Below are 144,179 nucleotides of genomic sequence, written 5' to 3'. Positions count from 1 at the left end.
ACTTATTGTTATACAAAGCAATCAGTTGTGTAATGTAAAACAAAGACTAACGCCATTCAACAAGAGTTGCCACAAGCCAAAGATACTCAGGAATTTTTTAAATCTCAAAGTGTCTCAAGATATCTAAGGTAAAAACTAAATTAAGATAAAATAAGTAATTATAATTCAGAACATATTGGAATATTTAAAATCTTCAGGGTGACTTGAAAATCTTAATATAGTTTGAAGTTTATAAAATAATTTTGGATATATCAAAATAGCTCAAAATATATTATTCTCAGGGTAACTTAGGCTAGCTTATTTTTAATACTCAAAGTGTATTAGACCAGTTTGGTAATATCTTCAAGAAATCCAGGTAGTTTTTGTGAGTTTGAGAAAATTATAGTCTATTTTTCTTAATTATTAATGAGAAATTGTTGTTCCAAATTTACTATTATATTATAAAACAAAGTTTTTTCCAATTTTTTTTTGAATTTATAAGTTAATAGATTGTATTTAAATTTAGTTGGAAATTATTTGAAGAATTAAAAATAATCAGAATTACTTAAGACATTTTAAGGTCACTCAGGACAGATTAAAGCAAGGTTTCCACACACTCAGAAAATTAAAGACTATATTTATTTTTTTTTAATATAAGAAATTTACAATAAATCAGGCTTATTTCAAATTTTTTAAAGTAACTCAGGATGACTTTGGCCAGTTAGTTATTTTATAACAGACTCATACTAAGATTTTTAGAAGATATCGAGCTTCTTTTTATATCAAAGAATGTTTTAGTTTTTTCAGTTAAAACACTTTGATTTAATTTTATATTAAAAAATTTTGTAATACCATGACGAAATATTTTAAAAACTAAAGTTGGAATGCTTAAAAAGCTAATTAGTGAATTTCTCAAACAAATTTGGCAACTATCAAAATTTGATATTGTATATTTAAGGATGACTCTAATCAATAGTATTTTACTGATTTTTTGATTAGTGAATATAGAAATAACAAGAAATCAAATCTTGATGTCATGCAATGCAATCAGCAATTAAAGCTGAGAGCAACAACTTGAATCAGGTTTGCCACAAGTTCTACTTTTAACAATTTGAAATTTTTGTAGTTCTCAGGGTAACTTAAGATATCTAAGGATAATTAGCAACTAAAAAACAGGATAACTAAAAACAAATTAAACTAGCTGAGGATTTTTATGATTGATTTTCTGAAGTCTACCATATAAAAAAGTATTCTGGAACAATATTTACTAAATAAATGCTTAATAAATAACAACATCTGTTTTAATTTAAATTTTGGTGGCAATGTAATTATTTTTTGAATAGTGAATTTTTAAATAAAAACAGGGTATAAAGGTTTAATTCCATTACAATAACTTCAGTTGTAGCTAGTAGAGCTTGAAGAAAATCATAAAAGTAGGTTAGATACTAATGATAACTTTTCTTTTTTTTTGAGTAAGGCTAAATGCATCTTATACAATTAAGATGAATGAAGCCATTTTGGTATTATTAAGGATAATTTAGTTTTATTTTAAGTGTTAATAAAAATCGTAGTCTTTTTTTATACATCATAAATTTGATATAGTTTTTCCAAGTTTTATAATAAATCATATTTTAGCAACAATAAATGTTTTAAAACTTAATTTTTTTGACATTTCATTTATAAAATTACCAATAATAAAGTAGTTACGGATTATACAAAACATTAAAATAAAAGATTAAAATAACTAAACTTAACTTTAGATTTTTTTAAATTACATTTCGATTTACTGGCATTAAAATATTTATCTTCAAACTTATATCCGTTATTAACTAATAGATTTAAATAATTTTCTAAATTTAAAAAAAAAAAACTATTATAAAAGTAGCTGAATATTAAATACCATGTTTAGAATTGTTATAACAAGTTAAAAGTACATTATTAAGTCATGTTGGGTGAAAGTAATAAGGACCACATTGATGTTAAAGTGATAGAAGTTGAAAACAACCATAAAGATATAACAAGTTATGGTGGAACTTGTATAAATTCAATAGTTGATAGTTTTAAAAACAAATGCATAGAAATTTTAACGAAACAATTAGATGATAAAAGTGTACGAACTTTCAATACTTTCAACAGTAGAGGTAAGATGATTCAGAAAATATTTTAATACTGATCTTATTTTTAATGTTAATTTTAAAACTTTTCTCTTATTCTGTAAGATTTATGTTCTAACCAAAGTAATTTTTAAGTTCTCAGAAAAAGTTACCAGTTTTGATCAACAAAAATTAATAACACTTCATAGATGTTTTTTTAAAGTGCTTTAAAATTTTGAAAACTTTAAACAACTAAAAAAAATATTTAGATAAATATAAGTGATTTAAACGGTATATAGGTTATTATTATAAGGTTATATTTTCGTAAAAAGAATCTTAATATTACTTTTTCGATGTTATAGAAAGGTGCTTAAAAGTTTAGAATATTGTAACTTACTACAAAAAAAAAATTTAAGCTAATGTGAGCTAAATGGTAATAAGGGCATATACGAACTGAGTGATATATATTAATGATAGAATTTAATTTTATGTAAAAGATTAAATTTAAAACTATTTATAATTAATAAAGTATAATTTTTAAAACTAAAATCTGTCAAAATTTTGAGATGTAGTCATTTTCTTTAAATATTTTCAATAAAATCACGTTGTTTGCGGTATTTCTGCAGTAAAACTGAGTAAAAACTAAAATAAAAAACATTAAAATCAGTTTTCAAATAAGATGTTATTTATGAAATCTTGTTTTAATGTATATTCATCATAAATGTTTTAAATCTTAAAAAAAAAAGATAAGAGAGTCAAATAATATACATATTTGTAAAATATTTTGAATTAAATAATTAAAAAAAAAAATAACGATAAAAAATTTGAATATATTAAATTAAAAAACATATTTAATTTTCAATACATGTATTTCAAAGTCATGTTTTACATATGGATTATTTTATTTTTAATTAAGCTTATTATTAAAACCTCTTACTAATTTTGAAAAGCTTGTTTCTATATTAAAAACATTGTTTTAGACCAACTAGATAGCATATATTAATTTAAAACTTTGATATTTTACTACAAAAAAAATAAATTTTATATATATCTTTACAAATACACCGAGGTTTTAAAAATTAGAGATTTATATATGTGTTTGTATTCTTTAGATAAAACAAGGATTGAAGAAGTTGACTTATCAGTAGCTTTAAAACTAAATAAGTTGATGTTAAATGAAGATGTAATTCATGAGAAATATAATTGCATTAAAGACAAAATTACTAAGAAAAATGTTCTGGCAATTTATACTTTAGCTAAACTTTACAAACTATCCACTGTTTATGAGTCATCTTTAGTTTACATAGAACGTTGTTTTCCTATGGTTGTTAAAACTCAAAACTATTTAGACTTAGACTTTAGTCTTGTTGAAAAAATACTTTCAAGTTATGAATTGAATATTCACTCAGAAGTTGAAATACTTAATGCTGTAATTACTTGGTTGAAACACAACTGTGAAGAATGTAGCAAATATGCAAAACAATTGTTACTAAAAGTCGGATTTTCTTTGCTGTCAGAACACGCATTAAAATATAGCTTATCAAAGTTTCATTCATCATTCTCTAAGAAAAATGAACTTATAAGCGTATTGAATGAAGTTTTGACTAAAAAAGAAACAAGTTATCAAAATAGAATAATAAGTTATTCTACAAATAGGTATTGTATTCAAAATAAGTTTCAATTATTGTTAGGTGGTGGTTACGATAGTGAAATCAATAAAATTGTCAGGGTTATACACCAATTTAAAGGAAATCAACTAAACAACGTGAAACGACTACCTTCAATGGCAATTGAGAGAAAACATTTCGAAGCAGTTTGTTTAAAAGGAGAAGTTTACGTTATTGGTGGTATCGATAATGCTTCTAATTTGGTAAAGTCAGTTGTAAAATATTCACCTTCTAATAATAAATGGACGGTAGTTACTAATATGGTTGATAAACGTCGATACTTTTGTGCTTGTGCATTTATGGATAAAATATATATTTTTGGAGGTTTTTTTAATGAAAACAAAGAAACAACTAACTCTTGTTTACAGTTTGATACTAGAAAAGAATATTTTTCAGACAAAAGTTGGAAAGAAATAGCTAGAATGAAATATATAAGATCATCTGCAGCTTGTGTTGTTTTTCGAGGAAATATTGTAGTTTCTGGTGGAATGGATGGTTATGATTATTTGAACTCCGTAGAATTATATGATGTATTTGCTGATAAATGGAAAACAATGCCTAATACGATAAAACGTCATAGTTTTCATAGTCTAGTTACCGTGAAGGATAAATTGTTTGTTATTGGTTATGGAAGAGACAAGTGTGAAGTTTTTGACAATGTCTGTATGAAATTTGTTGCTCTTGATTCATGTCCTTTTTTAGATCTAAATAAAGCTATTTCGATAGGTAACAAAATCGTAATATTTCAAGATAACAGTTCATTAATGATTTGTTATGATGTTGATAAAGATGAATGGTCTAAAGAATCGTGTGAAGTAACAAAATATATTCAACATTTTGCTTGTGCGAAGTTACCTTGGTATTAAAATACTTTGATGAATCTTATTGTGTACTGATAAGTAAAATTTTACATTTTTTCATATAGTTATAATAGCGATTTTAACTACATGTTAAATATAGTATAATTTTCATAGTTGTGTAATAAAAGCGAATAAAACAGATTTAGCATTGGTTAAAAAAATACAATGTATCAGTATTTCTTCATGAAGTTTATAACAACTAATAAAATTAAAGATCTCCGAGCTACTTGCTTATGAATATTTTATCTGGAATTGTCTCTGAATAGGTTTGGCAGTTTTGGCACGAGTCAGACTTTCAGTAGTTTCCATTTTAGTTGAACTGCTATTAATTGCGAAGTTGTTTAAAATTATTTTCATTTCCTTTATAAGTTTTAATTTTGTATGGAATAATAAGTTTGTATATGCTTCTTAATACAGTCAAATATCAGACGAAGTAAAAATACTTGAGCATGCTTTCGTTTATCTACTTTGTAATGTTTCTTGCAGTTTACGATTTTAGTTGTATTCTCACTGGTGGTTGCTCGTAAAATTTACTGTTTCACAACATTGGGACTTATGCTTCCTGATCTATACAATAACATGCATAAATAAAAGTTATAACGATGAAACAAACTAGAGAAGTATTAAGTTAATGTCACTGAATGCGTGGACTTACTGGTCAACGTTTAAACTGATTTAGTAAAAATATATTGCTGGAGGTACGGCTTGATATAACTCAACTGTATCCGTGTACTTTAACTGTAACTGTTTTGTAAGTTTAATAAAAAATTAACGTTCAGATAATTAAATCGAAAATAATAAAGATGTATTTCTGAACAAAATCATCTCGATTATTAAATCTTTACTTAAAATTTATCAAAATAAAAGTTATTCTTTATTCAAACTTAAATAAAAACAAATCGATTTTAAAAAAATCTGCGGCATTTATTGTGTGCCAGTTTTAACCATTTAAGTAATTTTATTTTATGTTTAAGCTCATTAAACAAAAGTTAAAACTTTGAAATATATTATATGACTAATCTTGTTACTCGTAATGAAAACTGATTGTAGTATGTCAATTGTTAGGGATAACTTTAATAGATGGGCTCCATAAAATGTTTAAATTTTGTTGAAAATATGGTTTAGCTCCTAAATTTTAATGTTAAGGATGAGTTTTGGAGCCTATAAGTTCTATATGCGGTTATTTCTTCAGACATTTAATTTGTCATATAAGTTAAATAGCATGTTGTTTTTCAAAGGTCAGTTGCAAAACGCTGTTCTTTGTAGAAACAATAATAATAAATGTGTGAAAACTGCTAAAAACTTATGATAATTAGTGGATTCGGTATGCGAAATTTAAATGTTAATCTTCTCATTATTATTACTCCCTTTAAACAAATGAGTTAGTTGGCCTTTTTACTTTATTCAAAGCTTTTATTACCCGATTTATTAAAGTGTGTTAAAGTATGATTGGTACCATTATATCATAAATTTAAAGCATTGTTGTTTTACTTAAATAATTATTTAATTTTTAATTTAAATTTGTTAATTAATTCGTTTATTGCTAACTTCAAATCATTTTCAAATGAAACTTTACTACTTTTAAAAACTGAAGGGTAGCAAAACAAGTTCTATAAAAAAACTTGTTAAAAGAAATCTTTAAAAAACTTAAAACTTGAATTGAATAAAGACTTAATAGTAACTTATAAATTTAACTTAATCGAGCGAAAAATTGATTTTGATCAATTACTATAAGTTTTATATTTATAAAATGTTTCAAATTTAAAATATGATTTGTTTTTTTGATTATTTGATTGTCTAAAACTTAAATTTTTGGTAAAATTTAACAAAATATTGAATATTTACTGTTAACTTCTCAGATGATGAGGAAATGTTTTTAAAAAAATAATTTCGAACAAATATTAATAACCGCTTGTAGTCGCATATGAATTACAAGCATTTTTGCCAACAAACGCCCTAATGAGTTTTTAAGCAACCTAGATAATTATTACAAGCCGAGCAAACGAGAGAGCAAGTCATTTCGACTTGGTGCAAAATATACTTCCGCATTCTTGGCGCTTAGAAGTAACGCTCGCTAATTCTCCGGTACAGTAACCTCTCGCTTATTTACGCACATTGTTTCTACAGAAAAACTGCGTAAAGATACGAGAAATCGTAAAGATACGAGAGGCACCAAATATACTTACTAAAATGGCTGTTTTTTGATACTGTTTCTAGATAAAAGCAGACAGGAAACTTTCTCACTTTTTAAAAATTTGATTAGTTTATTTCTAAATGTAAAAACAAAACATAAAACTATACATATATTAGAAAAAGGATTTAAATTTATATAAAATAATAATACTTTTAGAAAATTTTTACTAATTTTAATAATAAGTAGATTTTATCTTTATTTTTATATGAATTATTTGATACTAAACATTTATATTCTGTTCTACTTAGCAAATTCAATTTGTAATTAAGAATTTGTTTTAAATATAAACTCTATATTTATTTAGTATCACTGCTACTTTTTGCTAGGAAGTTTCATAAGATTTCTTTTTTAGATGTTTGTTCATATATAGGGCAAGAGTGCTGTATTATTGGTTTGTGTTTTAAACTTTTATTATTTCATTTTACTTTTATTATTTAACACAGTCACATTTCTTTCAGAATTTTAATTCAAACTGTTATTGTTAACAAAATTTCTAATATAGGTATAACTAAATATTTATCAATTAGTCAACGAACATAAGTCTACAAAGTCTAAGGATATAGTGAAGTGAGATAGCATTTAAAAACATATTTTACATTAAAAATATAAAACAAACCTAATTTGTCAATATTAAGAAATATTAATTTTTTTTTTTGAATTTTTTAGAATTCTTAAATGCGTAACTAAACGAGAGTGCGTAACGTCACAAGTGCGTAAAGATGCATGAGGTTACTGTAAATGTTTATTTTGCCTAAAGCAATTAATTTTCACTCAAATATTTACAACTCCAAAGTTTTCATATATTTTATTTTAAATAGTTTTTGTATTAATTAATATTATCCTCTGCTGCATTAGCTTACTGTGGTCTACTTTCGCAATGTAACTTAATAAGCTCTATGTAAATTAATTCTGTGAAATAACGACGAAAACTAGTAAATTTTGTTCATATGCCTAAAATATTAAAAAAAAAATAATAAGCAAAAACTAATTAATATTGTATAACTATATGTATAAAAAATATAAGAAAAAAAAAACGATTTGGTATATTATAACTTACTATCTAAGATAAGATCAAAGTATAAAAAATTTCATAAATATTTTAATCACTGTAAACGATAAGTTTTACAATTCTAGCTGAAAACTATAAATAATTAAGAATTTAAGATTTTTTACATTTTGTTAAAAAACTTGTAGGTATGGGTGTTGGTACACTGTTAGTTGAAATATACTTTATTTAGACACTACCTTTACAAATAGTAAAGTACTACAGGCAATTTTAGTCTACTTTATATAAATCAGACAACACAAATTGAGTAATGAATTTATTACAAAAAAAAAAATAGTATACTATTAAATTAACACTGTTTAAAAACGGAAGTCATTTTTATAAAAGTTAGAATAATAAAAACTAATAAGAAATTAGGTTTAAGTGTAAAATACTTTTCACAATGTGAACTATAAAATATTAAAAAGTACTCTAAAACAATTAAACATTGTTTACTTAAATTGTGTGCTTACAAAAATAAATAACATGCAGCTCTAAAAAAAGTCTAACAACATATTTTAGTATTATCTCAATACAAGGTTATATAGAAAAATAACAAATTCATATGTTTGTAATTTTTTGTGCAATAACACACTTCGTTGGTTTAGTCTATTTTGTTAAACTCAACATAAATTATTTTAACACTTAACATTAAAACAACGAAAGAGCATACAAAAGATGCATTCAGTTACAATCTAAATATTTCTTCATCAATACATAAACGATTACTTTTAAGATACTGTTTTAATATTAGCATTAAAAGAAGGTATATCTAAGGAGTATTCCTTAAGCAGAAAATGTCTCGACAAAACTAATTTCGGAGACAAAATTAATTATCAAATTATTTAGTTTAACAAAGGCAACGACGTTTCAACTCACAGGGATTTTAAGGCCTGCAAAAAAAAAAGATAGATAACTTAATAAAATAGTACAAAACAATTAATAAAATAAAAATGTTACGTCAACATAACATTATTATTAAAGTGAACAAAAAATAATTAAATTTTAAGAAATAAAAATTTTAAATAGCAGTCTTTAAAGTTACAGTTATTGATAAATTTTATACAGATTTAGATGTGGCTTATAACACCACGAAACAAAAAGGTCTTTAAAAAATAAAAGTTAACCAGCATAAAATCATAGTTATGAATACGCTAAGTTTTATGATAGAATTTTCCAAAATGCAAACAAGTGTATAAAAGTTCTTGTCTTTTATTTAAACTTCGTTTTTTGTTGGCAAGTGCTATCTCAATCTTTTCCAGGTAGCAATTTTTACAAATCTTATCTATATTTTTTATTTCTTTAGTCTTATGCATGATGTTCCATTTTATCTCGTAGCAAGTGTTATTGTTTTTTAATCTCCTAATGTGATTTTATTTTTTTCTTGTTTAGGTTTTTAATAGTTTTATTTGTTAAAGGCCATTTTGTTTTGTGTTGTTATAAGCCACATCTAATTATGTATTAAATAAATCAATAACTGTAAGTATTAAGACTGCTCATTAAATATTTTTTTCGTTAATTTAATTATTTTTTGTTCACTTAAATAATAATGTTATATTGACGTAATAATTTTTTTGTTTTATTAACAGTTGTACATTATTTTATGTATTTATCAATTGTCTTATTTTTTTGTAGGCCTGAAGATCCCTGTGAAGTGAAACGTCGTTCCCTTTGTTTAAGTAATTAAATTTAATATTAGCATTAAAAATGACAAATTAGTGTATATTAAAAAATAAATTAATACATAGGAAACTTCACACAAGAAAAATCTTGGAGATCTTTTGTTACTTGACATGGTTCTTCAAACCATTCATCTTTATCAACATCATAACAAAGTATTGTTGATCTTTTTTGTTGAAAAACTACAATTCTGTTACCTATTGCCACAGGTAATCAAATTTGTTATTGTAATCAATACTCGGTGGATGCTTAAGAAAAACAAATTTTTTACAAACATTGTCAAACACTTCACAACAGTTTATTTCATAGCCAATAACAAATAATTATCTTTTACAACAACTAAATTATGGAAACAGTGATTATTTATCGTATTAGGCATTGTTGACCATTTGTTTGCAAATACATCAAATGATTCTACAAGGTTCAAAAAATCACCATTCTCATTTATTCCACCTGAAACTAAAGTACTTCCTTGAAACACTACACAAGCTGCATTACCCCTTGTCTTTTTTCATTCCAGTGATTGTTTTCCAAATTTCGTCTTCTTTATGGAACTGTAAACAAGAATTCATTGTTTTATAGTTTTGACAGCAATAACCTCCAAATACATATATTTTATCCATAAATACACAAGCACAAAATCTTAAACGATTATCGAACACACTAGTTGCTTTACTCCATTTATTAGTAGAAGGTGAATATTTTTCAACCGATTTTACGAAATATTCTGCACTGTTACGATCACCAAACACGTAAACATCTTCTTTTAAAAAATCAGCTTCAGATGTTGTTCTGTTAAATGTCATAGCAGAAAGAAATTTTGCTTTTTTAAATTATTTCCATCTATTTCATTTACTGTATTTCCAACGTTTTTGTTTTTAACATTATAACCTCCAGATAAAAAAATTTAAACAAGCGTTGACCACAATATTTATTTGTTAAATAACGATTAAAGTCGTTTTTTAGACGGTTTATATAAACTTCTTTTTAATATTTAAGCGCACTCCTGGTTTTTATCTTTCATTGAGTAACAATTTGAAGTATAATTCAATGCATATTGTGATAACAAAATTTTTATTTAAATTAATATTTATTAGAATAGAATTTACATTGACTAACAAACTTAAGTGTTAATAAACTATGTACTTTCAGAAGCACTTAATAAGTTAAACTTAATATTTTTGTAATTTTACTTACAACCTAACTCTCTATAAAAACCTAACTTGAAAGACAATTTATGGGTTACTTTTATACATTTGTTACATTATCAACCGTTTTTTCAAGAATATTAACTTAAAAAAAAATTTTTGCGTATTAAATAATTTACACTTACTAAAAATTTAGTGATCAGTTAACTTAATTAAATTTCTACCTGTTTGTATTCCAGAAAGCTAAAACAAATTCTTCAAGATAATTAATTCTCGAATACTTTGATAAAATATTTTATTAGTAATTAGTCTTTTAAATAGTTGCCATTTAAAAAGCAAAAATGTCTGACTTGTATCAAACCAGCCTAAGTTTATTAAAAGTTAAAAAAGCTAATAAATAGTTGTTATCAAGCTAAAATACCTAGTTAAAATATCGTCATTATCAAAAAGTACACAAAGTGTAAGAAAACAAGAAAAAATACAATTAGTAAGCTACACTACAGTCATAAAAACTATTCTAAAAATTGCAAGATTTCTTTAAAGTGTTTGAAATAAAAGTTTCACAAACATCTGAGATTTTAAGCTTTTATAACAGCCTGTTTGTGTAGCAACCAAGTTAAAAAAAAGTTCACAACATAAAGAAATAACGAAGGTTATTAACAGTAAATAAATTACTTGCCAAAAAATATAAGTTAGCTGGAATGGATAGTTAAGTTTCTTAAACAAATTTAACAAAAGTATAAAACTTTATTGAGTCATTAGCGAAGTAGAAAAACTTATTTTTTATTAAACATTATAGCAATTCTTTATCTGCAATATAAATATTTCATGTAAAAATAGTAATTGTAAAATGTAAGACGAGCTTAAAATAAAATTAGTTTGGAGTTATTGCGAGAAAAATTAAAATTAAATCACCAAAGTCAGTTCCAACAAAGCACATGATTACCTTCAGTAACTACAGAATGATCAGAAAAAAATGTTAAGTTATAAAGTAGCAAAATTTATTACTTAAAATGAGATACCGTTTATAGTTGAAAACTTTTTAAAGAATTAATGTTGGCGGTAAGGAAAAACTTTTGTTTAATCTTTAATTACAACAAGAAGTGGTGTTTATGAAATTCATTAAGGTTATAAAGTCGTATAAATCAAATTAGGACTTTAATCAAACTGTTAACATGAGTGCACTGATAGAAAAACTATTGCTCATCTGAGAATGTTAATTAGAGATGTTTTTACTAACTTTGACATTTTAGTAGAATTTCTTGGTTTACTTCCAACACGAAGCACAACAATCGGTTAAATTTTACAAATAAAGGTGAAAAGCACCAATACAAAGTTTTTGGAAGTACAATTCCTTCTTTTATTTTTAGTAAAAAGTTTAACTAAAGTTTAAAAAAATGTCTTAAAAAATATATATATATTAAACAATACTGTTAAGTTACTTTAATATATTTTTTAATTAAAAAAAATTCATTTGGTAATTTTTTTTGTCAAATCGAAATTTTATTACTTTACATGTAAAAGTTGTTTGAAGTTCCAGGTTTTTCAAAAATTCTCAAATTTAATTTTATTTCCAAAATTTTTAACATAAATTTTCAAATTCAAAGCTTTTCCGGGGATCAAATTTTTTGGAAACACTGATTGTTCACACTTAAATGTACACAATAATATAAACAATATGTTGAATTATATTAGCTGCAAAACTTAAAATTTAACATATATTACAACTCAAACTAACACTGTGGATTGAAAAAAACATACATCATAAGTTTAATTTGCCACTCTTTTAAGCAAAAAAGCCAGCCTGAGTCAAAAAAAAACATTCCTGATACTTTTGTATACAAAAAAAAAATTCTAGTCAAAAACTTAAAAAATGACTTAGTTGGCCTGAGATTTGTAGTCTTCAAGTAGTGATAGTCTGAGTGTGTGGCAATGTTAAATTGTTTATTTGCTTGAATTTGAACTATTTTGATTAAAAATGTACAAACTTAATGAATTTACCATCCCTAAATCTAGTTTATATTAAATAGATAGCTCCAAAAAACAGCAATTGTGTGAATTGATATGCAAGGCATTAAAATTAACTTAGTTTGACAAAAACAATGTTTGAAAAATGAAAATGTATACATAAAAAAAACTATATTAATTTATGTCATATATATTGTTTTAAATGTGTCTGTACAAATTTAGATATTACATGTAGAAACAACAATGTAGAAAATTATGTATAAACTAGACTTAAACTAACTAATATTAAAGTATTAAATAAAAAAAGGTTTAAAATATGAGCATCTTTTTAAGTTGGTGTGCATAGAAATTAATTTAAAGTGCAAAAAAATTAAAATGTGTCGAAACAAAAATCTTATAAACCTTATTTCTTATTACTATGTTTTTTTTATATGTTTTTACACTAAAATATAACATTTACAAATAAAAAATCTACAAAAGAAACTTAAGTATAAAAAATATTGAAAAAGAATATCTAAGATATAAAGAAATGACACATCAGTTAATTACTGTGCATTACTTTTGTACAACTTTGAAAACATTTGCATTTAGTTTGTTTAATAAATAGGTATTTTGTAACTAACTTATTAACCCCAAGCACTCTTTACACTCATTTTTCAGATAACTACTTGCTGTTGTAAATAAGAAGTTATTATGAAACTGAGAAAAAAATCCTGTTAGAATGCAAATCTGTATTTTTCACATTTTTAAACTAAAGCAGTAATTTCTTCTAAATATTTAAAAATGTTATTCAGAGATTTAAAACCAAGCTAATCAAATTAAGTCGAATTACCGAAAAAAAATAATTTGAAATACATTTTTGCTCAGCGGGCCACATTTACATCCTCGCGGGCCACAAAAATTTCTTTTGCGGGCCGCATTCCATTCAAAAAAATAACGTGCTCGCGGGCCGCAGATTTATCCTTCGCGGGCCGCAGTTTGCCGACCCCTGCTCTAATGCTTACTGATTCAGTAGTTTAGGGGTGGGCAACGTACGGCCCGCGGGCCGGATCCGGCCCGTAGAGTGAAAATGACCGGCCCCCGATCGTTTTTTAAACTTTAATAGGGTCCGGCCCCAAATGAAAATGACTAGCCCGCAAAGGGTTAATGTTACTAAATTTTTATAAAACTTTGTATCATATTTTCACAAAACAAAACTGTAAGAGTTTGACTTCAAAAACACGCTAAAAAATACTTTATAAACTAATGTGTTTTGTGTTGTTCTAGCTTAGTTGGAATATATTTTTGTAAAATTACCCCAAGCAAAGTGTTTTTTAATTTTACATACGTACTTTTGTTAATTATAATGTCAACTCTATTTATAGACATTTTTTAAACATCTGACATGTCTCAATCTACATCTTAAATTGTCAGACTTAAAATTTTTTTGAATTAAGGATTTAAAAAAGTGATCAACTATATCTATAAAAATAGATTCCGGCCGGATCCGAAACTTTTATTTACATTAGAATCCGTGTCTCGACTTAAAATTAGTTTTCAGTCGGATTCGGATCTAAAAAATTATTTTTCGGCTGGATCCGGTAAATTACTAAATCGAAATGCTACGGCCCTCAAAAGACTAAATTTTTCTGGATCCGGCCCGTTGATTGAAAAACGTTGCCCACCCCTACAGTAGTTGAATAAGACTTGTACATAAGAGAGTAAAAACTAAGAGCTTAATTACAGAGTAGCTATTTTCCACTTAAAATCTAAATCGAATATACAACTTAACTTTATTCAATATTTCGTTAGAAAATATAAGACTCGAATGTGCTGAGACATATACTAAAGTACAATATAAGTAGGGTATAAATACATCTTAGATGTGGAGCCATACAAGATAACTTATTTTAAATTATGTTTTCGGTTTTAGGTTTCAGTACGCTGAGAATAACTTAAATTCGACTTCAGTAATAAAATATCAACGTAAGATCTATACTTTAGTAAAATAACTTAATAATAGATAACCCAAATTTAAGATAAGATGATATAAAACTTTCAAACAAATGTACAAACTAGTTTAAACTTACATGATAAATAACTAATGATTAAGAGTACTTTACAAGTGATAACTCTGTAAATATGTATAGGATAAAGATAAAAAGTTATATAAAATTTATGTTATACGTTACGATTCATCTAAAAAATAACAATTTAAACTTTTTTTAACGTTATACTTGTATAAATATAATATAAAAAAACTATTTATCAAAAAATAGTCTTATTAACAAACAAAAACTAACGAAAAACGAAAATAAAATGTCTAATGGCCCACTAAAATAAGTTATAAAACATTACAGTAACATTAAATTAAAACGCCTTTTTAAACATTAAATAAAAAACAATTAAAGACAGTGTAACTTAGTTTAAAAATTTTACAATAAATTAAATACCCAATTTAATAAATAAAGTTTAATTTACAAAAAAATATGTATCTTAGTAAAATATATCAACACATTAAAAAAATTATAAATTATGTTTGTAAGTCTTCAAAGGACAAGTTTTGAAATTTTTTGAAGGACTTCATTTTCTCTGAAAAGCATATAAATATTTAAGTATCACAATAAAAATATTGAAAAACTTAAATATTTTAGTATCAACTATAAAATAAGCAGTTGATTTCAACCTTACAGTCATAAAATCATTGCTAAAACACAAATCTTAAAATAATTTAAATTAAATAAGTCTAAAAAGATTTTCAACTTAATAAAAACTAGAAGTTTTCATTAATTTTTGCTATGTACTTGTAATTCATAAACTACAAACATTTGTTTGTCAAATAAGAATTTAAATAGGTAATATGATATATAAAAGCTATCAAAATCATAATTAGTTTTGTAGGTAAAGAAGTGCTATAGAAAAAAAAATAAGCTAATACTTTACTAATTATGTTTGTACTGTTTTTAATATCAATAAGAAAAATTTAACTTAAATTTTTTAGTTTTCGACTATTCAAATTAAAACTTTAGACTATAAAAATATTAAACTGAAAATCATTTTTATTTATAAAATCCACACAAAGTTTTGCTAGATTACATTAGAAAAAACATAACTTAAGAAAATTTATGTAAACAAACCTTAAAGAAGTTATGAAGGCTTCATTAATTTGATTGTACTGGAGGTTTAGATAGCTAAATTTTCTTGTTGGATTTGAAAAAAAGTTTTTTATCGTCCTGAAAATAAAACAAAATCAAAATATTTAATACTTAACTTAGATTGAAGTTACACACTTAGAATGACATAACTTTTTGAGATTAAAACCTTTACTATTAAGCAGTTATGTAAAACTAACTTTGAGAAAACTGGTAGTTACAATAAGTTAAACTTTACTTCAATTTTACAAAAATTAATTTGATATAACAACCATACTGTACTTTTCTAGTCTAAAAATAATTGATTGTGTCAAAAATACTGACTTAGTAAATAATATTTTTTCGTACTTAGTTTTTTTTTTTCGGTGTAACAAAGAAATTATTAAAACTTATTTTTTATTAAACCTTAGATTAATGTTGCACATATAAGTGGTTATAAAACTTTTTTTATTAAATACTATACTGTTAAGCAGTTTTTTAAACTTACTTTGAGAAACATTGGTACAATGAACCAGACTTTACATACAATAATTAAATGTAACAACCATACTGTATTTTTAAAGTTTTAAAATCATTGATTATGTAAAAAATACTGACTAAGTAAATAATATTTTTTCATATTTAATTTTTATTTGGTGTAACATAGAAATTATTAAAACTGTTTACATGTATATTTAGTTGTATTTACAAACTTTGAAGAAATAAAACCAATTATTTGTTTACAAACAGTATAAAAAAATAAGACAAGTGAAACTACCTTAAATTTTCTGGCTTGTTAGTAGTCAGTGTCGAACTCATGTTCAGGTGTTTCAAATTTTTGTTGTTTTCTAAAATTTCAAACAACTTTATTAGACTCTTTTCATCCACACAGTTATCGGATATGCTCAGCTCTTCCAATCGCAGATCTATTTAACATGTTTGAATTTCAATAAATTACAATTTTGCACTGAATAGTTGTTTGAAGTTGATTTTTTTAGTAAAAACTATAATAAAATAGTGGGTCGCTAAAACTTACGTACTAAATTGATAAATTGTTCTCAAGTACTTTTTGCTTGAAAGATTTTGTAATACTATATAGGTGTTAGAATAAAAGTTTATTTTTAAGATTGGTATTACTATTCCTAATTTTGAATTTCATAAACTTATTATTTCATGTAAACTAAATTTCTAAAATAAAATAAATTTCAACTAACTTATATTTAAACTTTCACACTTGCGTAAGTTTAAAGACTGTTTTATCTAATTAAATAAATTTGTGCTTACTTTTAATGGACGGTTCGTTGGTGAAAAATTCTTCAAAATCGATGTCACAGTCATCCAGTTTCAATATTCTTAGATTTGTTGCATTTTTCAGGAATTTATTCAAGTTGTAGCCTCCATCAGAAGAAGCAATGTCATTATGTGATAAGTCTATTTCTTCAACAGTCTGTGTAAATTCATACTAAAAAATGCTATTTTTTAAATAGACGGATGTTTAAAACAGGTAAAACATCTCGTTAAAATTTTAAGCTATTATCATTTCTAAATAAATATGACACGGTTCGGTTTTTACTTCATTCAAGATTTTTTTTCAACCTCTCATGAATAAAACCAACTTTTGTGATAATAATTTTTAAAACTCCCTTAAACGCTTGTTAGTACATAAAAGCTTTTAAAACAAATAACTGTGAAATAAATAATGACAGTAAATTTAAATTTTATTAAACACTTGTTAATATAGAAAGTTGCGAAAACAAGTAACAACCTGTGAAATTAATGAAGTTTTTAACCCCTTTTAATTAATTTAAAGTATTTTGATTTGAATTTAAAACAACATAAACGCTTGTTAGCACATAAAAGTTGTTAAAACGACCTGTGAAACAGCAGAGTTCAGATAAATGAAAATTACACGCTACTATTCTTAGTACATACTTAAACGCTTGTTAAAACAATTGTTAAACCTGTGAAATATTTGAGTTGGCGAGCACGCCCACGCACACGTGATCAATGTTGCAGCAGCTGAGGTTCAACCTTACAATGTGAGATTGCTCGCTCGAGCATAACATCTTCATTCCCGCCAAACCCATCCTGCACGATGATAGGTTCAACTCCTCCACGCTCGGGTGACCGCTTATCACTTCCAGCTTGAATTTATTGAACAGTTATAAAAAGGCGGTAAATTTTATTTTTACAAATTTTCGAAGCAATTTTATGATTCTAGTATAGTAAAAGAAAGCAATAATTGAGCATTGTAACTATTTTATTGAAACATGATATTTTTCATGCTTTAATTTATAGCACTGAGTTACGTAGATAACAGTTTTGTAAATGCATGTTTTTAAAATAATTTAAAAAAACAAAACAATCAGATATCTTAGTATCAGATGCCCGCTTATCACTTCAAGCTTGAACATATTGAATTGTTATAAAAAAGCGGTAAATGATATTTTTAGCGTTTTTGAAGCAACTTTATGACTCAAGTAGAGTAAGAGAAAGCAATTATTGAGCATTGTAACTTGGCTTTTATTGTGATATGATATTTATCATTCTTTAGTTTGTTATAGCACTGCGTAGATAAGAGTTTTGTAAATGAATGTTTTTAAAATAATTTAAAGAAACACTCAGCTTATCACTTCAAGTTTGAATGAAAAATAATATTTTATTTATAACTTGATTCAATTTGTATTTAAAAGTAGTCATTAAACGGTCTTTTAGATAAAAAAAAGATTATGATAAGTTGTTTTCCATTTGAAAGTGGGTTCTTCAAACTATTACGAAACTAGAAAGAATACATTCGCAAAGCTGTGTATAAAACGATGCATATATCAAAAATAACTTTAAAAGATAAATTTATCATGCAAATTACTTGTAAAGCTTTTAAATTGTATAGCATTATGAAGATCAAACATTGAAATAAATTACCAAAGGTTTCAAGTCAGTTTCGTATCTGTAACATTTCCTCTGCAGGTCCAACTTGTTAGTTTCATCGCAAATTTTACACACACTTTGAATATGGACACTCGGTTCTATAAATAAGTATTGTTATTTATATATTACTAGCAATACTTATTTTAATATAGGTTTAACTACGAATCATCCCATCTATGAAAAGCTAGACACCTAGACAATCTGTCATCTTATAAACTATAAAACATAATTATGTTTAATATTGAAAAAAAAATGTTTGTTATCTATTTTAACGTAAGATTACTAGTCTATTTAAGTAAAAGTATGATATTACGCATAAATTTTTCTATAGATACTCTTTGGAAGAAAGTATTTTTTAGATAAAAAAATGTAATTTTATTTCTAGGAAAACATGTGTTATGGAAAATAGTATTTACATATAATAATAACTAAACAATGACTTAGAGCTGTAAAAATATTTGTATAAATCTTTCAAACATAATAGATTACTATTATTTATTGTTATACGTATATTTATAAACAAAGAAATTATTCTAGGAACGAAAGAAGGAAATGATGATTTTTCAACCAACCACAAGCTAGTTGCTGGCACTTGGCCACGTAACTGCTGACGACGCTCTTCGTCACGCTCGACTGCAGCACCGCGTTTATGACGTCATCGTTGTTGAGCACGTCGGATATGACGTCGTCGCAATGGAGCAGGCACCCGTCGGAAGTGAAGAGCTTCAGTTTTATTTCGTCCAACGCGGCGCCTTTCGAGTTGACTTCCTGGAAAATTTTCACCCCGCGCTCAAGGAGAAACGACACTTTCTTTTTGCTGTTTGAGTTTTTTCAAGTTTTACAAAATTTAAACTAGAAACGCAATTGAAGAGCTTTAGATCTTATAACTAACAAGCTTTTTTTTATTACATTAAAATGAATATAAAAAAAGATGGGTTTAAAATAACAAAGGTTAAACCTTAATATTTTAAACACACCCTAAATAAAAATGGAAGCACAAGTTTCTATAAGAAAGTGTCTTATTGTGAAACATTTTTAAAAAGGTTAGTATTATTAATTTTATAAAGTTATTATTCTTGATATATGTAAGTAAAACCAAGATTTACGCAAGAAAAAAAAAATAAAGATCTCTTTGCTTCAGATTTAATCTAAATAAATCTTTTTATTTATTTATTTATTAATTAAAATACACAAGTATATTAAGTACATGTTTCAACATTAATTTTTGTAAAATGTATTTCAAAGGGCACATATGCTCATATAAGATAACTTTTGGATTCTGAGAGTCAATTTTGCTTCAACGGATTATAATTAGACGTTTAGTTTATAACAAGTACTTTAACAGTTTGTTTTAAACCAAAAACTAAATATTTGGAAAACAAAAAACTGCCATTTTTTTTTAAACTATGTTTACACAAAAGTATTAAGATATATTCTTAATGCTTATCATAGTAAAAAGTTTTGCTAAATATCTTTTTGTACAATTATTGTCAAGTAAACCAAAAATTAATAGAACTTAATCCGAAAAAGCGAGGTATAGTTGACCCTAAAACTTAAACTCACTCGGAATCGGAAACTCCGACCATGTGAACCGTTTCTCCCACCTTCAGCTTCACCCTCATCTTGCTGCTCTGTGACGTCACAACGACGCCGTTCGAGCTTTGAAAGGAAGAACACAAATTCCCCTCACTGCTTCTCTTCCTCGATTCTTCGACTAAAATGGAACTTTGAAATGAAGAATTCGCAGCGAGGTTCCCATCGCTTTTCCTCTTCCGCGACTCTGAACATCTTCGCAACTGAAAATCATCTTTTTCATTGAATCTCCGGTCCTCTTGAGTGAAGTTCCTGTCTTTCACCAGCACTTTAGGTTTGTTCAGCAGCGGGAACGATCGGAAAATGGGCGGCTTCACTTTCTTCTTGGCGGGTGTGTACTTAACGGACTTTTTGAACTTTTCCGAAAATATTTCCGCTCGGGATTTGGCGAAGCACTGCGTTTCCGGAATTCTGCTTTCACTTGGCTCTATAATTTTTTTTTTTTTTTTTTTAAATTAAAATTCTTATTTAAAGTATTTCTCTTAAATAATAACACTTAATTAAATTTTTATTACATAATTTAATACTTGTCTGGGAAAGCAAAACAAAAAACTAAGTCTCTTTCAGAACTTCTAACAATATGAAATGAAAATCAAAATAACTAAAGTAAAAAAAAAACTTTTAATTGGACTGGAAGGAGGCGTGGTGTCGTCGATAATCCAGCCGTCGTTGACGTCATAATCGCCCACGTCCGGTATGAACTGAGAATCTCCCTCTACTGTAGTGTAGCGACACCTTGTGGTGTCCAGTGACCGCTTCCTGGTCGGTTGGGCGGAAGGGGCAGGAATTTCCCGTGAACCCGCGAATCCGGTTGTCCTGACGATGGGCACGTCGTCGTCGACGATGGTTGCCATGCCATCGTTCTCGTCGTCGCTTCCCGTGTGAAACGCGTCCATTCTGACGTCACAGTTGCTCGCGGTCGACTTCTCGGCGTAGGTGACGACCTGGGTGACGGAAATGTCTGATGACGTCAGCATGTTGCCACGCAACGACTCGTAAGTCGCCCTTTCTTCTTTCGAAAGGTCGTTCTTGTTGGCGTAATTGTCCATCACGTCCAACGTTGTTCTTCCCTGGAACATTTGTTTGATTTTTATAAATAAATTAGGATATTATTTAAAGTTTTTGTATATAAATTTGTAAAAAAGGTTGAAAAATGATGTAACAAATCCAAGTCATGCAATAATCTCAAAAGTTTAAATAGAGTATTTAACTAAAGTTCTTAATTTACAATAATTTACAATTTAGAAGCAGAAAAAAATTCAAATTTTTTATTTTAATTAACTTTTTAAGCTGTAGGACTAAAACTCTCAAAGAAAAAACTAACAGCAATATCCTTAATAAAAGGGTCAGCTCCGGCCTCGAACAAAATACTGCAAATATCGAAATGGCCATTTTCGGCCGCGTCGCTCAACGCGGTTATCTTCTCCTTTCCTGCTGCAGCGTCCAAGTTTGCTCCGTTCTCCACCAATAAGTTGACCAGCTCTGATAATAACAAAAGTTTTAATAGTTTTTACGTGACGTCACAAAAATTGGAAACATTTAAAAAACTTGTGCTGGTTAAGGGTTTAGCTCAGGGTTTCCTAAACTTTTTTCAAAAGGCCCCCTAAATAGAAATTAAAAAATCTTAGCCCCCTTCAACAAGATTATTCAAAAAACTACCATTAAAAACACCTAAGACCTTTTTTTCATCATCAAGTCCAGAATATTTAATGTGAGTTTCAAATTATGAACTCCCCTTTGGCCCCCTTGCTCCTCATGGCCCCTAAAGGAGCTTCTTGGCCCACTTTGGGAAACCTTTTTGGTTTAGCTTTTCGAAAATCACACTGAGACATTCCATGTTGCCATAGCTAAATTTAGTGAAAAACTTGCATAAGTAACATAACAACTGTGTGGCGTATGTGAGAAAATAAACGAAATTAATTGTGTCTTAGGTAGATTTAAAACAGACATTAGTTTTTTTTCAGGTAAAAGATAGACAATTTATGTGATCATAAAAGTTATTATAATTTTTACTCCTACAAACAGTAATTTAAAATTATAAGCGATTTAAAAACGTTTTAACAATTTTAATTTAATAACTTATATCAGATTAGAGTAGTCAAGCAGTAAAAATAATAAAATTTTACCTAAATATCCATGATTGCAGACCTCATGCAAAGGTGTCCAACCGAAATTATCTTTTGTGTTAACATTGTGGCCCTAAAAATCATTTATTATACATTATCAATTCTAACAGAGTAGTTTTAATTTACATATAAAGTTAAAGGATAAACAGATACAATCTTTGATAAACTTACATCATGAATATGAAACTTACAGTTTAATTAAGATTTAGTATAAAGAGGCTTGAAGTAATCTTAAATTTTATTAATTTACAAACTTATACCATCTATATGTTAATTTAGTTTAGAAGTAATTATAACAATACTAGCTTTTTACTTTTATCTCAACTATTTTGAAACATATGTATTGAGTATTTATTTTACTTGTGCTATGTTAAAGTACAAAATTAACTTTAGTATAAAATCAACCTCTCAGTAAAACTATGTAAACTACTACAAAAAACAATCAAAAAAACTTAAGTTTATAAAAAAACTCACATTTTTGATCAAGTTCTTCACTTTTTCGACATTGTTACTCAAACAAGCTTGGTGCAACGGAGTTTCTCCTTTATCATTTTTCTTCTCATTTACTCTTTTCTGACGGGTTGAACCATCAAATGATATAATACCTCCTGTTGAAGGATTAATAAATAAAACTTAAAAATTTTAATATTTAAAATGTTTCAAAACAGTAAACTATACTAATGTTTCAAAAAAAAAAGTGAAAAAATGTGTTGTCGTTTGCAGAAAACTAAGTAGTGAACATATATTCTTTCACTTAAAATTTGAAACATGTAAGTATTTTATCTTATGCAAAACGCAACCAAATACTAATTTTCTCATTCAAAAAAGTTACCTTAGTATATGCTAATATAGTATTAAATCCCCTCAATGACAATGTTTTATTTTTTAATTAGTTTCAACAACCAGTTTATAATTTGAAAGGCTTTAATTTATTAACCATTCTTAAGTCTAATATGTACACTATTAGTAATAAAATTAATTACTTATAAATTTGGCATTGAATATTTCAATTTGTTTACGTATTACATCTATTATAAACATAAAAATAACATATAGATTTATTTTATCACCTCATGCATCATACAAAAAACTTAAAAATTTCTTGTGGTTTACGTTTGTTATTACAATCTAACTGTTTTTACAATTATTGTATTTAAACTCATTATTTAGTTTATTTCTAACAACATATTGATAAAGTTTAGCATTAAAACAAACTTGGTAGAAAAAACTTGAACAATAACTTAAATTAAATAAATATTGCAATCAATATTTTAAGATAGTTAAAGTTCAAATTAAAATAATCAAAAAAATTTTAACTTTTAAAAACTTTGAACTAAATCAAATTCTAATTTATGAGTTTTATAATGACAGAAGAAATTATAAACTTTGTTTTAGAAAAAAACGATATAGCTATAAATAACAAAAAATATCAATACACCTATAGTGAATTAAAAAACAAAGGTAATTTTTTATCATCACTCTTACAAACTTGTATTAATTTTTCCGAGCTCGATGTTGAAGCTCCTCTCGTCCATTAGCTGCATTGTGACGTCACTGTTTTGAGATGACATCACGCTGTCGTCTTCGTCGTCATCCGACAAGTCCTCGTTCATCCGATCGATTTCCATCTTCAAGCGGTTGGCCTCGTTTACCCGGCTGTACTGGCGCAATACTTCCTCCTTCGCCCGCAACACAAGTAGCTGGAATTTGTGTTAATTAATTTTTTCTAAATGGTTTCAACTTTACCCACAAAGGGTCGCTTTGTACTTAATCCCGCTTGGTAAGATCACAACAGTATATTCACGCGACTATGCCTGCCTGATGAGTCCTAATTAGGACGAAACCGGTCGTAGATTGTCTCGGTTATTATAAGATTACTGTACAATTTGTTTTTATTTATACTCCAGTGAAGTTATTTCACTAGAATCTATTGTTAGCAGACGATTAAACCTATACTTTTGAACAGTTATTCCGTTTTATGTATTTTTCAACCACAACCTTTTAATTACCAGTTCAGTAGAAAATATAAGGCAATTATGTTAAAACTTTAAAGTTAATCGTTTAATAACTCTTGTCAAGTTCTTATATTTTATAAAAGTTTTATTGCAGTGGTTTATTGCACTACTACTTATTACTTATTAGTTTTTTATTTATAAAACTCCAGCCTCAAAACTCCATAAACACCAACCTTTAGTTTTTCATCGTTTTCACATATTTTCAGCGCCTTGTTTATATGAGGGGTGACGTCATCCAATGTGTTTTTGTACAACCTTCTCAAACATGAAACTATTTCCAATAGACTCGTTACTTTCTAGTAAAAAATAAATAACACAATATTAGTACATTTAAACAATTTGGAATGTTATGTGTAAGCAAATTTTTTTTAAAGTCTGATTAGTTAACTTTAAATGCAACAACTAAAATAAGAAACAAAATATATTTGAATAGAGTTACCTTTATCAGATTAAAAAAACTTATTTTTCAATTACCAATCAAATCTTTAGACTATTTCAAAATTCAATCAAATAAATATTTAATATCGAAACAAAAACCAACTGGTTGTGCAAATAAATTTAATTTAGTCTATTTTTAGTTTTTTAACTACACTTTAAATTGAAAACAGCCAACATTAGTTGTTTATTACTCAAAATACATTTACAATCTAAAGTTTTTCTAACATCAAAAACTTTTAAACATTTAAATCAAACATGTTAATTCAAGTAAAAATATAAAAAAGCACGTAAAACTAAAAAAAAGTATTGAATACATTAAAAAATTGTTAAGGTAAAATCTGCTTTAATAAAAAAAACATTTTTGACTCTAAATAAAGATCAATACTAATAACACAAGCTACTTTAAACTTAATATACGTTTTATACATATATTTATCGAAACAAAATAATACTTCTTTGAAGAAAAAAATTGTAGTTATAGTTTTGACTTTATAGTTTAAAAACATTTAGATTAGTTATATTAATATTACCAACCTCTTTTTTACTGTCTCTTAAGGATATTTCAAGTTTATAATACTTTACAGCGTTTTTGTACATCTTCAAATCAGTGTAAGTTTGTGCTATTGAGTATAAGTTGGCTGCTTCTAAACTTCTTGTATCAGCGTATTTTTCGCTATTATTTTCAACAAAAAATGTCTGCAAAAAGTAGTAAATATTATCATAACATCAATTAGACTGTTATTGGTTAATCTAAAATTTTTGGACTGCTTGAATAAATGGTTTAGCAAGAAAAAGAGTCAATTATTACACTTCAAATTTATAAAAACTCCACTTCGTCTAATCAATAAACTTTTCAATCTTATATAATTCACTTTTTCTGGGAATTACTAAAATAAAATAAAACTTTACAAAGAAAGATTATCAAAAACAAACAGAAATAATACCTGCAACATTTGGTAGTATTTGAGAGCGGGTGCAAACAGCCTCAACTTTGAAAACAGATCACCGAGTTGCTCATACAGTTTCACCTCATCTTTGTCAACACTTTCCAATTGTTTTTTTATTGCCATGACGTTGTAAACTGTTAAAATATACTGTATTTTGATTTTGTTGTTAAAATAATCGAAAAGTTTTTAAAGCAAATTTGCTTATTTTGCAGTTCTTAAAATATCATAACTTATAATTAGTACTACTTTAATAACAGCAACCTTATAAACAAAATATTTCAAAGTAATTCATACTAGTACTACATACTTCTTTAAACTACAATTCAAAAGTAAATACGACTAAACAGCACTGTTTGACTTGTTATTATAAAAGCAGTAATTCACTGGATATATGCTATTAGATGTAAACTACATTATAAATTAAACTCATCCTGCAATTATAAATTCAAAAACAATAGGAAGCTCTGTTAACATTATGTTTAGTTTTTTGTAATGCTTAACTAATAAAAAGTAAAGAAAAATGGCTTGTCAAAAAACTTTAAAAATTTTGCAAAATTAAAATACTTTTATACAACTAAAATACTTTTACAAGTTTAGTTGAAAATTTTATAAAATACAAAAACTTATTAACTTTTACTGATCCTTAGCATCAGTATCATAATGAAATAGTGCTAAAATTTAAGTATAGAACTTAGAATATTAGAAATTAATACCGATTTTTATTTTTGTTGAAATTTCAATTCTTTGCGTTCCAGATGATGTTTCAAAAGCGCATTTTAGATAGGGCAATGCTTCTGAAAACTTCTCAACACACAGTAGAATCTGGATGAATTGATATATTATAAACATAAGCTATGTAAATATGTTTTTGAGTGAGAAAAATGTGATTTACAATTGTGAGCAAAATACTTTAAATTTTTTTTAATATTTATTTGAATAGTTATAACTACCTAAATATTCTATATATAGAGTAATAAACAAATAGTATTGTATTTGAAAAAGTAAGTTTAAAAGATATCATATGTTAAACGTTTTAATTTTTAGAAAACAAATAAAGAGATCTCAACTACTAGAGGAGAAATGTTATATTTATTCTTTCAAGACTTTATTAAGCAAACTATATCATAAATGAATTTATTCTTTCAAGAATTTATTTTACAAACTAAGTTTCGGTCAACGACCTCGTCTATATCACATATTTTAAACTCAAACTTTTCCACACAGAAGCAAGCATTCAACCAGTTGAACGTGGTTGGAAGCGATCTTCTTGCAGTATTCCAACGCCACTTTGCAGCACTCGACAGCAATTTGGTGCTTGCTGTTCTCAAAACTCTGCTCTGCCTTGATGTAGTACAGCACGTACAGCTCCTCATACATCAGGTTTTTTCTGTGGAGTACATCAGATAAAAATTATTGTATAGTGACAAGTTGTATGAAATGTTAGAGTTGAATTTCATATAGTAGACACTAAATAATTTACTGATATATTCTACACATTTAAATCAGTTTGTGGAGAAATTTCGTTGCATACTTTAAAAAAATTTATAAGAATTTTATGTTTGTAGTAGACATAAAAATCATATACATCAAGTTCTTTCTGTGATGTACATTTTTCACTACATGATTTCGTATACAACTAAGCATCTTAAAGGTTATTTAAAATATTATAGAATAATTTTGATTAGTATATACAGGCCTGATTATTGATATATTAAAAAAGTTAAATCTTTTATATTAATAGTTTTTATACTTTTTGAATGGTGATACTATGCTTGTAATAAAATTATATCTTCTACTTTATTATAGAAAATATATTTAAAGATGAGCAGTAAATTTGAGAATTTATAAGGGCTTTTTAAAGCATTTTTTGGTTAGTGATAATAAAAAATTGAAGTTTTTAATTTAAAAGCTTATAAGTTTTGTTCAGTTATCATTTTTTCTTAGCTTTATTAGTAAAAAACTAATAAAATTTTAAACATATTTAATTAAAAAGAGGGTTGAAATAGTTTTTATATTAATCACTCTTTTTCAACAAATTTACATATGAAACCATACTTGGCAATATCGACGGCCTTGTTCATGGCGTTTTCCTTCTGGTGGGTCAGATCCACTTGATCGAGCTGGGACTGCTGGTGGTAGCACAGTATCAAGTTCCTGTAGCTGTTCAGGTACATGCTGCTCACCTCCTTCCTTTTCATCCTGCTCTTCAGCTGCGCAATCAGGTTCACGCTCGTCTGCAAGTGCTTGATGGCTCTGTTTAAAGTTATCATAGTGAACCAAAACAAAAATTTCACAAAATGAACTAAATCAGTATAAAGAATCTAAAGTTTCAAAATTTGTGCATCAAAAACAACAGAATACAAAATTATATTCCAACTAAATTGGTAGAAATATAACTGTATTTTAATGTTACTGAAACTTATACTATTATAACAAAAAAAAACTGAATGAACTCAATGTTTGATAAACATAAGATAGCCATAAAACAGTTTAAAAGAAAATCATCATATTTTCATAAAGCTTTTGTTTACATACTTAAAACTAAAATTTTAATGATTTGAATTTTGTAAATGTAGTTATTACTAGGCTGCAATTAGATTAAAAATAAAAGTTTGTTATTCAATCTTTTTTAACTAGGGTTTATAATCTATAGACAACTTGAAAATTTAACTTAAAAATATTTTTTGTATATTATTAAACAAAACTGAAAAATTGCGAGGTAATACAAAAAAACTAGTCATAAATTGCATAAAAACACATTGCAGAATGCTCATTAACAAAAAGTTGCTTTGTTTTAATTATAAAGATCTTATTTAAAGACAACATTTCAAGTATTGGTGGTAAAAGTGAGTAAAGTTTTATTTGTTAAAGACTGCTTTTTAAAAGGAAATCATAGCATAATTTGATAATAGAAACTTATTAAAAAAATTGATTACTGTATTGAGTTACTGTATTGATTTTTTATTATAAAAGGATTGCTGATAGACAAGAAAAAATACAAAATTAAACAAAAAAAAAACAAATCAAACTTCAGTGATTTTCATAATATTATATTTGCATAACTAATTTTCTAATATTTATATGTAGTACATTTTTTATTTAAGCTATTAAACAATATTAACATATTGAAAAACAACTATGCATTTATGACAATTCTAGCCTTTAGTAGTTTATATACAAACATTTATTTAACAATTCAATATTCTTATACCGTAGAACCTAAACAACTTCAAACTGAGAAAATGTAAGCAAGTTTATTAAACTAAAATTATTTAAATACCGACACACATATTTTTTCTTTTAAAAACATTTCAATACTTTGTATGCATTTTAGTGTTGAAGTTTCCAAAATCGACAGTAAATTTCTAACTTTTTTCTTTCAATATAAAGTTACAATTTCATATTAACACATACAAAAAACAAAAAGTTTATAAAAAACAAATACTTTTTAGTGAGCAGCAAGCTCTTGGTGGGATCAATGATAGATAAGGCGTACTCGTAGAAGCATCCGCCCAACTGTGTGTTGGCCCTCTGAAGTTCCTCCGGTATGTTCTTGGACAAGTTGAGGTACTCTGTCAGTTCGTGAGCCGCATTATCAAACTCTCTCTTGGCCAAGTACACGTCTCCAATCTGTTTTTTTTTCAAAGTTTGCTTATGTTTAATACTTATTATTGTTAATCGTCTTATTGTACAAAAAACTTATTGTAATAATTGTCAACAATACATGTGTTTTATTATAAAAGTAAATACAACATTTTAACTAAAGGTTTAAAAATTATTTCTACAACTATTATCTAAGCATTTATACTGTACATTAGTACTGTACAATGGTTCTCCGGTGTGTACCTGCGCATATAAGTTTGTTTATTTTACTTGGAAATTTAGGAATTTTTAAAAAGTAGTGCTTCAAGTAGTGAATGTTTCGTCATTATATTAATTATAAAAACCTATTGTAACATAAACCAACAGTTCTCAACATTTTTATATGAATATTAACATACTCAAAAGTTATATAAATATTTTTAGAATAAATTTATGTTTTTTAGAGTTTAGTGTTCACAAAACTTATTTTTCAAAAACATACTGTGCAAAGCTTTGAAAAGGTTGACTACCAATTCATTAGTCTAGGATGGACTTAGTTTAGAACTCATTAAGTACAAAGACTTTTTAAGTAAAAGAATAAAAAAATACTTAAAAACAGTACTTAAATACAATAGAACTACAAAAAACTGAAGCACATATTTGATAATAGTTTATGTAGTTAAATTGTTAAAAAAAGAATCTTGTTAACGTAGTTAAATTCATTTGTGCACAATTAAATAGTCATAAAATAATAAACATGTCATATTTTAGTTACAAATTGTGTTTGATTTATGTTCAGTTCAGAATAATAATTTGCTTTGGTGATTTATTACCAAATTTTTTAAAATTATTTATTGTAGCTTTAAAAAGATGTCTATATTAACATTATAAATATATATACCACACACTTTAAAATTAATTTTTACAAATATTCTGTAGATGAAAAAAACAACTAAAGCTTACATTTCTTTGAGCCACCGCAACGCCTGTTTGATCTTTTAACTTTTTGCAAAACTGTTTTTCTTGTGTGTGAATTTCAACTGCCAAGTCATACTCCCCTTTCAATTAAAAATGTTGTTTTAATAAAGCTAATTTTTATTTAAACCACTCAAAACTACAACTCTAAACTTTTAGTACACAAATTATATACTTTAATATACTAGTTTACGGTCATCAAAATAGAATTTAGAACTGAATTGAAGTGGTAAGGATTATAAAGACAAATTTGTAAATTCTAATCAATACATTGGATCAAGTAAAAAAACGTAGCTAAAACAAGTAAAAATAATGTCCCCAGATACATTTTAGTAAATAATTACCCCAACTTGCCCACTTTGGAAAAGGTAGGTGTCAAATAGGCACGAAGGGACACTTTTGCTCAATGTGTCAATTTTGGATAGGTTCAAAATATTTCCTTTTGTATTTTTTTAAATATTTTTTTTTACTATAACTGTAACCCCTCACCCTTGGGCGGTAACTTTTTTTTTTTTTTCCTTTATTTTTACTAACACTGTTAATCCTAACCCTTATTTTTGGTCGTTTTTCATTTATAACTATTTTTTTCTAATTAACAAACTTTTGACTTACAACTTATAACTTTTTATGAAGTAAAAAAATGACCCCAGCTAAAAATAAGTAAAAATGGTAACCCCAGGGCCAACTTTTTACTTGATCCAATTCCTTTTTCTTCATCATTCTCATTTGTATAAAAGGTAGGCTACGTTAACCAAACTATTTATATAAGAAATATGTATATTTTCAGTAAAAAAGAGATACAAAAAAACTTATATTAAAGATAAAGATTAATTACAATTACTTGTTATAATAAGCAACTAATTAGTTTGAATTCCACTTTAAATACTAGCATAAGGATCACATCAAAAACATTGATAAGTTGATGAATAATAATGTTAAGAGTTAAATAATTACCTTTATTTTTAGTTCAAGAAAACAGTTAATATATTTAAATGACATAGCAGGGTCAATTTTACAGCACTAACAAGTTAAAAAAATTTGATTGGTAAACATCATAAATATTTCTGACATATTATTTTTTTATACTAAATTACTAAAACATTTTAAAACATAGGAAGTATGTACTATAAGATACTTTTTGTAGAGCAAAACATATTTAATTAACTTTTTATGTCTAATAAGTTTTCTAAAATGTCTTATACAAACTTATCAAATCGAAATTTTTCATTGCTACTTATCTCATATTTTTGAAAAACTTCCTCAAAATATATTGCCTACTTCATATTTAAAGCTATTTACTTTCAACTTTCAGTACTTTTCAATAGGACAAATAATTTTTAGGAATCAGATAAGAAAAAACGTTCAGAATTTTTAACTAAGACCAAGGTTTAAGATTCTTTTTGTTTGTAAATTAAAAAATAGTAAGAAACTGAAAATATTATTATTTACAAATTATTCATAATTTATAAAACATTAGATTAAGAAGGTATAAAAGTGATTTTTTTTAAATTGTAGGTTAATGATTTGTGGTTAATTATTTATTTATTTTTCCTTTTTAGTTAACTAATAGTTTGTTTAATTATGTAAAAATAAGACTAAATTAAAAAAAAAACCTTAATGGCCTTAATAAATAATTAAATTACTACTTTCCATTCATCAGTTTTTTTACATGTTATAACGAAGCGTAGAAATTTATAAGAAAAACATATAATGTTGAAAAAAGCATGTTCTAAGTGAGGCTTTGCAAATGTTTTTTCACACACTACACAATTTTCATTTATAACTATTTTATAGTTTAAACAATGCAATTCATTTGGCCAGAAAAGTTATTTTTAGTGTTTTTTAATGATTTGTAACTTTTAACCTGTGTGCTTTAATAAAATGTAGTTTACTAAAAGCTTTTTTTATATAGATGAAACGATGAAACTAAGTGAGCTATAATTAGTACAACTCAAATTAAAAAAATTGTAAATTTCAATGAGGCTAAAAAATCAACAACAAACTTAAATAATGAAACAAATAAAATATCAAAGTATACATATTTTTCTGAGTGTGAAAAACTAAAAGAACAAAATGCACAACTAACCAATTTTAGTATACTCAAACCCAATTACATTACAATAATATGCTTGCTGAGTCAGGTCATTTGCTTTTTCTGCAGCCTCTTTGAGTTTTAGATATTCTAAAAATAATATAGTTGTTACATACAAAAAATTTAAATCAATAGTAGACTCTTAATTGTTTGGCAACAGCAAAAAATAACTTGAACATGCTTTGATGCAAAAAAAATAAACTAAAGGAATACAAAACATATTATTTAGATATTTATTAATAAAAACTAGTTTAAGTTTTTTTTTAATTCATTTGAAAATTTACAACTAACTTTTAAAATAAACAGATTTTTTTTTAAACAACTAATTAAAAAGTTAGGAAACTAAAGTGTACTTTAAATTAATTATCTTTTAAATAGAACAAAGCAAAAGTTAAGTGTAATAATGTATAAATTTAAGTAATCTCAATATATATAATTAAAGTTTTTTATAATAAAAATAAAATCCTAAAATAACAATTTATATTGCATTTGTGAAACAAAATTTTAAGACTTGATAGTTAAATAAAACTTAGTTTGGAGTTTTTATCAAAAATAAAAGTTTAAACAGCATAACATATTTGTTACTTTATAATTGTATTAATTAGCTTAAAAAATTTTCAATATTCTAACATCTTTATGTATGTTTCTTTTCTATTTTAGTCAAAAGTTAATATTTTGAGTAATTATTTTCATATAAAAAACTTCATTAACTTACTTTTTATCTTTTTGTTCATTTGGTCTTTCCAATTTGTTTCTTAAAATATTTTGAATTTTTAAAAGCTGAAAAAACAGGGTTCAAACATACAGACATGTTGAATTTTTATTTTAGCTAAAATAAATAGTCATTGCTTTATAATGTAATTTTTAATAACTCAAATTTGTATTTATATACTAATAAACTAACATTAAGATATTTTCATAGTGTATAAAATATATGTAATCTAATTAAGAAAATTAAAAAAACAAACAATTTGTTTGACTTTTTCATTGGATACTTACTAATTTAACTAAAATAAAATTAATTTAAAACAGAAAAAAACTAATTTGGTAAAATCTTTAAAACTTTTTATTTTTTAGGTTTTTGTAAAGTAAACTTGAGAACACAAATGTTCTATATTGATTATAAAAAAATAAACAAATAGTTATTTTAAAACAACTATAGTATAAGATCTTAAAAGCATACACAAAACTCAAATTAGGTTATGTTAATGTAAAATTTATGGTTGGTTTTAATCTAAATTTTATGTTCAATTTTAAAAAATTTCAAAACTATTAATAACAAGTAAATGAAAATTCTTAACAAGTGTTAGTTTCAAAATGGCATAGGTACTTGACAATATAGTTTTTAATGCTTTTTTTTTAGTTTACAGTTGTGCACTGCTTTTTTTATTCAAATTTCTGTAATCAAACAAAACTTTGTAAATGAAAAAAGTGCTGAAAGTTAACCAAACCAACTTCAAATAAAAGAACATATATGCAACTTTTATTGCGTATTCTTTTGGATGTGCAAAATACCACCTCACTAACATATCCAGGAAAATTAAACTAAAAAACTGTAATTTGATTTTTATAGGCAGTGGTTTTAAATAACCTAAAATAAATTATTAATTTCTAAAAACTTCAAATGATTAATGCATTAACTAGTTGGTTCCTTTTTTTTTATATGTTAAAAAAAAACATCAGTAATCACTTTTTCAAACAAAAAATTAAATATTTTAAGAAATTCAGTAGGATAACTATATAATTTATAGCTTCTTCTAGTCTTATAACAATTAGGAAAAAAATAAACCAAATTACACATTTTGATGAAAAACTTTTGTAGCAAGTCTATTTTTTTACCTATTAAAAGGATAAAACTAAACTTAAAAACTATAAAATCTGGGAAGCTCAAACCCATGGACAAGTGTTTATGGAGAGGAAAAATACCGACCTAGTTACCACGGCAACTAAAAACAGGTACATAACTTAATAAAGAAACATACAGCTGCTGTAAGTTAAAGAAAAAATAAAAATTTACTATGACAGAAAATGCTTAACTATTGCTTAAAAGCTAATTTTTATAAAACTTAAACTCTCAAGTCAAAAAACTAAAATTAATCAAAATCTAAATTTTATCTGAAAAGAAAATAAAGCATAAATCAAGACAAGTACAAAACTTAGTAACACAAAATAAGTATAAAGAATATTGTTACATAATTAGACTTTTTTGACAGATAAAATAATAAAAAAAAACAGTAATTAAAATTAAATTGTTGTTAATGCCTTTCTTTATTTTAAAAATATTTTACATTTTATCAATCAATAATAAAAAAAACTTACAGCTCTTTACTTCATTTGAAAATACATAGATTTGAAAAGTTCAACTTTGTTAAAAAAAGGTTATTATTTTTGATGTTATTTATTGTTTTCCTTTAATCTTGATATCAATACTATGTTTATAAGCTTTTATTGAGGGTAACATTGACTTGAAAAATTCATTTTTGTACAGCAAAAAAAAATGCTTATAACAATCTATGGTCAATCCTGGACATGACATTTAACTGTATCCTGGTGTATGACTCAATAACTAAAAGGTTTTTTTGTACACTAGGTCCTGGGACCAAATTTTTTAATGATTTTTTTTTTTTTTGGTTTTTTGGTTTTTATTTTTGATTTTGTGTGATAAAAGACCTTTTGATCATTGAGCTACACACCAATTTTTTAAACTCTGTTTTGAGCTATTCTCTAAGTTTAATTTATTTTTTAGAAATTTAGATTGATATTTCTATTATAAAAATTTATATTGCTACAAAAACTATAAGTCAAGCTTAGAAAATTTCCAAAAAACTTTTACTATTTTTTTCTAATTTTCATATGTGTCCACAACTGAATTTTATTTTGTAATGTACAACTCAGAGAGATTTCAATGCTAGTATTGATATCCCTTAGCAATTAGGCCACTCAAGTTTATCAATATTGCAACTACATGTGCAGCTAAACACAGTAGAGACAAACTATTTGTTTGTAGACCAAGATGTCTTGCTCAACACTAGGTCCTTTGATTGAAGTTTTAAGCATTTACATACTGTCAATTTTTATAACATTTTACATGCTACATATATGTGTTACATTTTTTATTTTTATATTACATATATATTATTTCATATTTGTTCTGGACAAAACTTTAAATGGTATTGAAGTAGTGTAGAACAACTAGATAACCGAAAGGTTTTTCGTGCACCAGGTCCTAGGACCAAATTTTTTGAGCATTTTTATTTGTTCAATAAACTTATAATAATAACTACAATCTAATAGATGATGCTTAGGTTTATCAATAGCTTGTAATTTCCAATGAAATTTCAAACTTGGTTGAATTTTTGAAAATAAAATCCCCTAAGCAACTTAAGCCTTTGGATGAAGGTAAAAAAATATGAAAAAAAAAAATAAAATAAACTGTTATTATACTATACCCTTGTTGAAGTAACAAAATTCAACCTATTAAAACTTTGAATTTATAGTAGAGTATACTTTAAAAAAAATTACTATTTATAATAAGTCCTAAAACAAAAAAAAGTCTACAAATACTCTCATTATTAAAACAGTTTTATGTTTCAGCAAGCCATAAAACATATCGTCTAAAAACTAAACAAACAATAAAACAATAAAAAATCATAAAACCAGTAATAGATACAAAATAAATAAAACAATGTATAATGCACTATAAGTTCAAGATTTAAAAATAACCACACGATTACTCGAGCACCGAACTTTATCTTAAAACGTTTTTTCAGTGTTTAGTTACAGCTCCCAAAGTAAAAGGAGATTAGGGGAAAATTTCGCTTCTATTGAGAAACCATTTTAATTAAAAATGGTTCTACGTCAATGATTAAAAAAATTGGTTTAATAGTGCCTATTTTAACTCTGTGAAACTATTTGTTAATAAAAACTGGTCTGCTATAGTTATACGCATGATTTAAAAGTTTCTAAGTTATTTCCAAATACTTTGACGAGAGTAAATCATAAAAAATATTTGAGGCAAATTAATTGCTTTTTAATTCTACCGGAGTGTAAAAATAAAAATGTCAAATATTTTCAAAGTAAAGGGTAGCTGTCAAATTTGCACGAGCGTACAAAATTGCTCAAGGGGACAAAATTTCTTGAAAAAACATTTGCACAAAGACACTTTTGCACCAGCAGACAACTTTGCACGAAGACATTTTTGCACAGGTTAAACTTCTTTTTTTTAACTTTTTTTATACTATTACTGTTATTCTTAACCCTTACCCTTAGTCGGTAGCGTTTTTTTTTTCTTTTTAATAAGTTTATCAATTATATTAAGTAATAATAGTTTTTATTAGTTATCTTTTTTTTTTACTATTACTGATACCTTTAAGCCTTACCCTCGGTCGGTAGCTTTTTTTTTTCTTTTTAATTAATTTATTTTAATTTGTTCATTTATAATAATAATAATAATTTTTATTTGTTATTTTTTTTAATATCATTACTGCCCTTAAACTTAACCCTTACCCTCAGTCCGTAGTTTTTTTTTCTTTGTTTTTTATAAATTTTTTACTCTAGTGCAAAATGACCCTCGGTTTCAAAATTGAACATCATGCAATTTTGACCTGTTCCCTAAAATAAGAGTTGTGTGCCACTTAAATTGAAACTGGATAAACTCTTTTGTAGTAGAAAACTAGAGCATAGAGTTAAAACTAGAGTTATACCAAAATAAAAGAGTTTAAACCAAAATTATTTCAAGCTGGTCAGATGGCCCACTTGGGGGCCATTAGCTGTAAAGGGGCTGAAGGGCATAACTAGTAAAGGAGCCATAAATCCATAATTTGAAACTTAAACTAATATATATATATATATATATATATATAAATTTAAAGCGTTTGTCCTTGATTTAAAATTCTATAGATATTAATTTACTTTACTATAGTAAACATTTAAGAGGTAATTATGCTTAGAAAAAAACTTCCCCTTCAAAGAAAAATTTTGCACATGCTCTCCAATGTAGCATTTAAAATGCTAAACTAACAACTTTATCATCAGAATATATTCCATGGAATTCATCAAGAAAAATCATGAAGTAGAAGAATGTATGTTATCTAATATGAATGAATATAAAATGAATGTTATGAATCTAAAAGTTACAAATTCTAATTAAAAACATACACTTATTTATTAAAATAAATGTTTGAAACAACTTACAAAGTAATGCAACATATATATATTTTTCCTTATTTTTTATTTAAAAAAATGTTCTCTTATCACTAAAAAATAAAATAACTTAAACCAGTGTTTTTAAAATTTATTGTGTGTAGCTTGAGACGTATAAGTGTTTTCCACTTCAGTCCATTGACTGTAATTATTAGAGTTCATTATTTATTTTTTATATAAAAATCTATATACAACACTCACAAAAACTTACTTGTATGGTTATTTTAAAAAAGAGGTTTATCATTTGAATACACTTTTATTTATTTTAGACTCAACACAATTTCAATTATATTTTACTGTTTTGAAACAACTAATAGAAAAACAAATTGATGAAAACCAACTGAAGCTTCAAAACAAATTGGATATGTTTCATTCATTAAATTAGAGGTCGGCTAACTGCGGCCCATGAAGTGTAAATCTGCGGCCCGCGAGAATGTCTTTTTATTTAAATGGAATGCGGCCCGTGAAAGAAAAACCTGCGGCCCGCGAGCATGTAAATGTGGTCCTCGAGTATGTAAATTTGACATGCTAAACAAAACTATATTTTAAATTGACTTTTTCTAATAAAAAAAAAACAGTGTTTTTATAAGTTTTGCTTTTAAGTTCCTGGATATCAATTAAAAACCATTTATTATCATTACTGGTTGAGCATAAATATGTGAAAAAAGACATATAGTAGTTTTAGCAGTTTTTCTTTAAAATTTAGATTTTGTTTTTTCATACAAATAACAGCATCTTGGAGTGTATACAAAAGCTTACGTACTAGGATTGGAGTGTTTCTTAGATACAGTAAGTTGGCAATGCAATAAGTAATTTTATTTAGTAGAACGATTTTTATATGTACAAACACTGTGCAAACATTACAGTGTTTTACTAACATGTCAATTCTTTATAATCTAGGTCTTTGGGTTGACATGTGATTATAAAATGTTTCTTTTATAATTGTTTTATCACTATATTGAAATTTGCAAAGAAATATTGAAAAGATATCAAAAACTATTTACTAAAACTTTTTTTTTAATTTGTAAACTGTTTGTTTAAATGGCAAAGTTTTTCAATCTTGTTTTCTTTACATATTTCTAACTTATAAAAATAGTTATTGATTTGATGTAATTGATTGTAACTTTTTTGTTTCAAAAATTTGCAACCAAGAAAACTTTAAAAACATTATTAAATCGTTTAACGGTTTTTAAATAAAAACTTACGCCGTTTAAAATTAAAAAAATAATATATGTTTTGTTTATATTTTAGTTAACTTAACAGAATAACTGAAACTTTAAATATGTGCTGTGCAATGTATTGAAATGTAGAAAGTTAATACAAAAAGTGTACAAAGTGATCCACATCTGTTTTTTGAGCTTAGTTTTTTACAGATGTCAGTGAGAATTGCTTGTAAATGAAAAGTGAAATTGCTATCTACAAATTGCAAGAGACTCGAAGAAAGAGAAAAAAACAACACTTCATGAAACCAAACTAGAAGAGGAAATGATTTTCAAGTTTTATTAATTGTTTTATTGCATCGCTGTGTTTGTAGTTGATCTTTTATTGTTGTTTAAGTTTTTTTCAAACAAAAATGTCTGATAGATTGCTTGTTTTATTATTAAAGAGTTAGGTGGTAGTAAAAAGAACAAAATTATTGTTTCATTTAAATAAATTTATAAATAATGGTAAAAATGATATTACGACATAAATATTTTGTTAAATAATTATTTTAGACTCTAAACCAGGGGTCAACAAACTGCGGCTCACGGACCAAGTGCGGCCATCGAAGTGTAAATCTGCGGCCCGCAAGCTTATTTTTTGTTTAAATGGAATGCGGCCCGCGAAAGAAAAAGCTGCGGCCGGCTATCATGTAAATTTGGCCCGCTAAACAAAACTATACTTTAAATTGTTTTTTTCAAAAGAAAAAAAAATATTGGTTTTGATTTTAAGTTCCATAATATCATTTTAAAACCATATGATATCTTCACTGCTTAAGCTAAACCATGTAAAAAAAGACAGATAGTAGTTCTAGCAGTTAGTTTTTTGCGTTTAGATTATGCTTTTCTTTTTAAACAACAGCAGCTTTGAGTGTATGCAAAAGCTTTTGTACTTGGATTGGAAAGTTTTTTAGATTCACTAAGTTGGCAATGCAATAAGCAATTTTATTTAGTATAAAAGTTTTTATGTGTACAAACACTATGCGGACATTACAGTTAAGTCGTCAATTCTTTATAATTTAGGTCTTTGCTTTGACATGTGATCAGAAAAATTTTTCTTTTTTAACTATTTTGTCACTATATTGAAATTTGCAAAGATACTTTCAAAAGAAATCAAAAACTATTTACTAAAACTGAAATGTTTTTTCTTGTAAAATATTTTGTTTAAATGGCAAAATTTCAATCTCAGCTTTTGTAGATTTTTTTATTTTTTAAAAACACTGACTGGTTTGATGCATCTGATTATAAATTTTTAGTTTCAAAACGTTGCAACCAAGAAAACTTTAAATATATTATTAAAGTATTTGAGGGTTCCAAAAGAAAAACTTGCGCTGCTTAAAATGAAATCAATAATATAAGTTTTGTTTACATTTAGTTAACTTAACAAAATAACTGAAACTTAAAGTATGTGCTGTGCAATGTATTATATGTATAAAGATTATTTTCAACAATTTAAAATTAAATAATAACTAAATAAAAACTGAAGTTGATTATGTAAAAAGTGTACAAAGTGATCCACATCTGTTTTTTGAGCTTAGGTTTTTACAGATGTCAGTGAGAATTGCTTGTAAATGACTACGTGAAATGGCTATCTACAAATTTCAAGAGACTGGAAGAAAGAGATAAAAAAAAACAACACTTAATGAAAATGAACTAGAAGAGGAAATAGGTATAAAATTTTATTAATTGTTTTTTTTCATCACTGTGTTTGTAGTTGATCTTTTATTGTTGCTCCGTATCGTGTAATTTTTTTCAAACAAAATACGTCTGATAGATTGCATACTTCATTGTTAAAGAGTTAGGTGGTAGTAAAAAGAACAAAATTATAGTTTTATTTAAGTAAGTTTATAAACAATGATAGAAATAATATTACGACATAAGTATTGTATTAAATATTAATTTTAGACTTTAAAATAAAAATACTTTTTAAATAGGCCAGGTCAGACCCCCATAAGTAGCTAAATGTGACTTAAACCGATCAAAAGTAAAAACTGATTAAAACTACAACTGCGGCCCGCGGAGAATTTTGAAATTTGGCCCGCGAGAACCAATTGCCTGCCGAACCCTGTCTTAGTTTAATCTTGTAACTCATTTAAAGCTTGTTAACTTTTAGTTTACATGTTTCATAGTTCGTTTTTAGATTCTTGAATAATACAATATCTAATGTGATTTAAGCAAAGAAAACAAAATGTAAAAAAAATTTTGTGCTAAAATGTCACTCTGTGCTAAAGTGACGCCGTGCTAAAGTGCCACGCCGTGCTAAAGTGTCACTCCGTATTAAAGTTTCATTCTGTGCTAAAGTGTAACCCGTGCTTTTCTGACCCGTTGCCGATAAAATAATATTAAAACTGAATTAGTTATTGTCATAGTTTTTTGTAAATTTAACGAAACTTTTTCAAAAACTATGTAATGATATTAACATTTACTTTTTTTTTTTTTAAAGCGAATGTTGTAAGTGCTTTTCACTGTTTTTATAACGTGCTTCCAGTATTAAAAAAACAAACAGTTTTTGTATTAAAAACAAACATTTTTATATTTTTTTTATTAATATTCATTTCAATGCGTATACATTTGCGTTTGTCTCTCAAATAAGCGTTAGTTGCTTAGTTGGTGAATTAGTTATTCCGCACAAGTTACGATTAAAATCAACGTTTTATTTACTAATTTCGAGAATCAAGAAAACGTCTACTTCGCAGAGTTGATGTTAGTATTTTATACAACTTTACGATTGTTAATACTTTTTTATAGATTTTATTTGTGTCGTTATTTAATAGTTTCTTTCTTCAGAAATAATAATGATTGTTTTAAATAAAGTTTACATTGATTTGAGTGTGTTTAATTTTTAACTCAGAAACATAACCAGCATCATTTAATATCCTATTTGGTTAAAACTACAAGCTCAGTGATAATAAATAATCAAAGTATAAATGGTCATTACATAACAACTTTAAGAAGTATTGCTAAAAAACTTCAGCTTTAAATGTGTAAGTTACTTATTATAAATTGATAAAACGATAATCAGGTTATCATTTTGGTATAAGATTAACTTTTAGTTTGTGAACCATTTAGATTTTTTAAGAGTTTTTGAAAGCTCTTATTAAATTTTATCATGCCTTTAAACTCCTGTTGTGCAGTAACTTAGAGTTTGAAATTTCTTTTCTGCTATGAAACTATCAAGAGCTAAAAAAAAAACAACTACTTTAAGATCAAACAAAAGTATGTAACTTCAATCTAACACAATTGTACCTTATTAGCTACAAAAGTAACGCATTGTGTTTATCGGAGGATTGACATGATAGTCCAGGCTGAAAACGTTCCACCCGATGTCGCCCTTGTTGGGCTGAAGTCAACTGTTATAAATTCAACTGCCACTTTAAAGCAGCAATTTTTTTAAGGCAGGATACATACAACAGAACGCAACATGTTATAATTCTTAAATATTAAATATTAATGTAAACAAGATATAACCGTAATATTGTAACTAACAACTAATTTTTTGATTTTATATACAACTGTTGAAAAATTAAGTAAGTGTATGTAATTTTAAGAAAAATATAAAGGATACAAAAAAATGTACTTACAATTTTAATAACTTAAGTGCCTTTATTGATAAAATTATACCTGGCTAAAAGTAACAGTTGTGATTTTTATGGGTATTATTCAATCTTTAAGTATGTATATATATTTACATTTAATATATTATGTCCTGGACAAGACATTTAAAGGTATCCGTATTGTACGACTCGGTAAACAAAAACTTCTTCGTGCACCAGGTCATAGGACCAAACATTTTCAGCGTATTTTTTTAATCGTTCAATAAACTATATTTAGTTGTGCCAAAAATTTTACCTATTCATTTCAGTAAATATTATCAACCTATGTAATTTAGCTTGAGTTTAAGCACAGCACAGAAAAAAAGCTACTTGCGTGCCGAACTGTATAGCAAAATTTATTCCGTCAATTTAAATTTACTGTGGTTTTGTATAAACTTAACACTTAAGACATAAATTTTCTCAACGCGCATTATATTTTAGAAAAAATCTTAATAAGTGTTTAGTTTAAATAAATTTGTTTACAAGCCTATATTAACGCAAAGCAGGTGGCTTTAATTAAAAAAAATAATTATTTTTTGTTACCCGATAATTTCACACTTACTCAACACAAGTCTGATTATAAATAGTTAAACTATTAGCTGACATTTTGCACCTTTTTATAAAACTCGCTTTTTTTCACGCTAATGAAAGGGTAACTTTTGTCAGTAGTTTGACACTTGAACAACGCCTTAGGCTCGCTTGTATTTTTTCATAATTAATGTGAGAATAAAATGAGATATTGACATTTTTTTAGTACAAAAGTTCAAAAAAGTAGTTTTTCAAGAGAAGTATGTTTTTGAAATAACTGCACTTTCAGTTTAGTTCTTGTCGTGAGTTCAAACAAGCAACAGCGCTTTTTAAAATATCATTAAAGTATTTTTTAGCTAAGTTTTACTGAAAATATTCCATGTTATTTAAACGGGTATGAAACTTGATTTGTTCATGTTTTAACTGTCCAGATTTATTTGGATTGTTTGAGATTATTTATTCAAAATTAAATTAGCTTAAAGTTTCAACTGTTATTTTTTTCTTATTGTTGTAAGCAAGGCTAGTTTTGTTATGTCACGAATGTAATTTTGTCAGAAAAATTCTTGAATTGACCTCCACTTCAAGTTGTAACTAGTATTTTTTGTTAGAGGTTTATTACATTTTATAACTCTTAAATTATAAAATTACAATTTTAAGTTTATATCGTTGAATCTTTATAATTGATGTGCTTAAAAATACAAAACAGCTTCAAAAAATTATTAATGAATAAAACGTGCTTTTTACTTGTAAAAATTTTTTTCACATTTTTTTATTGTTCTAGCAATGGAAAAAGTTATTTTTAGGGAGCTAGCTAGTTTGAACTAAAAATATTTATTTTTTGTACAATTTCACTGTTTTCAATTCTGCTCGACTTAAGTTATATAATTTTTTTTTTACAAATAACTCAGTGTAATTAAAATTTTGTTGAAACTGTATTTTTCAGCGAAATTCTGCAGAGCAGAAGCCTGGACTTTTGTATGCCATGAAACAAGCTAAAGTTTAACAAAAGGGTTGATAGTACCAATTCGACCATCAGACCACAAACCTTCCGTATACTGGTCAGTGTAGACTTCAGTCTACTGAAGTTTTTTTGGCTTGATGATCGAATCGGTATGATCAACTCTTTAGTTGTAGGCATTTGCTTTAACATTTGTTTCGGTGGTTTAATTGCTTATTCACATATAGGGTATCCGAATTCGGTTTTCTAAATGGGATGTATGTTTTGTTGGTTAGGTTAAACTCTATGTCTAGAAAGTTTCCTTGAACTAGGTCTGCGTCTGTTGTTACTTTAAAATCAGAATTGTTAAAAATCTAATGTAGCGCTTAGGGTGTAATTTCTGCGGTTCTTGCCGAGCTCGATTGTATGACCGCGAGGCCATCGTCCTTATAAACTCCAAACTCTTTGTTGTTAAATATATTATTTTTTTTTGTTTTTTGCTAGCATAAAGAGTCCCACCATGTCGCACACTTCGGTTCCATTTTAGGATAACATGCTAACGTTAAAGAGGTCAGTTGTGTTTATTTTTTCCCATGTTTTATTTTTGTATAAAATTGTAGACTTGCATGAATATAATATTAATTTTTGGTCGTTGTCTATGATTGGTGTGAAATTTTCAGCATTTAATGAAATAATTAAGGTTTTTTTTGTTTTGGATGGGTAAAATTTAGTTATATTGAATTTCATGAATCGGGTTTTAGGGTTATTTTTAGTGTATTGAACCAGTTTATAATGCTGTCTGTGTCCTTCCATTGATTTAGTTTTGAGCCTTTAATTGTTTTTTTTTATTTATTGTGTCTAGTTTAGCTTTGGTGAGTTTGTTAAAAAGGGATTTAGAGGGGTTCAAAACTCTATAGCTTTGTTTTGGAAAATTTTTTTGTGTTTTTTGATATGATAAATTAGGATTTTTGTTCTATTATTTTAGTTTTGCCTGTATTTTGTAATTATTGATAAATTGGTAAATTATTCATTTAATTGTTCAATTATTCTCAGGTTTGATTTTTTGTGTTCTTATGGGCTGTTTTCTTTTAAAAGTTTGTTGTAGGTGTTTTTGTCTATTTCGTAAATGTTAGGTAATTTCTCAGAAAAAATAAACTATTTGTCGGGGATGTCATTTTTTAGATGTCTTTTTTCATAGTGTTTAATGAATTGTTGTTGTATCTTTTGAATTTATTGTTACTTATCAACTTGTACAAAACGTTTTTAAAATCAGCTAACTTTGCGTCCGGTTGTGGTGTGCTTCTTGTAGGTAAAACATTTGTTTGATGGTGTTTGTCTTCGTCTTTATAGTTCTTTTGTCGGGTTGCTGAATCTCAAAGAAACTTGCGCGCCATCTCAGTCTTTCTACGAAGTTGTATAATTGTATACAACATTTTTATGTATATATTTAAATACATACATGTTAAGTGGCGTTTGTACATCCATTAAAAAGTATTCTTTTTTTAATGTTTGAATTTTTACAGACAAAAAAAAGTATATACATTTTAATGGTTTACAAAATTGAATCGAAATGGCAATCTGATTTAGCATTAGTAAGCAGAATGCCAGGATTGGTCAACAAAAACCTAAACTGCTACGCAAACTCAGTCATGCAGACCCTTATGCACACACCTTCGGTGTTCAACCACTTTTTGAAGCACGACTGCACCTGCCAAAAAGGTTGTCACTACTGCAATGTGAAGGAAACTTTTTTCAATTTAGACAAGTTGAACAAAACTGGAATTAAGAAGCCAGTTCTCATTGAGCCAGTTGCCTGTTTGAAAAAAGTCATGGATGGAAACAATTTAGGTATGAAGATTAATGAGGAAAATGACCCGATAGAGTTTCTTACTCTTTTGGAAGAACAAATGGGAAAAGTCGATGATAAAAGCTGTTCAGAAAACTTTCTGGAAGATATTTTTGTGTGCAAGCAAGAAGAAATAAGTCAATGTAAGGCCTGCGGTAGTGAGGATAGAATTAAAGGCTTTCCTTACCTTGGCTCAGGAAAAGGCGATGTTGTAGACAACCTGAATAAATACTTTGCTGTAAAAGATTCTAAAAAAAATTGTGATCAATGCAACAAACAAACGAGCTGGACTGAACAAAATGTGATCACATCTTGCCCGCAAGTTTTGGTTGTGAAAGTAAGAAAACCGATAAAGTTCCGAAAAGTTATTGACATAAGCTCGTATTTACGAGATAAACAAGACGAAACGGTGTTGTATGAGCTGTACAGCGTGATAGTTTACGTGGGCAATCGTAGGACAGGCAATGGGCATTATTATGCTTACTGCAAGGCACCTAGTGGTCGGTGGAATGTGTACAACGACACTTCGGTAAGAAAAACTGAGTTGAAATTTGCTTTGAAAGCCGCTGCGTATTCTCTGTTTTATAGAAGAATTTCTGAATATGATGGCAGTCTTTCTTGTGAAACAGAAAGTGAACTAAGTAAACAAACAACAAGTATTGATAAACAACAATCAAGTTGCGGAGCTGGGAGTAAAGCAGAACAAACTGGTAGTGATACTAGCAAATACTTGAATGACAAAGAAAAAAGTGAATTAGCACTCAACAACCTAAAAGGTTAGCAATCATTGTTTACTTTCTTTTTTTTGTATCTTAAACTTAATATTTTCAACAAGCAGTATAAGCATAGAAAAATTATTTTAAGGTATTTTCTTGAGCCCACTTAAAAGTTAAAAATTTATAAAATAAAAGTATTTACAAGTTATTTACCCGATCCACAAATCAGATTTTCATGCTAAGATCCGGACCCATTTGGATTCTTTGTGAAAAAAAAAATTCAAGATCCTTTTTTGAATTTCCTTTTTGGCGATTATAAAATTCTTAGCAGTCATAGAGTACTACATTATGGCTGGCTATTTTATTCAAGCTGTTCAGTTTTAGACCGTAATATAGAATAAAAAGAAAACAAGGCTCTTTTACTCATTTCAAATGAAAACGGTGTCTAGGACAGGGTTTACCAAAATGGGCTATATTGGTCTTCTGGAGCAACTTTGGGTATCAGGGGTTATAATTAATAATTTGGGTAACAATCATAAAGGTAGCATTAATAACGTGGGTAATAACATCTAACTAAGGGGTCTAACATTTTTTTTGATTTATTTGAAGGAGGCGGATGTAAAAATAATTTTGGAAAAATTTTATTTAGTTTTTATCCTCGTTTGTGATAAGTAAAATAAAAAACACACCCATAGGTTATCTAAATTCAAATAACAAAAATTATAAAAAAAGTTCTTGTTTAAAAAATGATTATTTACTAAACAAATCAAGTATTTTTATATCATATTTGTAAAATTGATATTAGTAAGGCAAGTTTTATTGTTTAACATTGGTAGAAGTTTAAAATAAACACACAAAACTGTACTTTTATTAAGTGCTTCCAAAATAGTATGAGTTAAAACTAATATATATATATACTAGTATGATACAAAAACAGTTATAAACTCTCTTGTTTTTTGTGGTTTAAAGCCAAAGTAGTTATAATTTACAATTTGTACTGTATCTTTAAAATTAACAAAAGTTTATTAGTTTGATGAACTAAATGTAATAAACTACAATCAACTATAAGATATCTTACTTGTTACATAACATAACTTATTTACATTTAACAAGCTGTAAAAGTTTTGAGGTTTAAAATAAAAGTCAAGTAGTAATAAAGCAACAAAACAAACACAGGTTTGAAAGAAAATTTACCTGAACCGAAAGAAGCTGCATTTAACGACTTACCTGTGAAAACAGAAGGTAATATTGAAATTTAAATGATATAATCCATCTATATAAATACGTCTTGCATTAACATTTTGGACATACAATGTCTTAGTTTATTTAATTGTTGTTTTAGTTTTAGACATACAAGTTTACAAAAAACGTCACTTATTTCAAAGATATTTTTACTTTTGGTAAATCTCGTTACCTTAACCTAAATTTGCTATTAATTTATCAACGGTTTAAAAAGTCATATATGACATAAGTTTTCATTTACATTTTGTTGATAAACCGTTATTTTTAAATTCTTCGTTGTATATTTTAAATATGGACTTTTTAATTCCTTTTTTTAGATTATCTGTAAAAGTTGCTAAAACAAAAATTAAGTAAATAAATTTATAAACTTTTGATACTATGCTATAAAAGTAAAACAGTTATCTTCTTATTTCTAACTGACTGTTTAATACAGTCTATTCAGCTCAAAAACTATTCGGATTTTCAGGTTACAAAATTAAACATAAAGCTAAAAAAGCTGAATTGATTTTCTAAAGAAATCAAAGTTTTTTGTTTACGCTAAATGTCTTACTTTCATATTACATTAATAACTAAAAAAATATTTCAAAACAAATAAAAGTTATAAAATTTTCAAATCTCCTAGTTAAGTAGTAGTAATTACATATCGAAAACAGGTTTAGAAGGAAGTTTACATAATGCAGGAAAAGCTGAAGTTGATGATCTGCCTAAAACTGCGAAAGGTAAATATTTTTCATTTTGAATTATATCATATTTTTTTGGTAACATTAAGTTTGTATGTTTTTATGTTTAAGGTTTTGGACTTAAGTAATAAACTCAAAAGTCTTTATTGTTGTAAAACCTAGTTTTCACACTTGTTGTAATTCCTCAATTTGCCCTAAATTTCCTATTAGTTCAGTTGTGGTTATGTGTTTGATACTTGGCTAAAATTAACGTTTTTTGATTAATAGAGTTCCAGTTTTAAACAAAAAAAATTGTATTTTCTTAGAGGTTATTTCAAGTGTTATCTATAAAAGTTATTGATACAAAACTAGTTTAAATAATTTTAAATCTTATATTCAAGAAAACTAAAAGCTGTAAAAAACAGTTAAACTAGTTTTGATAAATCTTATAAGGCCCTTAATTTAGTAAGCTTAACATTTTTTTAGGTTGTGATGATACAATTAAAGTCAAAGAAAAGAACAGACTTGCTCCAGATGCGAAAACGGGCGATGAAAGGGCTCAATGCGATGTTTGCCTCAAAACATTTGCAACCAGACAAATTCTCAGAAGACACGAGAAGATTCATACTGATAGAAAAAGGCCGTTTGCGTGCCCGTTTCCAAATTGCACGTCAGCATTTTACAGGAGAGTCCACTTGACAGCTCACCAAAGGGTTCATAGCAAAAACAGAGATTTCGCGTGCCCTCATTGTCAAAAAGCTTACAAACACGTACAATCGTTGCAAAGCCATGTGAAACGCAATCATCCGAATAAATAAAAACGATAGTAACACCATTGTATAAGGAATAAGACAATTTGTCATCAAGTATTTTAACTATTAAAAAAAGTTGAAACGTTTTTACTACGAAAAATTGATAATTTATAATAAATTAAGTTTATATCTTTAGGTAAATCTAATGCTATGACTACAGAATATGTTTTCATTAGGTTTAAAAAAAAATATTCCTAATTACATCTGATTGATTAAGCTAAAGTTTATTATTTCAGTAAAAGTTTGAAGTTATCATTTTTTTGGATTTTTTTTAATTAAAGCTTTTTAATGAAGCTTAGCTGTTCCTAAATTAGAGTTAAAATTGGTAAGACTTAAAATTTTGCCAGTTTATTAATGTCAAACAATTTCTTTGCTGATAATTAATTTGAATACATAAGTATATGTTAGTTGTAACCGATATTTAAGTTGTGTGAGTTTCACATAATAAATGTTAAAAAAGAGTAACATAGTTTACAAAGTGATCGTGTTTATGTGCTTTTTTTATGTTTACACTTGTTGTATTAAAAATAAAACAGTATATCAATATAGTTAAAGTAAAAAAATACTATAGATGTCTTTTTATTTTCTTTATCATTTAATATACAAATAATTAGTTAGAAATAATTTTTTAGTAGCTAATTTCTGAAATAAGTATAAGTTATAGTTTTCCAAAATCTTGGTCTTAATAAATAAAACATGTATCAGTTTGGTAAATATTAAGTTATAAATATTTTCTAAAGGAAATTCTAAACATTTATCAGCATTAAAGTTTACGTGGTTACAAAAAATTAGTTTTAAGTATAACACTGCAATAACGCGTCATAACCGACACAAAGTATTTTCTTCAAATATTTTTACATAAAGTCATCTTCAAACTGTTCGTTTCTCAAGTACGCAATTCCTAATAAGTAAGCATTTTTGAGTTAACAAACTCTATATTTTAAGTTAATATTTCATTTGCAAAGCATACTGTTGAGTACTCTCTTGTGTGATGTGTTCAAAATATAACACTTAAATAAAACATTATTGGATTAAAAATATTGAAGGCTCGAGCACTGAAGGCTTTCAGCACACTCAAGTCATTTATTTTTGCGGTTTAACTACAATCGGTTACACGACAAATCGATTTACGAAATTCAATTTTATTCCTTTATTATATCATTACTTGACAATACAATTTAACAAAATACCCGAAAAAACAAGATGCATTGTAGTTAAACTTGAAAAAGTATATTTGTTACCATAGAGACAGAAGAAACAGTTATAAAAATATAAGCGTTTTTAATGGATAAAAATAATAAATAGATAATATTTAAAGACACTAAAATCTAGTATACAAAATAGAATAAGTTTGTATAAAAGTTGAAACATACTTTTTATCAATAGTTAACTTACTCTTCTTAAACCACATGTATTTAACAGAAGTTTTAAATGACAAAGCTTATCATACTCTGTTGTAGGAAAGAATTTAGTTTTTTTTTGAATCAATAGCGACTTAAAACTAATATATTTGTTATAAATTTATTAAAACTTATATCTTTTCAAAATTAATTCAAAATATATAAAAGTTGTTTAGAAGACTTATTTAAGAAATCAATTGAAATTAAAAGAGTGTTCAACTTTTTCTAACGACAGTTTTGTTTATTTTACTTTTCAATATTGTAACCTTTAATTACTAAAAATGAATTACATAAAGTAGTTTAAATTTATTTAATAAATGTAAGCATAAATGCAGAATACAAAAATTTGAGTTTAGTGACTTTAAGCCGCAAATAACTTTTAAGTATATTCCAGATCAATAATTACATAATTTGTATTTGTCTAATTTTTCAATTTGACTTTTTTTTGAACTTTGAAGCAACGTTAGTAATTTAAGAATGCCTAATATAGTCAAAGTGTTTCCGCTTTTAAAGCTAATAAAGAATTAAGCTTTTTAATTTACTCTAACTGGGTTTACCAAACTTTTTTAAATTGTCGTTCCTTTATTATAAAATTAAAAATTGAGTCTCTCCCTTCATTACAAACCCAAAGCATCTAGTGTAAGTTTCAAATGTGTCGTCAATTATCCTCGGTACTTTTTTTATAGTACTAAATAAAACTTTGAAATATCTAGTGTAAGTTAGTTGTTGTATGCTTTACTTTTTATTGCCCGATATTACTAAAATATCGTGTATAAATTACTTTAAATTGTTATACATTTAATGTGTAATTAAAACTGATATCAATTTTAATAAAAAAATAAAATTTAAAATTTTTTGTATCGGTGTAAAAAAGATAAATTTAGCTTAGTTTAAAGTATAGTTAAAAACTTACAACTAAAGTTTTGGTACAAGTGGTTTATAATTTTGTTTACAAAGCAATTGAGCTTATTTACTAAAGTTTTACAATTAATATGAAACTCAAGTTCCAAGTAAAAAGCTATTAAACGACCTAATTAATTGTTATATCTTGATTGCAATTGAAACTTTTAAACTGTTTTAAGTTGCTTTGTTTTAGTGAGACTTCATTAGTTTAGAAATTTAATCTTTTTTTTCTTTTGAAATAACTTTACTGTTGTTAGTTGTAGTAAACATACGTTTTTTTTAATGAAACTTTTAAATCTTAAAATATTTTTAGTACTTCATTTCAAAAAGTAAATGTTTTTTTATTATTAGTGCTTTTCGCAATTAGTGTTTTAGTTTAAGTTTTGAACAGTTTAACTCACATATTTTTCAATCAGAAATTTTTAAAAGTTAACTAATTCGTTTTTAATACAATATTATCTGATAGTTTGCATATTACAATCTTTTATATTAGTTATACATGACTAGCTTAATAACATATTATGAGTTCGTCTTGTTAACTGAGTTAAGTTGTAGTAAAAATGTACGAAAAACTAACATTCAGTTTTGTTAAAAGGTATTAGAATTACTGACATTTATTTTTAAATTTAAAAAAAAATAAGTTTTGGGCATATTAAATTTAAATTTGATTTAATTATAAGTGTTGTTCATGATTTATAGTTTTCATACATCTTCTTAAGTTTCAACCATGTTGTTTTTAAATATTAAATTTACACCAATATTTTAAACATACTAAATCACAACAAATATAAATAAGAAGTTAGTTTGTTTTTTTATACTTAATTTAAAGATTTTACGAAACCAAAAACTGTTAGAGATTAAAGACAAAAAAATTTTATAAGAATGGACGAAACACCATCATCTAATACGAGATACCGGCTAACTTACCCTCTACAGTCTACCTCAGAGAACGAAACTCTTGCTAGACTCAAAAGAATGAAACATATTAACAAAGTTGTTAAAGCTCTTAGTGTAAGTTTGTTTTTATTCTTTTAAACGAAACCAGAAATAAAAGCTTTTCATAAACATTAAAATAAAAAATAAAAATAAAATTGTCAATTTTTGTGTTTTTGATTATTTTGAAACTTTAAAAATTAAAGTATTTTGAGCAAAAATGAACTTATTAGAGGACTTTTTTTAAGTATAAAAGTAGTATAAATTTTTCTGAGTTTTGTACAAATTTTCAACTAATAACTCCCATTTGACTAAGATATTAATATTATTTACAGTAGTTTATTATCTAAAGAATTATATTTACTCGGTTAAAAGAGATTTTCGCTTTTTAGGTTTTAAACCAAATAACAAAGCAGTGTTTCAAATACAGATAATCACAGTAATACTGTCGGTAATATTACTAGGGACTGGAACCTCGGAAGCAATAATTGATCCTTGCAACAAATACAAAATAAACAAGTGCCATAATAAATCTATTGGCCAAGCCGTTTGGTGCTCTATCATCGTAAGTTTTACAAACATTAATCTCTGTGTTAACAGTTAGTAAATTTTACTTAAGTTTTTGTTCATAAATGAACTTTTTACAAACAAAACATTTTTTTTCTTTAGTTTAAAAAGGATAAAACAAACTAAAACTATATTTTTACAAAGTCTTTTTTCAATGCAGCTTTAATAAATATACATATAATCATCTTACGGTGGAACTAAATAAACTAAACAATTTTCTAGCCTCTAGTTGCTGGAATTTTTGGAGTTCAAATCAGTTTAAACTGTACTTCAAAAGCTCAAGTAATTTATAATAATGTTTTTACGGTATTTAATATACACACTTTTTTTGAGTGATAAAAAAATTAACGATGTTAAACTATAGAAAACTTTTTTTGGGTTTCTGAGACTGTGATTTATGAAGTATAAATAAAAATAAGGTTAGCCTTACATTGAGATTCAATGTTGCTGGAGCTGTAACTACATTATTATTGGTAGTTCTTCAACCAATAGTTGCAAAAATTTCAACAATTGTGAGTTTAATTTTGTTATTAATTTTGGCCAGATGGCAAATGTAACTATATTCAAAAGCATGTAAACAAAAACAAAACTGACTGTAATTTCAATAAAAAATTGTTTTTATAAAAAAATATGTATTTGAACTTTCTTTATGTGCATGGTGTATCAATCTAAAAAAGTAAATTTTGCTCTAATTATATCATATTTTAAAAGTAAACTTTGTATTTTCAGAAGCTTAATGAAGAAAAAAGTGTAGGCTTGTTGGCCCTTCAAATATTTATTACGTTGATCGCCTTTGTAAACTTGATTCTGCTGATAATATGTGCCTGCTACATTTATCGTAAAAAAGTTTGTTTTGTTGAGGTTACAAATATTTTTTGAGCTTCACTAATATCATTTTGTTTGAAGCTCAGTAGAATCTTGTATTTTGCGTCTTGATAGTTATATATTTAAGCTAAAATAATAATTAAACTTCAATTAAAACCTGTAATTTTACCTTTTTGCAAACATTTATCGACCTAAAAATTTTTTTTACAGAAGAATTATTCGTCAGAAATAGTCGTTTATAGTTCTAGTGATTCAAACCAGCACAACGAACTAAGTTTGAAATTAATTTTAAATTAAGTTTTAGAATAAATTACTTCTTTTATACATAAAAATTGTATTTATTAGATCTAATAAAAATAATTAAAACTAAAATAACACTATCAAAATAAAGTAAGCAAATTTGTAATAAATTATATTTATTAAACTTCATTTCTTAAAGAAAATATTATTATAACATGTTTTGGTAAAATGTTGTACCTAAAACGTTTTCTTTTAAAAAAGTTTATTGTGCTACAGATTAAAATTATCGAATAAATTTTATGTGCTTCAAACACTATTCGATTTGGTTTTTTATTAATTTCTTCAGATGCACCAACGTATTCTAATTGGCTTCCAAATTCTGCTTACCAACCGAAATTTAGCCAGAATGTGCCGATACCCCAATCATTTTCCAACCACCATGATTTTACCATTAATACGGACCAACTTCAAGGCAGTCCACCTAAATACGATGAATTGAGCGTATAAACGAATAACGATTTATAAAAAAACTAATAGAACTTACAAAACTTTAAAACATATTTCTGTACAGTTTGACTAAATTCTGTTTCGTTTCTTAATATAAAATATTTTTTTATTTTTTCTAAGGTCTCTAGATGTTGTGGTTAAAATGATACTAAGTACAACAACTCAATGTTTATTTCGAAATAAAGCTGTTGCATAAGTAAATGAAAAATACATAGCTTGTTAAATGAGTAGTAAAATTTATAAGCAAACCTTTACACACAAAAACTAATTGCAAAAATAGTTTTTTGAATTCAATATTTATTTATTATAATTTTTAAACTTACTTACTGTTGCATTAAAAAAAAACTTTGGTAACTATTGAAAACTTACAAACAACTTTTATTTTGAGAAATACGATCTTGTTTTTGTTAATAAAAAAATAAAATTTATTACATTCTAAATACTTTTAGTTTTATTTAATATAATCATATGACAATAATGTTAACTTTAAGAATTTACATGTTGTAATTAAGAACGTGCAAAAGTTATTATCTTATTGCAATTTTTTTAAATATATTAGTAGTTATTAGTCATTTTTATAATGAAATTATCATAAATAAATTTAATAGCTTAGTAGCAAATTTTTCTACCATTAAACCATAAATTTTATTCATATTAATCTAAAAATTTATTGAATAAAAAGAATTAGTTTAATTTTAGAATGTCATCTTAGTCATAGCCTTATTCACTACTAAACTTACATGTACAAAAGTTTTAGATTTATTTTTATGTAGAATATTCTGTTTTTATTAAAGCTCAAAATTGTTTATGCAATTTAGTGGAACTGTTTTAAATTTAGAACATTTTTATCTAATAAAAATCTTTTTTGTTTGGTTAACGAATGTTTAAATCAAAAACAAAGCTCAGTTTTAGTTTCAAATACTTTCTGAGTAACAATTGTAGTATACGATTGCTTGTTGAACGAAAAAAAGCGCTCAAAATAATTGATCCTAGGACCTGTTGCACGAAAAAACCTTTTGGTAATCGATAACAACATACTTATTTACTTGTTTTTAGTATTACTATAGTCTATAACACTTATTCGGTAATGAGTTATTTCGAAAATGACGAAACAGTTTAGCTTATTCCACTGTAAACTATTCTATACAATAGCCAGAAGTTCTCAAGTTAAAAGTAGTTTTTAACATAGTCTTTTAGTAGAATTTATTCAGGTATTTTCTTGCTATCATGCATTTAAAAATAAAAAAACGAATCATTCATCTTTATTAAAGCACCTGTTTTGCAACTTTACACAATAACCTATCTTCATATATACGCATGATGGTTTGTTGTTTCAAAATAATAGATAAAAATATCCTTACAACAGTCTTTGATAACTTTAATAAAACTTGAGCTTTAGTTTTAAAATACATTGTGTTAAATTTTTTTCTAGGTCTAAAGTTACTTTTACTCATACTAAAGTAAGACTTCTATAGTTTCAACTGAATGTTTTTTCTATGTCTATATTACTGCTCGCGGTATAATAAATTATTTGTTGAGTTTAAGGGGATCCGCAATACACATTTTTTTTGTAAAAGTAAGTTACACTGTAAGCTTCTTGTTGTTTATTAGATATTTTTAAAGTTTGTTAGAAAATCGACTATCAGATACAAATTTTTCTGCTCTGTTTTGTTAGCAAAAGTTTTTGATTAAGTAATTATTATATTGCAAACTTACTGTTATTGTTGTGGAAAAAGTTAAAGTTATTGAGAAGAATTACAAAAGCTGCGAAATAATAGAATTAATTTATTTAAAAAAAAATTATTGGCTCTCTGTATTGAAACCGAAAAATAAACACGAAAAAACCTGAGTAGTGTACCTATTTTTTAATAAAGCTTAGTATAAGTTTACATTTGTAAATTATAAGTAATCTTTGCCTTTCTAGTTTTCAACACATTTTTGAATTCACTATAAAGCTTTTGTCTGTTTCAGTTTTGTAGCCTTTACTCATGAGTCTACAACTAGTTTAGTCTTAAAAAATTCAACATGCTTAAACAATACCAAAAAACTAACTAAAATAAAAGCTTTTGCTTTAAGTAAGATTATAAACAATAACTAGCATAAATAAATTGATTCTTGAATAAACTTTTTTTTTACATAAATATCAACATACTAAAATTTATCTAACTATTATTACATCTTAATTATGCAGTATTTTAAATTGTTACCTAGCTTGTACTTTACCAAAAATTTTAATAAAACAGTCTAGACACTTTGGAATTATCAAAAAGTTAAACAAACTAAATACTTTGTTTTATAAAACATTGAAAATATATTTATCAATTAGATAAATTTTGCTTTTTATAGTAGTTATGGAATTTTTTAATCAATAATTTTAGGACAATTATTATTTTAAGGTGAGATTTATTTACAATTAAGAACATAACAAACACAGTTAAAAAAAACTACATAATTATATTGATTAAAGCACTTGCGATCTTGAATATGTTGTTTCACAGTTGCTAGATGATTAAAAATAAGCGTTAAGATAAGAAGATAAATATTTAGAAAGCGATAAATTGCCACAGCTTTTATAAAAATAAATGTTACAGTTACTTTTTTCAATTCACAGTAGTAATTTACACTATACACACTATATAAAACGAAGAAACAAGTTCGAAGCTGTGAACAACAAAAGCGCGGGAAATCAAACTTGGAGCAGTATGGCCACGCCGCCCAGCGTCCACTTGTTCGGCGGGAGTTTTGTTTTCAAATTGAAGGTCCACACGAATGTGGGTCCCCTCATCTTGGTCTTGTACACCGGGCACGCGTACACGCTCCTCGTGTCCTGCTTGTCCACCGGGATCGCCTGTTTTTAAAATAAAATATAAATAATTTGATAACTTTTCGTTTTCGGTATCGTCTGTTAATGTTTTGTATTTGAAAACACTACTTTCTAAATGCATTAATCAGTTGTAACAGTTTAATTATTGAGAAAACGGATAGCTTTAAATTCATAAACTTTAATTAACAAAAATTAGATTGGAATTGATTTAAGTTTAATTTTGTATATCATACTTATAGTAAATGAAAACCTTATAGAAACATTAAAGAACTTTTAAAACGTCCTTAACATGCTAAAACAAAAAATATATATAGTAACTTAAAAAGTCTTAACAAAACACGAAATAATTATTTTTGTTACTTACACCAGTATAATAAAATGTACCTTTATGAAAATAACTGGCATGCTTGGAGTGAGCTCTTTCAGGATTCCTTCAGATATCACAGACGCCTGAGGATCCCACCTAGCTCCTGTGAATAAATATTTATATTAATTTAAAACTTGTTTGTTGTAAAACTTGAAAGTTTAAATAATTTCATGGTATACTGACGATGATGAGTGTGAAAAATTAGAAGGAATTAAGTTAAACATTAGATGTTACTTAAACTAGTTTCGAACATTTTTGAGACACATCTGAAAGAACTTAAAAAAATTATGCGTTTGATAATAACTGCCAGATAGACCTGCTTGCTTATGAAAATAAAACAAAAAACTTTTTATATTTTACAAAAACTTGCAAACACAAACCTTCCATGTACAAGCTGTGAATGTAGGCGCCCTCTCTCGGCGAACTGCTGAAGTCCTCCTTCGTTTTCTTTGTTACGTCACACTGCAGGCACATCTTGTCCAATGGCCACTCGTTCTTTCGAGCCATCGCCTGTTAATAATGTTTGTTGTTAATTTTTTGGAAATAAAGAGATTATTTTTCTAACACAACAATTAAACATTTTTGTTGTTAACTTTAAAAAAAAAGTAAATAATTTTTCCCAAAGATTGTTCCTACTTGTTTAGGGATTGAAAATTTTGAAAAAATATGCTTTTGTTTAAATTACTTTTAGGAAACAACTAAAAAATATTACTGCAAAGTTTTAACCAATGTAAAGTAAGTATTATGATTAATGAATGATATTCAAAAAAAAAAGTTTTTGCAGTTATGTCAATGACTTTGTACAAAAGCAGTGAAGAGCTATGACTTGAAAATTATACATAAAACAAACCTGCATGATAGCGGTGAGGAAGGACTGAGGATTGAAGAGTCCTCCCAGCCACACAGCAGCGGGCAGCTGGAAATCTGTCGTCCACGTTTCCAGCTCCCGTATTCTGCTCAGCAGGTCAGCGTACCTGTGTTTGTAATACGCATTTATTTTTACCAGATTTTGTGAGATCTAACGTTAGTAAGCCACATTTTATACAATTAGCAGTTAAACATACCGGAGTTAATGACATATTTATTTTATTAACTGTACTGTTGTTTTAAAATGTTAAGCAATTTTGTACTATTGTTAAGAATCTTTTAAAATATACTATGGCACTACTTAGCACATTGATAAAATACCTTTTTTAGTATTTTGTATAATATTACAAAAGAAAAAGAGTTATTAATTAAACGAATTTCACTCAAATACATTAAAAACGTAGTTCTACTAAGTAAAATATTTAGTTAAAAAAAACAAACATACAAACACACTTGTCACTAGTTTATTAAAACCAACAATATTATAGTATTACAAAAGAAAAAGAATATTTAATAAAACAAATTTTACTCAAATACATTAAAAACGTAGTTCTACTAAGTAAAATATTTAGCATGGTTGCCACTGTTCAAGCTGAGAAAAATTTCCTGACTTTTCCTGACTTTTTACAAAAATTTTCCTGACTTTTCTACATCAAACTCTTAAACTAAACTTATTCTAAAATACATAACCTAACACTTAAAACTATATAAAGCTTTCAATCTAATTTCAATACAGGTTAAAAACAACAGTTTTTTGCTGAATTCTATCATCAAACTTCCAGTACATCACTTAAACCATCTGTGTATGATTGATGTTTGTAATAAACAGCTCTATCAGCAAAATACTTGTATTATTACCTTATAAACACAGCCTGTCTGAAAAAAGACACATTTTTTTAGCATTTCCTAGCATAAATGTATCTAGAAAAAACAACCGACATATAAGGAACTTTTACAATTAAAACCTTAAATCAATAACGAACTATTACAACACAAACCTTAAAACAATAACGAACTTTTACATTTAAAACATTAAAACAATTAAGATCTTAATCAAATACTGTTTCTTTTTATGTATGTACTAAAATTTATTTTCTTCGTTTTTTTATTAGCACTTCAACCTCTTCATCTAATGAAGATATGGTTTCCTTCATTAGGTCTGCATTCCGGTTCAGTGTACACATTAACTTGTTACATAAAATACTAAACTAACTGCTTAGTTATAAAGAACTCAATTATTTACTTAAACAAAAAACACTTTGATTCTAAAATTATGCTAGATAAACTTTTGTTTCTATATCACAGTTTCACTATGGAAGTGTCTTTGCTACAGATCATCAATACTAAAAAGCTTACAAAACCTTCTTGTTCAAGTAGGGTACTTGTTCAATATGTTAATAGAAAATTTTTGCAGTTTTATAAAGGATATTTTACTAATTTATACCAGATGAAGGCATTGGAAATAAAATTAAACATTTTTGTAAATTTCTAGGAAAATTTTGGAATTTTTTTCTGACTTTAAAGGACCTTTAATTAATTTTTACCATTTGAAGGCTTTGGAAAACAAGGAATTTTGTAAATTTAATCTGATAAAACCTGAATTTTTTTTTTAATTTTATCAAATTTCCTGACTTTTCCTGACTTTTTTTCAAAACCCCCAATTTTTTCCTGACTTTTCCTGACTTTTGTCATTTTTTAAAATTTTTCCTGACTTTTCCTGATTTCCTGACTTTTCCTGACCGAGTGGCAACCCTGATTTAGTTAAAAAAAAAATAACATACAAACACACTTGTCACTAGTTTATTAAAACCAAAAATTTGTTCAACAAACAAACCATGAGCTCAATCCGGCCATGGAGGGGTACGCCTTGGCTGCCCAGCTTTCCGGAATCGTGTTTAGAAATAGGGAATTCCCCAGCGCCTCCATCTGCGGAGTTATCGTCAGTTCTCCCTTCAGACCAAGATCCAGCGACTTCAGTGTGGACCTTTGTGAGATAAAATTACCAAATAAATATATCGATTAAAAATCAAAGAAAAGAATAACTATTACACTTGGTTAAAGCTTATAAGTTTCTAAATTGATATACTGTCAAAAAGTTGTTAATTTTAAAATAATGATGTAAATATTTTCACAAAAAGTTAAGAATAGTATTTTATTCAGTGCGAATATTTAATTATCAAACAAAATAAAAACTTTGCATGAAATCTATAAAACATCTTTCAAACCTTATCTCGCCAATGAGCACGTTCATTCTCTCGCATTCCTGGTACGCCACCACCATGTAAGGAGTTCTCTCGCTCGGATCAACTTTCGCTTGCAGCTCGAACATGTTGAACAGGTCCGGCAGTTTGTCTAGTATCTCGTCTAATATCGACTTTATCTGTTAATTAATTTATACTAAGTAGACATTTGGCTAAATGTTGTTTAAACATGTTAACATCGAATGTGACGTTTTTCAGAGATGGTGTTGAATAAAGTTCTTTAACTAAAATAAAAATTGACTAGCTGTACACCAAACTACTTAAAACCCGCAACATTTTTATTTTATCAAAGAACCAACTTTTTCCTCCCTGGTGTCTCCGGAATCGCCGCTCGTCCCGGAGTCCCTGGGGGTGAGGTCCAATATGGTCCGGAACAGGTTGTCCGAGGTCGAAGTGAGAAAGTCTATCTCGGCGTTGGGGTGCAGCCCGTACAAATACGGGGACTCTGGAGGCAGGGCGTCGTCGATGTACTGGTGGTACCCTGCGTTTTGTTTTTATTGTAGTTTATTAAACTTTTAAAGAAATAAGTCATCAAACTAGTTTTAGAATAGAATAAATATTTTTAAGAATGTTTGAAGTTTTACGGGTCGTAGGTTTGCCAATGTTAAGCAAACTGTTTACAATTATGATTACTTGTATTTCTAAAAAGCATAAATTGATAACTGCTTTATTCCAAAACCAACTTAACGGATAAACTTATTTCATTAAAAAAAACTAATGCCATCTACTAAGTTTTACACAAAAGAACTCGTATTTTACAAGAATAATGCATCTAGAAATACCAATCAATATACATCTTAACATAAAAAATAAAACATCAAACGTACCGTTGTAATCCAATGATGGGGGTACGGGGAATCCCGGTGCCAGGTAGATGGTGGTATCGAACATCTCCTGGTTCATGAACTCCTGCAGGTAGGTCCTGCACAACCTCCTATCCCAATCGTCCGTGATGTGTCCCCCGTACATGATCTCACCGAACAAGTACCGAAGATCGTCCCATGGTACCTTGTGTTCAATATGCATCAAATTTGTTTGTAAAGTATCCCTTAGTGGTAAATGCATATTTTGTACTTATTATCATTAGAACATAAAACATTATAAACTTACTTTAGAACTAAATTTACTTAATCTTAGTGTCAAGTGTATTTTAGTATATTATTCAAACGTTGCAATCTTTTACAAAGCATTAAAAAAAATAGATTGCTTTTAACTGTTTAACATAACACATAATACAACTACAAAATTTGTACACTTGCATTTAATTTTTGCAATTAAAACAAAACTCATTCATTTTTTATTCAACTTGTATCGCTTTCGCAGTCTTACAAGCTTTTCATCTATTTTATTTATAAATCACCTTGTTGTTGGCTTCCAGGTAGTTGTACAGGACGTTGACGGAGATGGTCAGATCGCCGGTGTTGTACGGGTAGACCCTGTTCCATCCCTGAGGACCGAACTTTCTTCTCTCGCACACCACCGCGTGGAAGTAGCACAGCGCGAACAAAATTGCTTTGAACTCCTGCTCTCTGGCGCACATTTCCAAAGTGTCCTGTTGAACATTTTAGTAGTTAAAAAAATTGCATTTTTTATACCAATTGAGCTAAAGTTGCTAATAGGTAAACTAACAACAACTTAAAACTAAAAAATGCATGGTATTGTCATTTTAGAACTCAGATCTACATTAGTTAGTTTGTAGCAGTCTAACAGACATGCTCTGTTATAAATTGAGAGAATTAGGAAAAAGGGATTGTTAAAGCACTATATATACTACGCATGAACGATTACGTCGCTTTTGTATCGCATGCGCTTTTTATCGCATGCGCTTCTTGATCGCATAGACGATATAGACAAAAGTCAGTGTTTTACTTTTTGCTAGTTTTAGTCTAATATTATACTTGTGTTCATTTACTTACGATTATAAAGATTACTTGTGTGTTATATTTTACGTTGTGAGTTCTTTTAATAAATAATTGTGTTTATACATTTTTGTTGTTTTAGTTTATACTACTTGACCATTCATTCGCGGTATATCAATCGATAAGTAGCGCGACATGAATTCAAAACAAGTTGCCAAGAAATTGGCCAAAATGACAACTCGCTCTGAGTCAGCCAACGCGCCTGATCCCGTTGTTAGCGAAACAGAGAAGTCTCGACCGCCGGCTCCGTCTAGGGAAAGTACCGAGGAGTCGAGCGATCGTCACAAGTTAAATTATGCAATGAAATTTTTTTTCTAAATATACTGTTTATTTCGGTACAACTTTCTACTCTTTTTTAGTATTAGTTTTAGAGCTTTAATTAGTTTTAGACAAAATTCAAAAGTAATTAGTAAACGCATTTCCAAAGTATCCTGTTGAATAATTTGTGTTGAAATAAGTTTTGTTTTGCGTTTGGTAACAAAGCAAAGTTTTTTATTGATAAAGAACGAATAATGATATTAAATAATTACAAAGTAATTTTTGTTTAGATCTACTGTTTCTGCTCTTTCCTATGGTTTTACCGCTTCAATAAGCTAATTTAAAGAAAACTAAAAAAAAAAATAAAATAAAAGAATTAAAATTAAAAACTTTTACTAAAACTTTACCTGATTGAAGTTATCGAGAGCCTTGTGGATGTTGGAGTGCATCCCGGTGGGAGGCTCGTTGGTGATCTTGATCGAGTTTTCCAGGATCCCCTGCGGAATTATGTGGTACTCCGGGGACCCCGCCGGTTCCGCGCTCATGAATATCCTGAAGTCCTTGTGAGCCTCGCCGTCACTGTGCTGTGGAAAAACTTGCACTAAGAAACTTAGTGTTTTTATTGGTTGTTTAATTACTTTTAAAATCAAACTACCACTGCTGTAGGTTGAAGTAAACATATTTTAATTTTAGTATACTTAGTGTTGTATATGTTAAATATTTCTATTGTTAACAAAAACGAATAAATAGGTTTCCGTTAAAGTTCAGTAACAACAAAGCGTTTTTGAAAAATACTCTTAATTATTATTTTTTAAAGTAATTATATTAGTATTATCTAAACACTTTCTAAAATAAATTTAACAGAAAAATAGGTATTATTTTTTCTCAACTTAATTTTAACTATTTCACTGTCTGCTACAGTCAACCGAAAAGAAAGCAACTAAAGTATTCAAGGTAAAATTCCATCAAGTAAACCTTTTCAATTTTGTTCTGGAGGGTCATGAGCCACTTGGCCACCAAGTGGATGTTCTGCAGTATGACCCAGTGTCCCTTCTCGGCGGCGACGTCCAGCGCGCTCTCGGCCACCACCTCCTGTCCCTGACCGAGGGACACGTTGTGGAAGTTCTTGTTGTCCATGCTGAAGCCGAGCTTCTTGCCCAACTTCTCCACGTCCGTCAGCGGGTCCACTCCTGTGAGTAAATTTGTGGTGAAATATAGATATTTTATACATTTTTTTTTTCAGTTGTTTAAGTGCACCTGTTGAGTAAAATTTTATTTGGAGAACTGATCAAATTTTCAGTGAAAAGCGGGTGTTTAACAAATTAGTTTTATATCTTCAAGTATTATGAATTGTATTGTTGAAAAGTATTTTTGTTACGCGATCTGTAAGCGTAACAAAAATTTTAACTGACTGTCTTCATAACTTTAAGGAATTATTGAAAGAAGAAGCAATAGTTTTATTCTAAAAAACTTGAAAATTTAAATTTAAAACAAACAACGAACCGGGTGACAATATGAAGAAGGTTGGGGTCTGAGGCCCGGTTTCTTCGAAGGATTTTTCAAAGGGTATTCCCCTTGTTTCAACATACTCGTTACCAAGGTTCTGATCAACAAAATCCCTGAAAAAATATAAAGTATAACATTAAAAAATATTTTTTAGTGCATATAACACACAACTATTTCTAATCTTGTTTTGTTGAAAATTTATTTCACCAAAACGAATTGTTTTTATTCTAACTAGTTAAAAAAAAATATTTTTTTTTGTTTCACTCGACGGCATAGGTCGTTCATTATTGTAAAAATATCATAACATCATAAAAACAAATCGGTCAACTAGCTTTTAAATACTAAATCAAATATTATAATTTTGATAGTTTATATACACTTAGTCACCTGAGATCGTAAATCATTCTGACGTTAAGTTTGTTTTAAGTAAACTTCAACCTAAAACTTATCAAGTCGTTTTTGACAAGCAATCTAAAACTTTAAACAAAATATATTTTTTTAAATATATTTTCTCACCTGACGGCGTAGGTCATCTTGTCGCGTCAGTATATATAAATCAAAAAATACTTAATTGCAGTTATTTAATGTTCATAGTTAAAGAACCTATTTTTTTTAAAGTAAATGAAAATAACTATTAAAAGTATTTTCTCCTCTCACCTCACTGCGTAGGTCATCCTGTCGGGTCAGTATATATAAATCAAAAAATACTTAGTTGCAATTGTTTAATGTTCATAATTTAAAGAACCTATTTTTTAAAACCAGCAAATGAAAATAACTATTTAATGTATTTTCTCCTCTCACCTGACTGCGTAGGTCATCCTGTCGGGCCGGAGCGCCCTCATAATGCACAGCTTCTGGATGCTGTTCTTGTTCTTCCACTCCTGGGGGAGCTTCTCCTTCTCCGGCGCCTCGCTCTCCACCAGCTTCTTCCACCGCTTCGCCGACCCCTCGATGTCCTTGTCCAGCCCCCGGAACTCGTCCATGTCCGCCAGCAACTGAAGATTATATTTGGTTTGCGTTTCAGAACTACAAAGTCGTGTTGAGTTTTGTTTGTGAAACTTGTGAAAAATAAAAGGGAACAAGTAAGAAACAAAGTATTCCGCTTGTAAAATATAAACATATAAGTTTACTTTTACGTTTAATTTTTCATACATATCTTATGCTTGTACAACTAATACACATTTCAAACACAAACGCATGTGTTTTAAGCAACAGTTATTTTATGAACCCCAACAAAAAAGACATTAAAGTTTTATATCATAGACTAGTTGTTTTTATATTAACGCCATACAGCCTCAATAAGCTCACCTTGATAGTTCCCCACGAATTGTTGCTGAGGAAATCGACGGGACTGGTGGCCGATTGAGTGGGAAATCTCAGCAGAAATTCCAACTCCTTCGCGTTGATCGCTTTTTGCATCAGCAACACCTTTGTTAAAATATTTTCAATCAAACATACATTACATACATAGGAATTAAAGTATTGGTTATTGTTGAAAAAAGTAAGCGTAAAATATTAAAAATTTAAACACTTATTTATTTAATTATAATATTTATATATTTCTGTTAGTTATGTCAATAAAAAACCAAACTTTTAAATAAAAACAAACCTATAAAATCGTAATATACTGTGCGCAGATATTAAAATTTACAAAATAACCGAGAAATAAAGTAATGAAATAAAGAATTTCAATAAAGAACTGAACTGTTAATTTAAATCAACGCGAAATCAAACGTGGAAAGCGACTTGGGCGCTAAATATGATATTTTTATTATTTATACTCATAATTAAAACAAGAATTTTTGTTCCTCTGAATAACATTATTTTAATAACAAAATACTCACTATTTATTCAAATAAATAATAACAAACACGAACCTGGAAAGCGACTTGGGCGGTGAATATGATCTTGTGCTGCTCGAACAAACCGCGTGAGGTGTAGAGGAACGCGCTGAACGTGATGCTGCTGGTTATGTTGCTCACCCGCACTTTCAGCTGCTCGTCTTGCACCGCCTTCTGCACCGCCTGCTCGAACACGATCTTGAACGACTGTTTGAAAGTGGTGAGATTGTTTAATTTAAAATTTAATCTAAATAATAAATTACTTATCCAAAATCGATAATAAACAATCGTTGCAAATTTTTATGGCTTACTTAAACTAAAAGAAAACTATTTAAAAAAATTCCATTAATCGAGGTAGTAATGTTATTCAGCTATGTAATCCCCTCAAGAATTGACTTACTATTAAAACAAAATATATATTTCTTATTCTATTTCTGTTGATGCTTCATAAGCATCAAACAATTAGATGTTTAACAAACAGCAAAAATTATACTAGCACCTTCAATGAGAACTGGTACATGAGATGTATTTTGTGTTGTTGTAAAATCAAACACATAATACCTATCTTCAATGAAAATTTGTACATATAATTTATTTTATGGAAGTCGTTCAGTGTGAATGAAGTACATTTATTTAGTGCTTATAGTATTAAAAAATTCAAACAAATACTACTAAACTTAAATGAGAACTGTACAAGGTATGTATTTTGTTCTCATTTTATTAAATTAAAAATCAAACATATATCACTCAAAAAACCTTCAGTGAGAACTGGTACATGTGTTGAATTTGTTATTATATAAAAATTCAAACCTTCAATGAGAACTGGTACATGGGGTGTATTTTGTTATTATATAAAAATTCAAACCTTCAATGAGAACTGGTACATGGGTGTATTTTGTAATTATATAAAAATTCAAACCTTCAATGAGAACTGGTACATGGGGTGTATCTTGTTGAGGTCGTTCAGTATGAAGTACAGCAGTGAGGCTCTGCTTGCCGCCCCTCTGTACTCCTCCCTCGCGATGTTTATCTGCTCCTCCGTCACCTTCGCCTCCTTCACTTTTTCCTCGACCTCCGCGGCTGTAATATTGATTTCTCAAATTAAACGAAAGCGGGTACTTTTAGGGGAGTTTAAATTGTAAACGTGTTGATCTCAGAAGAAGTTTAAGCATTGTACATGTAACTAACATTTAAAAAAGTTGTTTACATGAAATTGTATAAACAATTGGAGTTTTCAATTACTTTATTAGAAGAAATGATTAAATAGCAGTTTGACAAAATCTAAACCATGTACTTTTTAAAAGTAAAAATTTTAAATTTCCTCACTTGAACGAAAGTAAAGCTTTAATGGGTTTAGTATATAAACAAAAAAGTAGAATACATAACATCAATAACTATACGCATAAAAACTCTTCAATTAATAAATTGTTGAAATGCACATATCATTAATTTTATAACAAAATGATTTTTCAACTGAAAATTTAATTAAAAAACTTATAGAAAATAAAATGTACGCACAGTTAACTAAATATTATTTTAAAAAAACTTTGAAACTATGCAAACCGGTTTTCTTGGTGTTTTCGAGATTTTCAACGAGCGCGGTGTCGCTGAGGAAGTCACCGCTGGCAGCCGACAACCTCGCCAGCAAATTGTCTTCCAGCTCCTTCAGCGTTATCTTGAAATCGTTCTGCTGCTTCGTCAGGTTGGCCTGGAATTAAAATGTTGCGTGTTTCAATATTATAACTTTTCAATAGGCTAATTTCCTACCTTTCAAAATATATGCCTTTAAAATAACATCACCGCATACAAGTTGTTTTTAAAACGTATTTTAAAATTCAAAACTGTTGAAAACTTCATATAAAGTAAGTAGACTTTATAAGTTAAACTTAATATAATTTTCAACCAACTAATAAAACTAATCAAACCTTTTCTTAAGGTAACTACACTACTAGTAAGGTAAAAATAAGTTCTTTACACTTTATCTAATTAATTAATTGAAAAACTATAATAATTTTATCAAACATTGAGTTTTTCAATTTTTTCTTTTAATACTTATGGTTTTCGCATAACAACATTTAATACGAATTAGTTTTAAAAAGACTTAACAATAATTTTGCATTTTTCATTAAGTAATTATACAATGGGCAAAAATAAGATTTTTTTACTTTACGTTAAACAACCAAACAAAAACAATATCTTTTATTTGTTATAAGTAAAACTTAATATATTTTCAACCAACTAATAAAATCAAAAACCTTGAGTTCTTCGAATATTTATTTAATAATAATAATAATAACAATAATATACAAAAACATTTATTTATTAGTTTTGTTTATTTATTAGTTTATTTATCACAAACCTTGAGTTCCTCGAGATCGGGTCTCTCCATGCCCACCACGTCGGCCAGCAGCTGGTCCTCCAACCCGTCCCTGGTCACCGTGAAGTTGATCAACGTGCACTGGGCCTGCGTCTCGGGCTGGTAGTGCGGGTTGGCTAATTTCGTGTGCAGGATGAGCTTGAAGGAGGGGTGGTACTCGCACTCCTTGTCCCCTATCTTGATGTACCTGTTGGTTTTGAATTGTGTAAAAATATTTTGTTTTCAATTGTGTTTGTATAAAATATGTTGATTTTAAAATTGTGGCTCATTTGCTGTAAGGGGTGCAAAAGATTAAAAAGCGCTGCAATAAACAAGTAATTTAATAACAGTATGTTAGCACTCCTTGTCCCCTTTCTTGATGTACCTGTGTTTTTGTATTGTATAAAAAACATTGATTTCAAAAGTGCGGATCATCTGTGTAAGGTGTAAAAGATTAAAATAAACTACAATGAAATTAAAGTTTTCTAAACTTAAAAAAAAACAAAAAAATAAATCTTATCTTATCTGTACTTGAATTATAAAACCTATCTTGATGCACCTTGATTTTATTTAAATTGTATAAAGTATATTTAGATTTCAAAATCGTAGATAAAAAAGGACAAAAACATAGTGTATTTTTTATATTGAAATGCATAAAACATACTTTTTTTAATCGTAGAGCTTTCGTTGCAAGTTGTGAATGATTAAAAATACTACAAAAATTTTTCTAAGGTACCCGAGTAACGATTTAAAAAACGGTAACAAGTAAGTAAAAGTATTAAAACCAATCAAATTTAAATGATTAAGTGATGTTTTATTAAACAATTAATTTTTTTACCAACCTTCCTTTTTTAATTGTTTCTCTTCCCAGCAGAGAGCCAAGCACGGGATCCAGGGATTCCTCGATGTTTTCAATCAGAACGGTGTCACCGGAAGATAATGCGTTTTCTATAACATCCAAGTATCTGTTTGATGATTGTTTATGTAAATGATGTAATATGAGTGATGTTTAAATTTGTTTAGAATTAAGTGTATTAAAAATAAAGTTGTTTCAGTTGTATAAGTATTTGGGAAATTTTTCACTTTATCAAAACAGTCTACGCTTGATAACAGACCTTCTTTAAACTGCAACGTTTCTAAAACTACAAAAAAAAAGAGCATATATAAAAATTATCAAAAAACATAATACTAGATTTAGTCTAATTTTTTATCCAACAGCTTAACAAAACAACAAACCCCTATATTCTGTACTTGGTAACATACCTCCTTTATACTGAAAGAGTTTTCAAATTAAAAAAAAACAATAAAAAATAAGAAACTTGCAATTAAAAATTATTGAATTATCATTTTTACAATTTTTGTATTAACATCAATTATTTTCATGATTAATCAACAAACCCCTTGTTTCCGATCCTGATGACCTTGAGGTCGTCGCCGTACTTGTTCTTGATCCACTTGATGCCCTGCAGCTGGGGGTCCACCATCAGCGGCCACCGCTGGCAGTTGGACAGTATGGTGGCGTTCTCCGTGGACATGCGGTCGCTAGGCAACCCCTCGTTGTTCCAATTGGCTATGACGGCCTCGTCGGTGAGCAGGCTCATAAAGTCCAGGTCCTCCGTGATGGGGATTGGAACCTGGAATAAAATAAAAGGGAATTTTTGGGCGATTTGTGTAAATAAAAACAGAAGTTTATCAGCAAGAGTTGTTTAAATATATCAAGTATTACGGCTACCCGAAACAAGTTTTTGTTTATCTTTAATGAACTTAAAGAAGTTTTAAGTTTTTTTACAAGCTTATCAAAACGTCAACTTTACGTGAGAAAACTTACTTTGAGTTGCTTGAGGAAAGGGAGCCACTGTTCGTTCAACAAACGCTGCCTGTATGGCTTGGTAAAGTAGCCCACGTAAGAGACGATTGCTGAAAAAAAAAATATTCAGTTTTCTATTCTAACTTGTAAATATCACGATATTTTACAAACCGGTGATGATGAGCACGTCTCCAGTCATCATGGTTTCCTGAACTTTGAAGTTTTGCACCGATTCGGCCCAACGCACGTTTTCGCTTTGCAAGCCGCCGACGAGTCTGGATTGAAGTGTTGTTTGAAAGATTAAACATTAAGCTTTTAAACTAGAAATTTAAACAACAAATTTTATAAAACTTAAATTCAAAAAGACAAACCATGTGTGGAAATTAAATTAATCAACTATGTTTACTGGAAAAAACTTCACGTTAAAAATTTAGTTAAAAAAATATTTCTAGTAACTTTATAATTTTATACTATTTATTACTTTAATTTAACTTTCAACTGTCAAATTAATTATCAACCTGTTAGCAAGCGAGATGGTGCTCTCAGTGGCTTCTGCTTCCTGCTGGCATTTCAGCTTGGCGGCAGTCGCTTCTTCGAACTGAGCCGTCAGTTCCGCCAAGTTGTTGTTCAATGCCTGATAAAATTAAAAACTTTATACTTGTTGGCAGCAACACTGTATATGTCATAATATTAATCAAGTGATTTTAATAGTTAAAGAAAAATCGATTTTGATTTTAACGAGAATTTAATTAAAACTGAAGATTTCTAATACTTTGTTTTATAACAAAATTCTTTAAATATAAAATTTTAAATTAGTTTTATTATAAAACAGGCAAAATAGAAAATTAGAACTCACGGTAATTTTCGACTTGATTTGAGCGAGTTTGCTTCTTGCGGCCTGCAGTTCGTCGTTGGCCTTCTTCAGCGCCTGTCTCTTCGGCTCGACCTCGCAGAAAATTTGGTAAAACCTGACGATGTTCACCGCCCATGCGCACAAACCTGACGCTGCGAACGACTGTGAAAAAAATACAAATGGATTAAATTTAGAATAGTATATCATACTTGGCTTAATAAATAACTCGATTTAGTTTTAAGTAGTGATGTACCGGACCCGGATCCGGACTTTTTTTCAAATTAAGATCCGGCCAGACCCGAATCCGGACTTTTTTTTTGCAAATTAGAATCCGGCCGGAACCGTATCCGGACTTTTTTTTTCAAATTAGAATCCGGCCGGAACCGGATATCAGACAAAAATGACAATATCCGGCCGGATCCGGACCCGGATAGTAAGTCCGGTATATCACTGGTTTTAAGAAAAACAAAATATTAAATTGTATGCGTTAGTTAAGCAAGTTTTGGAATAAAATAAAATTTAAATTGTAAAGTTTGAGTTAGAAATAAATAAGTATCAACATTCAAACATTGACAAACAAAATGAAGACATACCTTTCCACGGACAAACTCTGGGTCGAAGTCAGGACTGTCCAAGTAAGGTTTGATGGCCTTCAAACAATTTTCATGAATATTCTCCTTGTCGTAGTTTATCAAAGCGTCCAAAAATTGATCCACCTAAGTATTTTTCACATTTTTATCAAAAAACAACAAAACATTTACTTAAATCCATTAACAAAAAAAATTAATAATTAATTTTTTTTTTTTAATTTTGTGCTAAGTAAAGAAAAAAAAAAGAAAAAATTAAAACAAACTTAAGAAACTAATTAAAAAAATTTAAAAAAAAACAACAAAAAATTGAACAAACTTTTCCCATCATGATTTTTCCCGCCTTCCAGCTCCTGTCTTTAGGGACTTTCCCGTTGGGAGCCATGAGAACCATGACGGCGGCGATGACGTTGACCACGGCGGGCGGGGGCGCACCGAAAGACTTCAACTCCGTCAAGTTGTTCTGTTGATAAATTCAAAATTCACTTTAATACAATTAACAATAATATAATTAGTTTTTATAATGATTTTTTTTAATCTTTATTTTTTAGCTGGAAATTTAAAAAGCACGGCTTAATGGTTCCTTAAAACGTCTTTTTGTTTTTAAGATGTTACAAAATTTGTTTCAAATTGAGTTTTTTAAATACTCAAACTGATAAATTGCAACTAAACAAAATAGTTTTAGCTAACTATTTTTAAAAGAGGTTTAAGCAACTAGGGCATATACCAGGGGTCGGCAGGCAGTTGGTGGTCGCGGGCCAAATTTCAAGTTTCCAAAGTCTTCGCGGGCCGCAGTTTTAGTTTTAGTGACATTTGAATAATAATTTGGTTTTAGTTTTAGTCACACTAAAGAAAGGTTTTACTTTTATTCACCATATTTTTTTAATGACTTTTAGCTATACATAGAATGCCTATTTTATTAATATTTATTAGAATAGAATTTACATTGACTGTTATACTTAAGTGTTAATAAACTATGTACTTTCATAAGCACTTAATAAGTTAAACTAAAATACTTTTGTAATTTTACTTACAACCTAACTCTCTATAAAAACCTAACTTGAAAGACAATTTATGGGTTATTTTAATACACTTGTTATTATATCAACCCTTTTTTCATATTTCTAAGAATATTTACTTCAAAAAAAGTTTTTGCGTGTTAAATAATTTACACTCATTAGAAAATTCATTAATTAGTTAACTTAATAAAATTATTACAAGTTTGTATTCCAAAAATCTAAAACAAATTCTTTAACATAATTAATTTTCGAAAACTTTAATAAAATATCTTATTAGTAATTAGTATTTTACATGGTTGCCCCTTAAAAAAGCAAAAATGTCTGAGTTGTATCAAACCAGCCTGAGTTTATTAAAAGTTAAAAAAGCTATTAAATAGTTGTTAATCCAGCTTAAATACCTAGTTAAAATATCATCATTATCAAAAAGTAGACAAAATGTAAGAAAAAAAGAAAAAATTACAATCAGTAAACTACACTACAGCCATAAAAACTATTCTGAGAATTGAAAGATTTCTTTAAAGTGATTTAAATAAAAGTTTCACACACACCTGAGTTTTCAAGCTTTTAAAATAGCCTGTTTGTGTAGCAACCCAGTTAAAATAAAGTTCACAACATAAAGAAATAACGAAACTTATTAACAGTAAATAAATTACATGCCAAAAAAATATAAGTCAGCTGGAATGGACAATTAAGATTCTTAAACAAATTTAACAAAAGTATAAAATTCTATTCAGTCATTAGCGAAGTAGAAAAACTTATTTTTTATTAAGCATTTTAGCAATTCTTTATCTGAAATAAGAATATTGTATTTAAAAATAGTAATTGAAAAATATAAGATGAGCTACAAGAATAAAAAATACGTTAGTTAGGAGTTATTGCGAGAAACGATAAAAAACAAATGACCAAAGTCAGTTTTTCCATAAAGCACATGATTATCTTCAGTAACTACAGAATGATAAGAAAAAATTGTTAAGGCAAATTATAAAGTAGCAAAATTTATTAATTAAAATGAGATACCGTTTATAATTGAAGACTTTTCTAAAGAATTTATGTTGGCGGTAATGAAAAGCTTTTGTTTATTTCTTCAATGACAACTAGACGTCGTGTTTAGGAAATGCATTAAGGTTATAGTCGCATAAATCAAATTAGGACTTTAATCAATCTGTTAATATGAGAGCACTGACAAAAAAACTATTGTTCATATGAGAATTTTTATTAGAGATGTTTTTACTAACTTTGACATTTTAATAGAATTTCTTGGTTTAGTTTCAAAGCGAAGCACAACAATCGGTGAAATTTTACAAGTAAAGGTTGAAAGCACCAAAACAAAGTTTTTGAAAGTACAATTCCTTCTTTTATTGTTAGTAGAAAGTTTAATTTAAGTTGATAAAAATGACTTAACAAATATATCGATATTAAAAAATACTGTTCAGCTACTTCAATATATTTTCTAATGAAAAATATTTATTTGGTAAGTTTTTTGTGTCAAATCGAAATTTTATTACTTTACAGGTTTTTTCAAAAATTCTCAATTTCAAGTTTTTTTCCAGAACTTTTAAGCACAAGTTTTCAAATTCAAAGCTTTTCCGGGATTCAAGTTTTTTGGCAACACTGATTGTTCACACTTAAATGTACACAAAAATATAAATAGCATTTTAAATTATATTAGCTGCAAGACTTAAAATTTAACATATATTATAGCTCAAACTAACATTGTGGATTGAGCAAAACATACATCATAAGTTTAATTTGCCACTCTTTCAAGCAAAAAAGTCAGCCTGAGTCAACAAAAACATCCTGATATTTTTGTATACAAAAAGCAATTCTAGCCAAAAACTTAAAAAATGACTTAGTTGGCTCAAGATTTAAAGTCTTCAAATAGTGATAGTCTGAGTGTGTGACAATGTTTAGTTGTTTATTTGCTTGAATTTGAACTATTTTGATTAACAATGTACAAACTTAATAAACTTACCATCCCTAAATCTAGTTTATATTAAATAGGTAGCTCAAAAAAACAGCAATTGTGTGTATTGATATACAAGGCATAAAAAGTTTGACAAAAAAATGTTTGAAAAATTAAAATGTGTACCTAACAAAAACTATATTAATTCATGTCATATTGTTTTAAACGTGTGTGTATAATTTAGATATTACATGTAGAAACAACAATGTTAGAAAACTAAGCATAAACTAAACTTTAACTAACTAAAGTATTAAATAAAAAGTGGTTTAAAGTATGAGCATCTTTTTAAGTTGGTGTGCATAGAAATTAATTCAAAGTGCAGAGAAAACTTTTAAAAAATTAAAATGTGTCAAAACAAAAATCAAATAAACCTTATTTCTTATTACTATGTTATGTTAAATGTTTTTACACTAAAATATAACATTTACAAAAAAAAATCTATAAAGGAAACTTAGGTATAAAAAATATTGAAAAAGAATATCTAAGCTATAAAGAAATGACACTTTAGTTAATTACTGTGAATTACTTTTGTACAAAATAGAAAACATTTGCATTTAGTTTATTTAATAAATAGGTATTATATAACTATTTTATTAAATTCAATCACTCTTTACACTATTTTTTCAGATAATTACTTGCTGTTGTAAAAAAGAAAATTTTATGAAACTCGGAAAAGTATCCTGTTAGAATGCTAATCTGTCTTTTTCACATTTTTAAACTAAAGCAGTAATTTCTTCTAATTATTTTTAAATGTTATACAGAGACTTAAAACCAAACTAATCAAACTAAATTATTAACAAAAATTCAACTTGAAATATATTTACATCAGCGGGCCACATTTACATGCTCGCGGGCCACAAAATTTTCTTTCGCGGGCCGCATTCCATCCAAAAAAATAACGTGCTCGCGGGCCGCAGATTTACCCTTCGCGGGCCGCAATTGGCCCGCGGGCCGCAGTTTGCCGACCCCTGGCATATACTGTGCTGTTTCATATTTCCATGTTAATAATTCTTTAACAAACTTTAAATAACGCTAAAAACAAATCCATTCTTGCGTAAAATAATCCGAAATTACATCAGTTACGTGTACGATATATACTGCTAAACAACATGTCAAGACAAATCTTCACCTTGTTCAATGTGTTCAAGGCTTCCTGCGCGGCCAGCAGCGCCGGCTCGGCCTTCTCCAAATCTTCCGCGCAGTCCTTCTGCTTGGCGGTGACCTCCACCTCGATCTGCGTCACCTTGCCCTCCTCCACGTCGGCCACCTCCTTCTCCCGGCTCACCTTCTCCGTCTCCACCGCCACCACCTGGATCAGCTTGTCCGCGTCCTCGTTCTTCTGCTTCAGCTCCACCTCCTGCGCCGCCAACTTCGCCTTCAAGTCGTCCACCTTGAGTTGAATAATCTTACATTAGGGAAATAACCTAATATGAGTTTTTTGGTTCAGTTAGGTAAGGTGTTGTTTTAAAACTGTTTGTTTTAAACAAGCATTCTTTTGGTTATAACAGGTTTAAAACTGGGCTTTAAACTACAAACCACCTTGAGTTGAAAATTTTGGTTTTTAGTTTCAGTGACTTAATAAAAATTTACTAAAATACTATATAAATACTTATCTTTGTTTTCGGAAGGAATTTTATTGTATTTAGATACCGTTTGACAGATAATTTATTTTTTTAACAAATTTTAAAACTTAGAGCTTTCCGACTCTTATGTTTGATTCTTTATCAAAAGTTAAATGAAATGCATATAGTTTTAAAGGTTTATCATAATAAATATAGTCATATTAAGTTGCATATGATATTTAAACTTGTTTGTTTTAGCAAAGACTGTTCTTGATTTAATTGTTTTTACATATTCGTTTCACTTCTAAGTTGATAGCAGGAAAAACTTTAATAATCTATAAAATTTTAATGTGAATGAAATGCTTCCGTGATCATATAACAAGAACACAATTTTTTTAAACAAATACTTATTTTTACCAATCATCAACAACAAACTTGTGCGGCGGTGCTCCTCAATTTTTCAAGTCCGTTCTCCAGTCTTTCAACTGCGGCCTGCAGCTGCGAGTTCTTCTTGCCTAATAAAGACTCGTACAGTTTGATCTGCTCCAAGAAGCTTTTCGGCGTCGTGTAGTTGTATCTTCTGCAGGTATTTTAAAAACAAGAATTTAGTTCGATAAAAAACTTAAAAATTGTGTTTAGTTTGATATGAAAAGTTTGTATATCACATTCTACTTGAATAAAAACTTTATTGGAGTTTAAGATCACAAATTTCGTTGATTAACTGAGTTAAACTTAACTGAGTTGACTTATGAAAGAATTCGTGAGTTGATAAACGTAAAGAAAATTTTAGATAGATTTCTAAAACTTTAAAGTTTTTACAAAACTTATTTTCTAAGATTAAAAAAGTTTACGCAAATAAAGACAATAACTCAATGTGAAAGTTTTAATTATTTATTTTTTTTTTCAATATCAAACAACCTCTCGCTCAGCAGATACTCTTTGCTGAGTTCGTTCACACTGACGTGCACGTAAGACATGAACTTGCTGATCGAATCCCTGTGTTCTTCCTGTAATGTTTTAATTCGTTATATTATCAAACATATGTATTACAAACAAAAATGTACGTAGCTACAATACTATAATTGACCTTTTATTTAAACTTTCAATAACAATATCATAATATCAAAAACATAATAACGCATTAACTGTTTTTGTTAAAGCAGTTTAATTAAATATCCTCGTTCTTTTTATGTTACATTTGGCAGTTGGTTTTTCTATTTAACTTTTAGAACTTTTTAAAAATTTAACTTAACTAAAAAACTAATAAGTTACGAAACCAACGAACCGAAACGTTTTCCACTTCGCCGAGGAAGCGGAGACTGACGGACTGGAGCGCGTCCTCGGGCCACTCGTGGAACCAGTCTATGGACGTGCAGTTGACCACTCCTGGAAACTTCCTGGCCCTGACCCGCAGCTTGTTGCCCACCGGTGAGAAACACAGCGCCACCTGGGTGTTTGAGTTGTAATTTTTTTTAATAACGAGTATAAAAAATAACTACAACAAATTATTTATAACTATAACTTTTGTACTGCAAAAAAAAAGAGGTAACTATCGTAAACTCTAACAATTTATTCTAACAAAAACCTTGTTATTAAATTAAATTATTGATTATTGTGTGTTCTGTAATAATTATTTATTCGAACTTTAGTGCGTATAATATAACTGATTGATTTATAATGGTAATTTATTTGAACTTTTATGCGTATAATATAATTATAAATAGAATAAAATTTTTACTATGTATACTTTTATTCCGGTTCAAAAATTAATAATTTTCTAACATTCAAAATTCTTTATTGTGACAAAAATCTTGCTTTCAAATAATTTAAAACAGCAAAATAATAGTCATATATAGTGATTTAAATTTTTACATGTATTTCTTGAACTTTCATAGCTCCGTTGAAACGTTTTAATTTGTTAAAGCACAGAAACATGTGTTAATGTATTAAAGAAAGAGTACTATTTAAATTGAAGTTATTATTAATTATACGTATGCATTACATTTTACATTTTGTATAAAGCAAAGCAAATAAACAACTGTCTTAATTTCTAATACCTTATTGTGAAAAATATTGCTTTAAAATAAATTAGAACCGCAAAAAATGTCACCAAAAAATTACATTTATTGAAATTTCAACAGACCTTCAAATTTTTCCTGACGCGCTCGATGAAGAACTTCCAGCAGTTCTCCCGCGTGTCGACCAGCCCCATCCCCTTCACCTCGTTCCGCACCCCCGATATCACGTTCTCCACCTCGTCGTCCGGTAGCAGGTTGGGGATTTCCCCCGTGCTGAGCATGTCGTTCACCAGGACCAGGAAGCGCTCGTCGGCGACCTTTGATTAAAAAATCAGTGTTTTATATGTATGACAACATAATTAACAGGAAAATTCCTAATTGAGGTTTTAAAACAGCTACTTTAAACATAAAACGTAGTTAAAATAATTCTCATTTTAAATTCTTTTTTTTTAAATAAAGATTTTTAAACGCTTAGTATGTCAAAATAAACTGTAAACAACATAATAAACCACTAACAATTAAATGGACATTTGTAATGTTGCCTAAAGTCGGCGACTTTTTAGTTAAAACTCAATTAAATCTTTAATAGAAAGCTGTGAGCGTTTTTTAAAGTGAAACATGTAAACATAAAAAATATGTTTGACTTTTCATAAAATTATTTTAACATTAAAATTAAAAACATAAAATTTTAAAAGTTCGTCAGATTAATTAAGATTTTCAAGTGGTTGGTTTATTAAGGAAAAACTGTAAAATACATAAACGCTAATTAGTTTTGTACCTTAAAAAGCTTATAGTGAATTTATAATTTTCACTATACAGGCTGCAAAACTTATAAACTAATGTAAAGTTTAAAAAAACAATACTGGGTTTTTTAAATTTGTAGTTAAACACAATTTTGACATTGAATGTATTATATTATTTACAAAAACTGTAAAAGAACTTCAAAAAACAAAATTACCTGAGCATCTGTCAACAGGAACAAGACTCCGAGATTTTTCAATCCAGCTTTCAAGAAGAGTGCTCCGAGATCGATCTGACAAAATAACATATTAGCTTTAGCACATAATAAATCTGCTTAGCTTTTACACGAGTTGCTAAACTAGTAATATATTAAAATCAAACAAGTAGCAGTTAATGCGTCTTGGAAAGATTGCAAATAAATCTCACTTTCAGATCTGGTATACCGTAGCCTTTTCTCAGTGTTATTTGGAACACGTCCAGCCCACTGATGTAAGCCGCCAGCCTGGACAAACTCTGCTTGCCGCTTCCACCGACTCCGACTAGCAACGCGTAACCCCGCGGCGACTCGAATATTCGGTTGATGCGGCAACTGTTGTGTTTTAGGAAAAAGTGTTTCTTAATAATTTATATGGATTAGCATAAACCATCCTTCTACCAAAAAAAAATCCACTTGTTTTTTATACGTTCATAAAAGTTGATATGTTTTAAACACGTTTTTTGTAGAATGGCAAAAAACAGAACATCGATTAAATTACAATATTATAAAAATTTGAATGGTAAGTTATAAAATAACATATTAGCTAATTAACAGCTATTTAATAATTTTAAGCAACAACTTCAACATTTCTTTTTTCTCCAACAGTTAATAAAAACTTTGAAACACAACAGCAAATTTTTCAAATTCTTTCAAAAGTTAAAAATATATAGTTTATACTTTAAACATAGATTTCAATATTTCGAAAGAAAAAAACAAACAAACATATGGGACATAGCGTCTTCGAACAGTACGAGGTTCATGGCGGCGTTCATGTCGTTGTAGTTGTCAAGGGCCTCGTTCAACAACTTGCCCAGTCCCTCCCAAGTTCGCATGGGGCAGTACTTCGGGTCGCCTATGCCGTCCGCAAAGTGGCAGAATATGTTCGGGTTGGGTCGGACCTCCTCAAGTTCGATGTCCTGCATTAGTGTTATTTTTTAATAAAAGTTTAATGTTTTCAACTAACTTGTTAGCATTAGAACTAGTTTTTGTAGAAAATAATAAAAAACTTTAAATTATTAGCAGCTCTTATATTGCAACCATAAAAAGTTTTTTAAATCACTTAAATGTTTCAAAATAATATCAAAGTTATAGTAGTTAGAAAAATTATAAAAACTAAATTTTAGAATATTTATAAGAACAGTTTATTGGATATACAAGTTATATTTTATAAACTATTTACTTCTAAGTTGAGTGTAATCATTGGTAACAAACATATAAATTTTTTGTGTAAAATTTGTTTCAAAAATTTATTCAACAAACAAGTCACAAACTTCGAAATGCTTTTTAGTGGCATCAACAGCCAGGTCGTTGAACATCTTCATGTCCTTTTCGTCGATCAACTTGTCGTGATAAACCCTCGATGATTCGTGCAGCCACAACTGGATAACGTCGTTCACACCTTTAATCGCTTCCACTGGCGCGAACAATATTCCCTTGAAAATTGTTTACTAGATTTATTACGAGCAGTTTCTATTTGTTTAAAGTTAAGCTGAGTTTAGACACTAATTTCTTGTCGAGACTCGGCTTTCGAAACACTTTAACTCAAATTTTAATTGTAGTTGTCGTTCTAAACGATGCCGGCCCGCAAAAATGCAAATTTTAAAACACTTTATAATAGAAGTATAATTTTACATGAAAAATTTTATGAAACTTTTTTTTTCACAAGTACCAAACTTAAACCAGTTTTAATAAACAACTCAAACATTTCTTTTTTCTTCAAGGGCTAAAAAAAATTTCAAAACATAACAAGAAATTTTTCAAATGCTTTTAAAAGTCTAAATTTTTTTTATTAATACTCAAACTGATCTCAAACTGACTTGGAAAATGTAGAAATTTTTTTAACTTTTAATTAAAACAAAAAACTTTTTAAGAAACTATTCTCGCAAACACCTTTCAAGATTAAATAAACTTTTAGTAAAAAACTTAAACAACTCTTTTACTTTTTAAGTAACAAAACCTATAAACCATTACAAAAATGTGTGCATAAAACATTTAAGGGTACCAATTTTTCGCAGTTATCATTACTGCAAAACCAAACCAACTCTTAGTAACAGCTTTAACTTTTTTTTAATAATCTAGCAAAAACCTTATTTAAAAAAAAACCGTAGCTAATTATTCTCAAATTATACATTAATTATAATTAATTGCACAAACATTCTCATTTCTATTTATACTCATCTTAAAACCAACTTGGAAGATGTTGGAGAGGTCCCTCAGGTTGAACACGTAGTGAAACTTGACCGCGGTGGGGAGGAACACCTGCGCCACCCTTGTGTGCAGGTAGAGGGCCGCCTCTATCAGGTTGTCCGCTTGCTTCTGTATCTGCGTTGAAAACGAGTTGTCCTTCAGGTGCTGGTTCAATATCGAGCTGAAAATGGTCTTGAGCGCGCCCTTGCCGGGAAAGCTCAGAGCGAACACGCAGAAGTGACGCTGTGTGTGGAAATATTGTAGTTGAACAAAAAGTAACCTTAAATAAAACTGGACTAATGTTTCGTTTAGTGAAATTTTTTATAAATATTATAAAGTCATAAAAAATTTGAGTACGCACTATAATATTATTCTACATAAAAAGAAAAACCAACGATAATAAATTTGTTTTAATCTTAAAATATTAACATCTAATTTTGAGATACCAGAAATAAATATACTGTACCTCTGCTTTAAAACTTAAATTAAATAGTTTTTGTACTAATGAAAAATAATAAATATAAATAAAATAAAGTACCATCTTTATTTTTCAGAGTACTTTTAAATAGGTTTATCTTCAATTTTTTAACAAACTCCACAAAATTTATTTTTTTAGCTTAATTTACAGCACAACTTAAATAAGCTTACAAAAGTGATAATATTTAACTAAACTTTTACAAACCTGCAATCTCGAGCTGATAGTGAATGAACCGGCTGTGGGGTTCATACCGACTACGTACTGAACATTGTGAATTTCCTTCAGTGTAAGTTTCGATCTGTCATACCTGTTCGTATGGAGAATGTTTGTAAGAAGATCCAAATATTTTCATAAGTTTATTCAAAGATTTAACATATTAATATCATAGTTTGCTCAATAGTAAATCAACAAAGTATATCTTTACTTCAGTAATTTTTTTTTTATTTTTTTTTTGAGAACAATGTTATGCTGAAAAAGCTCATCAGTACAACAAATCGATAGTTCTATTCAAATAGAATAAACATAAAAAAAAACAAACAAACTATATTTTTAAACAAACTTATTTTCAACTTATGTAAACACTAAACACATATTTTTGAGATCTTATCTGAAAGATCTTAATTACAATAAATTCTTTCGTTCAACAGTTATAACTTAAATCTTAAAAAAAGCATTTAAAACGAGTAAATAATTTTTACAGTTTTCTATATAAACAAATACCAGTGAGTGTAGTCCATGTGCTGCCTGATAAGGGTGTGGGGTTGCACGGTTCCGTAGGTGTCCACCTCCGGCATGTTGATGTCGTCTATGAAGTACACCAGCCGTTTCGTGCCTGGCGGACCGTAGTTCCTGCCCGCCTTCTTCTCAAGCGGCTTCTCCAACACCGCTGTTAAGTTTCATTGTATACAAAATATTATTTTAATGCATATTTCTACAAAGGGTTTTTTAAACAATGTGAACGTATTTTGCAGTGTACTTTTTTTTTAACTTGCACAGTATATTATGCCCACAATAAGTTTCAATTTCAATTCAAAATAACTCAAGCTGAATCAAAATGACACAAATAGAAAAAAAAATTTTATTAAAAAAAGTATTTTCCTACCTTGCAGCATCTCGGAGGTGGTGTAGTAGTTGAAGGGGACGTTGGCAACGGCGTAGTGCTCGTCGTCAAGCAACGACAGCTTGTTGCCAATGAGGACCGACTTGCCGGTGCCCGCGTTTCCCACCAGCATCACCGGCCGTCGCTTCTCCATCAGCAGGTCGACGAAGAACTTCACCCGGATCGTTTCCGAATTGTGGACCAGTTGCGCCTGTTTGATTGGTGGATTGTTTTTATCCAAATTTTGTGAGGTATATTTTACAGGTTGAATAAAAATTTTAAGCTTAATTTTGTTCAACTATTTTTTTAAATCTAACAGTTTTCAAGAACTCTATCAATTATACAACCGGCTTTTTAAGTTGATAAAAACGCTGACCCATGTTACCTTAATGAGGTAAATTTCTTCATTTTTTGATAAAAATCAAATGGTTTTAAAGAACTTTATCAAATATAAAAATGCTGAATTTCGAAATAATTTTATAGGTATAATTTTAACTCTTTTAAGATACGTTACAGAAACATTATAAAGACAATTTCAACCAAACAGGTACCTGCAAAGGCATGTCCGGATCGAGTTCGAACTTGGGCACGACTTCGGACCACGGGATGAACTTCTTGGTCTCGTTGTCCACCACGTAGTCGAAGACCGTGCCCTGGGAGGGAAACTTGACCGTTTTGAACTCCGTCGTCCACCACTTGCTGAATTCAACCCGATGGTCCACCAACTGTTGTTTTAAAAATATTTTTTATAACATTTAAAAACTTACCTTATTAAAAATAAATTTTTGAAATAATTGTGATGTTTGATGGACTGGCGTATAAACTTTTATATCATGAGCTAACGGTTTTTAGAGAAATTTTCAAACATATTATTTCGCAAATAAAGCTTACTAGTTTTTTAATATAAAAGAAAAAAAAATCAAAAGTTATCTGAAATACCTGATCTTGCAACTAACTATCAAAATAAAGCTAATAGTTTTAAACAAACAGTTTTTTTAAACTCAGAATAATGAAATCTATTTAAAACACCTGATCCTGGAAAAGGGAGCCGCCAAACGCCCAAATGGCGGCGAAGACGAAGTACAGCTCGTACAGGTCCTTGGGGCAGTCGGGAGGGGTGTTCTGGGGGGTGAGGATCACCTCCAACAGGTAGCACAGCATCTGGATCATCGACTGCTCCGGTATTGGGATGATCGTCTTGAACCTGTTTGGAAAGTAATTATTTTCAATTTTGAAAAACTAAACTTTTTGTACTTTTTTTTCTTTTGGTTATTATTCTACTTGCTTGCTGACGAAGCATTTGAAATTACATCAAGCAATTATGATGAGTCTAAAATAAAAAATTCGCTGAATAGCTTTATATATATATATATATATATAATTTAATGAAAAGACGATTTTAAAAATGATGGAACATATGTTTCATAAAGACAAAAAAGATTGTCTCTAATCTTCAGTCAGTTCAAATTTAAAATAAAAAGAACTTTGGTAAACAAAGATGCAAAAGTTTACAAAAGAACAAAAACAATATGACATAAGAATAAATTATTTTAAAGCCCTTCAAGTGGGCTCAGTAGAAGGTGTTCAAGTTTGAATATTAACCTTATTTTATATATATATATATATATAGCAACTAAGATAAAGACAAAAATGGGATTAGTCTTGAAACTGTTTGGAAAGTAATTAATTTATTTTCAATTTTGAACAGTTGAGTTTTACGCCTTTCATACAAAAAAGACTTAATTTTTTTTCTTTAATAATAGCTTTTAAAACAAGTTTCTATTTTACAAGACAGATCTCTACGGGAAAGAAAAAAATAAATCTTTATGTTAATTGTTGTTAAGAAGAAGTTATTCAATCACATTGTAATGTAAATATTTTAATTAAAAAAATAGTTTTAATTTAGTAAGTAATAAAAAAAGTAACCTGGTTTTGAAGGCTTCGATGATGATGGGAACGTACTTGTCGAACAAAATGGTCAAATTGGCTCGTTCGCTCTGAACCTCCCTTGCGTCCAACCAGCTTGATACGGGAGGGTTCCAACCGAGATCCGCTGGATTAACGAACAGGATACCAGCCCTTTGGTAATTTATTGTTGACTTTATGAAAATAATTTTAGTATTTCAGTTACATAATTCTCTACAATTTTGTTTAGGAAAAAAAAACAAGGTGTTACGTGTTAAACAGTTTTAAACTTTTCAAATACTTTATTTATAAAGATTTAATTTGATACATATTCAAGTATATGGTTTAATTTTCACTACATATTAAAACTGATAATATTAATTGAAATAACTTTAAGCATAACATAACTTGATATAAATACAAAAATCAATTACCTTGATACCAGCCCTTTGGTAATTTATTGTTAAAATTATAAAAGTAATTTTGGAATTTAAGTTACATAATTACATATAATTTTGTTAAGGAAAAATATAATTATACAGCAACTTTAAGCATGACATAAATACAAAATCCAATCACCTTGACACAGTGGCGGGTGTGGCGGCTTTCAGGTGGCTGATTTCAAACAACAACCTCATGCTCGGAGTGAGGGGTATGCGCTCGTTGCTCGCTAATGTGAGAACCTGAAAGTATACAAAATTGTTCCAATGCGCAGTGTTATGTAATTTTTTTTTAACTTTGATTATGGTACTAATAACAAACGAAAGCAGTTAGCCTTTCGTTGAAAAAAACGTTAAAACTTATTAGAAGCTAATAGCGGTATAACTGAAACAAACTTTATCCTATTAAAGTAAACCATCATATAGACGTACTCTACAACAACTAGACTAATATTCAAAAAACAGTTTATCCGATCATAACTTTCAACCAACCTTATTATCGTCCATGACAGTGTTTAATGATTCGATCCACATGGGGTCGATGTCACCATCAAGCACGATCCACTTGGGTCCATCGTGAGTAACGTTCGATAAGTCCCTCATTATTGTGGAGAACAAACCGTCCTTCCACTCACGAGTCGCGGGATTTATTATACCTAATAGTTTGTTTTTTTTTTGAAAAAAAAACTTTTTTTAATAAAACTTTTGCTATAAAACGTTTTTAAACTTATTTACAGGCAAACTTTCAACTTAAACATTTATTACTTTTAAACACTTTTAAGTAGCAGGAGTTACTATACCTGTTATAAGTAATGTTTAAAAAGAATCTTTTAATAACACGTTTTTTGTAAAAACACTTTAAAATTTTTATTTCATATTTATCTGATAAACTATTATTATTAAACGCGTGACTTTATGCCTGATAACTATAAACTACATTTGAAAATAACCTTATGAATATTTTAAAAGATTTTGTATAAATCGTTTTGTAACTATGAACTATTAAGTTATCAGATTGAATAGTTACTACAATTAGCACTGTTTTAAGTTTGATTCCCTATTCTGATAAACTATTATTTAAAACTTACGAATCTAAAATGCAAATAAAAACTGTATAAAAAATATCAAACCGAAAAGTTCATCGTTAGTTACGGCTTTTGGATTCAGGTCGACCCAAACTGGTTTTCTCTTCATATTTTGGTAAGTTTTGTTCAGTGCTTTCAAAACCTGAAAATATTTTAACATTTAAGTTGTTGTTTATTGTTCAAGTACAATTATAGTAGTTCTTATAAAAATTGTACATATCTAAGCTCTTAAATTTTTATTTAAATAAACCAATTATCTTATAAAATAAATTTTATCTAAGAATAATACTAATATGATCTCCAAACAAAAAAAAAAAAAGCTTTTAATATATATAAATTTTAAAAACTGGATACATACAAAGTAACAGTTTTCATAAAATGTGCATCTTACAAAATAAAACTGTGCCTTAAGTACCTGGGATTTTCCGGTACCGGCGTTACCGATGACGAACACGGAATGTCTGACTGACAACAATTCTTCCAACTGAACAATCTTCAGCAAGAAGTTGTCTTCCGGCTGCAACTTCATCTCGATCATCGATTGCTGTAATTACAGTAAGATTTTAATAATTTACAAAATTATTAATATTAAAATTAAGGATCGGTCAAGCATATTAAAAGCAACTTCTTGCTTATTTTTATAATAGCAGAATAATAAGCCAAACACAGAATGCTTTTCAAAAGAAAATTTAAAAATTGTAACAATTTTTTTTCTACTTTAATATTTAAGCTAATCAGTTTACTTTGACAAAAAATTAAAATCCAGAAAACAACTCTTATGTTCAACCGGAACCCTGCAAATCTCAACACACCTTAACAATCTTCTCAAACTCGGGATCTCTCTTCCTGGGAACGTCGATTGCGGGGAACAGATCTCCGATCAACCCCATGAAGACCGGCATGTCATCGGTGACTATCTTCGGTATGTTGAAGTCGCGCAACGCTCTCATAAGGACCTTAGTTGAAATTAATGTAAAAGTATTTTTAAAACAAAAACATTCTGAAGAGGCACTAGTTGTTGTTAAATAAACAATTGTGAACGCCCTTATTAAAGAAACTGTTGTAAGGAAACCTTATATGTAAAGACAATTTTTAAAAGTTTTATTAATTTTTAACCTACTTATTCGTAAGATGTCAACTTTTTGATATGCTTCATACTAAAACTAAGTAAAGAAACAAAGGTAGTCACTGTAGTGTAAGATTTTAATTCAAAATATCTACAGAAACAGTATAAAAACAAACCTGGTCTTCAGCCCTGCCGGGGTCGCTTCTCTTCAGCGTGCCGGCCACCACCAGCACGGACTTGATGGCCCTCAGTCCCCAGTCGTAGTGGTCCTGCTTGCTAAGCAGCTCCCTGCATAGGGTGTACAGGGTGATGAACTTCCTGGCTAATAATCTGTTGTCGATGAACCCCTCCGCCACCAGCATGATCTCGCATATCATGGCGAAGTCGGGCACCACCATCGCGCACGGCCTGTTGTTTGGAAACAGTATTACTGAAAATGCTTTTTCAACTATCTGTACAATCACTCTTCAAATGACTACATCCGACCAATACAGCTTACATTAAGTACACTTGAATGTATCTTTTACCAAATTACTACATTTGGTAATAGTTAATATTAAGACTTATTTGTAGCTTATACTTTTATTAAGCAATCTCGTATAAAATTACTAAGTTCGATTAATACAGCTTACGTTAGGAGCAAAACCTATTTTGTATTTTATTGCTTTACAAAGAGCTGTTTTTCAGCCAAACATTGTAACCTAAACAAAGTTTAACTTTTTTTTGTTAAATTAAATAGTAGATGATTAATTAAATATTTGTCATTTTTTATCAGCCATGTTGCTTATATATGCACCTCAAGCACACAATCTTGTACTTTTTAAAGCTATCCTCAAACAAACAGTTTATATTTTTCATAAAGTTTTTTAAATCTACTGACCTGAAAAGAGCCTTAAGATTTTCGGGAAGTTCGGTTCTTCCGGCGTACCCGGGGTTCATGGTTATGAACAGGCCGACCGTCGGAACCAGATTGATCTCTTCTCCCAAGAAGTCGAACCTTTCCCGTTTCTCCTTGATCGCGTCTTGTATACACTTGACCTGAAAGTTTTACTGATAGCTATAATTTGATATACTTGATTAACACTTGAGACTGTTACAGTTAGTTTGCTTAATTATTTCACAACTTGCTGTAAACTGTTTTTTAATAAAATTAAAACCACTAACTTGCACAGCCACCACGGACAAGACTTCAACGGAAATCCTGTTGAACTCGTCGAAACATCCCCAAGCTCCGGTTTGCGCCAAGCCCTAGATAAAACATGGATTTAATACTAGATTCTAACTTACTAAATAAATAAGTCGCTTCATTTTCACTTTTTACCATCAACATGCACTTATTATGATACAATGCTTTTGTTTAAAAAAAATACCTAATAATCTAGTTATTATCACTTTAACTTCTAGAAATCAATTTAAATCTTACTTTTAATAAAAGATCCGGATCGGGCAGTTCACTATACTTAAGACAAACAGTTTTAGTTGTAAAATAAGTAAAGTTGTAAAAAATTAATATTTCAACAAACACCGTCAGCATCACCCACATACCTAGTAAATGTAAATGAAACAACATACTTTCGCATTTTTAAACCGTTTTTTTAATAATTTTCACCTTGTATATGTTTCCGCACGATTTGTAGTCCATCTGCTCGCTGCAGTTGAACACGTACACCATTATGCCCAGCGCCCTGCCCAGGTCCTTGGTCGTCTCGGTCTTCCCGGTACCCGCCGGCCCCGCGGGAGCCCCGCTCATCGTCAGGTGGAGCGATTGCGTCAGCGTGATGTAACAACTGAAATGAATAAAGTTAGTCATATTTCATAACCTGAAGTTTTAATTGCTGAAAATTTGAAATCTAAACATTAAACTTAATATATAAAATTGCATTAACAGTATTTTGTTTTTATTAATTAATTTTTTTTTTATAATTTTGCACTTTATTAAATTTTCCCAACTTAAAGATAAATATAACTGTAACATCTTTATTCAACTTATTTAGAGCTTATAGAAGTTTTGTCAAAGCTCTTTTTCTCCACAAACAACAATTTACTGATCAGTAAGTTTGTTAAAGAGCCTTGAACTCATTTTATAAAACTTTAAAAAAAATTCTACACATAATATTTCCGACAACTCACCGATCGGTGAGTGGGGTGATGACGAGCCTTGGGGTGCACCCGAGGTACTCGTACGAATACTTGAACTGGGCGTCGCAGATGTTGGCGAACGCGTGGTTCAGCTTGTCGTCCCACCGCAGGCGCAGTTGGCGCAACCACATGAACGCTAATGCGCTGTCAATCTGGTGAGGTTTTATTTGATTGTTTGTTCAATTTTATGTAATAAAAGTATGAACAAAATACATTTAATGTGCATAAATATATTTAGAAATTATATGAACGCAAGCGCGCTGTCGATCTGTTGAGGTTTTATTTGATTGTTTGTTAATTTTTGTATAAAAAAAATATGAACAAAATACATTTAATATGCATAAATATATTTAGAAATTATATGAACGCAAGCGCGCTGTCGATCTGTTGAGGTTTTATTAGATTCTAAAACGTTGGTTTGTTTATTTTAAGAATGGTTTCGGATTGTGCGTTTTTGAACAAGCAGAAGTTTACGTTAGGTTTGTTAAAGTTTTTCAAAAATTTTCATTAAAATTTTATATTAGATAATTCTGTACATTTTTTAAAAACGCTTTTATCTGCCTTTTAGGAATAATAAAAATGACTGTTTAGGTTTTTGGAAGGTTGATTCTAATAAGATTTAATAAACAAAACTAACTTTTTGTTCCACAAGCTTTCCAACGACGTCTTTCGCGTGCACGTCGATCGTGCAAATCGTCATGATGTTCTGCCGATCTCTTTTTGACAAATCTCCTACGAGAAGTCCAATGAGCGTGTTCAGTTGGTTGATCTAAAGTTAACAATCTTGTTTAATTGGAACAATATGATACAGCAACATGTGTTACTTAAACTTATGCTTCTTAAAAGATCTAAATGGTAATAAGAGTATTCTACGTTTTTCATTTCTAACCTGTTTTTTGTAGTAATCTTTCATGGAATTTTCGTATCCTTCTTCCAGTCTCGAAAAGGCAATGTTCACTTCCGTGGTCCACCAAATTTGTGTTCCAAGCAGAGATACCTGAATAGTGTTAACCGTAAAAATTTTGTTAAGTTAAATAAAACAAAAGATGTCATATAGTATGTAACATTACTAATAATACTTCTTAAGCACACTGTATGAATATCACAAATTAATTCTTTTAGGTGTTACTAATCTAAAACATTAACAAATAGCATAAAAGTGCCACTTTATACAACCTTCATCAAATTTTGTGCTACAAAAAATGTTAATTTATTTAATGCACATATGCATACAGGGTTTATAATCAATAAATTTTATAATTTTAGAACAAAAGTTATAAGAGAAATAACAGTAAATTAGAAATCTTTATTTTTAGAGACTGTGAACATTAAAAAAACTATACATTTTAATTGTTTAGCCATCAAATATTTCCCATACAACCAACCTGGGCCGGATAATCGAATATCCAGCTCTCCCTCGGCTTCTCCTCGTACGTGACCATGCCCTCGGTTATCCGGTCCCTCACCGTGGACCGCATCGTTTCCATCAGCCGGTTCAGCCACACCTCGACTTGGCCCACGCAGTCGCACGTCTTGTCGAACTGCGCGTACCTTTGATAAATAACTAAATAAATCAATATTTTCAGTCAATGTTTTATTTCTATTTGAAATAAACATTGCGCTTAAGTTGTTTTTTTACAAAATGCATAACTGCACATACCTTTGGTGATTATACTTGAAACGATTATACAATTTTATTTTAATTATACTAAAACTTTTCATCAGAAATGTGTTATTTAAAAAATACAAAGATTTTAAGTTGTTCTTATTCATCAGTAGTAACTTGAATTGTAAACTTTTCAGCTCAACAAACTAACTCGGATTCTTTGCTGTACATTCCCACGGCAACTTTGGTTGGGTTGTCGTCTTTGTCCATTTCGAATTCGAGCTTGGCCATGTTGTCGAACAGTTTGGCGAGATGCTTCGAAACTGCCACTGGATCCGTGCCTTTTTTCAATATTAATTTAGTATGCACAGAATCAGATGTTTTTTATAATAATTCGCCTAAGTTCAAAAGAAAGCATATATCTGGATGTTGTTCTAATATTTAAATAAAGATAAACTTAAAATTTTTGACATTAACTAAAGTTCATTAAAATCAAAAAAGTTTTAAATACGTACCTATATTTATTTTCTTATATTAGACACTAATTATTTACTAATAACACCCATTTAAAATTCGTGAACAAAAGACTGTTTAATTCGTGTTTTTATTTAACTTCAATCTCTTACGTTTACTAAAGTTTAAAAAAAAGTTAAAAAAAGCTGACCATTGGACAGAATGTCGAGCAGATCCGCAGACGAAACGAAGTAGAACCGGGGAAAGGCCAGCCTCTTCGTGTCCAGGTACTCAGCGAGCGCCTTCTCGCACAGCGACAGTCTCGCCTGGATGTCTTCCAGCTTCTCGAATATGCCCGCCGCGTTGGTGGCCTCGACCACGTTGGGCGTCTCCTGGATCTTCTTTGCCACTTCCTGGGTTGTTTGAACATTAATTTGTTAACATTTAAAAGTATGTTTTAAATATGAATTTGTTTGTTTTAATTTTATAAGTAAATAGTGAATCAAGCTATCTTATTCAGCTATTAGGTAGCTTGAGGACTTGTTTGCGAGTGGAAGGTCAATTTTGAGTTTATCATGAAGAAGTTTGCTGTGATTTTAAAATTTTATTTAGATTTTAGGAGTCTTAAAACATCTATTTATGTTCGTAGTGTGTTCTACCTCTTAATTAAAAGACCCATTTTAAAACATAACTTTCCATGCAGCAAATAGTTTTCCTCTACTCATAATTTACACGAAAGAAACTGCTGTACCTTAAAGTCAACTTTTGTAATTCATATAAATTAAACTCTACTTTTTAATTTAAAAGCTTTTGAAAAATTTAGATACAGCAAACTAAATTTTTACAAACAAAAAAAACTCTGTACCTTGAAGTCAACGTCGATTCCCTCGAACCTCTTCGAGTCCTCGGGCAGCTGCGACCTGATGTCCTCCGACCCGATGAAGATGGCCTCCAGGTAGGACCACGTCCTCTGCACCTCGAACCAGATGGCGATGACCGAGTCGGCCGTGGACAGCTTCTGCTGCCACGACGACACCTGGTGGAGGAAGTGCGCGATGTACTTTGACGTCATCAGGTTTTGCAGTTGGACCTGGGAAAAATATTTGCGTCACGCTTGGTTGGTATAACTTTAAATTAAAACTGTTTATTGACTTTTAATGTTTTTGAATTGCTTACAGAGGAAATGACTTAATTCTCCCACAGACATTAACAAAACAATTAGACTTTAATTTAAAATTCAATCTAGTTTCTAACATTCTAATCGAACTCGCTTTAACTTTAAACTATTTGATAGCTATCAATCCTAATTTAAAGCTAAATTGGCTTAAATCTCTCACAAACATGACTGAAAACAATTGTTTTATTGCTTAAAATTCAATCTATTTTCTAATACTTCAATCGAGTTCGCCTTTATTTCAAACAACTTATTTAAATTTAACACATTAATTTATACATTTTTATTTAACAAACTTTTATCTAGTATTTTAATTAAGTTTGTCTTTTTAAAAAAAAAAACTATTTAACTATTTTTAACACTAGTTTAAAGCTAAATTGGCTCAAATCTCTCACAATCTTTTAACAAACCTGATTCTCCTCCAGCGTCTCGATCAGCTCCTCGTCCGACTGGATGAGTGACAACCCGGTGCGCTGGTGCAGCTCGTAGTTGAACTTCATTTCTCCCCACGTCGCGTCCAGCTCCTTCAGCACCTTCTCCATGCCCATCTCCTTCACCGACTTGTCCACGATGCCCCTTACCTCCTCCTCGAAGTTGTGCAGGTTGAGGGAGAGCAGGTCGGCCAGCGTGGTCGTGTCGTCCATGACGAACTTCACCTGGGATAGGGTAAAAATATATTTTTTTTATTTTATAAAAAGTATTTTTTATTTCTTGATTTAAGCTTCTATCACCTGTGAAGATAAAATTATTTCAGATAATTTTCACCTGTGAAGATAAAATTATTTCAGATAATTTTCACCTGTGAAGATAAAATTATTTCATATAATTTTCACCTGTGAAGATAAAATTATTTCAGATAATTTTCACCTGTGAAGATAAAATTGTTTCAGATAAATTTCACCTGAGAGAGGGTAAAATTGTTTTAGTTAAAGTGTACTTGCATTTTAGATAAACTAAATACATTTCTTACCAAATATGTACACACACTTGCACACCTTATATAAGCTGAGTGAAAAAGCATATTTAAAAATTAATCAACTTTAGAGAATTTAAATTTTTTAACTTTTTTACGTATAAATGTTGACTTAAGATTATAAAAATTTGCATACAAATCAACAGAATTTTGTTTTTAAAAGACTTAAACAAAGAATACAGCATCATTTTAAATGATATTATTTGAATTTTCATTATAAGTTTTTTATGATAACTGCTACATATTGAAAATCATCCTTATTTTAATTTTTACATTTTCGAAACCAACCTGTGTTGCCTGCATGAGTTCTTGCCAGTGCCTTTCTCTTATTGCGGGGTTCTGCAGCTCGGAAACGGCTCTCAATGACGTCATAGTGTTCTTGACCGTGCTGTCCAATCCCGAAAATGCATCCCATGCCCGCATCTTAAAAATAAATAAGAAATCAATTATAATGTTTGAAACGCTTTTTTGTTAAACTTGACACAAACAGTATGATACCAAACTCATTGTAAACTTATTATCAAAACTTTATATTTAAAAATGTGTTGAATACATCAACAAAATGATTAAAACTTATTTTTACGAGGACAAAAAACTATCAACTGATTTTATTAGTTTCAATTCAATTTACCAAAACAAAACAAACGTAATAAAAAACATAAAACAACCTCTATATCTTCTTTTAAACTATTTTCGATTTAACACCATAACAAAATAAACCTCTTTGTCGAGCGTCCTGATGTCCTTGGCGAACTTCTTGCACTCGGTCTCCATCTGGTCCACGTTGATTTCCGACCATTTCGTGGACTGCCAGCTGTCAATGGAGGTCGTCACCACCACTATCATGTCCCACAGTGTTTTCAGCAGTTTCACCTGGAAATGTTCATAAATTTAAAACTCAAGTTTTGTAGTGTTTAGGGATGCAAATGTAACGAAAAATGTCAAGTTAAACAAAGTTTTAAGCTCAATTCCTAAAAAAACTTGAATTGCTGTATTGTCAATTGTTTATAGGTCAAACTTTAGTCTGTTATTTTTAATTTTACTATGACAATTTAGTAAGGCGACACTTGTAATACTCAGTCTTATTAACACCTTAAATAATAATTTGGTCATATAAACACAACACTAATCATCTTACCTCCCTCCTGCACTGCTTCATTTAGTTTATTTCATAAAAAAAAACTGAATTAAATTTCGCTTTATGCCTGATTGTTTGTAGGTGAAAAAAAAATAAAGTTTCAAAACCATATAATGACAATTGTGTATAGGAACATTTGTAATTTATAAGTTTAATTTCTGTTTTTAAAATTAAATAATATTAATTAACCTCTCTCCTGCACTGCTTCATCTGCTTGAAGTCAGGAGCGTTCACCTCGAAGGTGGCCGCCGATTGGTACAATTTGCTCATCGTCGCCTCCATGCGGCTGATTTCCTCGTGTCGCTTTTGAAGAGACTCGTAGTAGTTGGCCGAGTCGAACTTGAACGGCGCCGTCTGGCGGAACTTCTCACGGAATTCGTGTTGGGACACCTTCGATGGAAGAAAAAAAGTTTTAATGTGAATTTTTAAATACGGTAAGTTAAAAGCAAATGTCTGTTACACTATTTAGCAACTTGTCAATCAGTTATTTTATTTTTAATTTAATAAATAATTTTGTTGGAAAAAGTTTAATGTAAATTTTAAAATTGAGGTAAATAAAAATTAATGTATTTTATTCTGCTTCAGATCTTTTAATTCAATTTTCCTATCAAATAATTTTCAACATTAACTCATAACCCTAGAACAGTATTCATAAACTGACATTTGTGCTAACAAAAGCTGTTACTTTTGATTCAAAGACTTTACAGTCAAAATAAAAAAAACATGAAATATTTCCTTACATCGAACTGCGAGCACTTCTTTCTCAACTGCGCCACTTCATTGGACTGCAGAGGTGCAACTTGCTGCTTGATGAGTGCCGCTTGCTTCTTCGTGTTGTTCCATTGTTCCGGTAGTTCCTGGTTGTTATTTCATTAGTTACATAAAAAGTGTATATATAATAATAAAGTTTTTGTTTGATTCAAATATAGAATTTTTTTTCAAGTTTGACGCTAAAAATCAATTCCATTGTTTCGACAATTCCTGGTTGTAATAAACAAGTCAAAAGATACAACAAAACTATTTTAGTTTGATTCAAGTATGAAAATGTTGATCATATAATTTTACTATTGAAACGGGATTGATCTGTAAAACAAATCAAAACAAAATAACTGCAAAGGTAAAAAAAGACGTTTTACAGCAGTTCTAAAAGTTATGTAAAAATCTCACTTCTAACTGCTTGTATATTTCATCAGGCATTTCCTGATCGTAAGTCTTCAGAAGCTCGATTGTTTCCTTCAGAGGTTCGAACATCTCATCCGTGTTGCTCTGTCTCGCCTTGATGTCCTGTGAAGAAAAAAATTAATTGTTATTTGTATTATTAGTATAATAAAACTATTATCTCAAAAACTAAACATGTAAGAATTAAAGTAAAAATCTAATTTAAGAAAAAATAGTGAATAAAACTATCAGAGCTCAAAATACAATTTAATAATAAGATAGTTCCCCAAACTATCCAAGCATGCATATATTTACACTTAACAACAACTAAAACTATAAATGAACGAACCCTGAGATTACTGATAAGCGAAACAAGTTCGTCATATTCAATTTCGTCTTTTATTTCAACCGAAATACCTTCATTTACTTCTTTGATGAATTTCTCCAAATCAGCAAGACTGTTTATTTACACAATAATTTGATCATTTACATTCATTGTAGATAAAATAAAAGTTATCAAAAAGATTCAATTTTCAATTTACGAACTTGAAATATTTGAATAAGCAAAATACAAAAATCTAAGCATGTATCAAATATAGAAACATCTAAAATTCAAAGTATTTACTGATAACTAACTTAACCACAGATACTAAGCAAAAAATAGGCAAATTATAACAAACAACTTTTTCTAAACTTCAACCCACCTGTTAGTCACGTGATCGATGAGGTGCTGCTTGAACATGAAGGACCACCGCTTGGTGGTGTTGAGGAGCGCCTGCTTGAAGGGGCGGGCGTCGACGCGGAACCAACCGTCTATCACCTCCACCGCGTCTATCGATTCCACTTCGCTGTATATCTTTTCATACATGTCTACCTAAATTGTGTTTATCAAATTGAGTTGCGATTTGTTTAAATAACTTTTTTAACTTTTTTAAAAAACTAAAAAACGAAAACTTTCAGTAAGCTTTTTTTTTTTATAAAAAATATTGTACACTTCACTGATTTTTCTCCGTAAAATTAAATAAAAAAATATTAAAAATACAAAAGTTATTATATATATTTATTGAATTTATTTTATCTTAAGCTTGACAAGTAAAATATAAGACTGTTCTTGTAATAGGACATCAAACAAACCTGTTCCTTGAACATTTCAAGAGTGGGCGGGTTTTCGGGAACTCCCTCATCGGCGTGCATTTCAATTTCTTCTGTGGTGAGGACATGACCGTAAGTGAGAAACTGCTTCATGAATTCCGATCGCTCGTCAACCCACAAGTATGCGTAATTGTCGAAACTGATTTTTTTAAATGTTTTGATTTAATTATAAAGATTTCGGTCGTAAAATTATAAACCAAACTATGGTTTCAAAGTTTTAGTTTTAATTACTACCAATTGAATTAAGAAGTATAAGAAAAATAATACAGATACTTTTCTATCAAAATTAACTGTTTTTCATTAATCAAAACTGAAAATTAACAAAATTAAAGTTTAACAAATACAAACTTTTACTTTTAAGTAAACAAATAAAGCAAAATCAACTAATAGTATAAACTTAAAAAACATACTTTAATTTAACTATACACCAAAAATTAAATAACTAATATTATAACTATTTTATCTTTAATGCTATATTTCAGATTAACATAACATTTACAAAATATATGTTTTTAACTTTAATCTTCAAAAGTTGTAAATTTCTCCTATTACCTGTTTCTGTAATCGCAAGCCTTGTCCATGACCATGTGAACTCTGTCCATTATTTCGTTTTTGTTCTCCGACAAGTCGGCCATATCTTCCATGTCGGCCTATTAGGAAAGTTGTTTTTATACTTTTTAAAGTATTTAAAAAATTCCTTCGAACCACAATATTTTGATATTATAATTTTATTCTTTAAACATGTACTTTGTTGTAGTTTTTTTGCTAATAAAATACTTAAAAACGTGTTTCTATTTTAATTTAATTTTCAGTTTAGTGTAACAGTTTATCACCTGGTAATTTTCCGCATCAACGATCTTCGACAGCCTCGGTACCAGTGACGTCATCTTGTACACGTCATCGAGCAGGGAGTCTATCAGCTGGTAAAAACCGATGTTTCCGCTGGAAGCATCCAGAGACGGTCTTGAAAAAAAATATTTTATTAGTGGTACTACACAGCACACCTAGTTATAACTTTAAGTAGTATACACAACCATTTCAATTAATTAAATGCTAAGACTCACTAAAATCTTAAATAAAAACAAAACGAATTGTCAACCATTTAACGTTTTAAATGTTTTAGAAGCAAAAATCTAATAGCTACCATGTTAATAACTCACATGAATATCATAACAGAAAACAAAATGTTTATAAAGGTAAAACCGTTAGTTATTTTAAATTTTATAAAATTTTTATTGCAGTTTTTTCCATAAAAACTCACATGAATATCATGTCAGGGGCCTGCAGCTCCATCTTGGCTTGGAACAGGGGCAGCGGTTGCCTGGTAACGTCGGTCTCGTCGAGGAAGAACTGCAGGGAGGACTGCACCACGTTGAAGCAGCCGTCGACGATCATCTCGTCGACGTACGTGACGTAGTTCGACCATATGACGTCATCGGCGGAAGCTCGCAGCAGAACGCGGTTCTCCTGATGTTTGGAAAAGCATTTAACTAAAATAATTAAGTAAAATAAATAAATAATTTGTCTTTTTCAACTAAGCATCATAATATTAAATTGTTAGATGTGTAGTGTAGATGTCGTTAACTAGTTGAAATTTGTTTACATAGATATAAATTTTATTTTTGTTAAAATTTTGTTTGGTTTTATTTGTCTATTTAATTTAAGCACCTCCACTAAAGCATGTATTTGAGTAGATGATTCTTTAATGACGTCATAACGCTTTTTCAGCCTTTCAGTTCGGTCATCCAAGTTGAGCAGAGTTTCAGTCTGCAAAAAAACAAAATTACTGTAAAAGGTAAAAGAAACAATATATAATTGAACCAATATGTGTTGAAAAAATTAGAATATATCTAAGTTGATTAAACAGATTTTTTTATAAGTATACTCAACTTAAAAAAAAACAATTAAACTATAAAAAAAAACTAATTTGACCTTTTTAGAAACAGTTTAATAACTAATTAACCTTTTTATTGTCACGTTCAAACAGTGGTGAGACCCACGTCTTCATAATTTCAATTATCTTGTCCACGTTATCCTTGGACTTTTGCACCCTGGTCTCAAAATCACGAACCATGTCCCTCGTCTTTTCTATGTACTCCCACAAACCTTTCAAACAATAACATTTTTAGAAAAAAATCTTAAATTTAGTAAAATAAATATAACCTTTAAGTTTTTATTGTAATTTTCTAAAAGTTTAAGACTTTTAATCATATAAGTGCAAAACAATACTTTAGTTTACAAACAAAAATAAGTCCAGCATGATACAAAACCAGCTTAACAGACCTTCTCCGTTCCAACACAAATCTTTTTCAGCCTCCTTTATTTGGTCGTCCAGTTGCTCCAATTCTTTTTCAATTAAGGGAAACTCCACGTCAAGAAGTGTAGTGCGAACCTTAAAAATATTAAAACTTTATTTAACTTAAAAAAATTTTTTTTTTCTTCGTTCGGTAGTACTTTTATGATCTTATAATATGATAAAAAAGACAAAATTTATTTGACCATTAGAGTTGTTTTAAGTTTTTCTTAACTACCTCCTACCTTATTATACCATTGTTGTGTGAGATTCAAATTAGCAATATATTTCCGATATGTTTCCCTGGTTGAAAATATTTTAGTTGCTTCCTCGGGGATTTCCACTTTCGTGTCACTTTCCAAATACCTTACTTCTCTCAACACAGAAACCAACTACAAACAAGTTTATTTTTTTATTTTTTTACTGTAACATTCATTTTCAATACAGTATTTTTTTGTTTCAAAAATTATTAAAAATTTTCAGTTTGAAGACATTTATATAAATGCTAGTTTCTTTCTTTGAGTTTTGCTAACTCTCCATTTATTCAAAAGAAAAACTTTGTTTCTTAGATTTTATTTTCTAATAAAAACTCAAAAACTTCACACTTTGACACATACAAAACTTTAAAAAATAACAGCAAACACAACTTCATACTGACTTGTGGGTCAAAGTTGACTTGCAGCAGCTTGGTCTGGTTGTCACGGGTAACCAGGGGCTTGTTGAGGGCGAATTTGCTCTTATCGTCCACTGACTTGCTCCACTTGGCGTAGATGCTGTCTTCAAAGCTGAAATGTACAAGTATGGTTAACTTTTTTTCCTAGCAAAACCAATATGTTGTATTTGTACGATAAAACTAGGTGTTATCCTTAAAAATACAGAAAAATTTATAAAGATCCATTAATGATAAGAAATAACAAGCTCACTCTTTGAGAAGTTGCATTATTCTCTTGTACTTTGACCTCATCCTGTAACCTTCTTCGCTTTCCATGCATCTGTATGACATTTTTTATTTTTATTAAACTGAATTTATTTTGCTTTGATAAATGCTGAAAAGGGCAGCAAATCATTGTCAGCGACATGAATAACTAGCTGTATTTAATTATAAAAGTTATATGACAAGTATACATACTATATATCAAGAAGGTGTAAGCCTATGAATGGCTTATGTATACTATTGTGAAAAAAAAATATAGATATTAATTCACACAAAACTAACGGGTATAATATATATATATATATATATATACAAGTTCGCATAAAACTAACGGGTGACGTATGAGCCGGAAGCTGTCGTACGGGGTCTGGATTCTCAACCTGACGTCCCTGACCCACCTCATCAGCCCGGCCACCTGCGGCATGTTCTTGTTCACGCTGTAGTAACCTGTATGGGGGTAGTTTAATTCGAAAGGTTTATTTTTACAAGTAGAACATACTGCTTATGTGATTGACAAATTGTTACATAAATATTTAAACAAGTTTAAGCCTGCATTATGGGTTTTTCGTGGGTAAAACTGTACAAAGACTTAAATATATAACACTTATATTATACGTTAGACATAGATTGTTTTCATGATATTTTCTAAGTACAAGTAATTCAAATTGTAACAAAAAAGTGCTCACACTGTAGTAACCTGCGTTGAGGTAGTTTTTAATTTTTAAGGTTAAATTGTACAAAGATTTATATGCATTGTACGTTAGACATATATTGATTTTTTTTTTTAATGCATGTAACGTAAAAAGTGTTCACGCTTTAGTAACCCTTGAATTATGGGTTTTAACTTTTAGTTGGAATGGTATAAAAGTAAAAAAAACAAAAGTTATAATATATTTTGAACATTTTTATTCGACCTTTTTTTGTTTAATGTTTATCATTATAAGTATAAATAATACAAATTGTTGATATAGTTTAAGTAATCTAACGTAATTATGTTTATGAATTTTAAGCATCTCAAAACAAAACGTTTGGTAACTTGATTAAAGTTTTTATTTAACTTTTTAAATATCGAACAATACATATCAGTTTTTAAACTTTTAACAATATCGCTTAAATATAATTCGTAATACAGTTAAATGTCTTACACTGATTTTTTTTCAAATACACTAAATTGTATTTATGTGCATCTAAACTTTAAACAAAAACAACTGCTCAAACCTTCGTTTTCTTTTCCGAAGTTCATTTGTTCTTCGTATATGCGCAAGGTGGCAGTGAGCTCGTGATCGTACATCTTGAGTAAGAGGGGCAAACGTGGGTGTATGTCCTTCTTTATCAGGGGCCTGTTGCCGTGTAGAAAATTATTGTAAGCAACAAGTGGATTGGCAAAAGTTTAATTTTGAGCTCTAGTTACTATTTTGATTTGTTTTTATTGTGATTGTTTTTTTTATAACATGCATACACCTTCGCACAAAATTCGACTAAGGTGTTGTTTACTTTAACACTTAACAATAAAAAGTCATTGAAAATTCAACCACTTGTTGAAAATAATAGACAAACCGTTCAAGGAAAGGAGTGAACATGGAGATGAGTCTGAACGCTGATTCGGTGGAGTTGCAGTCGTCGAACGAAGTCGTGATCTGATTGGACAATCTCCTGTCCAATTCTTCCACTTTCAAGTTGAACTTTCGCATGTCTTCTTCGAAATCCTGAGGAGAAATTTTATTTAAAAGTATTTTAATAGTTTAACTTTTTATTTTAGGATTTTGAAGTTACTTTATTTGCTTTTAATTTAACCAATATCAGCCACACTTTTATTAAACTATTATATAAGTCCAACTTTTTGTTTTAAGGAAATATATAATAACTTGAAATGTAACTAAACTAAGTGTATCTAGTTTAGAGTTTTTCTTTCAATTACATAGGTATGATACTGACTGTAACTTGGGTGTCAAGAGGGTCGTACTGCAGATCCTGGAACAACTTGAACTCGTTGTTGAACTCCTCGAACAATATTTCTATTTTCTTGCTCAGGGAATTTCCCTTTATACCTCCAAATTCGACCTTCTCCAATTTCACCATGTCTCTGGCGTCAGTGAACAGTTTCTGTTCACAAAGTTACAGCGTTTGAGTCACTTTCTTATTAACTATAAAAATATTACTATATGTTTTGTATGTAAAAATCATAAAAAGTTGTCTTAGTTTATTAAATGCAGCCACAAGCTTTTATCACAAATATAAACAAACATGTATAAAAAAACCAATTGGTAGACAGTTTAGTTAAAAAAACTTTAGAAAAATTTAGCAACTAAAGTAGTTTTAAAATATTTTTACAAAACAAACGTTTATCATGTCAAGGCGGCTGAGAAAGCAGTCCATGTCTTTGAAAATCATCTTGTTGTCGAAATCCCACCCTTTCACCTCCTTCCCTTCCGGGTAGTAGTCTGCCAAACTTTCCTTGTGCTTTTGGAACGAGCTCCTTTAAAAACAAACATTATTTAATTTCCACAAATATTTTCAACTTAAAGTAAATAACAGTGTTACCAGCTAATGCAAATAACTAGTAAGAATTTTTAGTATAGCTTTTGTATTTCATTTTAGTTAAAGCTTATTTAAGCTTAAGTAAATATACCTTTAGATTCAATATACTATAAAGTATGTAGTTCAAATTACAACCAATTTATAACTTTATGTAGCTTGTGAGTAAGATTTTTTGGAAGTACATTTTAAATATTGCATTTATAGTACATAAACCAACTCAATATTTGTTACATTATGACACTACAAACACATTAGCATGACAAGCATGATTAATAAAGCTAGTTACAGAATAGAAACAACAACAAACTTATAATGGTGCAAGAGCTTTAAAGTTCTGCTGACAATTTCCATGACTTCTTCAATTTCACCTTTGAACAGTTCGTCTGGTGACAAATATGCTCGACACTGTTGCAATTTTGTTTATTATAAATTAAAAACTAGGGTAGTATTAAATATAAACTTCTTGATTTCACAGTGTTCAAAACCAACATATGATAGAATGTAAAAAATAATTTTATTAGTTTAAACAATATATAACTTAGAAAATCAACACATTTTCTATAAATTGACTTAAACATTCCTAATTTATATTTTTATAATATAAAACACTATAAAACTGTATTGATATATATACAGTAACTTATTTACTCTGATATGATACAAAAGTTATAAAGAAAAACATGTAGAGCACCATACTGTGAATACAATTAGCTTTATTGACAAACAAGTTTACATATTAGTATTATTTAATAAAATATATTTAATCTATTTCAAAAAAAAAAGAAATGATTAAAGCTAAATTCAATAAACACTAAAAATGAAAGACTTAAAAATGCATTGCAAAAATAATAACTTTTTTAAGATGCACTCCGTTCACTTAAAAGAATATTTTCATATAACCCTCACCTGCAGAATGAGCAGGTTGGAAACGGTTTTGAGCAGGTCGATCAGCTTGTCCACCGTGAAGTGGTCGCAGTAGGCCCACACCCTGCACACCGTGTCCAGCAACGGGTTCATGTGGATCTTGTAGTCCTCGAACTCCCCGTCCTCCAACCGGTCGATCATCCACTTGAGGGAGGACAGGTGCACTGAAATGTCCTCCGCTTCGCTCAACGCTGCATATTTTGATTGTTTGTTAAGAGTATTTGGAAAAGTTAAGGTTAAACTATTTTTAACAAAACTATACAGACAGATATCAGATAAAAAAAACAGTGTATACTTTCTTATTTAGTCATGTAAAATCAATATGATTTAGAAAATTCTTAAAAACTGTAAAACTAATAATACTTTTAAACAAAAGTTTTAAAACTAATATTTAAGATACTGTAATATGTAGAACTAAAAAAGTAAGATTTATGTTATTTTTAAAAACACTTTACAATGTGTATAATAATATATTTTTTTGTAATTTGATATGCACTAAATATTTATATGAAATTTAAAGAACTATCATAAAAATTTATTTATATATACTGTTATATAAACAACAACTAAACTTACCATTACACAATTGGTCAATAGTTTGTTTGAAAGTTGGATAGTAAGAGCTTTCCACACTTTTTAACATTTCACCCATTGACTTCACCTTTGATGTGCTCAACTGAATAAAAAAATGCTATAAATAAACAAAGATAACTATTCAAGTTTACTTAAAAGTATATTTTTTTAATATGAAAAACTTTATGTAAACAAACAAAGAAACCAATTTATAAATACTACAAGTCCAACAAACATCACCAAACTGACTTCTTACACATAAAAGGCAAACCGAATATATGTTCAAAATTCAAACTTGCTCATGTATGCACTTGAGGTTCTCCATTCTTTCCTTCCAGTGCTTGATTTCGTGCGAGGGCATCGTGGTTACTGTGACCACGTCCTGCTTGGTGTTGACCACCTCGTTTATCTGGTGGCTCCAATCAATCACCACCGACTCGATCATGTGCAGCACTTGACCGTCAATCTCAGGTGGGCTATTGTTTTAAGTTTTAACTATTAAGTTTTGATGCTGAGTATATATAACTTTTAGGAAACTAAGATAGAAAAACTATATAAAAGAAAAATTATATACATATATATTTTTTAGAATGATAAAGCTAGTTTTGTTTATAATATACAAGGAAATTTCCAAAAGCTAACTATTCCAGTTTAAAACTAAGTTTTCCTTTTATACTTACACTAGTAACAAAAAAAAAATGATTACTTTAAAGCACCATCCTCTTGATCCTCATGAAAATCTGGGATCATCTCACTTCCTGGAGGAAGAGGAAGAAGAGTCTTCCCTTTCACCTGTAGCAAGAAATTATTTAAATTTTATATTTTCAATTTTTTTTGTTGTACATGATGTTGTGAGGTAATGATATGAATTGCTTAGACTTTTTTTATTTAAGTTTGTTAAGTAAAATTTTATCTGTACTGGTTGTGTTCAAAATAAATTTTAATTAACTCTAAAAATAGATTTTTATTAAAAAAATTAAGTAAAAAGCATGTTATAAATTTATTAAGTATAGAACGTACCTGTCCAGACACAACAAAAACGTTGTTCTTCAGCTTGTTCACTTGTCTCATCACATCACCACTGACCACGTGTGGCCAGTTCACATGGTTCTTCTGGTTTGACAGTAGAGGAACCACAATCTAAATGTTTCAATTTATTGGACCATTAAACAGTGATGTTTATGACTATTTGAACAAAATTAAATCGCTTTAAGATTTTTTTAATACTTGAGCTCTGTTTATAACAGTTTTGTTTCAATTTTTAACAGTTGCTTAACTTATAATTGTTTCAGAAAATATGACCTTTTAAACTTTTTTATCTAATTATAATCTTTAAATGGAACACTTGGTAAACTTTTGATATCATAAATTTATTTTTGAGGTATGGTCCCTAGCAAATCATTAATTAAAAAGTTTAATTTCAAAATAAAAATATCAAGTCAAAAACTGATACACTTTTTATGGAGAACAGGAAGATTGTAGTCTTGAATAAGAACATAATCTTTGACAAATTTACTGCATATTAGTTATGAAAACTTGTTGTATATGTATCAATGAAGACCTTTTCAAATCCACTTTTTAATTTTAAGTTGATACACTTAGTTATTATGACATCACAAACTCAGTTTTTGGTTCAGTATACAATTTGTAGTTATGACATAACAATTAATGAATGGACTAACTAAAATTAAAAAATAATTTTTAAAATATCTTCACTAGTACATATACAAATTTTAATATTTATAATACCTGTAAATTTACCCACAAACAGGGTTCTTGCCCAAAACTTTTGTGGTGAGGTCATAAATATTTGATGCATAGAATCAAATTTTAAAAATAGATATAAATAGGTATCTAAAGAACTTTAGCATATTTATATAGTTTATTTTCATTAACTTTGTCATAAAAATGATTGTTATTATAAACTGCACTCTAACTGTCCTCTAAATACTTTCAAAGAGAAAAGTATTTAAAAGGTGTGCATAAATTAATATATTGCAAACTTTTCACAGCAGTTTTATGAATATCATAAGTTCAACTGTTTTAAATAACTTTTATTTTGTCATAAAGTTTTATTCACATACACTGGTTATTCAAACTGCAATGCTAATTCAAGTTATATTAATTACTAAACTCAAAAGTACAAATTTACTATATTTTTTTGTTTGAACAGATTTAAAAGATGCAAGATAACTAACATTGAAATAGTCAAAGTTAAATTCAACAAACTTGTTTAAATTTTAGGTTTACTAAACAATTTTGTATAAAGAAACAAGTTTTGCTTTTATTTGGCTCCTTTATTTAAGTCATATACACATGCAGATTTGCATAATAAGTTTTATTCTTAACTTACTGTTATAGCTATACTACCACTAGTAGGAACTCTTTTTTAAGAATAAAAATAAAAATGGCTAATTAACAAACTTACTTTAAATTTTTAATAAATAAATTTTTGTTTAGTTCACGATTTGATACTTTTATTGAGAAAATCAAATATCTTATACAGCAAATATTTTAAAAATTAACAAGAATTTAATTTTCAATGGTCAATTTTTTACGCTTCATAAAGTATACATTTTACTAATAATTTTATATCTGCTAAAACGGTAAAGATATCGAAGCTAAAAGCTTTATCCAAAATACCTGATGCATACAAATACTTAACAAACATCGTGTTGCACATCACTACATAGTTTGATGTATAACATAATTAATAAAAAAAAATTATAACAAATCAACATACGTCATCAACAAGTGAAGTCATCTGATCGAAAGGCGAGTAAGAAATGTCGCCGAGTATCAGCTGATTCTGTATTTGATCTCCCGCGATGACCTCAGCTCTCCTCTTGATGAAGTAGATCGCCTTGGTTTTTCCCGAAGACTGAAACTCCAGTCTTGGCACCAACATTTGAGACGAGTTTACTGTAAATTGTTGTGACGTTTGAGTTATTCAAACATAGTGACATACAATAGATTTTTTATATATAAAAATTATTTAACAAAGTTTGAGATTTTTTATAGTTTTTTAAAATTCTAAAACGACTTTTTAAAGTGTATATAGTACAAAGGAGGTAAAAGTCACTTCAATTTCATATATTGAAGTAATGTGTTTATATTAGTTATAAAATTGAAGGACAGTGGTTTTACAAGATCTTTAAAGGAATTTTAAGTAAACATTACAATTATTGAAATAAGTTTTAAGTAAACTATTGTTCAGTGAGTAAAAAAAAACTCTCAAAAAGTTTTTGTCTAAGGGCCTGTGGTGCGAAAAATCTTTCGATTATTAAGTAATACATCATGGATAAATTTTATTATTATAATCTAAATATTGTCTAAGACGAAACTACTAATTCGTAAGTCATATTAATCAAAGATCACTTTTAGAAAAAAAAATAGACAAAAAATAATTTGGTATCTTACCATGTACGAACTAGGAGACCGAAACTTTTAAGAACATATAAAACCTTACAAAAATTTAAACTAAGCACTAGTGCGAAAACTCTTAATTGAATTAAGGCTTTCCGAATGATTTTATAATGATTTTACTTAAACCTTAAAATGCCTTTCAAGTTTGCTAACGATAAATAACAAAAGCAATAAAATTATATATCAATGGTTAAAAACAATGGAGCCAAACAAATATTTAAAATTTGCTTTTTCATAACAAAATTTATAATCATTAGAGATGTGCATTTACTACTTAAATCTTTATACAAAAACTAATTAAAAAAAAAAGTTTAAAAAATCTTTTGGTGTATCATTAACATTAAACAACTGCATAGTTTTATTCATTTATGTATGATATGAATATGAAATATTGCTTTTTTTCTAGGGTAGTATCAAAAACATCGTGAATGTAAGTAGTTTAACAACATGGGGAAGAAAAATACAGTCCGCAAATCAGAAATATTTAATCCGTAACGTAATTGTTGACTCGAAAAAAATGTACAACACGATGAAATTGAGCTCTTTCATAAGAAAAGTCTTTGAAAAAAGTCTATCATTTCATTCCCCTTACACCGTAGTGGTTACTAACTGGTTGACTATTTATTAACAGCAAAACATTACCGATTTGCTTCTAAAGGTGCTATTTCAATTTATATATATTTTTTTAGACTTTTATTTACAAGTCCAGTTCGTAAATTTTATTTTTTGATAAGCCTGGCCCACCGACTAGAAAGGTTGCCTACCCTTACTTCTTAAACTGATTGAGGATTTGCTACAAATTAAATGAGTAATTAGGTATTAAAGGAGGGGCTATTTTTTTATGAAGCGATTACTGGAATTAAAAAACCATGTTATGTTGTTTTGTAAAATAGCCGACAGTTTTACAGAAACTTAAAAATGAAATCGAAATAAAGTTATGGGTTTCAATCTTTATACAATTTTATTTTTTAAGTGAATCTCTACTTAATAAGGCTTTAATGTGCCTATAGAACCTAAACAAAAAAGTCAACTTTTAAATAATAATTATTCTGATAAACACCTTTTACTTTTTTGTAAAAATTACTTAAAAAAAGTTTTAAGCTTTGTTAGTTCATTCCAAAATTCTATAATTATTATTAAAAAGCTAAAAAATGAAAAGTAAAATTCAGGTGTTACTTATTACCCGACCAACAAAAGCAATGAAATTGTTAAAAATATTTAGTTATGATTAGATATCGGTTAATAGACTTTTTTATAGGTGAGTTATATATTTATAAACCAACTAAACAATTAAAATTTTTGTTCTCTGTTCACCGATATTTTGCATAACTTACCTGAAAATATCGGTATCTGTTAAATCAAAAATTGAATTTCAATATTTGATTAATCTCACTTTAAAACACAAAACGTTAATTTTTTTTTATAAAAAAAAAACTATTAGTAGTATTAAGTTTTCAATGAAAAAAAAAAGTGCGTTAAGTTATTTTCAAATATAGCACCCAAATTAAACTATTATCTTTGTTCTCACCTGAAAATATCAATATGAGGTTGGTTGCTTGCTGGAAGAACTCCTCGATGATCAGCCGCTGATCCTCCAATCCCACGCACTTCTGCCACTTGTCCGGCTTCATGCGGAGGGTGTTAAGGACGTACTCCTCCACGAAGGAGTACCGCTTGTCCCCACTAACGTCTGTTGCCGCCATCTAGTGTTTGCTTGTTTGATATTGTTTGTTAAGTAGTTATACTTTACGAAAATACTGTGAAAAACTAAGCGTTTTTTTTATCAAGATTGTTTAATATTTATTTTGACTAAGCTAAAACATATATTAAAGATACGAATACAACAAAACAAACTTATTTTCAGTCTTAGTTTAAACTTTTTTTTATAAAATGCGTTTATTTATTTGCGAAAGGTGAAAATAGAAAATAAATAGTCAGTTTTTATGTTGAAAATGCGACAGTCAAGTATAGCTAAGCTTTTTATTGTAGTGCATGTAAACAAAAATACTCATAGTAAGTTTATTGTTGTTACATACGTAATTGAAATACCAAGTAACTTTTTTGTTTACAACAAGCAACAGAATCAAATGTTGTAATACTTTAATGGATTTTATTATTTTAACAAAAAGAAAAAAATTATTGAAAAAATTAAGTTAGTTTAAAAACAACGCGTTAAGAAAATATCATTTTACAACATACTTACTATTTTGTTTACTAAAGAAAAAATTTCTTGCTTTTTAAACCGATAAAAATTTTTATAATTGACTATTTAACTTTTATCTTAAAAAATAGGCTTAAAGTAAAAAGTAAGTGTACGTAAGAATTTTAGTTGTTATTTCTTTATTGATTTAGATTAGTTTAAAAGTATGCTTCTGTTTAGTAACATATGTTAATATTTTTTTATTAATTGCGTAATGTAGTAGAGATACCTACTTAAAAACAATTTATGATAGTAACTGTTTTATAAAATTTGACTAATCATTAAGTTTAAAATATATAAAGTTAGCATCAAAAATGAGTACAGCACAAAACTGCTTTACAATTAAATATGATTAAGCTTAACGAATTTTTGAAAAAAAGCTTAAATTTGTTTTTGTGGAATAAGTTATTGAGAACTTTAAACTAAACTTATACTAATTACTTCTATATGTTATTAACCTCTACTTAAACAACAGAAAAAGTTTAAACAAAATCTTGTACATAAAATTTTTAAAAAACAACTAAAAACAAATGTATTAAGTTCTATCTAGCTTAAAATGTAACTTTACTTAATGTATTTTAATATTATTTCTTTTAACTACATTTTTATATTTTTAATTTAAAAATAACTTGTTTTTGGAATAAATATCTCTAACTATATTAAAAAAGTTAAATAAAATATTTTATGAGTTTCTGTGTTTTAAACTTTGTTCTGTAAAAACAAGAATTTCAAGAAACATTTTTTGAAAAAAGTTAAACTAAGATATAATTCTTATTTACTTTTACAAAAAATGTTATGCTAAATTAAATGTTTTAAGTCAAATAAATCTAATTTTAGTAAATAAGAACTTTTTAAAAAGTTTATTGTCATATTTCAAGTAAAAAGTTGCTGAAAAGAAACTTATTCAATGAAAAGTACTTCTGTAGCAAATGAAGCGTCAAAGTAAGTATGAAAGCGAGTATGTTGTTATAGAAACAATGTAGCTAGTTGCTATTGACTTAAGCCGTTGCCACTTGTAGCGCTAAAGATATCAAAATGCTAAACAAAAGTTTGATTACCATTTATTTCTGTATAAAAACCTATTTTTTATGTTTTAATTAAATAAACAAGTACAGTATATTTAGCTCATTAAGTTGCAAAAAGTTAAGCAAAAAAAAAAATTGAACAAGTTAAATAAGTAACTAAAACTAAATAAAAACCAACGCATTTATAGATATAATTTACTAACAAAAATTTCAAAGTGTTTTTAAAAAGTTTACCGTAAAAAATACCAACACCGAAATCAATCCTTTAACTAAGGTTCTTTATTTAAAATTTTATGGTATGAGCTAATATTTATATCTTTTTCTTTAATGAATTGAACTTTTTAACATTTCAACAAGTTTAATTTATCTTAATTTGGAAGGTTAGCAATTGTTAACAATCTTGCTAAAATTAGAACGAATTGTGCTTAAAAGTTAAAAATTGAGAAAAAATGTTAGTTTTACTTAATAGTTCTTTTAAAATGTTATTGTTATATTATAACATACGGTTTTTGGTTCGGATTTTGTAATGTAAAGTTAACACCAATAATCTTATCAATTACCTCTGTTTAAACGTTGAATAATGCTTAATTATTTAGTCTAGCTTTTTGTGGTTTTCATTTAATCTTCGTTTTCTTAGTTCATGTAAAAAAATAATAAAATTCATTTGCTACTTACCCGTAAGCAACTCTGTATTGTAATATTATAGTTGAACTTATTTATTCATATTTCGAGTATACCTTCTTCTTATTTTGTTGTGTTAGCTTGAATTAACAAGAAAAACTTTGTTTACTTCTAGATTTACATAATAAAACTATGACTTTAGTTATTATTTTTAACCTTAAGCATCCAGTTTTTAATTTAAATACCAATCTTTAATATTGAAATGATTATAGCCTTTTTTGTTGAAGTGAATTTTAGAAACTTTCGGTCAGAACTTAGATTAGGTTAAATCACACTGAGTTTCTTAACTTTAACAATTTTTCTGTGTACTATGGTTGTAGCTACTTTTAAATAACTTTTCAGTACTGCATATATTAAACAAAAATTGAGACAAGATTAATTCAAAAACATTACTTTAAATGAATCTTTGCTCAAACTTTTATTTAACAACTAATTTAATTTAAACAGTCATAAAACAATTTACTAAAATAAACAAAAAACTTAAAGTTTTTTGAAATTTTTATAATTTCTAAGTGTTTATATTTATAAAACATTACTGAACATTTCAAAACTTTAAGTATTAAAATAATGGTTGAATAGTTTCTTGTTGCCTAATAAATATATAAAGCTTGGCATAGTCTATAAAATTAACTTACTTTTCAAATTTAATTGATACTTTTACTTGAACGTTACATGGGTATATGGAACTAATAAAGATATATCTTATCAAAATTTACTTTAGATAATATTATTTTTACTTAGCTTAACTTTAAGAAAATGTTTTTGAAAGTTTTACTTAGCTTTTTCACTTATAATCAATAAAAACTTAACCGTTTAAAATACAGTCTATACTGATTTAAGTATTAATATTTAAATTTTCTGAAAAAAGCTAGTACATAACAAAAAAAAGTTTGTTTGATTTTAAACTATTTGTGATTTATCTTAATAAAAGTTTGTTAACTCATAAATTTCAAATTTAATAATATTTTTTTAAAATCACTGATGATTTATTTATTCCTTAAAAAATTACGTTGCATTGTTACGTATACTATATATATTGTTTACGTATTTTCCTATTATTACCTACATATCTTTTATTTATACTTTTAGATAACTATATTTATTTTTTGAAAATAAAATGCGCAAAGTAATGAAAGACTAATTAAAATTCATAGATCTAATAAATAACTTCATTACAATTATTGAAGATAAATATAAGAAAAGTGTTAAAAACTGTGTAATAAACTTAAATTTTCATTGTAAAAAAAGTGTTTCTTTATAGTAAAACTAATTTATAGCTAGTTTTACGATACTTTTTAGACTTTAAGCTTATATAGTATTAAAATCGTATTTAAGGTTTTTTTAATTTAAAAACAAATTTTTCCACTAACAATAGTTAATTTGGTCTATCAAAAAAATACTTGAATGTGTGCAAAGCTCAACAACAACAAGTTTAAAGTTTCATTGCATTAAATTATATTTAATTAATTAATTATTAATTATTATTGAATGCGGTATTTTGTACATAAAATTCTAAAAAATGTTCTTCCAATTACATTCACACAACAGTAGTGATCTTCATCGGGCTCCTGAAATCAGTGACGGCGGTTCTGCTGTGCGGTGACGAGTGCGAACGCTGAACAGTCGTCCTTTTCGGGGAAGCCCCTTTCATGTAGTTAACTCCGATCCTCATCATCACACGCTTCTTCAGCAGCCTCAAAGACTTTTTAAAGTCCCGGTCCCGGCGCTGGTATATGAAAAAGTTCCACAGGGAGTTGTAGAAAAGGACCACGTTGGCCACGTGGGAAAACCCCTTGAAAGCTCTGTAGTTGGAGTGGCTGAAGTTTTTCAAGTCGGCGGTGTTGAGCGAGGGGTCCAAAAGCTGCCAGAAGCTGGAAATTAGAAAGGGTAGCATGCTTGACGTGAATACTGACACCATTATGAAGAGCGTCTTCGCAACTCTCACTTCTACCAGAGTGGACCGCGAGATACTACTTGCTTTCATATCTCTGTAATTAATAACTCTTTTTACTTAATAGTTTATTAACATACAAAACGGACAGTAAAAGCTAAATTAAGCCATCAATTTTATTGTTATTTTGAAAGTTACTATTACTTGTTTTTATTTGTCATTTCTAACAACCTCATTAATAAATTTATACCATTAAAAATGTATGTAAAAATGTACAAACCTGCTATGCAAGTAAAGGACAAACATCACAATCGAACTGTTTGTGAGCATCAGCACCAGCAGAACCATGCTGAAAGCCGCCGACGATGTTCTGAAAGATCTTTCGTCAGACACCACAAAGAAGGGGCTCGTTACCACGTAGGTCGGGTTCACCAGTCCATCGATGAGCGTGCTGATCGCTATCACCCAAACGAACACGCACACGCCGATTGTGACGTAAGGCTTGTCGCGTCGCACGTAGCGAGCCGGCAGGACCGTGGCGACGACCCTGTCGAAGCTGGCGGCCACCAATGTACACATGGAAACGGTTAAGAACACCCAGCTGACGAACCCTATGAAGCTCACGAATCCCCCTACGTTTTCTGACGTCACAATGGCTTGATTGGCGAGTGAAACGTGTTCGCTGCTCACTGTGGCTATTTTATTAAACCTTTCCGTAGCAAAGTATATTGTAGGAATGAAAACGGAACATCCCAGCATCAGGTCGGCTATTGCAAGGTTGATTCTGTATATGTGTTGAGGGGTTCTCATCTTAGGGTTTTTCCCTATAATGTACAGTGCGAGTGCGTTGACGAAAGTGATAGGGAGGGAAGACACGAAATGGAAAAAGTGCAAAAAGTATGTGCTACCCACGCATCTGAAATTAGAATTTTTTATTGAAGTAAGATTATTTTTTAATAAAGTGATAATTACAAAACCAAAAACACGTATAAAAGCTTATAAGTATAAAGTAAACATCGGTTATATGTTTTTGAAAAAATGTTTAACTTAAAAAAACCAAAAACAAAGCATAAATATTCATGAGTTGTGACTTTAAAAACTTTTAAGACTAATGTTTGGCATAGTTAAATTTTGAAAACTGACAAAGATGATGCACATATTGAAGCAGAAAGTTGATCCATGTTATCTAGATCTGTTCCACACCAAATGTACTCACAAAATGGAAAGTACAGTTCCTTGACTTCTGCAAATTTTCCAGCACTGCTGCCATTGTTGTTCATCAGAACTTTGTCGTACAGTGCTGCTTGGTAGCAAGGTTTCTGCAATTCTTCTTTACTGAGCTTCCCAAGAGCCAAAACCGCATTACTCCAGTTTTGTTTCGCGCCAATTTCTTCACTACACTTGTTAATTAATGCATTTTTGTCGCAGTGGCGATCATATACGAGTTCTGTGAACTTGTTGAGTTTGAAAACTTTTGTTTCACACTCGTCTCGCGTCAGTTCGGAACAGTTCATGTTTTCCAACATTTCAAGGTAGCTTGTGAGGAAACTGTTTGATTTGTCCAGGCTAGAACGAAACAAACGGCTCGCTACTTCGCATGTTTCTGCAAATTTAATAAATTTTGAGAACAAAGTTGCATAAAAAATTGAAAACCTTTACATCATAGTAAGATAACAACTTAATTTTTTCTCAACAAGATTGTTCAGCAAGCTAAGTATATATACTAAAGTTAATTAGTTTAAATGTTTTTAATATTATTATAAATAAAATGAATAAAGTTTAAGGTTTTTTTTAACGTAACTTCAGCTAACAAGTCAAAAAAACTTACAACATACGATAAGTTTTTTTACAAACTTAATAAAAAAGTTTTACTCGGGTTGAGCGATTTTAACTTCAGTCATCATTGTCATTAAAGTTTTTTTGTCAATTTTGAAATATATTAGATTTATTAAAAGCTTTAAAACTACTAAGAATATATGTTATTAAGACAGTTAAAAGTTTTTAAAATGTTTAAAAAGATGAAAATTAAGACTACAATTCTTTATAGGTATTTTTTAACAATTCTAAGTGTTTATTTAAACTAAACCTACCAGAATAAAATAAATTCATAGTTTGTTTATAACTTAAAAATATGTTTTTATATTGCTTTAACTTTGAATGTCATTTTCTAAGCGTTTTGAATTATTTTGACATTAATATTAACAAAAAAAAGCATAAAGTTAAATATGTGTAGTTCATTATGTTTAGTTTTGAGTTTTATAGCTCGTTATATATTCAGTTAACTTAAACTACAAAGGTAACTATCAAGTCTATATAAAACTATACTGGTGTATATTCATCTACTTTTATAATAAAATAAACTTACCGTTGATCGAAGTTGTTTGGTTTGCATAACATTGAATGATATTAATTATATAAATTACCAGCAAGACAGTTTTCATTTCAAAAAAGTTCTAAATTTTTTAAGCTATTTTACAGGTTTTTTAGACTTTTTATTTTTAGTCTTAAAATTTTTCTAGTACAGAAATCAGTGTTTTATTATTATCAAACAGCACTTTTATACTGTTATTAAAGTTAAGTGAGGTTTAAAATTCGAGTCTTTAATTAGATTAAATAAGAAACTTAAAACGATTTTAATTAAAAAAAAAGACTATGATAATTAATATAGCTGCATTTTCACTAACAAAAAAAAAAAAAGATGCTTGCGCCCTATTTGTTTATTCTCGTCTAAAGTTTTACTGTATGTGAACAAACAAAACAGTTTAAGCATTCCATCTAAGTAATAAAATCATAACTAAAACAAAGGTCTTTAGCTTTGCTTTGTAGAACTTTAGTTATGATTTATTACCAACAAAGCTTTATCTTGTAATATATGAGGAGAAAAACTCGTTTTATAAATTTTTAAAAAGCGTCATAAAAATGATTCATAGAAAACTAGACAATAATTGAAATAAGTATTATATAAATTTTGTATAAAATATCGACTATAATGAAAACATTGCTGTTATAATCGTTTAGTTAAATTCCATAAAATTTTTAAATAAACTCAAAAATTCACAAAACTAAGTTTAAAAAATATTTATTATCAAAACTAAAAATAAATATAAAAACAAACTTAACTAAACATTTATAAACTGTAGAGTTGAAAGTCTGGGTTGTTGAAAGTTCTATGAAAGAAGTTTTGTTTTTGTTATAGCACATAAATAATTAACTTTTACTTTTTTTCTCAAAACAAAACTATCCATCTCGACTGTTTAATTTATAATTTATGGGATTACAAGCTCAACTAAACATCGTATTTATTTTTTAACCATAGAAATACTTAAAGTACTTTGTGCGAAAAATGCAAAGAAAAATATTAATACGACAACGGTTAAGAACAAGTCTTTAATTTTTAATTTTAACTCTGTAAAATAGTTATTTAAAAATTTACTTTTTTAAGTTTTCTGTAATTTTATATTCACAACTTTTACACTTATTTTTTGATGGAATTGAATTTGTTTAGGAGTTTTATTTCTGAAAATGTATACACAAACAAATATTTAATTTATTTTAAAACCTTAAACAAGTCTAAGCTTCAGAGAATTTTTTTTTCATAAACAAAAATATCTTTTTTAGTAAACTGAGTTTTTAAAAGCTTTTGCTAATTGAAAATATATTTCATTAGCACAACCAGTTTTTTTGTTTATTACAATTACTGATTAATTAACAAACTGTACCCCGATCATGCGACAACCTCCGATTTATTTTATTCTTTACTGGACGAAACCATGTCGCAGATTGTCACATTGGCTGTTGCTGTTGGTCGAGTTATGAAGTATGGTGCCTTTCAAATGATGGCGTAACATCTCGGCTTTGCTTGAAAAGATAGCCTAAATAAATACTAGTAAACTGAATTTTGTTTAACAATTCTTTCAGAATGTTCATTAGAGAGTAAGTTTTAATCACTATAATATTTATCTAAAAATTTTCAGACAGTAGGGGTTCAAGGCATTTTTTGCAAAAATTAACAAAAGCTATTATTTGAAACCTTTAAGATTTAACTAAGCGGTAGTTTTTATAGAATAGAAAACTTTCAATGAACCTTTAGATTAAATAATTTTTATAAAAAGTTTTTAACGAAAACATGTTCACCGCGATTTTTTGTCGTAAATTTAAAAAATTGTAAAACTTGTTAGTTGTAAAATTTGTAGATTATATCGTAAAGAAAAAAGCTTGTTCAACTTAAAAGTACTAGCTACGATATTATCTATATTTACAGCAAAACAAACTATATTTAAAGTAAACAAAAGTGTAATGCATAGAAAAGTATAACGAAATAGAACGAGCTGTTAGTTTATTAGATACACAAATATGTACATGATGTTTTAATTTTGCATTATTTTTTCTAATAAAGTATATTTACTGAAAACAACGATGTACTTGCCTTAAGTCTGGATGTTTGTTTTTGGTATTATTTGTTTGATTTAAATTTTGAAAATAAATTTAATATAAATAAACTCTTAAGAATCATTTTATATTGTTTTTTGTGTTTAAATTGTTACATTTGTATTTATTGCTACGATTTCTATCCTAAATAAAGTTCATCATTTTACTTTGATATTTAGTAATATGAGTTATATCTACAGCATATAAAATATTACTTCAAATTTCTGACTTATCTTTATTTTTTACAACAAATAAAATTCAGTTTTTACGCAATGTTGTTCAAACAAAACTAGACTATTACTGAAAACAAGTACTTAAACAGCTAAAGCTAAATTAACTATTTCCATTAATGTGAAATTTTACAAATGTTAAATATAATAGTGTTCTTAAATTAAATATTCTTTTTAAAAAGTTGAATTAATTAAATCTATTTTAAATAGTTCAATTCAAAAAGTTTAAGTTTGATTTGATAATACAGTTTTCTTTGTATGAATAAAATTTTATGAAAACTGTATTTATTTAATATTAAGAGTGACGATCTCTTTTTTTTGAATATGTATTTTTTATAATATTAAAAGTTTGAAGTATACTAAGCTTTTTATTTTTTGTACATTTAATATAATAAACAAGTTATGGAGTTTAAGTGAAGTTAACTAAACTTTTTAAAACTACATCTATTTTTGATTTAATTTACAAAAAACACAAACCTAATAAACTTTGTGTTTTTTGTTTAGTTCTAATTATGACTTTAAGAATATTGTTTGTTATCACCCACATCTAGAATAAATGAGGAAATTAAAATTTTATAAAATATAGCCTTTGTACCGTAATGCTAATATATTTGTTTCAGCGTCTCAATCTTTATGTTTTTTTAAGAGACTTTAAAAGTAAAAGAAGTAGTATTACAATGAGATATCATGACCTTTAAATTTTGAATACTTAAGCAATTAAAAATAAAAATTAAATTATTATGTACGAATTAAAATATTAGATATAAGCTTAATGTTAACTACATACATGTTTGAACAGTTTCATAATTAAGTGAAACTGTAAATTATAAAATAAACGTATCTATAAAAAAGCAAAACTAATACGACTGTACTGTATAATTTATTATTTTTTAAAGCTTTTAACTGTGAAAATGTCTTCCAAAAGTTCCGAAATAATATACTTTATTTTCTTTCAACAAAAGATGTGATATTTGAACTTCTGCTACAAAGTCAATACTCAATCGTTTTAAAATTCTGACCGTTAATAAAAAATAGCTCTACAATATTTACAACGTTTATAATAAGCATTTAGAAATAAAATTTTCATCGCAAGATCGAAATAAATAATTAGAGTAGTTTACAATTTTTAAACCTTATGATTTTCAGATAAATTTAAGTTTATTTGGTAAAAATTTCTTTGTAAAACTTTATACAATAAGCTTAATAAAGTTACATTCTCGAAGATATTATGTTGATGTTCTAATTAGCAAGCTGAAGACGTACAGTAACCTCTCGCTTATTTACGCACATTGTGTCCACAGAAAAAGTGCGTAAAGATATGAGAGATCGTAAAGATACGAGAGGTACAAAATAAACTTACTATAATGGCTGTTTTTTGATATTGCTTCTAGTTAAAAGCAGACTTTTCCACTTTTAACAATTTGTTTACTTTATATATAAATATAAAGATTACTTTATAAATTATATATAAAACAAAAGATAAAACTATACATATATAAAAAAAAAAAATATGTAAAATAATAATACTTGTAGAAAAATTTTACTAATTTTAATAATAAGTAGATTTTTGGTTTGTCTTTATTTATATGTGACTTATTTGATACTTGACATTTATATTTATTCTACTTAGCAAATTAAATTTATAATTAAGCATTTGTTTACAATTAAGAAATGGTGTGGTGTCTATATTAAAATTTGTTTCTATAGTCTTTTACAAAAATATGCATTTGGTGCTGTAATGGATTTCTTATTAAAAAAAATGTATAAAATATAAGAAAAATATTTAATAAAAATCGTTTATGTTGCTAAAACTTTTTTTAGTTTGACCTTTGCCCACATAAGGATAAACTTGTTTTGCATTGTATTAAAGATATATTAACTAAGTGATTATCAATAAGTCAAGGAACATAAGTTAACAAAGTCTAAAGATATAGAGAAGTGAATTAGCATTTAAAAGCATATTTAAGATTTAAAATATACAATAAACCTATTTTGTGCAATATTAACAAAAATTAAAAATTTTACTTTTTGAATATTTTAGAATTCTAAAATGCGTAACTAAACGAGAGTGCGTAACGTCACGAGTGCGTAAAGATGCGAGAGGTTACTGTATACTTTATATTTAAAACACATGTCCTAACAACACATGATTTGCAAACTTTAAGTTTGGTAAACAAAAGAACGAAGGGCATTTTTGTTACACAATTTTTTATTTAATAAACTAGCTTAGCAATATTTACTAGAAATAACAACATATGGATGTTTTCTCAATGATTGAGTACAAGTGTTAAAAGCTCAACCATCTATTAACATTTCTTTGTTTATGAACTCATATTTTACTGAGATGTATTTGGATAAAAGTTATTTTTAATACATTAGTACTAGAAAAAACAATTTGATTTTGTTTTAAAAGATTACTAATTGAAAGTATATTTTTTTACTGCAAATAAAATAGCAATACATTACTAAAAAAATTGGTTAAATATTTTATCTTTTATTGATAGATTTTTATTTGTGTATTTTTATAATTATAAAAACTATAATTATGCAAATTTTATTCTTAAAAATAAGGAAAGTTCACAAAGGTCTTGGAAACAAAAGTTTTAAAAAAAAGAGAATGTTTATCATTTAAAGTGATTTTGTTATATAATTAAGACAAAATCATAATGAATAAGTTTATTGAAAACTTCTAAAAATCCCGAAACAGGCATTAACATACTTAAAATGTCGTTGTTCAACATTTTCGTCTTGTTAGCATCTGTTCTTGCGGTCACTTCAGCAGACAAATTAGATGTTTGCACCAGTTCCTGCGTTCAACGTGAGTTTTTAACTGCTTTTATTGTGTTTAATGTTTATAACTTTAAAACAATACATTTAGTTAAGCGTAATTGAAAAAAAAAATGGTAAAATTAGTTATATGCTTTATCACTATAACCATGTTAAAAAAAAGGTTCAAATCTAATGTTTAAATTACAGAAAACTGCATCGGCAAGATGTTCATCTTTACACCAGCGAAATCTTCATTCGAAAAAGCGCGCGGAATGTGTTTGGCGCTAGGGGGCGACATCGTGCAGGAGGTGCTTGGTGAGGAGGGAACCAAGTACCACAGGTTTTAATAAAAACTTTAGCTACTAATTTTTATGTGTAAGCAACTAATTTTTAATTAGTAAAAAAAAAGTAGCCTAAAGCTATTATTTTCAAATTGTCTACTGGATAACTGGTTTAAAACATTATACAACATTATAGTATTAATATTTCAAAACTGTAATCATAGTTGTCATTGTTATTTATTGCCTAAAACTACTTGAGCATGAAAATTATAATGACATTATAAATAAACATAAACAAACTTTTATGAAGTTTTCAGTGTTGTTTTATTTTGTCAACCCTGATTAAAAGAACATTGTACTTGTTTTACTTGAAAAAACTTTCCAAAGTTGTTCTACTTTTTTTACCTTGCAAATAGAAAATAAAAGTTAAGTAGAGTTTGATTTTCAAAGCACTTGTTTTGTAATAGTTGATACTTTAATGTCTGCAATGTTTAGCAGATTTGTTACATTTTTATGACTAAAATAAAAATAAGTTAGTTTACAAAGTAATAAAATTAGTAAAGAGACTATAAGTTTATATTTTCTTAAATATACAGTAAAAAAGGGCAAACATATTCTATAATGAAGATATATTTCGAGCCGTTCTCATTAACTGAATATACTAAAGTTTATTGAACGACAAAAAAAGAAGCTCAAAATATTTGGCCCTTTTCGGTTATCAAGTCGCACACCACGGATACCTTTTAACGTCTAAACACGATGATAGTATGAGATAAAAAACTTAAACTTCATGATTAATTTGTTACTATTTAAATAACAAAAAGAGTAATACAAAGGACAAAAGTAATTACTAACTATTTGTTGATTAAAAACTAATTAAGTTTAAATACAACAAATTAGCCTATAGATAAAACTAGTCTATAATAAAAAAAAACGTATCTAGAAAATAAAGATACAGTATAACCAAAATATTTTTCCTCACAACAAATAGGTTTCCAAATACAAACAGCTTTCAGTTTGATTAAATTAAAAACGCTATTTTCACTTTGATATATTTTAAACCTATTTAATTTATATCTATTTGCATACGTGGAATTATTACTAAATTTTTAGCGACAGAAGAACATTTTTAAGCATTTCACACTTTAATTAGTATAATTTTTTATCTTCTAAACCAAAAATATTCTATGGTTTCTTGGACATGTTCTTTTTTCATTTTTAAAAATTGTACTATCGTAAATCCGATATAGCTTACTTTACAAGAGTATGGTAATTTACCAATTTAGCTACTATTGAAAAAAAAATTGATTATACTATTTCTATATTTTTTGATACGTTATATTTTAAAAGTTTTGTTATAACTATTTTATTATAAAAATTTTTAAATATAGGTTAGGTAGTTTTAAGTATATTTAATCAGCTTTTTGTTATCTAATAATACCTGATTTCTTTCTATTACCTTTTTAATTACTCTTAACTACTTTGTTATGAATAAAGTTAAACATTTCATATCATATTAGCTTTGTATTCAGTTTATGAGAATAGCTCGAAATATATGTTGTTTATTTAATTCATGTGGCGTTTTTTTACTATATAGTTATTGATCAGTAGAAATGTCTGTTAAACAAACATTTTCTTGTATCAAAAATAGTTTGCAATAAATATCTAAGCTTTTTTCAAAGTGACTAGACAAAGTTTATACTATTATAGTTAAAAACAATCTCAATGGATAGTTAAATTAGTTTCAATTTCATTGATATATCTACAAGTACAATTTCCTAAAGATCAATAAAGTATATGTTTGTACAAGCAACTTGACTGTCATCACTTAAATTACTGGATTGCTCTTTTACTCTTTGTACTACAAATTGTTTTTAAAATATGTTATTCATGATTACTTCGAGTTTCCTTTATATTTGATATAAGGCATGGCGGTTTTTACTTGACTCTTTAAAGTGTGTGGACTTTTTGGCAATTATATAAACCTAGTTAGAATAAATCAAAAATTTAAATTTAATAATTTTTTATTGTTACTTTTAACAAAGTTCATACTACTCAACTGTTATTTGGCCGTAAATTTTGTTCTTCCACAACCAAATTTAAACTTTTTTAAAAGATTTATTAGCTAGGGTGAGCATTTTAAATAAGCAATCAGCACTCAAAAAACTTTTAGTTTTTATATCTTTAAAAGTAGACTGAATTTTAAAGCAAAAAATTACTACGTTTGACAACGCGGTAGCGCTGGTTATTATAAAGCAAAAGCGATTTTCTTCATAAGATTTTTTTTTAATTTTTTGAAAAGGAAGGTAAAAAACGCAATAAAGTATTGAATTATCAGACTTTAAAAATTTATAAATAAGTTTAAGTTAATAATGAAGAAAAAGTTTTGTTGTATATTTTTTTAATAATTACTATTATTTAATGTTTTGTTGTTATTTGACAAGGTCAGCTCACGCTCACCGAAACCAGGTAATTAAACAAAACAGTGCATAAACGTTTGTATTAATATAGTTTATAATTACTAAAAATAAACAAACTTTATATAAAAAATCAAAGTATAAGTTTTTTGCTAAAGAGCGAGTTATTTATTTTACTATCCTTAAATAAACAAAACTATATAAACTTAAAAACGTTTTAAAAAATTAAACAAATAGTAAATGATTTGTAGCTTGCAGAACCAACAAAAAACTTCATCGCAATTAAAATAAAAAGATTTTTAAGATGTTTAATTTTGATTCTGATACAATAGTTTAACTACTTTACTAATTAAAATATTTTTTATCATTTATATGTAACTATAGTTATAACTATAATCATAATAAACACTGTACTTAAAAGTAAATGAAGTTATTTGAACATGCACTTTAAAAAGATTACACAAAAGTGGTAATGTCAAGAAAATTAGCAAAGAAATAGCTTACGCGACTTAAAATTATTCGTAAAAGCTCTGTAATAAAAAAGCAACAAATATTTTGCAGCCAAATTCGATATTTGACCGCGAGGTGGCGTACACGGGCGGGCTCGGTCACATCTGGATCGGCTTGACGGACGCCTACGAACAGAACAGGTGGCGGTACTGGTCCTCGGGCGACGACTTCGACGTGTCGGCGGCCGCTTACGCGTGGGGAGACCCAAACGGTTACGGCCAGAACTGCGGTTACGTCAGCGTCAGTAACCAGCTCATATACAACGCCTCGTGCGGCGACACGACCCTCTACGCGTTGTGCGAAATTGAGAGCGACATTTGTTGAGTTGCGTGTTCAATAAACTGACTTCAACTATTAGTTTCGTTTGTTGTGAATTTGAAAAACTGAAATTTGTCTCAATCTAATAACTTAATATCGTTTAATAAAAACTACTATTTAAAAAAAAATAATCAAATTTACTAAAAAAAACTAAGAGTAAGAAAAAACGAAAAAACTGAAGTATTTAAAGAAAAACTTTAACAAAACTTATACGTTCAGCCAAACCAAGTAACATACAAAAAACTTTTAAATAGTTTCCATTTTAAAATATACTCAGAAATATAAATTCTGTCAACAAATGATTAAAATAGCAAACAATATGGTATATAAAATTTGCTAAAAACAAGCAAGTTTTTATAGGTTCACTTTTCAAGTTACATATATGAAGTTGTAAAAATAAACTAAGTCTAGATTTTTAAAGTGTTACTTGATACAGAGTTAGCTTTTTTAGTTAAAATAACTTGTATAATATACAATCAATTTCATAATTTACTTTTTTCAAAAAAAAAACAATTTAAGTTTGATATTAAAGATTAATTTATTATAATATTTAGGCCATATTAATTTTTACAATTTATACTTAAATAGTTTTAAAATTACCCGAGCTTATTTTATTAAAACTATTCAAAATAATATAGATTTATGTAATATTTAATCTTTCAATCAATGTTAAACTTATGTAACTGTAAGTACTAGTTAAAATAAATGTAAGTTTAATTAAATGTTCTTAATCACTTAGTGAAATATAAAAACTTTACTAATCAATGATTAAGTTTACGAAATTTTCTTTTAAAAAAACATATTTCAATTCATGTAATTGTGATAGTTATTAGTTCAGTTCACAAAAATAATGTGGTTTTACCTTAGGTAACAAAAAATTTTCAAGTTCAAATTCGGTTTATAAAGCAGCGGTCATAGAGATATTTGGTAATTGCAGGCATTTCGTAAAGTAGTTTAGATTTTTGTTATGCAATTTTAAAGCTGTTTATAGATACTGAAATACTTATTTTTAAAGATTTAATTTTAATTGAATAAATAGTTTTTTTTAAATTAAAAATATAATCAAAAAAGGTTTAGACACAATTCCTTACACAACTTTTTTGTTATCTTGGATTAAAAAAACTTTTTTTATTCACTCATATTATCAAACATTTATAACAACTTTAAAGTTTGAACCTAACAGTACACAAGTGGTTTAGAGTAAACCGATTAACTTCTGTGTTTCAGCACATAAGTATGGAAATACGAGGGGAAACGTTTTGTAACAAGCCACCATTGAACTTATACGAATTTTCAAGTGCTAGAACAAACACTTCCCGTTGAAAACACAACAACCCGTTGACCGCTATAACTTTTACTCGTAATTCACTTATTCTATATTGTAAGCACTCAAAATTGTTTAGTATAGTAAGTGTTTAAAGCCCAGTTGTTAATAAGAAAATAACCATTTGTTTTATTTACCTTTTAAAAATAATAAAAAATCCAAAACTTTGTAAAATTAAGTTTTTAAATATAAATAGTTTCATTTCTAAGCTAATTATACTGTCTTTAAAAAATTTTTAAGAATAGTTCAAAACAATTCAAAACATTAAAGACTTATTTAAAGAAAAAAACCAACCTTAGTCTATAAATTACCATTTATTGAACAAAAAAAGCAAGAAATAAGCAATTTAAATACATATATATGAAGTTGTTTGAACGTTAAAACAATATACATAGTTTTTTTTAATTTTGAAATATGTATTTAAACACTAAAAATTCTTTAAAAGCTAGTTAGTAATCTTTAAAAAATATTTTTTGGCAAAATTTAAAAGGCTAGATAACAGAAGTTGCATACTTGGAATTGACGCTGTAAATATAAATTTATTAAAAAAAAACTTTTAGGAATACTATGTTGAATAAGGAAGTTCTATTAAAAGTTATTAAATAGAGTACCATACAAGATAGTTGTTAGTATACAATAAAACTAAGGAAAAACTAAAAAAAATTGTCGCATGAAAGTATATACATTCATAAATGATTCATATCACCACAGAAAACACCAAAACAAAAGCAATAGTATTACATTGCGTAGTAAAACAAAAAACTGTACAGTATGAAACATAAACATTGTGCAATTATAATTACTTTCTGTTGTGTTTCAAATTAAAAAATAGCAGGGCTTCACTAAAATTCAAGTATTCTATTTATTACACAACATAGGTTGGAACTATTAAAATATTGTGTAAGAATGTATGAAAATGTTAAACTTTACTAAAATCATTACTTTTCTAATAGAGTTAGCGAAAAGAAACACATTTAACAATGTAATAAATTCTTATTAAAAAACTTTTGATAAACAAATTTAATACAAAGTACTTGGGAAACAGTTAAGTTGGATTGTATTCGTAAAAAAATATGACTAGATAACATTGTTTTGATAACATAAAAAACATGATTTTTGTTTTAAGCTAAACAATAAAGTTTGTGTACAGAAGTTTATTTTCTACTATCAAAATTAATTATTATTGTATTTGTCATTTAATTACGTTAAAACTCAGATTAACTTTCAGTTTATACTATATTCAAGTCAATTAACATAAAACTTGGAATGAAGGCAAAAAACTCAAAAATATCACAGCTAATGTTAAAAGAACATGTGTACAAAATGTAAAGAATTCCAAGCCAAACTTTAGCACGTAGTTTTTAATAAAAACTTTGCTAATTTAATACCTAAAAAAAGCATTTTAGTTGTTTTAATAAAAAGTTGATTAAACAGAAAAGGTAGCAATATCTATTTTCGAATTTTACATAGTTAATTAAAATATGCTAAAAGAGTGTGTGTGCAAAATGTATGCTAAAAATTCAATGCAGTTCTTAAAAACATAGTTTTTATAGAAACATTTGTGATTAAGTGTAGAAAAAAAAAAACAATTGTACTGTTTTAATAAATAGCAGATTAAACTGAAAAGGTGCAATATTTTTGTTTGATGTACACATTGTTATTTCAAATGTACCTTAAGGTGGAAAACAAAGGCTTAAGTACTACGAAAATGTACAAACAACAAAACTCACTCAATCAAAGGCATGTGCAGCGAATCGTTTTTACCAGAGCAAAAGTTCGTGCAGTTGCAGTTCAGGGACTTTTTCGACATGAGCAGGTCGATTTCTTCCAGCGTTTTCCCGCGCGTTTCAGGCACGAACTTGCAGATGAAGGCAACAGCCAGCAGCGTCAGTATGCTGTACACGAGGAAAGGCAAGCTGAGACCCCCACTAGCGGTGATAAAATTGAGAAACGTTGAAGAAATGAGAAGATTAAACAGCCAGTTGAGGGCGGTGGAGATGGCAAAGAACCGGCCCCTGTACTTGGTCGGGTAAATTTCGCTCTGGATTATCCAGTTGAGGGGGCCAAAGCTGAACGAGAAGGCAGCGATGTAGACGAACAGAAACACCAGTGAGAGCGATTTGCCAAGTGCACTGGTTGTTTCACTGCTTTCTAATGTACCGTTGATATGTGTGGAATTGAGAAATTGTGTGGAATTAAGAATTTGTGAGGTGTTTAGAGGTGAGTACTCTGTGTAGTTTTGTGTGAAATTGCTGACTATAGTATGGTTTGTAACAGTAGGTTGTGTGGTATCAAAACTGTATGTAGACTGGTTCTGGGTAATATAAGTTGTACCTATCTCATTGCAAGCATTGTAATTTACAAAACCAAAATTTGACGTAAGAAAAGACAGAGCAAACGTGGAAAAGGTCATCAGGCAACCACCTACTATTAAGAAAGTTTTTCTGCCGTAATTATCTACCAAAAAGAGACACACAACTGTAGAAACAACTTTCACCATGCCCAACCCCAATGCTCCCAAGTTAGCACTCTGCTGGCTGCTGTAACCAACAGCTTCAAATATGGTGTTTGCATAAATCAGCATGTTTGGTTCCCCAGTTGCCTGCTGAATGAAGACAAGCACGCAGCCAATTACCAACGCAGGGGAAGTTACTTGCTTGATCAGGCTCAATAGAAAGCCTTCTTCGTTGTTGACTGCTTCTTCTTTGACAAAATTCATGGCAATAAATTCCCTCTCAACTGCAGTTCTCTCCTTGTCTGTTGTCTGACACCTGATTTTGCTCAAGGCTGACCTCGCATTGCTGTACTGGTTGTTCAGAATCAAGTACCTGGGGCTTTTGGGCAGCTTGTAGGTGGAGTAGAACACCACCAAGCAGAAGGCCAAGGCTGATCCGAACATGAGCCTCCACCCATGGGACTGGCTGAGTGAAAACACCGTGTTGGCAACATAAGCCAGCAGGAAGCCAATGGTGATGCCGACCTCGTTCAATGAAACAAGGCTGCCTCTCACGTGGGAAGGGGCCAGCTCTGTCACGTAAACGCACTCAGAGGCCGCTGACAAAGCGATGGCAAACCCCACCAACGTCCTGCCAAAGTACAAGATTGACAGGATTGGTGTGAACGCCAGCAGTATGGAGGATATGAAAAACACGGACACTGAAAATATGATGCAGCTCCTCCTGCCATATGTGTCCACAACAAAGCCTGCAAAGAGGGAGCCAAGCAGGGCTCCTACCAATGTGCAGCTGACGACAAGTTCTTGTTGGAAGCAGGAAAGGTGGAAGGAGTTCTTGAGTTGTGGAAGGGCACCGGATATTATTCCCAAGTCGTAGCCAAAGAGGATACCACCTCCCATGGCCACCACTCCCACGTGGAGAAGAATGTTTCTGGGGAACTTCAGGTCGTTTCTGAAAAATAAAAGTTTTAGATATGTGTTTTTAACTTACTTCTAACTCAAAAAAACATTATAACACTTATTGAAATTCTATTACTTTTTAAAAAGTTTGAAAGTAAATCACCTACATTAGATAATGATTTTGAATAAAGTTTAGCAAAAAATTCAGAATGATACTATAAGTAACAACTAAAAATTTTTAATCACAGCATTTTTTTGTAATTAACAAATAATAATAGAGATATTCTAAAGTAGACTTTTAAAACAAATTTAAGAATATTAAAGAAGAGTTTTTTTTTAATTATTAGGGTGTTTTATAGTGTTATGTTCAAGAAATATCTATGTTTCAAACAAAACATTATAATAAGCGTTTTTGTTTGTATAGTCTAATGAAATTATATTTAAAATTAGATATATTATCTGAGGTTTACTTAATATCTGAGGTAAAACAGTAGTACTTTTTAAGTGAATTATTTGACAATATAGAATTATATAAGGGCACAGGGGGTCCAAAATATTTTTTTATTAAAAATAACATTGGCTCTTGTAAGAAAGATTGAAGTACAAACTACAAGCCAATCTTTACAACAGAATTTAAAAATTTTATTTAACGCTTGAGATTTTGTAATTTTTGTAAAACGTTTTAAATAAAAATATATGGACAGCAAAGTTTTTGGGATTCATTTTCTTGAAATAAAAAAAAAACACTAAAAATATAGACTTTCTTTTATTTTTGAGCTAGAGACCTAAAACTTTTAAGAACGTTCCTTTTATAGTTTTTAAAACTTTTAATGTTGCAATTTTTAAAATATCAAAAAATAATAACTTTAGATAAAAAAAAACAAAAAAGAAATAGGTGTTTTTTTGTTAATTTTCCTTTCAAAATTTAAATACAATTCTGCATTCAATCTTTTCAAAATTTAATGATAGACTTTCTATTAAAGTTTAAGAAAAGGTAGAGTTCTATTGAAATAGTTTGCGCCTTCCATTGGTAAATCTATTTAGGTCATATTGATCGCTTACATCTAAAAAATTACTTTGAATTTTTCCAAGTGGTTAAGAATGCCTGATAGCTCAGATCAAACTCTATAAAATAAGATCAACTTGTAAAAATCAAGGCAGACCCCCTATATACCCTTAATTAAAATCTGATTAAATTATATGTTAACACATAACTACTAACTAAGACATGTCTTATATTTAGCTGTAGATTTCTTTTAGCGCTTAGTTTAATAAACTAGACATTTTTCTTGACTACGTTGTTACTATTATGCTATAAAAGAACTATCTCTAAGTAGACTTTAAAAAATTTTTAAACTACATTAGGTTAAACAAATTTTGAACTTACAAGTTAAATCAAAATGTTAGTTTTGTATAGATCTTTAAAAAGTATACTTAATATAATTGCTAATACACAAAATTGACAAAACCGTAGCAACAAAAACCAACGGTTGATAGCTTTTTACAAATGACAGGTTAAAGTTATTAAAACAAGTCATTTTTATGCCAAACTTTTTTTTTAAGTCAAAATAAAAATAAGTAGAAAAATACTATACAGCTAAATATTTTCTTAAACTGACTTTGATTAAGCCCTAAAAATGACAACAAATAAATTTTAAACATATTTTTAATTACTCATACAAAAAAAATATTTGATATGTGCTTAATCTTTAGAATCAACTTAGAGTTAAATAAAAAAATTAAAAATGCTGTTTTGTTGGCAGTAACTGAAAGTTTTTGTTTGAAACAGTTTTTAAAAGTTTGAAGTATGTAGCTTAGAAATTCTTTTGTTTTAGAAGATTTGAAAAGATATTTCTTAAATTAGTTGGTTTCTTCAATTTGTAATAAACTACAGGTTTTTTAATTTCATTTTAAGATTTTTAAAATGCTCATGCAATTTCTAAAGGTTACTGTTCTTTTCTAATTCAGTATTAAAACTAGGAAACCATACAGCAATTGAAAAAAAAATATTAATTTGAATATTCAACATGTTTCATTAAAATACAAATAGTATGCAGTACTTTTATATACAGTACAAAAATAAGTATTTTTTAAGTATGTTACTTTCAAAAAAGTGCAACTTAATATACTATGCTACTACCAAAATTAAAAACTTTGTTATATAAATCTTGTTAAAAGATTGTTCAAAAGACTTTACAGACTCAGCAATAACTTTATTACAGAATTACATAGTAAGCATTAAATTCAGAAAAAAAATACAAAAGATATATATTATATAAAAATACATTTTCATCTTTGTTTCAAACAATGAACTTTTTTTTTAGTTTCATTTTGATTTACTTTGTTATGTGTATTTCTGTTTAAGTGCCCTAGGTTTTGATGCCTGATCCATCATATGGACAATTAACTAGCAAAAATAATAATATTTAATCTATAAACTACAGTTTACAGGGTTCCAACTAAAATTTAAAACAAAAATTATAGGTAAATTATCAAAAAAATTTTGCTTGATAGATAGTGGTACAGAACAACAATAATAAGCTACTTTTTATAATTTTCTTAAACTTAATTTTGTTATTAATTTACATGTTAATATTACTATACTTTTATCATCAAAGTTATTAAGTTAACATTTATTGTAAAATAGAGTTTGATGTTTCAGTCTTTATATCTGTTTTATATAGCTTATAAAATAAAATGAAGTTTTTATGCTATAAACAGTATTAAACTACTTGTAGGAGTAGTATTCTAGTAGATCAATATAATAGTTACGATATAAGAGGCATTTTGAATAGATTTTAAAAGGCCTAATTTATTTTATATAGCTAATTAAAATATTAAAACACTTCAGTTTTCGATCTTAACTACATTATAGTAGATATAGTAGTTGATTAATAACTTAAAAATTTTTAACATCAAAAAATTGGATAGCAATGTCAATCTGAATTTTCTGTAATTGGGTATTAAAGCTTTTTTTCAAAATACTTCAATTACTTTTTTGGAGAAATAAGTATGTTACGCCACTAAAAACATGGTAAGCAAAAATGTACTTTTCACTCAAAAAATTTTAGAAAAAAAAAAAGCTAAAATATTGTTGTTGCTACTGCAACAAGAATATTTTAAAAATGAATTTTATATTACACTCTGAAAAGAAGTACACATAGAATTTTAAGATACAAATAAAACCAAAAAAATTAGTATTGGTTATATTATCACAAAAATTTAAATTCCCAAGCAAAAAACATAATATCTAAAGTTTTCTAGGGATTTTCATATATTTTTTTAATTTTTTCAAGGATTTTTTGGAATATTTCAAATTTTAAGGAATATGTAGGGAAGTGGAACCCTGAATTTATGAAAGAATTAAGTTAGTTTACTTTTATAATTTATAGGAACAAAAATAAATAACTTTTCTGCCATACTTAGCAGAATCTAATTACTAATATTACTATTTCATTTTAGAAACTATCATTATAACTTAATCTAATGTATACAAACTTATATTACTTTAAGAATAATTAATATCTGTCACAAGAGAACTAACAAACTAATAATGCTTCAAAAATATTTATTAAAAAAATATATTTTCCTTTTATTTTTAAACTATCTTCTTCAAAAATTTACAGTAAGTCCATTATTAGTGCATATTAAAAATTTTAAGCAGAATATTTTTAATTTAAAAAGTAAAAGTTTTCTTTAAAAAAACATGGTTTTTAGTTTTTGTTATTTAAACTTTTAATGTTTTATTAATTCAAACATTCAAAGTCCATAAAACTTTAAAAGTCTCTCTCTACCCTAAAAAATTTCTAGGAAAACTGTCAATGAAAAAAGTGTGCTCCACACATTTGTAGCAGAATTTTTTTTACAAAAACAATAATATATCAAAAATTAAATAAACTTCTAAATATTAAAAAATGGCTTGTAGTTATATTAAAGCTTTTATATAAAAGCCAATATTAATTTTTGTAAAAAATGTTGGATCTCTAAAAACATATATTCAATAAAAAACAAACAAACAGACATACTTCTTTTTTAAAATTCAGAACCTTATAAGCATTTTAAGTGACAAATCCTGAATTTTTCTCAAATTTATTTTAGTTTTTTAAAACTCAACAATAATTAAATGCTTATGTAAAAATATTTTCAATTTTATTAATCTATGCAAAAAATCTGCTTCTCCAACTGTTTTAAAGTTTTTAAAACATTTTATCTTTTTATTTAAATTTGTTTTTTTTTTTCCATATTGCCAAATAAGATTTACACATAGTCATACATATCAAATACATACTATATTTATTTATAATTAATTTATATTTTTTGTTTGGATACCTTATCAAAGAGTTGCAATGCAAAAAGCTTGATAGGGACAACGTTTTGTTGTCATAAAAAGCAAAAAAACTTAATAGTAAAAAATTAATAAAAAAATACTGTAATGCTAGTTTAAATGTGTTTTGTAATAAAAAACTCTAAATAGTAAATAAAAAATTTTAATTACAACAATTATTTTACCACATCAAATTCGATAGAATTCTATTTGAATAAAATTTTATAAATCTATTAAGGATCTCATTTAAGTTAGTTTAAACGAGTGAAACAATGCTTTGTTAGAGAAAATTATAAATTTGAAGTGATATTTTTCTCCTTAATTTTAAATTCAGAATTGTTATTGTAATCTCAAAATAAAAAAGTCAAAGTTATTTTATATCAAATAAAAATTGTACAAAACTCCAGGTTTTCCTATGTTTTTCATTATTTTTGTTTAAAACTCCAGGTTTTCTAGGTTTATAGGTTAAATGGTTACTAAGAGCATCTCAATTTTATTTGTTTTAAAATATTATTACATACAATTTTTCTAAAAACAAAAATTTCAACAATAAAATTACATCTAAAGTTAAAAAACATTTATATTTGTATTTTTGTAAAAAATAATGTATTTTTTTAGTTTAAAAAAAAAAGGGTTTTCTAAAATATATGAGTTGATGAAAAACATAAGTGTTATAATAATAAAATAAAATAAATATGTTAAAACAACATTTTATCAGTGCTAATATTAACTAAGCTGCAACTCTTTGATAAAATTTTAAACTGCTTAGCTAATGGGAAAACCTAAAAAAGGAAATTAGTATCAGCCTAAAAAAGGGACATGGTCTGCTTTTTAATGATTAAGAACTATAAAAATAACAAATTTAATCATATATATATTTGTTTTTTTAAACAAAAACATCAAGCAATTTCGAAAACAAAACAGACTCAGAGACTTTAAACTAGAATTAAAATTTAGGCGAAGATTTTAAAAAATCTAAACGCCAAGATTGGCTAAAAAAAATTAATGACTATCTTGAGTATGCTAACTCATTGAAAAATGTCTAACAGAAATTTAATACAAAATAAGTGGATGGGGGTCCAACATTTCCTTTTATACAAAAAATAACATTAGGTCTTATCTGAAAGTTTAGAGTTTCTACTATAAGATGATTTCTTTAAAACAAAACAATTTCCATTTACTTGTGAGATATAACAAGTTTTGCAAAAAATATCCATATAACCATATTTAATAAAAGATTTTTAAGACAAATTTTCTTGGATTTTAAAAGTTTTTAAAAAACATATTTCCTCCTTTATTTTTAATATAATTTTTTCCAAACTTTAAAGAAATTTTCTTTTTAATACTACTAACAACTTGCAGGCAGCAGATTATAAAAATAATAATCAACTTTTTTGTTTATCTTATATTAAAACATTTTAGGTCTATATTTTAAAAGTAAAGATTTTTTGAATTTTTTTTTTTAATTGGCCAAAAACTGAAGGAGATTATAGATTTTTAGTAAAATAGTCAAATTTTGTCTTTTAATTTGCGTCCCCTATAAAGAACATATTAAGCCCTCTAATTTTGATGGCTTATATCTCAAAAGCTACCTTGATTTTTTTCAAATGGTAAAAAATAGTAGCATATTGTTTTATCAAAAAATAAGACTAACTTTAAAAAATACTAATTTTTCCCCAACTTCCATTTTTTTTTTGAAATGTTTTAATTCTAATTCATATGATTTTCCAAAAAAAAAGCTTTTTGTATAAAAACAAGCTATTTTTTAATGATACTTTAAAATACAAAACATTTAATATAAAATAAAAAGGGACATAAAAACAATTTCCAGTTTAATTACTTAATTATTTCTTTTAGAATTACAAAATGTTTCACTTTTGAAAAATTTAATTATTCTTATAATTAAACACAAGTATTTAGATTTAGACAATAAACTAACTTGTTCATTTTTTCTACTAGTTTGTAACTGTTGCTTTCAGAAGATCTGTAAAAGTTATTATTTGGATTTTTTGCAGTATTAAAAAATTAAAAATATGCATCTCTAATGTAAGCAACTGAAATTAGTAAACTTTAGAAGATAAAAAATTTTAAAACTAGTTTAATTTTTTTATTTTAGAATTGAGATAAAATTTCATAAACTTTTTCAACTTTTATTTAGTCATTTAAGTGTTATATATAAATAAAACATAATTTTTTTTTGTAGAAAAGTTGTTTGTCCATGGTTAGTTTAACTAGAAATAACATTAAAGCCAATATATTTTAATTATAACAAGTATTTCATTATAAACTGCATAACTTACTGTAGTTGAAGTTTATCCTCTCTGTACTTTTCATGAAACTTCCTTACATTAAAAGTGGCAAAATTGATTTGTTTGGACAATTATTAGCCTTAAACAATGGTTGGCTTTTGAATGAAGCTTAGTAGGGAATTTCCGAGTTAGAAAAAAGCGTTTTTTTTTTGTACTGTGGTGAAGTAAAACAAAAGTAGTATAAATATTTAAGTTAATAATTGATAATAAATGATTTCTTAAGACTTTATAACTTAGTTGTATTTTATTATTTATCGACAATGTAAATAGAATTAATTCTTGAAAATACTATGTTATATTCAAGAATTTTAAACATTTATAGCTCAAATACTTTATGTTAATTTAAGATTATGAACAACGTTTTACTATTTTTAGGGTTACTTGACTTATTTTTATTCTTATCTATATGTATTAAATGATGCTAAATCAAACTGAAATAATAAATTTGTCTTTAGTATTTTCGATCTTACTGTTTCTATCAGATATTAAAGTAAAAACAAACAATGTTAAAATCAAAAAATTTTTGAGTTTTTAAAAGTCAAGCAGCGAAATAAAAGGTTTCTAAATTTTTATCAAGTTTACAAACTATAGGATTTAGAATTTTATCAAAGAGCTTTTTTAAAATGCATAAATATATTTTTTACAAATTATGGTTTTTATTCAAAAAGTGTTGTTGTAGAAGTTACAAATTCGAACATGTATAGCCAATTTAGGCATAAAATGTTTGTTATGTACTTTGTTAATAACTTTTTTTGTAATCACATAATCATAACATTTTTTAGAAAACTGTATAGTCTTTCAAGTTAATTGGCTGCAAAGATCTTTTTTAGAAAAGTAACCTGTAAAGGCCTGTAAATGACTTTTTGGTGTTAATCTGACGTGCCAAAAAAAATAGCTAGTTCGACAGTCGACTCGAGACTATAACGTACTATTAGTTTACTTAATTTTAAGTTGTAGAAATTTATGTTTACTTAAGTTTTGGTATGCCAGATAGTTTTAGAAGGTTTTTAGGATGTTACAAAACCATACGAAAGTTTAATATATAGCTAATGAGGTTTGTATTAATTTAATGTAAGTTTTTTTTTTCTTCATTTTGCATTAAATCACTTTAGTAGAAAATTATAGATCTCATCTGCATGACATAAACCGCTTAAAAAATAATTTGATCATATTAAAGCAGAAAACTACAAAATATAGATTATAGATTAAAAAAATTAGCTAGTACTTTAAGTATAGCATAGTTTCAATTTATTTATTTCTTTTTAAAACTCTTGTTTTTTTTAACTTACAGCTGTCAGTTAAGTTATACAAAACACCTAATATTACTTAAAATTTAAAGTTTTTCATTTACGTGTAAACTACAATGTAAGTGCTAAAACTTAAACTGACTTAGGTAGATTTCCCCAAGCTACTAAGTTAAATGACTGCAATGTTAATTTTGTAATGCAATGTTCTGATAATGATCAGTATTAAGAAAAATTATAAAGTTAAGAATTTGACTCTGTTATGTCTAATTGATTTCATATTTATTTACGAAGAAAACTTAATAAATCTTATTAATTACAAAGTTTATAAAAGTATTAATTATCTATAAAAGTATTAGTATTATAAAAATATAAAGTTAGATTTATTATTTACTTGTGTAGAAATTGTACTAAATAAATTGTTGTAAAAGTTTTAAGTTAAGTTGGCTTTCAAAGATAATGATAGCTTTTACTCTTATGATAGCATGAAGCTTTGACTTAAAGAAGTTTTATTGACAAACATTAATAAAGATTTTATAAATTGGATATCTGTGTTTTTTCTTATGATTATTAAATGAATGTATCACATTATGGTAATTACCTAGCATGAAGTCACACCAATATCAAACTGAAATATACTATGTTTGAATTCTATTCTGACTATAATTTTAGACTTAAATCAATGTTTTACAAATACATAAATAGAATTAAAGTTTTTCATCATAAACTAATAAAACTAAATATTCAATTGCACTTATTTTACAATATAAAGCAAACAAATCTATACAATACTTTGTATAAACTACACTATTGTGAAACAAAAACACATAAATATTTAAGTTTTATTAGTTTATGATCAATAAATTTGATTTGATTTATGAATTTATAAAGCTTGTTTAAAACAAAGTATCTTTTTAGACTAAACATATTTGGCTTAAAAAAAATAACTTTTAGCTTAAAGTTATGGTTAAAAAAAACAAATGTTAAATAATTACAACTTGAATTTGGTGCAACATTATCCTAGATAACTACCCACATTATTTATTAGTTTTGGTAGATATGTTGTATTTTTTTAAACTTTTATTCCAATAATTGCAAAGTGGTATGTCTTTGTTACATCTCTTTTGTTGTTAGTCAATCTCACATATTTAATAACTTCTTATATTTTAAGAGTTATTGCTAAATGATAATTTATGAAACATACTATACTGAAAAATACATTTAGGACTGTTTCAAATAACAAGATACTACACCTGAAGTATTTTCGTATCCCTTTCATATCATTGACAACATTAATTACATTTTTCATTATTGGTTAATGAGCCTAAAAATTAATTGTTCCTAAAACACAGACTAAATGATTAAGATTAAATTAATAATATTATTTTTTGAGTAGTGCGAAGTAATGTTTTTACTACCAGTTATTTGAATGAAAACAAATTCACATGAAGCTAATAAAAATCTGAGTGTGATGAATTTTATACCTGATTTAACTTTTGTTTGTGTGAAACTAAACTGCAACTCTTTGTTGATTAAGTTTTAATTTTAAGTTATGACTTTTAAGATTAAACTAAAAACAGTAGTAGTTCAGGTTGGCGTTGAATTTTTATTAATGACTGTAATAACTGGTAGAAGGTGTGTACTATGCTATGTAAACAATTATGAATAAAATCGATTTTGAATCCTCAACATTTAAAATTAATTGTTGCTAAAAGAGATCCTAGCAAAGCATGTTCACTGAGTATATAATAATAACATAATTACACACTACTATTTTTTTATTAAACTAGCTTTTTCAGGTTAGTAGCCAATTTTTATTAATGACTGTAATTACATTGTAGGAGGTGTGTATTTCGTTGATGCTATGTAAATATTTATGGATAGTTAATCGTTTGCTAATAAAGATCCTAGCAAAGCTAGTTCACTGGAATATATAATAACAATAAATTTACCTGGTACTTTTCTTTATTAAACTAACATATGCTTTTGTGGGTAAAGAAGTTAAAACACATAATATATTATTTTTGTAAATTTCTGGTATAAAATCTCCATTCTCAGTGTAATTTAGAAATTTCTGTCTGTGATAGAATTCTTAAATATAAAAAATACCATCAAATTGGTGATGACTTAAATATAATCATATTAGTTGATTTAATAGTAAATTTTAATAAAAAATAATTAAAATCTAATGGCTAACTAACTAAATGTTTTAATATAACTAACTTTAAACTTCTAAATGGAATTTTTATTAAAATTTAGTTCTAACTAAAACATGGTTAACAACTAATTTTCATTTTTAGATATTAAGAAAAAAATTTAAAATGTCTGTTGAATTTGAAGGAAGCTCGTTTGCAATAGTCACCGGAGTGACCAGAGGATTCGGACTGGCAGTCTGCGAGGAAATGTGCAAATCAATGGAAGAAGGATCGGTTGTTGTGATGGTGGGAAGAAATGAGGTCAAGATGAACGAATCTGCCCAAAAGGTCAAAAGTGTTTGCTCAAAAAATATCCAAGTGGTCAAAGTTGTGTTTGATTTGTCAAACTTGGCAGGAATTCAAAGCGCAGTTGATGAGTGCTTCTCCAGCTTCGATCTATCTAAGTACAAAAACTTTTTCCTTGTTAACAATGCTGCCACACTGGGCGACACTGGCCCGTTCACAGGGTTCCTGGACCACCAAAAAGTCTCTGATTTCTTCGGCTTGAACCTCTCAAGCTTTCTACTGTTCACCTCAAACGTCTTAAACAAAATAAAACCTTCCAAAATATCAAACAAGTTTCTGGTCAACATTACTTCTTTGTGTGCGCTGAAACCCCAAACCGGCTGCTCCATGTACTGTGCTGCGAAAAGCGCGCGGGAAATGCTCTTCAAGGTTGTTGCGGGGGAAAACCCTGATCTGAGAGTGTTGAGCTGGTCCCCAGGCGTGATGAATACTGACATGCTTGATGAATGGATGGGTAACAAGGTGGGAGGAGAAGGTGTGGAGTTTGTGAAGAAAGTGAGGGATGAGGGCAAGTGTGTTGGTTGCGACGAATCTGCAGTTAAAATGCTGCAGGTGCTGAAATGCGGGCAGTTTAAAAACGGAGCCCACGTTGATTATTATGACGTTTGAACTCTATGAAGTAAATAATTCAGAACTTTGTGCAATCTTGTTTATAATTAGTTCATTTAGTATAACTATTGATTACAAGGTGCCTTTTTTTTAATATGTAGAGACTTTAGTCTTTAAATGTTGGTTTTGTATTTTTCTGAAGTATTTATAAATAATTATTTATACGTACCCGATAAAAACTAATTTTAGATCAAAAGTTGCATTTATCAAAATAAATTTGTTGCCAGTAAATAACTAAGTGAGTAAAAAATAAATTCCATAATTTTTATATACTTAAAAATTTTTAGCATAAAAGCAGTATAATTTTGTTTTTTGACTTTATTTTTGTTATTAAGTAAAACACATTGCTGTTAAGATGCTTAATTTTCACTTAAAAAAGTTGTGTAGAGTTTTGAGTTTTTTCTATTTAAACAACATTTTACTTAATTTAATTTTTTTTGTTTATTCAAGTTTAAAAAAAATGCATTGATAACAGTAGTTTCAATTAAGAAAAAAGCACTGCACTTAGTTATTTAAGTCTAAACCTTATGAATATTATAAGAAATTTGCATTTAATAAATATTTTTTTTAATATTTAGTTTAACTTTTTACTCAAAAATCAAAAAATTTATGGACCAGGAAATTACAGTTAGTAGAATTGTTTCTTAGAAGCTTTTACTACTGAATCAGAATTTTATCAAAATTTTATACCTGTTTACTTTTTTAAAATGATAAACTTTTAAACTGATCTTCTAGTTCGTATTATTTTTAGAGTGTTTATTATTTTGTATATGTTTGTAAATTTAATCCATGACATCTTAGTAAATATTTTCAACTTATTTATACTTGATTTCTATTTTTTCAGACATTGTTAATAAAATGAAGCTTAAAACTTCTGCGTCAATAAAACTGTCACCTTTATGTGGCATGAGAACAATGTGAAGCAGTTTTAAACGAAGAAAATAAAGAAATAAACAGCTCATCAAATTTGAAAAAGTTGTTTCATAAGGTAAACAATTCATTAATTTATAGCTAATATTTTGAAAAAAACTTTGACACAAGTAAGAACATTAGTTAAGTATTTGTAAAATGCCTCAGTACTTTTAAAGAATTTTCTCATACCAAATTGAGGTTTTAAACTAAAAGCATTTAGTAAAAATTTATACTTTTAAAATTTTATCGAGTAAATAATTGTTATTTTATATTTTATGTATGTTTTTATTCAGGCAATGCAATACATACTTGTTGCTGTAAGAACAGTGTTATAGAATAATTTAAAACTTAAGTAACATACTATTTTGGGGTACCAAAAATGCTTACTAGCTAAAATTTGTTTGATTTTGTATAGTTTTTGTATTATTTCTGACAAATTCTTATTATTAACAAAACAGTTTAATTTTGAAGGAATATTTTATTTGTTTCAAATTATGAATTTTAACGTTTAACAACTATTAAACAGAGGAATGGATAAATGTGATAGGATTCTTGCTTACTGTACAAAATGGTAAAAAGTGACGGTTAATTAGGATGCAAGACTTCAGAAGAAGCTTGTCAAATAAAGTTAAATCTCTGGCACAAATAAGGTTGTTTTCTAAGTTGTATTTTTCGTTTGGTTCACAGAAACCTTGTTTTTTATGTTCAGTATAGATATAAAACTTAGTTATTAGAGAAGTTTTATTTAAAAAATATAAACAACATTCTGCCGTAATGAAAGGTAAAAACTAACATTTTTGCTAAAACTTCTTGCAAGCTGATTTGATAGCAGTTAACCTTTGAAATTTTTAAATGGCCCTGCTTTGATAGCAGTTTTGCTTTTAGTTACCAGTACATCATATGTAAAACGTATAATTTATCAGTACCCCTGGAACATTTTTAAAGTGTATCTTTGAAAACTGAGAGTTTCTTTAAAATACTTAATGTTTGTGCTGATAAAAATGTATATAATATTATTTTAAATGTTTTTTTTTACGTTCTTGATTTTATAAGTTTTTTCAAAGTAGTTTGATCCTAAAAATCGTTTAATTTCTAGCTTAAAAATTAATGTGCAGTTAAAAAGAAGGTTTATTGGTTTAATTATAAAATTTTTTAAGTAGAAAGACATTTTTTATTTTACATATATAATATATTATATTGATAGTTAGCTAAATTCACCTTTAAAACTTTTTATGAAATTATTTTTTTTATTTTTTAAATTCTGAAACATATTTTTTACTAAAACTTAATATTTCAGATATCTCAATGAAGAGAAGATATTTTCAACAGCGGAGAATTTTTGTTTTACCATAAGAATGTTAATGATTATAATGTTATCTATTAAATTTTTTTTAAAGTTTTATTTATTCAGTTTTAATAAAAAAATCTACAATAAATGTTTTTTGCAAATTTTATAAAAAAATTTAAGCTACTCTGAAAAACACTTTTTAATAGTTTTAAAAATAAAAGTAAGTTTTTATACTTTTAATCATTTTTTATTGAAATTATTGCTGTAAAAGTATCAACTGTTAACTAAAATTTTTATTAAAATAACTGTTGTTAAAATAGTCTTTAAAAGTCTAAGTAAGATTTGTTTAATTTCAATTATTTAAACTCTACAGTGTTAAAACGCTTTGTGCAAGCTTTCAAAATTTATGCTTTTATTTATAAATAGTTCTTGAAAACTTTTGTGATAATATTACAAAAAGATTAAGCTTTTTATTATAATACAATTTAAATTTTGTATATTATTTTAGTTAAAACATCTCATTTGTAAATTTTAATTATATATTTTATGCATATTTTTTATATAATGTTTTTTAAGTAACAACTTTAGTAAGTTTAGATTACTTTCACACTTTTCCTGTACTTAACAGAGTTTTATTTTTGTTGTTTGCTTAAATATATAACTAAATTTAATGTTTGTGAAAAAGTAGTTTAATAAAATCTTTGATTAGTAATATGTTTTACTAAAACCATTGAACATAATTTATAAACATTTTGAAACAATAAATAATTTTTTTTTGACTTTTATGAATAATTTTTAATAAGTGAAATACTGACAATAGTTGGTTAAAACCTATTTTTCATATATAAACTATTTAAAAGTATCAAAATTAGTTGTACCTTCTAAAACTAACACTTACAATAAATTCAATGCCTCGAGTAATCTTTTATAATAGAAAAACTCTGATGTGAATTAAAAAAAACGTCTTTTAGTATTAGATAAATGATAAGTAATATTTTGTATACTTGTTTAAACTGTGCGTATTAAAAAAATGAAAAATTTTGAAACTAAACGATTGATACATAAGTTACATGGTGAATAATAATAAACAAACACAAATAATTATAAACATTTGTAGTCCAACTTTCTAAAATAACTAGAAGTTTTTGTTTTTCCATTGAAAAAATAATTAAAAAATAAAATTTGTTATTGATTATAACAAAGTTGTTTACTAACAGCCAAAATACAATTATTTTTGTTGATCGTTTCTGTTTTAGTTGTTTTAATCG

General features: G+C 27.9%; 5 protein-coding genes across 5 annotated transcripts; 1 reads left to right on the top strand and 4 right to left on the bottom strand.

Annotated features, from left to right (window-relative positions):
- Positions 1–10,012: 10,012 nt before the first annotated feature.
- LOC145841108 (uncharacterized) lies at positions 10,013–31,074 on the bottom strand. Its single transcript, XM_082948481.1, has 22 exons — positions 31,035–31,074; positions 30,337–30,431; positions 29,237–29,421; positions 27,847–28,044; positions 27,004–27,178; positions 26,505–26,613; positions 25,789–25,925; positions 25,379–25,540; positions 24,580–24,702; positions 23,881–24,091; positions 22,866–22,999; positions 22,392–22,464; positions 21,590–21,747; positions 20,885–21,335; positions 20,236–20,692; positions 19,245–19,489; positions 18,667–18,770; positions 17,706–17,888; positions 17,029–17,191; positions 16,523–16,670; positions 10,148–10,310; positions 10,013–10,072 (listed from the first exon to the last, which is right to left on the bottom strand). Exons 1-22 carry the CDS (start codon positions 31,072–31,074, stop codon positions 10,013–10,015), a joined length of 3,774 nt encoding a protein of 1,257 aa, XP_082804607.1.
- A 25,978-nt stretch (positions 31,075–57,052) lies between these two features.
- LOC145848571 (dynein beta chain, ciliary-like) lies at positions 57,053–110,009 on the bottom strand. Its single transcript, XM_082953953.1, has 89 exons — positions 109,824–110,009; positions 107,613–107,791; positions 105,890–106,009; positions 105,576–105,661; positions 105,165–105,345; positions 104,873–104,972; positions 104,279–104,487; positions 103,680–103,777; positions 103,175–103,310; positions 102,770–102,937; positions 102,392–102,540; positions 102,053–102,174; positions 101,167–101,281; positions 100,824–100,892; positions 100,559–100,685; positions 100,146–100,292; positions 99,891–99,999; positions 99,571–99,713; positions 99,276–99,374; positions 98,869–99,074; positions 98,441–98,570; positions 98,160–98,257; positions 97,590–97,746; positions 97,160–97,329; positions 96,805–96,913; positions 96,465–96,581; positions 96,038–96,154; positions 95,487–95,687; positions 94,880–95,032; positions 94,448–94,582; positions 93,597–93,842; positions 92,878–93,102; positions 92,224–92,425; positions 91,771–91,900; positions 91,339–91,504; positions 90,843–90,950; positions 90,591–90,722; positions 89,945–90,105; positions 89,424–89,601; positions 88,979–89,062; positions 88,695–88,852; positions 87,991–88,222; positions 87,561–87,704; positions 87,164–87,292; positions 86,794–86,890; positions 86,156–86,319; positions 85,803–85,906; positions 85,245–85,397; positions 84,348–84,522; positions 83,870–84,043; positions 83,322–83,529; positions 82,940–83,105; positions 82,424–82,526; positions 81,745–81,984; positions 80,826–80,987; positions 80,278–80,471; positions 79,725–79,887; positions 79,516–79,590; positions 78,683–78,874; positions 77,825–77,986; positions 77,458–77,546; positions 76,975–77,119; positions 76,107–76,367; positions 72,315–72,458; positions 72,002–72,124; positions 71,412–71,570; positions 71,074–71,189; positions 70,727–70,830; positions 70,577–70,665; positions 70,147–70,382; positions 69,591–69,713; positions 68,752–68,956; positions 67,956–68,100; positions 67,312–67,472; positions 66,429–66,599; positions 65,860–65,979; positions 65,353–65,546; positions 64,549–64,664; positions 64,021–64,235; positions 63,453–63,629; positions 62,229–62,420; positions 61,696–61,876; positions 61,168–61,349; positions 60,833–60,987; positions 60,442–60,591; positions 58,591–58,714; positions 58,121–58,250; positions 57,758–57,843; positions 57,053–57,397 (listed from the first exon to the last, which is right to left on the bottom strand). Exons 1-89 carry the CDS (start codon positions 109,996–109,998, stop codon positions 57,236–57,238), a joined length of 13,407 nt encoding a protein of 4,468 aa, XP_082810079.1. The 5' UTR covers positions 109,999–110,009; the 3' UTR covers positions 57,053–57,235.
- Positions 110,010–113,588: 3,579 nt separating this feature from the next.
- On the bottom strand, positions 113,589–115,333 carry LOC145841101 (uncharacterized). The gene is made up of 3 exons (XM_082948475.1): positions 115,236–115,333; positions 114,373–115,008; positions 113,589–114,189 (listed from the first exon to the last, which is right to left on the bottom strand). Exons 1-3 carry the CDS (start codon positions 115,271–115,273, stop codon positions 113,739–113,741), a joined length of 1,125 nt encoding a protein of 374 aa, XP_082804601.1. The 5' UTR covers positions 115,274–115,333; the 3' UTR covers positions 113,589–113,738.
- A 12,313-nt stretch (positions 115,334–127,646) lies between these two features.
- LOC145833521 (solute carrier family 2, facilitated glucose transporter member 12-like) lies at positions 127,647–136,412 on the bottom strand. Its single transcript, XM_082940725.1, has 3 exons — positions 136,349–136,412; positions 135,988–136,032; positions 127,647–129,776 (listed from the first exon to the last, which is right to left on the bottom strand). The coding sequence occupies exons 2-3, from the start codon at positions 135,993–135,995 to the stop codon at positions 128,096–128,098; spliced, it is 1,689 nt and encodes a 562-aa protein (XP_082796851.1). The 5' UTR covers positions 135,996–136,032; positions 136,349–136,412; the 3' UTR covers positions 127,647–128,095.
- Positions 136,413–139,922: 3,510 nt separating this feature from the next.
- LOC145841089 (sepiapterin reductase-like) lies at positions 139,923–140,711 on the top strand. The gene has a single exon (XM_082948464.1). The coding sequence runs from the start codon at positions 139,923–139,925 to the stop codon at positions 140,709–140,711; it is 789 nt and encodes a 262-aa protein (XP_082804590.1).
- Positions 140,712–144,179: the final 3,468 nt, after the last annotated feature.

Source organism: Thalia democratica, chromosome 1 (genome assembly GCF_965202585.1).
Source record: "Thalia democratica chromosome 1, ktThaDemo2.hap1.1, whole genome shotgun sequence".
Classification (NCBI taxonomy): domain Eukaryota; kingdom Metazoa; phylum Chordata; class Thaliacea; order Salpida; family Salpidae; genus Thalia; species Thalia democratica.
The sequence above is the reverse complement of the archived record's forward strand: the minus strand, read 5'-3'. Positions and strand labels throughout refer to the sequence as shown.

Bases quoted from the DNA above. Each gene is read 5' to 3' on its own strand.
- LOC145841108 (XM_082948481.1), bottom strand. From the start codon at position 31,074: ATGAGAATGATGAAGAAAAAGGAATTGGATCAAGTAAAAA. The intron at 28,045-29,236 runs GTATTTGTTTTT...AACTTTAAACAG, and splicing joins AGCTTGCTGCTCACTAAAAA to AGCCATCAAGCACTTGCAGA. The intron at 26,614-27,003 runs GTTTGAGTTTAA...CAATTCATCCAG, and splicing joins GCTTGCTTCTGTGTGGAAAA to ATTCTACTGTGTGTTGAGAA.
- LOC145848571 (XM_082953953.1), bottom strand. From the start codon at position 109,998: ATGGCGGCAACAGACGTTAGTGGGGACAAGCGGTACTCCTTCGTGGAG. The intron at 72,125-72,314 runs GTTTGTTCAATT...AAAAATACTTAG, and splicing joins GAAAAATCATGATGGGAAAA to GTGGATCAATTTTTGGACGC. The intron at 70,383-70,576 runs GTAAGTTTTCTC...ATTTTATTCCAG, and splicing joins CTTTCCTCAAGCAACTCAAA to GTTCCAATCCCCATCACGGA.
- LOC145841101 (XM_082948475.1), bottom strand. From the start codon at position 115,273: ATGGATCAACTTTCTGCTTCAATATGTGCATCATCTTT. The intron at 115,009-115,235 runs GTCAGTTTTCAA...TTCTAATTTCAG, and splicing joins TCAATATGTGCATCATCTTT to ATGCGTGGGTAGCACATACT. The intron at 114,190-114,372 runs GTTTGTACATTT...TATTAATTACAG, and splicing joins GTCCTTTACTTGCATAGCAG to AGATATGAAAGCAAGTAGTA.
- LOC145841089 (XM_082948464.1), top strand. From the start codon at position 139,923: ATGTCTGTTGAATTTGAAGGAAGCTCGTTTGCAATAGTCACCGGAGTG.